This window comes from Onychomys torridus, chromosome 22 (assembly GCF_903995425.1).
Source record: "Onychomys torridus chromosome 22, mOncTor1.1, whole genome shotgun sequence".
Taxonomy (NCBI): Eukaryota; Metazoa; Chordata; class Mammalia; order Rodentia; family Cricetidae; genus Onychomys; species Onychomys torridus.
The window spans coordinates 23,690,871-23,835,049 of record NC_050464.1 but is presented as its reverse complement, the minus strand read 5'-3'; the positions used below and the strand labels follow the sequence as shown (position 1 = coordinate 23,835,049).

The 144,179-nt window shown below is 48.1% G+C and overlaps 1 protein-coding gene across 3 annotated transcripts; it reads left to right on the top strand.

Moving 5' to 3' along the window:
• The first annotated feature begins 63,435 nt into the window (after positions 1 to 63,435).
• Positions 63,436 to 140,384, top strand: LOC118572801 (splicing factor SWAP). 3 transcript variants are annotated; one of them, XM_036172674.1, is made up of 19 exons: positions 63,436 to 63,796; positions 66,204 to 66,373; positions 66,961 to 67,092; positions 71,943 to 72,028; positions 77,474 to 77,699; positions 79,966 to 80,078; positions 81,330 to 81,465; positions 106,484 to 106,724; positions 108,697 to 108,825; positions 109,406 to 109,499; positions 110,450 to 110,615; positions 116,802 to 117,032; positions 118,104 to 118,294; positions 123,479 to 123,744; positions 128,918 to 129,064; positions 130,065 to 130,190; positions 138,252 to 138,425; positions 139,464 to 139,536; positions 140,008 to 140,384. In XM_036172674.1, the coding sequence occupies exons 1-19, from the start codon at positions 63,579 to 63,581 to the stop codon at positions 140,071 to 140,073; spliced, it is 2,985 nt and encodes a 994-aa protein (XP_036028567.1). In that variant the 5' UTR covers positions 63,436 to 63,578; the 3' UTR covers positions 140,074 to 140,384. The 3 variants fall into 3 exon arrangements, with proteins under 3 accessions (XP_036028567.1, XP_036028566.1, XP_036028565.1); XM_036172673.1 differs by lacking the exon at positions 128,918 to 129,064 and having other exon boundaries at positions 66,204 to 66,326; XM_036172672.1 differs by lacking the exon at positions 128,918 to 129,064.
• The last annotated feature ends 3,795 nt before the right edge of the window (positions 140,385 to 144,179 follow it).

Genomic DNA, 144,179 nt, shown 5'->3' with positions numbered 1-144,179 from the left:
TCCTGGCTCTCTAATTAAAGGATCACACTACAGGAAGGGAAATGAGACAAATCTGAGAGGAAAGAGTGGGGATGACTTCTAGCAGGGCCCCAGGCAGCTCCTGGGTAATGTGGGTGCTCAGCCCTGCACAGAGAGGGAGGGCTGCGAAGAACCGAGAATGGCCTTTAGTTACAATAAATACCAATATTTGTAGATGAAACAGCGAGCAGCAGGCAGATGCTCAGGAAGTGATGAAAACCCTGTTTTCTATTATGCAAATAGCCAGGCTGGGATGAATCTGTTTGGTTCACCCCATTGTGTTCACTCTTGTGTGTCCTTTCTCTTTCCAACAAAACCACTTACTTGATGACACTGGCTTTCTTGTTTCTGTCTTCTGTTCCCCTTTGCTGCCGTCTTTCCTGGTAAATGGATATTTACTAGTTTTCCTGGTGTGCCGGTCCCGTGTCCTCGTCCATTTCCCTGTGTTCCATAGATAGTTTCTTCATGGCTGCAGTCCAGTGTCCCTGTTGCCCCCTGGGGGACAACAAATGTCAGTCTCCCTTGCATTATAGACCGTGTCCAACAGGAACTAGGATCTGTGGGGACATCCACTCACCGCCCTATTTAAAGACATGGGACAAGCCTTTCCCCAATTTGCTGACAGGGGGCTCCACACTCCCTGTTCTCTCTGATCTCACTCTATCAGGAGGTGTGAAGAGGATGGGCCTCTCCAGAACGTATGAGCTCATCGGTCCTCAAAGGACTCCCCCACTTCATTTCTAGTGCAGAGGTAAGTGTGGGAGACATGTTGGCATCCATGGCCTTCACTCAGGTGGCACCAATTTATTCTCTAGAAAAAATAGATCCTTGTGTGCACCCCCCCCCAACACACACACACACACATACACACTGCAAGACAAAACATTTTAAAAACAAATGCCAGGCTGATAGCATGCTGGTATTTCTTTAAGCCCACAAGAACATGGGACAAACTGGGCGGTGGTGGCGCATGCCTTTAAGCCCAGCACTCAGGAGACAGAGGCATCTGTGTGAGTTCAAGGCCAGCCTGGTCTACAGAGTGAGTTCAAGGCCAGCCTGGTCTACAGAGTGAGTTCCAGGACAGCAAGGGCTACACAGAGAAACCATGTCTGGGAAAAGAAAAAGAAAGAAAGAGAGAGAGAGAGAGAGAGAGAGAGAGAGAGAGAGAGAAAGAAAGAAAGAAAGAAAGAAAGAAAGAAAGAAAGAAAGAAAAAGAAAAAAAGAAAGAAAGAAAGAAAGAAAGAAAGAAAGAAAGAAAGAAAGAAAGAAAGAAAGAAAGAAAGAACGAACATGGGACAGCCTTGCAGCAAAAATCTCTGGTTGTCATATACTGTGTTGCTCATCCCTGCACCTAGAAATGAGACATCTGTCATCACGTGGTCTGGGTGCACCCAGGTATATCAGGGGTCCCTTGGAAACCATCTCTAACAGGAATAAGATTTGCAAATAAAAGCCTCTCTTGCCTTCTCCAGACAAGAAAGACCAACTAGCAACTGAGGGGCCATGTGAAGCCCACCGTGCATCAGGCAAGCCTCTGCACTGGCTTTAAGTTTATTGCTCCATTGTAATCTGTAAAGCAGGCATGTGCAGGCGTGCACCTGGCCCCTCCCCCACTTCCTTCATTCATGTTCACTGCCTGACCCTTACAATCTTCCAAATCTGCACTCCCTTTAGATGTGCACATGGGCATACATATTTGCAGATCTGGCTCAGGGAGTCCAAGTCAGGAAATACAAATTAGGGGAAAGGTGGGAGGATCATGTCCCATGTGTGGACTCTTTAACTCCCATTTACTCATCCAATCATCCCCCATCACTCTGTCCATCTATCCACACACCAGCCAGCCAGCCAGCCAAACTGCAAAATGAACACATCCATCCATCAACCCATTTACCACCCATCTCTATCCAGTCACCCATCTACTATCCATCTGCCATCTACCTATCCATCTACCAGCCAGCCAGGCAGCCACCACTTGCCAATCCATCTACCCACTCATCCATCCACCACCCACAAATCCATCTACCATCTATCAATCTACTGTCTACCCATCCATCTACCATCCATCCATCCATTCCTCTACCCATTCATCCCCACAGTGACTATCTACTAAGCCAGTGTTGTTGAGTCAGGTAACGTTCTAATCACTGATGACACATCCACATGCTTTTCTTCTCCTTAAGGAGGCTCCTATGGGTTTTAATGAGACTGGAGTCACATAGGCCCTGGGAAAGTTCTGGCTCAGCTAAGTATCATCTTGTGACTTTGAAGCTCACCCCCAGTGGACTTTTTCCTGTTCTGGGGAGTGCATAGCCCACTCTTGCAGCCGTGTGAGTCAGATGTGCTGATATGAGTACAACCTGAACACTGGTCCAGGGTGAGTGATGCTATGGTGTCCTGCTCCTATCTTTGCAAGAACCCTGCCTTCCCTCCTCTAGCCTTCCCTCTCTCAAGCTGAGCCCTTCAGCTAGAGGAAACCGAGCAGTAGACAAGCCAACCTCCACCACTTTTCCAGGACTATGTATGCAGGGCCATTCTGATGAGCTAGATGCTATGTAGGGATGTGCCTTTAGACACCAGGTAAACTGGTAAAGGGATGATGGGTGATGTAGACAGTTGATTGCAAGGTGATTCTCATCAAAAGTTCTCACGGGTCATCTGGGGCATGAAATGTTCTTCCTTGTCTTTCTTCAGTTCGAAACCCTAGCCTACATCACTGGGGAGGAACTTGTTGGGGAGTGCAGTTATCACAGGGATGCTGGGACCTCCTTGTGGGTATAGTCCCAATGTTATGAGCCTCCCTGGATTGAGGTTGGTGACAAGGAGAAAGAAGGGAGGTTGGGGTCATTAATACATGACCTGAGCCTATTCATATAACGAATCTCAGGAGATATTCCAGACCTGTACAACCAACACTCCATGAGAGAGGGTATATAATGCATGTCACAGGAGGAAGGGTCTTCAGGAGGAGGTGTCCTTCATGAGTAGGGGATACTCCAAGAGAAGGGGCATCCAGCACTCCATTCTTTCCTGCTTACATGATAATAGACAGATCAGCAGCCAGTGCACACAGGCTCCAGTACAGCAGCAATGTGCCTTTCATCATGTAGCCATGTAGTCAATCCCCTCCCAAGATCCCTTTGGTATGAAAGCATGCCTTGGCGACATGACAGACTATCACCAGCTGGGTGACCGGCTCCCACATTTTACCCCAGGGTACTCTTGAGGAATGATAAGAGATGTAGAAAGAAGGATAGAAGCCGGGCGGTGGCGGCGCACGCCTTTAATCCCAGCACTCGGGAGGCAGAGCCAGGCGGATCTCTGTGAGTTTGAGGCCAGCGTGGTCTACCGAGTGAGTTCCAGGAAAGGCGCAAAGCTACACAGAGAAACCCTGTCTCGAAAAAAACAAACAAACAAAAAAAGGGATAGAGGGGACAGAAACAGATAGGCCTGCATACTTATCCACCAGCCCCTTCTGTCTCTTCTAAAGGACTATTTCTAGGAAAGCCAAGGGGTGGAGCAAAAGACCTCCCCACAGCTCAGCCCCTTCCAACCATCTAAAATCCATGCACATGGTTAAGCAATCCTCTAATGCAGCTCTGCTGGGTCAAGCAAGCTTAGATTCCACTAGAAAACCTTTGTGGGCCTCCACACTCACTCCTAGAAGCCTAAGAAGGGGATGCTCCCCCCGTGTGCACACAGGCCAGTTCTACGGACTTCAAGCCTAGGGTCCTCTCCAGATGCCTCAGCTCGGTGCCATGTGCCCATGTGCCACAAACTGTCCTCTCTGACTCGGTGCGGAGCTCCAACAAGGCAGACAATGCCACTTCCCCAGCATTAACCCCTCATGTTGTTCAAACCCTACCACATGCCCATGCACCGCACAGACCATGGCAGAAGGCTGTGCATCCAGCTCCTGACATAGCTCACCAGCTTAGGTCTTCGCCTCACTGCATTCCTTCCCTGAGCTGTAACAGCTGTAACAGCTGCATCCTCCTACAGTCTGCAAACATATTTTGATTTCACTGAGAAACAAATATCCTGGCAGCAGTCTGGGCCAGACACCGAGAGGCGTCTTCCCACACACTCCACAGTCCCTCTTGAGCTCCCGACCCAGAGTTCCAGCCATCCTTCAGCTCAAAGGGCCTTCTTGGTGGGGCAGCTGCCTCTGGGAATCCATCTGAACTCTTCCCTCCAGACCCCAGGCCCATGATCCATCCATCTCAGACAACTTGGTCCTACCGTCCCTAAGATATGCAGGTTGGATGCTAACATGTTTCACCATATGGTTCCACACGGGTAGAAACCATCCAGGCTGGGCTCTCTAAAGCAATCCAGATGGTCTCTCACTCCTAGTCTTCTCTCATACCTTCCCAGCCTCTTAATTATTAAGACCAGGCTTCACGAGGCTGCCTGCCCACTGACAGTTGAGGGAAGCCTCTGCTGGGCCTTTGGCAGGCTCCTAATTAGCCCTTACCCTAGGGGCCACCTCCCCAGAGGTATGGCCTTTCACCTCCAGGGAAACCTCCTCTCTGTTTTATTAAACCGTTTTATCGCCCCAACGAAAGTCTGGCCAAAAGAGTTTATGATCGATATGAGTAAATTATGAATATCTCCCTCTCTAGTTCTCTCTCTCTCTCTCTTCCCCCTTCAAACAGGAAAAATACTGTTTTAATAACACAAGCTATAGAACAGGCCTCCCCATCATGTCTCCCAGGGTGGAGAAATCTACTGATAAGCAGGCTCCCAGCTGGAGGTGCAGCCCAGGGGTCCTACCCACCCTGCCTAGAGTAAAATGGTCTGATTTCCAACCAAGTTGGCTCCTGCAGGGAGGGGGGTGGTGGCGGTATGGTTTATGATGGCATGGTTTACTATGCTGTGTGCTGCTGCCTGTGTTCTGGGTCTGGGTACCCTGGGTTGACAAACACATCTGGGGCCCTCTGGCTCCTAGCTTCTCTGAAAAGCAATTCAGTTCCCCTTGGTCTGGAAAGCTGAGTCTTGGGCTCCAGGCTCTGTCCTGGAGTTACCTGGACAAAAACAAGGCCCCTGAGCTAGAAAGACTCCTGCTGTGCCCTCGACACACGGTTCTGTCCATGCTGGGGTTTTGTTTGTTTGGCTTAGATTTTTTGCTGTTGTTATTTTTAACTATGTGCATGCCTGTATCTATGTATGGGCATGCACATGTGGGTATAGATGTCTGAGAAGGCCAAAAGCATTGGATCCTCCTGGAATTGGACTAATGGGTGATTGTGAGCCTCAGACATGGGTATTGGGAACCAAACTCCAGTCCCCTGCAAGAACAGCAAGAGTTCTTAACTGCTGAGCCTTCTATCCAGCCCCATGTCCATGTTGTTTGACATCATTCTGTCAGTGACACCTGGTGACAGCTTCACCCTAGAACAGACACATAGCTCTAACCTTTCAGGCTTCAGTCTTGAGAAAGCCCTTTCCAGCATCTGAGCCTTCTCTGGCATTTCTCTTTCTTTGAGGGGGTTCTCATCATGTAGCCCCTCCCCTAAAACCAAGAAGAGAGCTTCCAGACTCCTACATCACAGAAACAGTGACGGAGAGTCTAGTGAAGCTCCATAAGCAGGTCCAGTGCAGGGCGTGTATGATGACTATTCTTGTCCATCAACTTGACTACATCTAATCCAGATCTTTGAGGTAAGAAAACACACCTTTAATCTAGATCTTTAATCCAGATCTAGCGTGGGCCACGCCTTCTTCTGGAAGCCTATATAAGAACATGGAAGAAGGAAGCTTTTGCTCTTTGCCTGCTTGCCCTCACCTCACTAGCAAGTCTATTACTTCACTGGCATTAAAGCCTACTTCTTCAGGATTTCAGTATATACTGAAGACCAGCTAAGATAAGATATCCAGCCTCATGGACTGAGCAACTAACTACTAGATTCTTAGACTTTTGTTCATAGCCAGCCGTTGTTGGATTAACTGGACCACAGCCTATAAGTTATTCTAATAAATTACATACAAACACAGACACACAGACACACAGACACAGACACACACAGACACACACACACACACACACACACACACACACAAGATATAATATATATATATATATATATATATATATATATATATATATATATATATATATGTCTGTTACTTCAAGAGAACCCTGACTAGTACAGCATGGATGGCAGAATTTGAGCTCCACAAGTTCAATGATCCTGTAAGGACCGTGGGAGAGGTAATACCAGAGCAGACACCCAGCCTTGACCATCACCAATCATAACACTGTGCCACAGGACAGTTTGTTCTTGAGATTTGACCATATCAATCTTTGAAGCTGTATTTTGTTCATTTAACCTACTGGTGTTGAGGGTTCAAACTGTAAAATCAGGAGCTAGGCAAGTGATTTAGTCATGAAGTCCTGGGTTGGATCCCCAGTCCTCAGATTTCCACATATACCTTTGGCACATGCATGCAACACACACACACACACACACACACACACACACACACACACACACACACACTCATGCACACACACATTAAATACATCCATCGAACAGGCCTGTGGCTGAATCCCGATGGTAGAGCCACTGTATGATGCCCATAGGTTCAATTCCACACACACACACACACACACACCCAAAATCAACAAAACAAAAAGTCAATTCTTTCTTTCTCTCCCCTAGCTTTGTTTGGGGGCAATTCACAAATAAAAAATCATGTGTATTGATGGAGTATAGAAATGATGTTTTCATAAATGCCGTTTGTGGAAAAGCAATTGGCTGTTTGAAAAGATCAATGAATTGGACAAACTCCAGCGAGGCTGAAAATAAATAGTTAAATAAATAATAAACAACAAAAACAGAGAAGAAACAATTTATCAATGTAAAGAACAAAAACAGAAAATAGTTTATAGACTGTGCCCATACTGTAAGAACCATGTGAGAATACTGGAAAGCAAGTCACAAATGTCACATCACCATGGAACATGCAAGTGTCTCAAAAAGCACAAATTGGGGCTGGAGAAATGGCTCAGACATTAAGAGCATTTGTTACTCATGCAAAGGACATGGGTTCAGTTCCCGGGACCCACATGGTGGCTGAACTGTCTATAACTCCAGTACCAGGGGAATCTTACGCCCTCTTCTGACCTCCACGAGCACCAGGCATGCGTGTGATGCACATGCATACAGCAAGCAAAACACTCAGGCACACAAAATGAAATTAATAAGTAGTCTAACTTTTTCTAATTACAAAAATCATGTTACCACAATGTATCCCTTGTGAATTAGGTAAGTTGGTTATCTCTATAACCACTGAAGAAGTTGAATATATAATCAGATATTACTGAAAGTGAAATTTCCAGGAATCCTCTGGAGTATTCTGCCAAAGGTTTAATAATAATTGGCATCAAACTTTAGACCAAGTTTCCAGAAAATTCAAAGAGAAAAAAACACATCAGGAGGTCAGTGTTGCTCTGGTATTGGGTCATGAAGAAGAATAGCACAAGAAAATTAACACACACACACACACACACACACACACACACACACACACACACACACACTGAAATAAAATCCAGCACCCATTGTGGATATAGAGAGAGACAACATTTGGCAAAAGAATTCAGTAACGCCACACAGTGTGGCCAATAGGAGGCCATGGAAGGGAAGTGAGACCCTAGGGGACTCGTGGAAACCTGCAATGAACCACCCCTGCCAGTGACTAAAAATAACGTGAGTGGGGGTGATCACCCGAGTCAGAGGACACTGTGTCACAGCACTGAGGACCAAATGTGAGTCCCCCAAATCCATATGTTGGTACCTTACTCTCAGGGCAGTGCTGTGTGCCAGTTTTCTCGTGGCTGTGACCAACTACCAGACAGATAAATCAAGGGCAGGAATGTTTTGTTCAGCTCAGCATTTCAGAGGACATGGCGGAGCAGAGTGGCTCATGGCAAACTCACTGCCGGAGTCGGGGGGGGGGGGGGGCAAAGAGAGCAAAAGAGAAAGGGTAGTACCCCACAGATTTTCTCCTCCATGTTCAGAGTCTTCTTCCCCAGCTAATCATCCCTAGGAACATCCTCATAGACATGTCCACAGCTATATCTGCTAATATCTCACACCTTTCAGTCCAGTTGACAACGGAATATGTGATACCATGATGCTAGACAATGACTGGGTTGTGAGGGAAGAGTCATGAACAGGATCCGGGCCCTGAACAGGAGGCACTCAGAGCACTGGCCCCTTCTGTCCCAGGTAGACATGGAGACAGCATCCTTTATGAGCCAGGAAGCAAGTCTTCACCAGACCTAGAATCTGCCAGTGTTGTGATGGCATCCCTGTCTCTCTGCTGGACATCAGCCCAGAAAGGACAAGGTCTCCCTGGCTTAAATGTATGGCGTTCAAGTATTTTGCTACATCAGCCAGAGAGGACTGAGGCAGATGGAGTGGATGGGATGGAGTCCAGGAAACCTCTGCAAAATCCCATCTGTCTACCAACAACGTTGGGCTTCTCCTTCATGTCTGTCTTGGTAAGGTCTCTTACCTCAGCATCCCGGAGCATCTCATAACCCTGACCACAGCCTGCAAGCTACCCACCGTGTCAGTATCTGCAAAAGCAACAGCATGAGATAGTTACTCACAGACTCAAGCAAGAGCACATGTTCCCAAGGCAAGACTGTTACCCTCCACAGTACACATCCAACAGTCATCTCCATCCCCATCCACCAACAAGTGGACAATCAGAATGAAAAAGTGTTAGTGTTAGAATGCTCAGGGCAGAGCTGTGGCATGGCTTGGAGATAGGATACTAGCCTAAAATGTGCCAGACCTGGACTTTGGTCCCTAGCATGATGGGTGGCTTTGATTGCCCACTTCACACAATGTAGAATCACCTGGGAAGAGTGTCTCTTTGAGGAATTGTCTAGATCAGATCGGCCTGTGGGTGTGCTCAGGAGGGATTTTCTTAGTCAGTTTGAGGTGGGCAGACCCATCCTGAATATGGATGGCACCATTTCATGGGCTGGGTCCTGGACTGGGTGTATAGGAGAGCATGAGCAAGCATGCACTCCTCAGCCTGTTCTTACCTGCGGGTGTTCTGTGACTAGCTCTTTGAAGTTCTAGCTCCTTGACTTGATCAAAATGATGGACTGTGTCCTGAGATAACAAACCCAAATAAGCCCTTTCTTCCCTAGATTTCTTCTCCTTGGGTGTTTTATCACAATAACTGGAAAGAAAACTGAGAAATCTAACCTCTGTGAGCTTCTCCAAGAAGAAGAGAATGTGGCCTCCCTCGACATCAACAGCTACCTGAAAGTGAGAGCTAAGGGGTCCACCCCTGTCCCCTGAGAAAGTGCCTCCCTCTCTGAGCACACTCTTTTGTTTGTTTGGTTGGTTGTTTTTTTGTTTTGTTTTGTTTTGTTTTGTTTCGAGACAAGGTTTCTCTGTAGCTTTGGAGCCTGTCCTAGAGCTTCCCTTTGTAGCCCAGGCCGGCCTCAAACTCACAGAGATCCACCTGCCTCTGCCTCCTGAGTGCTGGGATTACAGGCGTGCACCACCAACGCCCAGCTGAGCACACTCTTATTCTTAGAGGTGTAGTGTGGGCTGCTACACACACTGTATGTCAGTCAGCACGGGGGGTGGGGGGGCGATCCACCCAACCTCTAAGCCAGTGGTCCTCAACCTTCCTAATGCTGTCACCCTTTAGTACAGTTCCTCAAGCTCTGGTGACCTCCCCCCAACCATAAAATTGTTGCTACTTTGTAACTGTAATTTTGCTACTGTTATGGAATCATGATGTAAGTATCTATGTTTTCTAATGGTCTTAGGCAGCCCCTGTGAAAGGGTTGTTCAACCCCCACCCCTCCGGGAGGGTCACAACCCACAGATTGAGAACCAAGGCTCTCCGAACAGGAAGACCAAAGCCATGAAACCAAGCGACCTTCTACCACCAGGGTGGTGATGTGGTTGGGTCTCCCGCGTGCTGACGGAGCCAACCGGGATGGATGATTCCCACAAGGAAATGAGGGGCTGGCTGCAAAGCAATACGCCTCGCAATTCTCTCCCTCAGCAATCCTTGGGAGCAAGGGAAGTTATTACAAAATGCAAAAGAGGTCATCCAGCCCAAAGCTGGGGCTTGCAGCTTAATATTGAAGTTCAAATTGTAGAGATGATGATCCTTTGGGAATGAAATTTTCAATCCCTTATTGAATCTCGTTCCCACTTAAGCCTGGATTCTAGCATCTGTCAGGAAGAACAAAAGGGCTGAGATCTAATCCCCAGGGGCAGACTGCATACAATCTGGGTGAGGCTCAGAAGAGTGGCCAGGACTCTATCCAAACCCAGAAAGACTCACAGCAAAGACTTCTAATCTCAGCACCTACCTCTGCCTGGCTGTGTGGCTTCAGTTACCCGATTGCTTATCCGAACCTTACTTTCTCTGATTAAGCAACCCCTCGGGTCAATATAGCTGGGGTGGGGTGGGGCCTGTCTCATCTCCTCCTGTTCCTTCTTTTCCTTATGATGATGCCTCAGTTTCTCACAGTTCCCTCAGTTGGCCATCCCTCCCCGACAGTCAGCCATGCTTTCAGAGTTGATCTGTCTTCATTAGGGTTTCTGTTGTTGTGAAGAGATGCCATGACCACAGCAACTCTTATAAGGAAAACATTTAACTGGGGTGGCTCACTTCTAGTTTCAGAGGTTCAGTCCATTATCATCGTGGTGGGGAGAAGGGTGGTTGTGCAGGTAGACACGGTGCTGGTTACATCTTGATCAGAAGGCAACAGGAAGTGGACAGACAGACTCATGGCAGTTTCTTGAGTGTATGTGAAACCTCAAAGCCCACTTCCACAGTGACACACTTCCTCTAACAAGACCACACCCATTCCATAAGGCCACACCTCCTAATAGTGCCACTCCATTTGGGGGCCATTTTCTTTCCAACCCAGACAGACTCCATGGCTCATAGGCTAGCCCTGTATCCACAAATGAGTCAGGCAGGCAGCAACTCATGTTGCTCAGCCAATGTAACAGGAACAAGGTCACAACCCAAGAAGCTCCAAGTAGATATAGTGAGATTCAGGGAGAGAGTGTTGGGACAGAGTCTCACTTCTCTCTGCCAGACATCAGCCCTGAAGGATAAGTTGTCCCTAGCATGAAGGGAAAGCCTAGGTAAGAAGGAGGGAGCCCACCTCAGAAAGAGCCTAGAGACAGGGTCTAAGAGCTAAAGAGGTGATGACCCAGCACGCAGCAGGTGCTCAGATAATGCTTCCTGAATGTGGTGGGACCAGGGAGTTTGTGTACCCCAGCTCTGCTTTGGACTGTGCCCTGGCATAGGGCAGCTACTCCCTGAGCTGTTGCCTAGCACTGATTAAGCCCTGGCTGCCTTCTTCCCTCCCAGATAACTGTCTCCCCAAGTTGACTTGGACAGGAGGACATCTGGAGGCTCTGGGTTAAGGTGAGGCTCTGTCAGCTGGGTAGTGACCTTTGACCCATGACCACAGTTCTGCGTGCCTCACCTTGCTCCTGTGTGCCTCTTTTGCACACTGCATTCCCAGAATGATACTGCCACCCAGAAGAGGTGACCAAGTCCTGCAAGCGGCAGCCTGGATGTGCACGTGTTTCCCCTCTTTGGCCGAGCCCAGCACAAGGGCAGTCCTGAAGAACAGCATGGTATACCCTGAAAATCAAGCCCTTTGGACCAGCTGGTCACACCCAACACACCAAGGCAAACCTAAGGGTGGCCACGTTTCTCCAAAAGGACTAATGACAGATGTGAGGCTGGTTCTTGTCTTCACAGAGCCACTGGCAGGCAGGAGCAGTTCCTACCTATTTCTCAAGTTGGTTAGTCACCACATGGGTCAGCCAACATTGGCATCACCATCCAGGGCTCCTACTTCTCAAGGACACCAGCAACCAAGAGTTCAGGTGTGACTTTACCCAGCTCAGCGTCCCTGGAGGCCACATGTGGGGACGGGACCACCAAAGGAAAACTGACTTGGCTGCCTGAGTCGTCACAGGATGCACCCCACCAACTATGCGTGCTGGCTCAATGTGCTGGATAGTTTTATGTCACCTTGACATAGAGTCATCCGAGAGGAAGGAACCTCACTCAATTAAGCAAATGCCTCCATAAAATCAGGTTGCAGGCAGGCCTGTAAGGCATTTTGTTAATCAGTGATTTATGGAAGAGGGTCCAGCCCATTGTGGGTGGTGCCATCTCTGGGCTGGGTTTTAAAAGAAAGCAGGCTGAGCAAGTCATAAAGAGCAAGCCAGTAAGCAGCACCCCTCCATGGCTTCTGAATCGGCTTCTGCCTCCAGGTTCCTGCACTGTTTGAGTTCCTGTCCTGACTTCCTTCAGTGATGAACAGAGATGTGGAAGTGTAAGTCAAATAAACCCTTTCCTGCCTAACTTGTTCTTTGATCATGGTATTTCATAACAGCAATAGAAACCCTAACTAAGACTCCTGAGTACACAGTGAGCTTAAGATGCACCTGACCCTGTGGAACATAGCCTGGAGGTCTCCCACCAGAAGAGACTTATTTCTGTGTGGAATATTTCACTACAACATGGACACTCCTTTATAACTCCCAATCCAGCGTGAGCCCTAGAGAAGAGCCTAGATTGGGACCTGGTGACATTACCCAGATTCTTGATCCAGCTGCTCCTGAAGTCATCACATTAACCTTTCAAAGGGTCTGAGGGAGATTATTTTTTGTTCTTGTTTTCTGGTTTGTTTGGTTTTGTCTTTTCAAAACATGGTTTCTTTGTGTAGCTCTGGCTGTCCTGGAACTCGCTGTATAGAACAGGCTGGCCTTGAACTCATAGAGAGATCCGCCTGCCTCTGCCTCCTGAGTGCTGGGATTAAAGGTGTGCGCCACCACCTGGCTGCAACCTCCTTTTGCTTCTTATACTTCAAATAGGTGTTTTGTAGGGTGTTGGTTTATTTTGTTTTGAATATTTATAATTCAATCAAAATACCTACCTGTTATATAAAGAAGCCTGGGTTGGGTTGGAAAGATGGCTCAGCTGTTAAGAGCACTCGCTGCTCTAGCAGAGACCCCCAAGGGACAAGGATTAGCTGTGACAGCTACCAGTGTCAGAGACAATGACACCTCTCCCAGCTGTCAGGAAGGTAGATTCTTCTGAGATACAAACACCACTTTGGTCTCAAAATGACAAGTCTCTGAATCCTAGGTAATAAAAAGCAGTGGATTGAGACCATGTTTCCCGCTCCTGGACAACATAGGGGACTTTGCGTCGCTTCTGGGAAAATGAGTGAATCGGCTTTCCTGCCCTTGAAACTGTTCAGCACGGTAACATCTGGGGGTGGGGGATGGTTGTATGTGGAGATTAATACATCGTAAGAGTTATTTTAAAAGAATACGCAGGAGAAGAGGGAGTTCGAGCCCAGACTGGACTAAATGAGATCCCATCTCAAAATAAGAGGAAAAGATGGGGCAGGGATGGGGGGCTGGATAGATGACTCTGAGGGTGAGGGTGCTTGCCACCAAGCCTGACAACCTGAGTTCAATTCCCTTGGGACCTACAAAATAGAAAGGAGAGAACTAACTCCCAGTCCTGTCACCTCTGCGTCCTCGAGTGCACATACACACACACACACACACACACACACACACACACACACACACACACACGCATGCACAAACGCACGTATGCATGCACACACATACACATACACACATATACATACATACATATACACACACATACATACACATATACACACATATACACATACATACACATACATACACATACATACACACACACACACGCATGCACAAACGCACGTATGCATGCACATACATACACATACATACATACACACATATACATACATACATATACACACACATACATACACATATACACATACATACATACACACACATACACATACATACACACACATACATGTACACACACACACACACACACACACACACACACACACACACGCACCAGAAAGAGAGGGGGAATGAATAAATAAAAGAAAGAAAAGGCAGAATTGCATTTATTTGCTGGCAAATTCAAAATACAGCTTAGAGCTGGAAGGCGCATGCCTTCACTAATTCCAGCACCGGGATGGCAGAGACAGGCAGATCTCTGAGAGTTTGAGGCCAGCCTGGGCCACAGAGCGAGCTGTAACTGCAGAGACGGAATTGTGAAAACAACCAACTCCCGTAGAGATCTGCAGGGCTCGCTCTGCTAAGGAGCCCAGCTCTCATCTCATCACCTTGAATCTGAGAAGAAGACCTCACCTTAAGGCAGTCCTGCAGCCTCAGAAGCCCCCCTAATTAGTAGGGGCACCAAGAGGTGACTATGACTTTCAGGTCCCTCCTCCCATCCCCAGAGCATTCTGGCAGGACTGAAATTTGAACCCAAGGCCACCTACCCACCAGCTGCGGCTCAGAACGACCACTCGGTGCTGAGCAAAAAAAAAAAAAAACAAAAAAAAAAGCCTCCAGGATCTTCAGGGACCTGGTTGGTACGTGGGAAGCATGAAGTAAGTAATGACCAAATTCGAAGAACCTGGATCACTGGCGACCCAAAGCCTCCGATTACGTATTACCTCTTACCAGATTTCTGCAGCCACAGGAGAAGGGTCTCCTAGGTCCATCCCTGGCAAGTCACTTGCATCTTGGGGACATGTGTTTCAGAACCAGTACATTTGAAGGGTCGCTGGAACACTTCTCACACCACATTTACTGATCACTGGGACAGTGGGAGAAGGGCTGGGGGGCAGAGATCAGGAAGGCATCTCCGAGGTACAGACCCAGCCCTGCCACACCCTCACTGACATGAAAGCTGCAGGTGTAGCATGTCGCCCTCTGGAACTGGGGTCCCACCTGAATAACGGACTCTCAGGTGCTGTTTCCAGAATTATTGGCATGGTCCTGCTCAGGTCACACCTCCAGTGGACATGAGGTTCCTGTAGGTGTGAGATGTTTCCTGGTAGGGTTGTGAGGACCCTGACTCTCAGATCCTTCTCGGATGTCCACATGAACAGGATGTGTGTCTAGTAAGGAGACTAGGAGAGAGCCAAGAACACCATGTTACGGGTGTGGGCACGAACCAAGGACATGTGGGTGCCAGGGTTCTAAACATATTTCCTTTCCAAAGTGGATGGATCACTGTGAATCCTAGCATGTCCTGATGCAGGTCTGACTTTCTGTTGCCCATGGGACACTGGAATTAAATGGCCCTTTGAGCACTACCTCTTAAACAATTCAGAGTGGGGTCTCCACCATTGCCACATTTACACAGAGTCACGGCCTCAAACATAACAAGCCAAGGTGATGCTCAAAATGGTTCAGAACTCAGGGCACGGACACCAACCAATCAGATTTGATCAACACATCTGCTTTCCAATGCCCAGAGCCTGAACCAGGGGGACAAGCATGAGAGAGGTAAACACCAAGATGCAGTTTCCATAGCAATGGTGATGCGGTGATGCGGAAGAGCATTTGGCTGAGAGGAGCGGTGAGGATTTCACAGTATCTGGGCCATGGGGAGATCAGGAGAGGTAAATGCCAGGATGCAGTTTCCACAGCGACGGCGATGCTGAAGCAGGCTTCACTACCAGAGGGATAGGAAGGACTCAGCCACCTGCCGTCACCAACGAAGGTAAACATGAGTGGCAGGTTGTTGGGAATCCCAAGAGAAGCTGAAGAATCCTCATTCTTATGTGGGATTTTCTATCACTTCACCGTTAACTCAAAATGCAGGGGGGAGAAACCAACTGTGATGCACAGCACACACGCAGGAGAGCCAGGTCCAGATGTTTCCATCTCAGAGCGCGATAAGTGTACTGTGCTGCCGATGGTCCCTAAGGAGCCAGGCAAAGTGACTGATCCAGGAGCCTCCAACAGTCTCAGTGGGCTACACTGGATATAGGGGAAATTCACCCCCGGCCCCAGCAGCTCCCACTGTAAAGGGTCCTAGTGCAGAATCCAACAGAGAGCCCTATGATGTTTCCATAGTGGCCATCACTTGTGCCTATTAGAAAGGCCTGGGGTCAAACTCAGTCATTCCAGGACACATGCTCATGTGTTTCCCATAGATACTGAGTGATACCCTCCACCCTCCATCCTTGTCCCTACCCAGTCACCTGATAGTTGGGGGGAGGGCTCAGCAATTAAACTAGACCGGTTGGTCAGTGAGACCCAGGATCCTCCTGTCCTTCCAGCCACCAAAGCTATGGCCACTGGTGCGCACTATCATACCTGGCTTTTTATATGAGTGCTGGGGATCCGAACTCAGGTCCTCACACCCGTGCAGCACTTTACCGACTGAGCCATCTCCTCAGAGCCAGCAATTGTCAGGCTCTGGCACCTGTGTACCTTCTTATAAGGTTTCTGGAGTGTGGTGGGCAGAGGGACCCTGGGATAGACTGCAATGAGTTCCCCCAAACAGGCACCATTTCTCCTGACTCAGCTATAATTTTCTTCCTTCGTTTGGATTAAGTATGCGCAAAGCTCAAAGTCCCTCACAGGTCCCTCGCGGAAATGATTCAGGAATCGAGGGCTGTGCACAAAGATGAGCTGACATTGAACTCGGACCATTCCTGAAAGAATCAGTTGCCCTGTAGCTCAGGTGGAGGACATTGCACACTCCAGTGGGGAGCTCTGCTCACCAGCCATCAAACCTTACCATACCACTCATGTTCAAAGTTTAATGTCTTTTCCTGGGCACCAGGCTGTCTGGCAATGACGGAGTGCCAGGCATGGTACGCAGGGACCAGAATGGAATGCCAGGCATGATGCACAGGGACTTTGCAAGTGCAGTGTGGAGGCTTTAGAAAATTTTCTCTGAGTCTCCTGAGATTTTTCTCTGCAAACCTGCACTGTGGGTGGTGTGTCTCTAGCTTGGATTTCTGTTTGTTTCTTCTTTGATCATTCTCCTGGAATTTTCCCTAGTATTTCCGTCCTTTCTCAGGGATCCCTTGGTGGGGGGAGGTTAGACAAGCGGACAGCAGAGCTAATTTGGGATGCCTGGATTCTCCCCCAACCGCAGGACTGGCACAAATGTGCAGCTGAAAGCCTGTGTGTGCCAAGGTGCCACAAAAGGAAGACACCACATGAGTCCTCAGGCACAAGCCCACAGCTTTCCAAAACAATTTCCCCCATCTGCAAATTATCCCTGGCTGTCATCTCAAAGTCGCCAGTGGGCTTTAAGCTCCGCCTGGACTCCGGAGTGTGTCCACGGAGCAGCTGACCTCAACAGAATCACTGGGGGACTTTTTCCGTGTCATGAAGAGGCAGGGTAGAGCATGTGTATACTTTATGTTCAGGCATGTCATAAGCCAGTGGAAATAAGATTAGCTGTGATCTGAGATTCCACCCAGCTCTGAGAAGCTGTGATTATAGTGGATATTAAATAGACCGAGGGCAAGCATGATGGAATTAAATAAACCGTGGAATACAAACAATGAGATTAACTCCACATCTCAGTGACTTATCCATTCACACTGGGCATGGGTGCCTTGGGGAAGTCACTTGTAACACTAGGTCATAGCCAGTTCTATGGATACCCACTCACTCATTGTGTGTGTCTGGTGGCAAGCATCAGATATTAACTGTGCACATCATTGCCACCCAACACCAGCATCAGGACCACATTAGCCCAGAGTTCTCAGGATCCAGACCTGGAAAAGCACCTCCTTCTTCCCCCTGTTTATTTTCTTCTTCATCCATGAATGATGCCAGCAGTGGTGGGAGGTGAGCCCCTGTTCCATTGTGGCAGTTGAGAGTAGGTTCTGGTCTCAGAGATACAGGTTGCCCTTTACAGAACAGCCAGGGTCTTTAGACATCGCCCACCATCAATGTTTTGTTGATGTCGTTATTGATGATGATGATGTTTATTTGTTTGTTCATTTTCATTATGGTTTTTTTTTGGCGGGGGGGGGGGGGGGGGGGTTGAGACAGGGTTTCTCTGTAGCTTTGGAGCCTGTCCTGGATCTCGCTTTGTAGACCAGGCTGGCCTGAAACTCACAGAGATCCACCCGCCTCTGCCTCCCGAGTGCTGGGATTACAGGCCTGAGCCACCACTGTCCAGCTTATTATGTTTTTATTTATTTCTTTTGTGTGCTAAGGGGTGGTAGGCTCCTGCAGATCAGAGAATACCTTGCAGCAATCCATTCTTCCCCCAATTCTCGCCCCGCCATGTGGGTCCCGGGGACTTGAACTCAGGTTGTCAAGTTCCATGATAGGCACCTTTACTCACTCAGCCATCTCATTTCCCATTTTCCAGAAGGCTTGGGGGGGGGGTGGGGCGCATTATCACTGTGCTTTTTTTTCCATGTCCACATACCATGCGTGACCTTTTGATTTCATTTCTAGCACTGAGTAATGGAGGCCACCCCAGGAAAAACCTGACAACTACACACTCGCTGCAAAGATCACCAGTCTAGACTAATAAACGCAGGCCGGGCTTGGCAGCACCACCGCAGTGGGACGTCACCTGAATTCACATTCAAGATGCATTTTTTTCTAAGTAAAAATGCCACCAGTCACATAAGCTGTGGGTTTTTTGGGGGGGTGGGGGAAAGGCTCATTATTTTTTTTATTTCATTATTCCATCAACATTTTGCAGAAATGAGCCCAGGTGGACACATGAAACAGAAGTAAAAAGACATTCGAGATAGCTGCTTTGTGCCATGTGATCATGTTAAATAATCCTGGGGGAAGCAGTTTAAAACATATTTATTATTGTTGGGGATTAAACAAATACTTCATATCCAGTGTTTGCTGCCTTGCTCTAATTTCTGTGTTGTTTCTATGGAAATACAATATCGCTTGTAATTTGGTGATCCTTTAAGCCTCATTTTGGATGCTTCTTCAAGTGTCTTCATTGCTTGCTTTATACAGAGCTGGGATTGCCAGGGTTGAAACCATGTATATATTGTTGTTGTCCTAGCAGGCCTGGAACTTTCTATGTAGTCAGTCCAGCCTCAAACTGCCTCTCTGCCTCCCCAAGTGCTGTAGTGGTACACCATCTCGCCCAACAAGAATTGTTTGTTTGTTTCTTGGTTGTTTGGTGTGTGTTTGTTTGTTTGTTTCAGACCAGATCTTATGTAGCCCAAGCTGGCTTTGGACTTCTGATCCTCCTGTCTCTGCCTTCCAAATGCTGGGATTACAGGTGTGTGCCCTCATACCCAAGACACTTCATTAAGACAACTTCCTACCATAGCTGGTATGGAGGCTTAAAGATTTCTTTATGCATATGTGTGTGTGCACATGTGCATGTACATGCATGCACATACATGTGGCAAAGGCCAGAAGAGGGTATCAGACCCCCTGGAGCTGAAGCACAGGTGGTTGGGAGCCACCCAAAGTGGGTGCTGGGATTTGAACTCTGGAAGAGTAGCAAGTGCTCTTAACCACTGAGATCTCTCTTTCTCCATCTCGCCTTTGTTTAATTTGGGCAGTTGTTTTTACATTTATTTAGTTAGTTATTGTATTATGTATATGTGTGTGCACATACCATGGAAGTCAGAGGATGACTTGTGATAGTACTTTCATTCTATGGGTCCCAGGGATCAAACTCAGGTCACCTGGCTTGGTGGCAAAAGCCTATATGCACTGAGCTATCTCTGGGACCTGATAAGGAGGTTTTGCTTGGATGATTTCTGCATGTAGAACCTTTAGGAGATTCCCCACAGGACACCATAGGTTTGATCTGGATGTAATCTGTGTGTGTTTGGAGAGAACAGAATGTCCATTTGGGGAACAGCCTCCACGAGGAAGCCAGAGAATTCCAACTGTCATTCGGCCTGCAGAAATCACCTCAGTGTCAGTGAACAAAGTCAAGATTAGAGAGTTAGTCATCAGAGAAACTCGGTAGGGAACTGAATCCAACTTTCATCACTTTTAGTGGGTTTGGCATGCCATTAATGCAGCTGAAACCTAATCTGTGCTCTGCTCCTGAGCTGAAACCGGAGTTAAAGGTGGGGCAGCTCAAGCAGGATATTCTAGAATCCTACCCTACAGTCAGGTAAGCTCAAAGGAGCGTGTGCTTGAGCCTTTGTTGCCTGGGTTCTGCAGCCACATCCGGCAAGCAGCTGGTTAAACTGATAAGATAATGAGAGAGCCATATTATTCATCCCAACAGGAACCTTGTCTAACATAGCATGGAACGAAGGCCCTTTTCTCACCTACCACCCCAGCAGGTCTTGTCTAGCCTTGCCTCTCAACAGGAGACCTTTTCTGATCCATCATCCGAACAGAGCTCCAGTCTGATCCATCATCCCAGCACAATCCGATGTTGAGCATCGACCCAGAAGTGTCCTCTCTTGATCCATCATCTGAGCAAAACTCTCTCCTAATCCATCATCCTAGTGGAGTCTCCTTCTAATCCATCATGCCAGCAGGCCCCTCTTATGATCCATTACCCCAGCAGAACCCTCTGCTGATCCATCATGCCAGAAGAACCCTCCACTGATCCATCATACCAGAAGAACCCTCCACTGATCCATCATACCAGAAGAACCCTCCGCTGATCCATCATCTCAACTAGGGCCTTCTGATTCCATATCCCAGCAGAGAGAGCCCTCTGTTGATCCATATCCCAGCAGGAAGACATCTTTCCTCCTCTCTGGGTAGCCCTGATCCTAGAGGCGGCCAGTTCTCCTGTTCTCTGGTTCTGTTGCCCGACTACCTCAGCACTGTCCACCTAGACCTCTGTCATGTGCTCCCCATATTACCTCTGCACAGGAGCCCCATCTATGCCCTGTTCATTGCTCCAATTATGGTCCTCCAGGTCCTGGAACACAGACTACTGAATAACATTGAGGTGAGCCTTGGGGGCTATTTGTACCATGGACCATACTCCTTCTGTACCCCAACCTAGTATTGATATTCCTGAGGCTCTACTTCTCTTGATCCCTCTGCACTGGGAAGAGATACCCATCCCCCTCCTGCCTGCTGCCCAAGTCTTGAGTTATGACACTTTTAATTAAATTACTTTGCCAAAGGCGCTTCACTCAAAAAGCAATCACACTAATTGCTCATTTTGGGATCTGATCTGTTACTTCCTTGACAGAGAGGCCTGTGGCGATGACGTTAGCAGAAATTAAATGTCTACATCTATACATCCTATCTGTACCCACAGGTGCTTGTGCGCGCGCGCACACACACACACACACATACAGTTTAAAAGGATTTTCCCCATCTACCTGCCACATTCTACAAATCCCCAAGAATCCACACCTCTCTGACTGTGACTGGTCTCCGATTCTTCTACAGAAGCTGAGATTAAACATCACTATGCCACTCAGTGTCTGGAGTCCCCGACTCCCCTGCTATGGGGAAAGACCCACCCCAGACTCACCGAGTAGTCCCCTGGAGAGGCTGTGGTCCCTGCAGTGTGGGTGTCTCTCTACCTCCCTTGTATGTGTTCCTTGAGGCTCTTTGAGAAGGGCACACACCATGAGGCTGGATCCAGGTGTGCCCTGCTCTCAGATAAAAAGCAGCTCAGCAGGGTTGGGGATTTAGCTCAGTGGTAGAGCGCTTGCCTAGCAAGTGCAAGGCCCTGGGTTCGGTCCTCAGCTCAAAAAAAAAAAAAAAAAAGCAGCCAGAACTAGGACCACATCAATGTCACATGTGCAAATCGGTCTTGGTGCTGACAGGCTGTGTGACTTTGGCATGTGCTTAACCCTTCTGGGCCACAGTTTTCCTATCCGTGCAATAGGCAGTAAGATCGGGAAGCTGCAGGGTGGGCACTGTAAGTAGCTGAGGGTGCCTATGCTGTCCAGTGTGCAGGTCCTTTCTCACCCACATTGTCTCTGCTTACATCTCTGCCAACGTGTGACCAAGCCGGCCTCACTGTGAGTGGCAGAAGAGATGCAATTGCACTGTGGCTTCCATGGGCCCTGAGGTCCGTGAGCACCTTTGTGAGCTCATCCTCCATAAAACAAGTTTTCAAATTACAGCTGTGGCCGGTGCGAACAGGCATCAATCAATGTTATATTTTAAAATGCTTCCTTTGGCCTAAGAGCTCGTTTTTCTTCCAATTTTAAAAGAAACTAAAACACTTTAGTCATTCCCAAGTCCTCAGTCCCACCTGGACATACTCCAGCAAGATCTGCATCCAGCTGGCACCTGCCAGCTAAGACTCTTCCCTTCCAGGGGCTTCAGAAAGAAACTCAGGACAGATTCTGATTGGACATTTAGGTAACATGGCCATCCCTTAGCCAATGCCAGGGGCATGGGCTGGAATAAGCTAACTAGGGGTGTGTGGCTTACTCATCCCTAGAGCTGCAGCCCCATTCCTTTCTTTTTTTCTTTTTTTTTGTTTTGTTTTGTTTTGTTTTTCGAGACAGGGTTTCTCTGTGTAGCTTTGCACCTTTCCTGGATCTTGCTCTATAGACCAGGCTGGCCTCGAACTCACAAAGATCCACCTGGCTCTGCCTCCTGAGTGCTGGGATTAAAGGCATGCACCACCACCGCCCAGCTACCCCATTCCTTTCTTGAAATCAGTTGCAGGGGTTCCCCCATCCAAAAATAAAATAAAATAAAATAAAATAAGGCTGCACACAGCAAATGAGTACCAGAAAGGATGGCTTGACCTCCAACCTTGGAGGACATGATGCAGGTCCACAGCCCAAGGCTCCAAGAGCTAGTTATACAAGGTGGGGAAAGATCCAGGCTGACACCCAAACATCTGCATCTCTATGTGGGTTTGTCCCCAGAAGTCCCTAGAGCCTCAGAGAGGACCAATGTGGTCCAGCTCAGTGGTGCTGTATCCTTGGGGAATGTGGACTGTGCGTCCTTTTTGTCCCTGGAGGAAGAGGAAGCAGAATCTGCAGCAGAGGCTTTGTGCTATGGGCTAGATAGAATCCTCCTCCCGGGCCTGAACCCTATCTGGGAGAGAAATGATTGGATTCCCAGCTGGAAGAGCCCCAAGAAGGCATCCCTACTTGCTGCCTGGCAGAGGCACTTATGTGGTTCTCCCAATGGCTGAACGCTGGCAGGCTTTACTCAGCATCTCTATGAGCATCCAACAGCTGCTTCTGACAACCAAGGTCTGTGCTTGGTGCCTGGAGTGGTCCACACACAGCTTCTGGGAGGCTGATGAGACGTCTTCCCAGATCCCAGAAACCGCATCCAGGTATCCTCCAGCCTCCAGAGCTCCGAGCCGTACACATGGATACATGTGAGTGGACCTGGTGTGGACACATACTCTCTGAATGCACATGGAGTGTAGGCCAATGCTGTGCACATGCCCAGTTTCCCTAGCCACATGACACATCATGTGTGTACACAGCTTGCTCCCTTAGGATAGTACCTGGGTTCACTTGCCCATGATTTCCTATGGCAGCTTTGAGTCTTCGACCTGGGAGGGAAGGAAGAAGGGAAGGAGGGAAGGAGGGAGAGAGGGAGGGAGGGGGACAGCAGGACTGGCGGGTCCCCCTGCCATTTTCCCTGATAGATGAGATCAGGGGTCAGTGGAGAGAAGGAAGCCATAGTTGGACTGTCAGGAACAGGGAATGATGGTAACATGAAAGGCCTTCAGAGAGCCACACAAGGTCGCCTTGTGTTGGGAGCAGCCTTTCCAAAGCTGGGATTTCCACATAGGAGGGTGTGGGGACAAAGGTCAGCCAGCTGCAATGTGTGACTCTGTGGGGTCACCCAGGTCTTTTTCTAGCTCCATCCACAAACGGGAAGGGGAGGCGGGAACCAGGCTACCATGTGGGCAGGGGTGGGCTTGCCCAGGTCTATTTCTAGCTCCAGCTATTGAATGAGGCAGTTTGCTGAATGAGGCATTAGACCCCTGCAGCTGTGACCTCCCTAAGAGGAAAAGCCACAGTTCTCAGAATGGGAGGGAGGCCAAGGGCCCAGTTGTGAGAGAGAATGGGGCAGAGACTTCGGCACTGGCCAAGAGGCTCCCCCTAGGGACCCAAAGGGAAAGAATGACCTTCTCACCTCCCAGCACACCCAGTCCCTAAGCAGAGCATCACTTCCTCCTTGCCAGGTGTTCACCTGTCTCACAACCATCCTCATCCCTCCTCCTACCACCTCCCAAAACTGCAGGCCACCCTCTACGTCCTCATCAAAACCAGCAGCCTCCCACAGCAGGGCATGAGTGCTACCCTCTGAACCAGAAGTACCCAGGAGGCCACTGGGCAGTACCCACACTCCACACAACATCCAGTGAGTGCGGAGTGATGGTATCCATGGTGCAGGCCATGGGTGCAATGAACAACCCATACCACCAGCTCATCAAGATCCTGGACCTGGGGATGCCAGGGATGTCAGTCCTGAAGCGGGGGGGGGGGGGGGGGGGGGGGGGTGGCAGACCCCCAAAGACCTGAGTCACAATCCAGTTCTCTTTGCTCCCCTGTGTCTGTTTCTTCGTGTATAAAGTGGGAGGGAGAATAATGGTGGGGGCCTGAGGGGGTCACTGGGACAAGATGAGGGACCACATAAGCAAATGCTGAGGTCACTCTCCCACACTGAGCACCAGCCCCCACCCTATCACCAGGGTCCACGTCCGTCGGCAACCGATGGTCCGCTGATTCCCAGAGGAACGGGAAAGAGGGATGTGGCTGTGTTGTGGGGGAATGTCCCTCTGTCACTCATTGGGTTTTAAACATTGATGGTGGGGGTTGGCGGGGATAGGCAGTTCTGGTGTGGGTCATGAAGCTTAGGGGAGGGAGGGGCGGAGCTCAGTGGATCTCAGGCGGGCTTCTCAGCCTGAATCATTGAGCCACAGAACCTGAAACTACCATGGAAAGTTCTCCTGCACAAGGGTTGGTGAGATGATTCAGCAGATGAAGGTATTTGTCATCTAGTCTGATGACCGAAGTTCAACCCCCAGAACCCACATAGTAGATGAGTATCAAGTCCTGATGGCTGGCCTCTGAACTCCACACTCACGCTGTTGTGCACACACATGCACACCAAATAAAAACCATATTTAATGTTTCCATGAGGAATAGCAGGAGACAAGAGCCATCTCTGCCTACCTGGGTCTCAGAAGGGGCATTCCTGCACAGGCCATCAGCAAAAGGTCCCCTATGCGGCCCTCCCGTTCCCTGGCCTGCCTGGTCAGGGCTGCTCACCTGAGCTGAGCAGGAAGCCTTCTCCAAGCTAGAGTACAGGATGGCAGATGGGGCCAAGTCTCCCAGCTGACCCTGTCCCCATTGAGACTGTGTCTATTTCTGTTGTCATGACAACCTGAGCGAGCAGGCATCCTCGTAGTGAACTGCCATGTCCAGTGAGTGTCAGTGTAAGAACACAGCAAGCAATAAGTCTCCCTGAAGCAGAGCGACCTTTGGGGGACCTCAGCTAGAGCTCGAGGCCAGAGCCAGCTCAGAGCAATAGGGCTGAATTCATGAGTCATAAAATAATATGCCAAAAGTGACCCCCAGATACCTCAGGAGGTTGGGAGTCAGGTTTCTGAGGGAGAATGGGGTCCATTCACACAGGTAGCCTAACAAGCCAGTAGAATCCAATATCTTGTCATTGTCCCTCAGAGTGACCCCAGGCTGCTATATCCCAGGATGTATGAATGCCCACTCCGTGTTCTTCTTCAGGCTGAGCTCAGGACTCCTAAGACTGGCACATGCAGGATGGCCAACTTCAAGCCCAGGGCAATCCTGCAGCTCAGGCCCAAAGTCTCCTCCTTGCCCTGTGTTGGCCCCTCAGCTTCTCGGGTCTATGCCCTCCATGTCCCCACAGTCTATCAAAGTAGAACCTGAGACAGAGTTTCCTCCAAGCAGGTCAAGCTGCTTGCCCAGCCCAGCATGATGGCCCTGCCAAGCAAATAGAGGCTCCGATCCCGTGGGTACCGTGAGCTGCGGCAGCGCAAATAAAATCAGCCCCAGGTCTCAGGGACAGAGTGGGGCTGCACTTTACTTGATAGAAGAGATAACAGAACCTCTCCCTTAGACACCCTTCCAGGTCCAGAGGAACTTCACTCTGGCTTTGTCGGGGCCTCGGGCAGGAGTGGGGCTGCCTCCTCCTGGCAGCTAAGACAATCCTCCAGCTTTCTCTCATGAGAAGCCTGCAGGTGTCCTCAGGGAAAGGACAATCAGAACATAGGGTACAAGGAGCCTCTACTGGTGCCCACAGATGAAGAGAGTTAGTGTTCCCTGTTTCGCTATGACCGGGGGGGGGGGGGGGGGGGGGGGGGGGGGGATATCATCCCTCCCCCACCCTGGATGTCATCACACCCCACACACACACACCCCGCCCCCCCCCATGTTGTCCCAGCCTACTTTCGTCACCCAGGCCTCATTTTCTGAGCAACTGCTCTTTTCTAGTATGCTAGGAGGCTGAAACACAGCCCCAGGCCTCTCTCTAATTAATGAGCGACAGCAATTAGCCATTTACAGCAGAGCAAGGCCCAGTAATGGGATTTCTAATTCTGGAGGGGAATAAAGATGTAAACTATGTTCAGAGCAAACACAAGTTTGGAGTCAACGATGTTTCCAACTCTGGGTTTCGTTCTGGTAATTGATCAGAGGGAAGTCGTTAAACTTCATGGGGGAGACCAGAGATAATGCCCCTATCACAAAACATCTAAGAAGCAGAAGCTTTCTCTCCTGGAGCCACCAGGGCTGAACACATGGATGCTGCCTCAAAGAGCACAGGATCAAGGTGTGGAAACACATCATATTGCCTTTGACCCTAACAGTGTTGAGCAGGGCCACTGTTCCTGCCTACAGCTGGGCTCCACATAGATGGTGGAGTCCCAGCGCCACACTAGCTAGCCCTGGTCAGCTCTGAGCCTCGGTTTCCCTGATGAGGTTGGGATGAGGGCTCTGCCCTGTGGTCCCAGATACAGTTAGAGCACGCATATGGGACCTGTCACTGATGACACCTTCAGAGTGTCCCAGATGTCCCTGCTGCTCATCTGCCTTCTTCCTGTGAATTCAGCTGGCAGAGTCTGCTCACCAACATCCTGAAAAGGCCAAACATCAACGTGAAGGGAAAGTCCCTAAAAGTTGTCACCTGCACCTAAGTATGTATCCCTCCCCACCTGTGCCCACCTTCCCTACACCCGAGTCTTGCCTCTCCCCCACCTCTGCCCGCCTCTCCTGCCTCTGGGTCTGGGAAGCTGTCCTGTCCTCCCACAGACCACCCTCCCTCCTCTCCCCAGTCTTGTGCAGACCCTGGTGAGGGAAGGGGGGCGGGGAGAGGGCCACAAGGTCACATCATCTTAGCCAGGAGGCATGCTGGCCCCCTCTAGACTAGCAGGCTTCACACCTAGTCTACAGAATCCAAGCCAGCATGTTGAAAGGTATCTTCTCTCATATTTTTGAGCTGACATTTAATATTTCTTTTTTAAACCTGGAGACTGGCTGCACAGGACACAGCCCCTCCGGTTTGTAAACACTGACATTTTCAGACTCTAACTGATGTCTCTTTCCCATGGATCCAATGGGTCACCGACAACATGGCCCCTCTCTATTCTCTTCTCAGCCTCCCCTGTCACGAAATCTACAGGAAAAGTTCACAGGCCCCGCCCCAGACTCTCCTTCTCACTGTTCCCCATGTCTCTCAGGCTGTGCTGAGATGCTGACAGGTATTCCTCTGTAGAGCTGACTTTCCCAGAGCAGGAGTTTGGCCTCTCTGGCAGCTTTCTCCCCCTTCATCCACACCTGCAGGGTTAAAGTCTAAATACAAAATAGTACTGTGTCTGAGAAGCTCCAGGGGTAAGCATGTTCTTCTGACCACGTTTCCCTGCATTGTTGGCAGATGAGTTATCAATATAGCATCATCACCCTCTGTGTTTATCTTATTATATAAATACGCATCTTCATTATGTGATATGTCATTTATAACACACCCTCCAGGGTGTGCACTATAGGTTCAGGTATTTAACATTGATGATAAACATATATTTCTTTAGGAAGAAGACTGCAGGTTTGTTCTTAGAAGGATGTATTATGGAAATGTTTCCTGTGGGCACACAAAAACCCACAGCTTCTCTACTCTGAGATGGGATTCTGCAGCCTTGCATGCCACCCTGCTGGTCTGTTTCACAGGTGCCCAAGCTTTAGATTAGACACCATCACACATGGGCACCCCACCGCCCCAGGAGTCGCTCCTTAGCTCAACTGGTAGAAGAGGAAGCCCACTGTCACCTCCATCTTTAATTTGCACTCCGTGGTCTGCAGCTCTTAGCTTTCTGTAAGTACAAGAGCCACATGGGTATCTTCCAGCACAGCCCCATGACCCCAAATCCATCTATTTCTCATTGCCCCGCATCCCAAAGTCCTGGTACCTGCACTCTGCTTTCTGTTCCCAGATGTCCAGAGCATCAGGGACATGAAAGGGAGCCTTGTGGAGTCTAAGCTCTCCTTCCCTTGGCTTCCCCAACTCACTGCAGACTCACCCCCATTTCCTGTCGCCACCATCAACCCTGCTCAGCTCTCAGCCATGACTGCAGGGTGGACGGGCCGTGAGTCCACATCTAGCCACAGGCTGAGGAACATTCAGATTGACTCCAGGATCTGTGGTTATAAATGAAGCTTGGAGCATTTCTCCATGTGGAGGTCTATGGAGGCGTCCATCTTTTTTTCTCTTGAGCAGAGCCCGGGGTTATGACTCATGGGTGGTATTTAACCCATCAGAAACTACTGGACTTGCACCAAGTGAGCATCACCACACAGACTTGCTATTCCCACAGCCCCTTGACACTGACAGCACCTCTTCCTCTCATTTCTTAAAAAAATATTCCACAACGTGGTTCAGTGGATACAGGTGCTGCTTTTCACGCCTGAGGACTTGGGTTCAATACCCAAGACCCACAATGGAAAGAAAGGACAGGTTCCTGTGGTGTACTCGTGTGTATTTGTATGTGTGTATGTGTGTGCGTGCGCGTGCATGCGTGCATGCCCACAAATGCACACATGAATAAATAATAAACAAGTAAGTATAATAAAAATTAAACTGGCCATGCTAATGAGTCTTTGTGTCTTACTTTCTCACCGCTGCGATGAAGTACTATGTCAAAAGCAACTGAAAGACGCACAGAGTTTGGGGAGGCTCACGGGTACAGAGTGACACAATCCTTCGAGTGAGGAAGCCATGAACACACGCAGGGAATGTACAGTGGTCGGAGCAAGAGGATGGCTGGTCACACTGCACCTACACTCAGGAAACAGAAAGGGGTTAAGTCCTGCTGCTGACCAACTCTCTTTCTCCACTTATCCCCAGCCCAGGATCCCAGCCAGGGAATGGCACCTGCCCCCCCTGGTAGGCACGTCTTCCCACATCATCTATTAGACACTAAGCAATCCTACACTTGCATGCCCAATGATCTTCCAGGCGATTCTGGTAATGTATGCAGCACAGTTGCAGCTTCACCCTCAACTTCTTCATAACTCGTGACACTGAGCATTTCTTCCTTTGTGTATTTGCTACTTGTATACTGGGGAGTAAAACTGTCTGTGAAATCTTTCCAAAAGAACACTGGGGTCTTTGTTTGGTTGTTATTGTGTCTGAGGTTATTTTTGTGTTTTGCGCACAAGCGCATTGTCACATATGAATCGCAGATGCTTCTGCCCAGCTGTCCCTCTCTTAACAGCGTCTTCTGCAGAGCAAAAGACTCTAACTTTGATGAAACCAACCGATTTTTCTCTAGGGCTCCTGCTTGCAGCCTCCCCTACGCTGAGGTCACAAAAATGGCTCCTTTTCTCCTCCGAGAAATGGCAATCTTGCATTTCACATAATGTCCTTGATACATTGGGAGGCAGTTTTCGAGGAAGGTCTGAGGTCATTTTTTGCTCAACTGTTAAGATGATGTGTGGCGGAAAAAAAATCTCTTTCCTCTGGCCAATGGCCTGACAAACAAACACTTGCTAAATAGTAATAGTCACTACAGAAATCATCTCAATCACTCACACTTGTTGAAGGAATAAAGGCATGATGGGCAACTAGACCAGGAGAGACCTTACTGTCCTTGACATCAAAACAGTCGATGGGCTCTCTCCATCTCACTGTGGTGCTGGCATCTGTGTTTCTGGGCCCAGGAAGGAGTCCAGCCCCAATACAGTTTTTCCCTGGAGTCGTGGACATTCCAGAGGTTACCACATCTCAGGTGGCCTTCAGGTTCTAACACTTTTCAAGATCCTAGGGTTCCAGAGTGTTTGGGGGTTGAAGTGGATGCTGAATTGGGCCATGGTCACACCCAGGGCACCTAGGTTGGAGGCCCAGCTCCTCCCTCTGAGGCTTTCCTCCCAGTGCTGAACCAGCTCTCATCCACTCTGATGGGTGCCTGAGCACTGTCACACTCTGGAGCTCCCTGAGGAGCCATAGTGGGTCTCATCAGGTAGACATTCTCACACTAATGAACTGATGCTCTCTCGGAAAATCCAGAGTTGATCTGAGGATATGCAAACTGAGGTCAATAAAAGTCACTGCCCTGTGGCTGGGAGGTGGTGGCGCATGCCTTTAATCCCAGCACTTGGAAGGCAGAGGCAGGCGGATCTCTGAGTTCAAGGATAGCCTGGTCTAAAGAGTGAGTTCCAGGACAGCCAGGTCTACACAGAGAAACCCTGTCTGGAAAAACTGGGGGAGGAGGAGGACAAGATGGAGGAAAAAGAGGAAGAGGAGGAGGAAGTGGAGGAGAATGAGGAAGAGGAGCAGGAGGAGAAGGAGAAGATGACACTGCTATGGGGCACGTTTGTGCCGCAAGAAAAGGCAGACTGCTCCCCTGGCCCAAGGCCTGGCAATGTGCTGCTGAAGTGGACACACGTGATCGCATGCTCTCCTATCTCACTCCTAGACAGCTGACTTGCTAGGTTTTATGAAGCAGCCTAGCTGGCCAGAGAGTCTGGAAGGCTGCACCTTGGATGGCACATGGGGAGATCTCAGCTACAGAAGACAGTCAGGGAACTTGTCCACCTGGCTTTTACAAATTACATTGGAATGAGATTCCAAGGCGGCATAGTCTGTCCCTGGATGGCACCAGGAAGAAGATATTCCTAGAACAGAGTCCTGCCCCTCATGAAGGAGATGACAGGCTATTGGCAGGAGTTTGTCAGTGAAGGGAGCTTCGGATGTGAAGAGAACATGAGCCGCCTGCTCAGATCCCAGCCTGATCTTCAGGAGCCCTTTCTCCGTGGAGAGAGTTGAAGGACTTCCATGGGCTTAGGGATGCCACACTCCTGCTTTGCCTACGGTCTCTCCTCTGGGGATAAGCTGCAAAGAGGTGAAGGGTGGGGGGGTTCCCAACTCCTTCCAGATCTTGTGGGACATGCAGATTAGAATAATACCCTGCTGGATTCTAAATTGTCAAAATATAACACTGATCAATCAGAATAGAAAGGGCAGGCAATCAAGATGAGCCTGGGCCAATCAAGATAAGCCATGGAATATACAAGTTGGAGCCACTCAGGATGGAGCATTGGCCCATCAGATGAGAGTGGGCCAGTCAGCATCAAGCATACTACATACACAGAAGATTCCTGGACAGACCAACAGCAGGGGGAGTCTCAAGTGGAGCTGAGCATCTGTCCTGGGGCCTCATCACACCTTCTTGTCTTTCTGCCCCAGGCGAAGGGTCTGAAATAAGAACCTGGAGGACCTAAGCCCAATCCCCCTCTAATCCTGTCCAAAGAACACACTTTTGAGAGAGGATTGTATTGCATAGAGGAGCAGGAACCCTGGACTATATTGTCTGTCTGTCTCTGCAGAACCCAGGGACCTCAGGCAGCCTCAGTTGTCAAGGACCGACCCTCCCTGTGCAGATCAGGGTGGAGTCCTAGACCAGTAGACCCTTACAGCACAGATGATTTAGATGTGTCCCCAGGAGCTGACTGTAACTTGGTGAATTAATTTTTAATAGTCAGTTGACACTTATTGTAAAGGATGAATGTCCTCTCCAGTCCTCATCCATCCCATTTGGGACCAAATGCAGGACATCACTTTAATTGCTTTACTGTGTGTGTTTCCTGCAGTCTTTACAGCTGTGCGTTTCAGTTTATCATCGGGGACACTTTTACAGCGTTGTCTGCTGCTTCATGGAGATCGTTGGTTCCTAGCAGGCTCTGGTAGGAAGGAGAGAGGGGAGAGCATCCTTCATGCCCCAGGTGTCTCCTGAGCTGACTTGTGACCCAGAGACTGGCACCCTCAAGGACAATGCAGCCAGAGGTTACAGCCCAGGCCAGATGGGGGCGCATTATGCCTGCATGTACTGTGCTGTGTAGCCCAGGGTTCTCTTCACTGCTAGGCTGTTCTCTTCCTTGGCACATCAAAGGAGTCAGCTTTGGGGTGAGTTCTATCCAGCAACCTTTACCCCAATGTCTATTCCAGCACCCTAAAGAGGCACCCTTCCTAGAGTATGAGATCCTTTCCAGTCCAGGGACAGATCACAGAGCCAGTTCTCAGACAATTGGCACCCTGCCCCTTCCCCACTATGATAGGGATGGGAATTTCACCAGGACCAATCATATGCCAGGAGACTTTAAATAAGAGGCTCTGACCTTTCCTACTGTATGTGACCCAAGGTAGGTGTGGACCCTGGAGGGCCAGAGGGAATACCCAGAAGTAGCATGGCCCTCAAAGAGGCAGGGCCCAGGGTTGAAAGAGATCAGAGTTCTAAATCCCTGGCCTCTTGCTGCTCTCTAGGATGAGCCACGCCATCTCCCTTGGGATTGAATAAGGGCGTTGAATTAGGTTGTGCTGCGGGTTATCGATAACAAATGAGGATGAAATGGTCCCCGCTTCAGAAGATCATCTGGGGATGGTGAGAAGTTCTTAGGGACCACCAAATGAGCCCTGGACAGGGTCACTTACAGATGAGGGGCTTGTTAGTGAGAGATGGCACGGTGTCCCCCACTGTGTTCACTCCATGCCTGTGGAATGGAACAACCCAACACCTGACAATACTCATTAGGGGGTGGTTTTGACTGTGCTGGTGCATTTCTCATCCCTGTCATCATCACCCTGGTATCAGCATCTCATCATTGCCATCATCATCACTCCACCACTCCCATCACCCTGCATCCCTGTCATCATCACCATGGTATCAGCATCTCATCATTGCCATCATCATCACTCCATCACTCCCATCACCCTGCATCCCTGACATCATCACCATGGTATCAGCATCTCATCATTGCCATCATCATCACTCCATCACTCCCATCACCCTGCATCCCTGACATCATCACCATGGTATCAGCATCTCATCATTGCCATCATCATCACTCCATCACTCCCATCACCCTGCATCCCTGACATCATCACCATGGTATCAGCATCTCATCATTGCCATCATCATCACTCCATCACTCCCATCACCCTGTATCCCTGACATCATTATTCTGCTACTACTCCAGTGCATTGCATAGAACTCAGCCTGGCTGTGGTCTCTGGTGAGTGTCCCCTTTAATCTCCTTGTTTGCTCCTGTCTTCTTCCCCTAAGTTTGGTCCAGCTCAGCCCCTGGACTAATTCTCATCCTACTAGCTAAGGGACAGGACCAGGGTTAAGTACCCTTCTAGACACTGTTGACCATTCATCTAAAGGTTGTCTGCTTCCTTTTTTCCTCCAACATCACCACCAGCATGCTGTGGATATCTAACTACACCAGCACTCTAATGTGTTGTCTTGGTGACTGTCATAGTTAGGGTTTCTATGTCTGTGATAAAATGCCATGACCATAAGCAACATGAGGATAAGGTGGGGGGGGGGGTATTTTGCTTACATTTCCACATCATAGTCCATTATTGAAGGAAGTCAGAGCAGAGCAGGAACCCAGAGGCAGGAACTGATGCAGAGGCCATGGAGGAGTGCTACTTACTGGCTTGTTCCCCATGGCTTGCTCAGTGTCCTTTCTTATAGCACTCAGGACCACTAGCCCAGGGATGGCAGCACCCACAATGAGTTGGGCCCTCCCACATCAATCACTAACGAAGAAAATGCCCCCATGAACATGTCTACAGGAAGATCTTCAGAGGCATTTCTTGATTGAGAATCCTCTTCCCAAATAATTCTAACTTATGTCAAGCTGACAATAAACTCTCCAGGACAGTGACACCGTACCAAGAAGCTCAGTGATGGAAAAGGATGTCATGTTCTCCTTCCCACTTGTTTTATGGATGGATGCATACAGATCAGCAGAGTTCAAGTTTCCTCTCACTCTTTAGACTCCTGCCCAGTGTCTCATCTGCTGTGTCCCACAGTGAGTTCCCTGTGTCCTGCACTGGTCAATGGAGGCTCCCCAGAGGACAGTAGACCTTGGCATGAGATCTATACTGAAGATCAGGGAATAAAAATAAATGCTCCACCCCCCAGGAATCACATGGAGACTCCCATCCTCACTCTGCCGGACTCAAGACATCTCTGGCAGCTGAGATGCTTTTCCCAGAAATTGGATGAGCAATAGAAATTATTTCAGGTTCGTTACCAGCAGAAAGGTGGCCAGGGATAGCAAGGCATACAGATCCAATATGGCCTGCTCATCTGCATATAATTTGCATAGGTCCTCCCCTTCCTGTTTTTTTGCCTTCTCTGAGTTCAGCTAAAAAGGAGCTACTTCTCTCATTTGAGTATAGCTAGGTCAAAGACTGTACCACAAACAAAAAATGACTATGGCATCTAAAAGGCATGCCCTTGAACTACTTCCTTCCTTAGGAAAGGAAGTCCCTGATAGAATCAGGGGCAGAGGATTACAGGGCTGTGCATATCCAGACATCCCTGTATGCTCTGCTAGGACCTGGCCTTGGACTCTGACTGCTGAGTTCACTATTAAGACTCTCCAAGTCTGGTACTAGTCAGGCCCAAGAGCCTCTAGGTGAGCAATTGGAGAGATTCAGGAGGCCCCTCCTTCCAGGGCCCACAAGGATGCCTGGGGAGTTTGGAGACACCATGAAATGCAGGCTGTACCACATGGAGTCTATGAGTCCTAAAGGCTGGATGGACCCAGCTTGGAGTGCCAACATGCCCCAAGTTTCCATTGTGCAGCTGAGTTCTCCTTATTAGACTCTTACTGATCAGTCTCCTGGGGATCAGTAGCCTCATGAGGAGCCTGTGGGATACAAGACCTTGCCCTGACCTGCTAAACCTGCACCTCAACAAGATCTGAGGAGTCACTCACTGGTAACTAGGTAAGAGGCTGAAGCTAAGGGGCTGCCCACAGAACTTAATGAAGCCAACAGCCAAGGGGATCTGCAGGATCCCAAGGAGGGGCGCTAGGATCCTGATGGACAACCCAGACAGAGATGGGCAAATGGGACAGTGAGAGTCAAAGACAGGATCCCTCGAGCTCCTGGTGAGATCACTTCAGGCAGCTCCAGGTTAGATTTCAGCTAAAGGCACATTTGGATCCTGAGCAATGAGACAAGATTACAGAGCCATGGCAGAGTACATGTCCCTGCTCAGGGACAAGAGTACAGAGCCATGGCAGGCTGCAAAGCACAGAGGCCACTCCGAGCCTCAGGATGTCTATTTACAGAATGGCAGAGATGCCCAATGGCCCTTCCCTGGGAGGCAGTGTGCAGGCATGAGAGTTAATAATGCAGACATAGAATAACACAGACAGATGTGGAGGCTGGGTCATGTCAAGCCCCAAGGTTGTTCCTGTTGAGGCTACTGTCACTATTTCCCTAAGAACAATTGAGTCTGCTGTCTATTGGTGAGTTGGGTTGGGGATGACGTTTGCAAATCCCCCACTCTGCAGTGGACAGACCCCTGTTGGGACTATGTCTTTCTATTTCACCTCCCATGATGATGGAGTCCACAGCAGGGCTGGAAGAGAAGGAGGATGGACCCCCACTCAGTCACATCTTCCACAGCTTGGTGTGGAGGTACCTCACAGGTGTGTCATGATTCTAAGCATCCTGCCATTCCTGGGGAACAGAGATGGAGCAGAGGAGGGGACCAGGAGCCAAGAACCTGGGCTATGAGGTCCTGTAGTCAGTTCTCAACCCTGCAGGTCATCCAGGCCACTTGCTTCTTCTCTAGAGAGACCTGTTCCTGTCGCTGCTGAGCCCATGAGAATAGGAAATATCCCTCTGCTCCTCTGTTTCAGGGGTCACACTGAGGCTTCACTGCCAGTGCCCTTACAGAGTCCTGGTGGCTATGTGGGCTTAGTAGGAGGTATTTTCAATGTTGTCAAGACAGAAGGTGTACTGACCCTGCATGCATCAGCTTGGCTTTTTAATTTGAAGAGACAGCGGTTGGATCCCGACATAAATGTAAATTAGTAGACTGATGAGTATTCATGAGCACATATGTTCCGCAAGAAAAGCTGAAGAGAAGGGAACCAACAGAGGATGCTGTCATGGAATGTGCAGTATCCAGGGAGAAGGGATGGAGCTGGGAAGACATTGATACACACAAGGAATTAAGAAATGAGAGCAAAAGAGATGGGGGTCTAGAACCTTTTTAAGAGGAGGGTCTTTGTTTCAGGAGCCTTCTCTTTGTTCCCCTTATAACGTACTGCTGACCCTCCTCACTGCAACACCCGGTGTCTCAGACCCTGCCACACCACAGTATCTTAGACCCTGCAACACTCACGATGTCTTAGGGGCACACATCTTCGAGATAGCTGTCTGGACTAGGACAGTGGCCCAGGTGTGGATGGGGCTATGATTCCTACCATGTTGTTTCTTGGGGTGTTCAGGATGAGCCAAACTCTAGGTTTGGACAGCAAGGAACTCTGTCTGAAGTAACCTCTCAGTCTTTCTCTTCTCAGCATCCTCTCTCTGTCCCCACCTCCACTTACAAGGCCATCACACACACACACACACACACACACACACACACACACACACACACACACACACTCCTCTTCTCCCCCCCCCCCCGCCTTCCTCTTAGATGGCCCCTTTCTTGCAACAGCTTCAGGTCTAAGCATCTTCACAGGCTATGTGACTGGAGGCCTTCTTCAGGGTGCTGACACCTGTTGTGATGTCCTAGATGGGAATCGGGATTCTGCCCCTGAGACACCATGGGGCACCAGTGGTTCTGGTGTTCCAGTCCTCCATAGTCCCTCGATAGAGGTAGAAACATTCCAGATGCACAATGATGCTCCACCTAGAAGATGTTCCTGGGTATAAGCTGGGAGATGGGACTTCACCCTAAATGTGTGGTGCCTTTACCATTCACAAGGACTCCACTGAGATCTGCAGATTGTGAGGCTGGTGACAGAAGGACCATGAGGTGGGGTCATGGATAAGTTCACCACATGTCCATCACACTTGTGTGAGCATGACCCTGCACAGGGCCCTGAGGTCTTCAGCGGGGTAAGCTGTGGCCTTGCCTAGGGAGTGAGGCCAAGAAGTGGGTCTAACACACACCACAGAGGCCAACAAGTCAATGTGAAGTATAAGGACAACAAGGACACCATGGCAGACACATGCTAAACCCACTCTCCCAGCTCTGGATGAATTTTTCCAGCATTCTTTTCCCATCACCAGGAATTGGGTGTCACTTTTAAAGCTTTCTGTGAGAATAAGTGTAAATGAAATCCAGGGCATTGTCAACACGTGATGTTCACAGAACTGGGAGAGTCAGACAGTCACATAGCAGGGCTTCAGAGGCCCCTGCTGAAGTCAGGAGCACAGTGAAGATGCCAGATGTCATGATTAGGCACATCTGGTAATGGTTCTGGAAAATACACAGGACAAGAAATAAACAATATAAACCCAACTAGAATAAACATATTTATCAATGTTTGCAGAATATGTGACTGTGTAGATAGAAAAGCTGAATTAACCAACACTACAAACAGTAAGGACCTAAGGGGAAATTCAAGACACAGAAGTAAAAACTATCTTCCTTATTAGAAACAGCCAGTTCAAGAATTAACTAAGATTAGACTAAAAAGAGTAGCCAGGCATGATTGTGAGTGAGCAAGCCTTGCTACACTGTGGAGTGTGTGTGTGTGGATGACTACACAGCTCAGCTGAGAGAGGCAAAGATGCTGAACAAAAGGGACCAAGGACCAGCCACATACTTTAATGGAAAGCCTAGCACGAAACAGCTATCCACTCTTCTTGGTGCAAGCTAGATCTCATTTTGAGAAATTCATATATGCATCATGAAAGTCACTACAAAGTCCAAGTCCCAGAAGAGCAAAGAAAGGGGAAGGAAGGAAGAGGAGGAAGAGAAGCAGATGACCTGGCTTTAACTGTACAGGGAATGGAAAGTCTGTAAGCAGGTGAGGCAATGATGGTAGTGATGTTGATGATGGCGGTGATGATGTTGCTGATGATACTGATGATGGTGATGATAGTGATGGTGGTGGTGATGATGTTGCTGATGATGCTGATGGGATGGGAGTGGTGGTGATGATAGTGATGGTAGTGATGGTGATGGTGATGGTGGTGGTGATGATGGTGATGGTGATGGTAATGAGGGTGATGATGATGGTGATGGTTGTTACAGTGATCATAATAGGGGCATGGATGGTAATAGTGCCTCACCCCAGGAACAGGATACTTGATGACATGACATAGTTCAAAATGTCACTTGGTGACATCCCCACATTTCTTAGATCATGGGCCTTGCCACTTCCCACCCCAAGGAACCCTGCTTACTATGCTAAGTGTCCTCTGTTCATGGAGCCTTGGCCAGAAATAGTCAATTTGGTCACAGGAGGCCATGAAGAAGGCTGGTGTGATGATTAATCTCAATTTCCAACTTTCTGAGAATGGACATCATCCGGGAGATGGGCATGCCTATAGGGAATTGTCTATACTGGGTTAATTAAGATGGGAAGACGCGCCCACTTTGGGCAACATAGTGCTTTGGTCTGGGATCCTATGTTACATAAAAAGAAGACAGTGAGCTAAGCACAAACATCTGTTACTCTGCTTCTTAATATAGGTGCCTCAAGGCCCTGCCTCCACCATGATGAGAAGGATCCTTGAACTGTGAGACAAAAAGACCCTTTCTCCCTTAAGTTGTTTTGGTCAGAATGTTTTAGCCTTTAAGCCGCCGCCACTGCAATGGAAGAAGTAACTAAGACAGCTGGGAACACGGGTCCTCATTCTGGGAAGGAATCCATGTGTACTCATCCTCCACAAAGTTCTAACCACCATGGCTTCCCCTGGTCTCTCGAGGACCCCTGAGATTTGACAAAGCCTCTCTATTTTGTCAAGTGCCTCTCGGCCCTTCACAGCACCACCTAGCTGAATCTCAGCCCTCCAACCTCACTGTGCATTTGGGTGTTTGCTGACTTCTGTGATAACTCCTAAAGTTGTTTTTTTGTTTTGTTTTTTGTTTGTTTGTTTGTTTTTGTTTTTTAGCTGAGGATCGAACCCAGGGCCTTGTGCTTGCTAGGCAAGCACTCTACCACTGAGCTACATCCCCAACCTGTTTTGTTTTGTTTTGTTTTGTTTTTAATGTGCTTTTTCTCCAGTTAACTTGTCAGCTTAATTCACATGTCTCCAGCTACTGGACCTAAGAAGACAGAATAAATGTTTTTTATCCCCACAGTGCTTAGGTAATAGTTCTTTTCACCTATGTCTCCATCTGCCCACCCACAACCAGTGGAGATTTCTTTGCTAACTTAATTCTGGCTGAGGATTTGTAAAAACAAATGCAGAGAGGCAATCTAAGTAAGCCATTGTCCTAGCAATTTCCATTTTAATGCCTTTCCCCAGACTGCTTTGAGCTGGGATATTTGGGGCTTTGCTGAATTGAGGTCAAGAGGAGACCTCTGGCTGGGATTCAGTGGCACTCTAGGTGGTGAGGTCACAGGTGGGAAGAGAGACGGCCCAGCCATCTCCAGATCAGCCCTGCACACAGGCAGGGTCTGAGGAATGCCCTGTGGGCCCCAGACCATAAGCAGATTGCAGCAAGGACTCAGCTGCCTTTTACTTCCTGGAGTCTGCTGGATTCACTGGGTCTCCTGGAGCAGACTTAGCATACATAGGATGGCTCTGGAGACACTGCCCACCATTCCCTGGACTCTTGCAGACCCAAGGTCACAGCCTCCTGTTTCTCCCTGTCTGGCTCACTAATTCCTCCTCTGACAAGTCAGCATCATAGTGATGTCTGTGGCAGCACATGGTGGTGATATGGACTGACAGCTTGCCACCCACTCAGAAGCTGCCCTCACTAAGGAGCACTGAGCCTGGCTTACTGGAATGCTGGGAAGGTGGAAAGGCACAGAGGTCTTAGAAAGGAGACTGAGGCTGTGGCTACTGTCTCCCCTCCTATGTGGCTTTATTCACCTCACCGACACCCCAGACCCTGAGAGCTCCTGCCCCAGGTCACATCCCACCTGGCTACCTCCAGTCACCCTCCAGGAGAACCAAGTGTCTTTGAGGTAATTTATCACATGAAGAAATGATCTTATATCTGCATTTAGACTACTGTTGTCAAATATAGCCTGGTGGTGGTGGTGCATGCCTGTAATCCCATCACTCAGTAGGCAGAGGCAGGGAGATCTCTTTGAGTCTGAGGCCAGCTTGGTCTGCAGAGTTAGTTCCAGGACAGACAGGACAAACAGAGAAACCCTGTCTCGAAAAAGAAAAGAATAAACAAACAAACAATAAATACCAATACTAAAATTCACACTGAGTATAAAACTTTTAATTTGCATTATGGGAACCCTGTGCCCTGGGGAAAAAGATAACTAGGGCAGCTGAGAGACATAGAGGGCATCCTCCAGCCCATCTCCCAGGCTTGTTCTAGAGCAGGTGTGGCTGGGGTTCCAGACAAGGAGCCCAGAGGATTCTTGTCATGCCCTGGGCTGGACACTATCATCCAGGCTTCCTGTGGGCTGGTCAGATCCATCATCAATTTGTCTCTGAAGCCCCTGACCATCTCTGAGGCTACTCTGATGGCCAGGGCCAGAGTTGCTGCAGTTTCTGGGGGCAGCTCCACTGTGTGGAGCTCTATGTGATGTGTCTAGGACAGTGGTTCTCAGCCTTCTTAATGTTGTGACCCTTTAATACAGTTCCTCATGGTGTGTTGACCCCCCACCATAAAATTATTTTCATTGCTACATCAGAACTCTTAATTGTGCTACTGTTATGAATCATAAATATCTGATATCAGGATATCTCATATCTCCACCTGTCTCGACCCACAGGTTGAGAACCACTGTTCTAGGCGTTCAGGTGTCATGAAGGAGATGATGAAGTTTTTAAAACCTGGAGCAAGTAATCATGAAGCTCTTGAAATCTGCAGCCTCTGGGTCCCAAGACTATGGGCCCAGATCGGGAAGACCCTGCAGGAGGCTGGGGAAGCCCCTGTGTCCTCAATAGGTTGCTCTTCCCCTGTAAAGAACATCTCTTCTCCATGGCTATAACAGCCTAGAGCAGTGCAGGACCCATGCCTGAGCATCCAGGTGAGCAGAGATGTTGGCATGCACTGCTGGCCCTGTGTGCTGGGGGTGGGGGTTATCACCCACTTGCAGGGCAGAAGCACAAGGACACAGAAGGATCTCCAACGTTCATCTCAGAAATGCCATTCTCTCCATTCCCTGCCAATCACATGTGTCTTAGAAACAAATTCATGAATTAAAACACTCAGACAAGGAGAAGAGAGATGTACAGGATGCCTGATGAATTAGAACAGTCATGTGGAAATGCTGCACCTGATTTCATCCAGGCACAAAATGAATGAGCTTCTAGGGCTTGTGGATTCTGAGGAAAGAATTTTTTAAAGAGATCAAGAGCTTTGGAAATGCCCTGTCTCATGCTTGAGGAACAAAAACACACTCTCCTCAAACCAGAACAAAACCAGCCCTACCTCCCCAGACCCTCCTGTTACCCACTGGGTAATGACACCCTTGCTTACAAGAAGCCCCACAATGTGCTGACCCTTGTAGGTAGAGTTTTCTGTCACACCAGTCAGCTTGATCCCACCAGCTGGCTCTCAAATAACCACACAGAGACTTATTATTAATTACAAATGTTCTGCCGATAGCTTAGGCTTGTTACTAACTAGCTCTTACATCTTAAATTAACCCATATTTCTTATCTACACTCTACTACATGGCAGTACCTTTTTAGTACTGCAAGTTCATCTTGCTTCTTTCCACATCTCCTCTTGACTCTGCCCTTCTTCATTAATGAGAACAGGCCAGGCTAGTGATGCATACTATGAATGGAGATGGACAAGCTGATGGTATTCTACAGTGCACAGTAGGAGAATGAACTCAAGTGTATAGCTGATTCACCTTTATGCAAAGCCAAGAAATCTGTCTTGGTGGCCACCATCCTCAGAACCTTCATTTTTCAAACCCCATCAGAAGGGCTGAAGGGAAGCCAGAGTCCAGATCTCAACTCATTCCTGTCCACTCCCCACATCATTTAAATTATGCTGATTTTTTTAGCACAATCCAACTCATCAGAGACCTGAGGTGGCCAACACATGAGACTCCTGTGTCCAGCTTTCCTCTGGGACCTGGGTTTCATTCATTTGCCTCCACAGTGCCGTGAACTCCCACAGAAATCCCCTGCATCAATAAGGATCATGCTAGCCTATCCTCTGACTGTATCTCTCATCACAACAGGCTGCCAGATTGTGAGCTGCAGCTGGCACAGCTCTGCTAGGCACAGGTAGGGTGGTCTTGTCCTATCTGGACCTTCAACCCTAGTTGCCATGGAGACTGTGATACTTCAGCAAGGCTCTTGAGCCTGAGACCACTACCCTCTCTATGTTCAATGGGATGGTTTTAGGAGAGCCGCCCTCTACAGAACAATGTCCAGGTTTGGTGGCCAGTGTGACTTCTGGAAGCCCTACCTTCCCTGGGGAACACTTGGTACTTGACCTACCACAAGGGGCGTTGTCAACATCCTGGCTTTTATCTTTGTTGTGCTCTTGTCCTTGAGATGCACTTACCTTCTCCAGCCCCCTCTATTGCTCACTTCTAGGCATCTGCTGTCCCTAGAACTCTGCTGGTACCCAGGCACATCTGAGCCCACAGCCCCATCCTGAGGGGATCTGAAGGATGAACATGTCAGTGGAATGAAAGAATAAAACCTGCTGAGATGAATGAATGAATGAATGACCACTTTCCCTCATCATCTTGAATTGGGCAGTGTCACTAGCAAAGCTCAAAGTCATCATTCTGGGCCTCAAGATTCTTGCTGATCCATCCACTATGAGAAACTACCTCTGGGCACAGGGAAGGGACAGTGGCGCTGCTAGGCAGAGCTTGAGGACATGAGTGAGTGCCACATCAATATTTAAAGAATACACAGGTGCCAAGGGACAGATTGCCAGTGACAATCAAGCTTTAAGAAGTTTGGGATTCCATATAACTGAACATATTGAATGGATACTAAGGCTATAAGTAGTAAAGGGCTGGGAGCTGGCACTGTCTCCCAGGAAGGAAGACTCAATCTCCTTGCCTCATCCGATGAGTCCTCATCATCTGTTTTCCCAGGTGACCCGTGAAACTCCATCAGAACCCTGAGGAGCTGGCCCAGTGTATAAAGCATTTGTTGTATAAGAATGGGGACTGGAGTTTAGATCCCACATAAAAGCTGGGAAGACATGGCAGTCACCTGTAATCACAGCGCTCAGGAGATAGAGACAGGAGATGTCTAAAGCAAGCAATCTAAGTCCAGCTGGAAAAGCAAGTTCTGGATTCAGAGAGACCCTGCCTCAGAAAATAGTAGAGAGTGACCAAGGAAGGCGCACGACATCAGGCCTCTACATGCACTTGTAGGTACAGCATCTACACTCACGTACATACACCCAGCTACACAGGAATATGAGTTCATATATGCATGTATCACACACACACACACACACACACACACAAAGAAACAAAAGAACAGCCATTGGTCCTCCCTCTGAGAGGTCGCTGTGCCTCTGTGTTAATGGACAGGAAGTACCAAGAGCTGTAACCTGTGACGAGCCGATATAAAGCCGAGGCAACATGAGAGGGCAGAGTGACTGAAGTCAGGTTGTTGGCAGTTTAAGACAGGATGTTACAGCTGGAAAGTGTTTGATGTGGTTCCCACAGTAAGCGAGAGAGGAGCTACAGAAGATGCAGAAAGGAAAAGCCGAGGGATGTCCCCATGCTATCAACAAGACAGCAAGGATGTCTGCAGGAGAGAGAGGGAGGGAGGGAGCGGGGGCAAAGGAACAAGACAGAGGTGAAGCAGCCAGTGGCCGTGCACAGCTGGAGTGTTTCCATTGGAATTTTTCTTCCTTTCTTCCTTTCTTCTTTCCTTCCTTCCTTTCTTCCTTCTTCCCTCCCTCCCTCCCTCCCTTCCTTTCTTTCTTTCTTACTGTTTTGGTTTTGGTTTTGGTTTTTGGAGACAGGATTTCTCTGTGTAGCTCTGGCTGTCCTGGAACTCACTCTGTAGACCAGGCTGGCCTCAACCTCGGAGATCCACCTGCTTCTGCCTCGCAAGTACTGGGATTAAAGGCGTGTACCACCATCACCTGGCTTCATCCTTTCTTTTATTTTTTATTTACGTTTTCATATTACTTGTTATTATTGTGTCATGTGGTGCAAGAATCGTGTCATGTGGTAACTAAGTATGGGTGCACAAGTGTCCTGGTGCATGTGTGGAGGTCAGAGGACAATCTGGGTGTCAGTCCCCACTGTCTACCTGTTTGAGTCTGGGTTTCTTATTTGTTGCTCTGTATACCAGGCTAGCTGTCCATGAGCATCCAGGGATTCTCCTGTGTGATTCCCATCATGCTCTAGGAGTACTGGAATTACAGGTTTTCTACCGTGTCTGGCTTTGATAGGAGTTGTGTGGATTTGAACTCAGGTCCTCATGAATGCACAGCAAGTACTTTACCACCTGAGCCATCCTGTCTCTTTTGTCTTTTTAAAAAGTCTCTGTGTGTAGCTGTGTCTGAAGACACTCGCTTTAGACACAAGGACATACACAGATTTAAAAGGGAAAGACAGAAAAGTGTGTTCTCTACAGATGGTGACCAAAGGGAGGGCAGAGGGGGCTACAGGTGATTCAGACAAAACAGACACCCAGGGAGAACCCAACACAGGGGCAGGAAGGACCTAGTATTAGAGGATTTGGCAGGAGGTGCAATGTGTGAATATGTTGGCACCTCAGGAAGGCCCCAATGGATGAAGCATCCTTGGCACCAGTGAGGAGTCTCCTGGCCACGTACCCCAGCAGCAGATTACAGCAGCAACCCCTAAGAACAGGTCAGCCAGAGAGGCCACGAGAAAATAGAAGCCCCAGAAGACATTGCTGCCCAGACAGACACAGTGCCATGCACAGCACTTCTTCCTGAGACAACAGGCCGTGCCCAGGACACAGCCCATCATAAGCCCCAGAACAAAGCCTGCAGGTGGGAGAACACCGAGATTGTGCCATGTTCCCTCTTCCACCACAGCAGAGGGGGCTGGGAGGAAGATGCATTTGCCGATGACACGATCTTACACAGGGAAAACCCCAAACTCGACCATAAATGTCAGGCTGGATGAACAAGGGCAGCAAGACCACAGAATGAACAACGTGTGAAAACCAGCCTTGTTCTGAGATGGCAACGTGACCAATCCACAAAGGAAATTAAGCAAATGGTCCCACTCTCAATAGCAGTAAGAGAAGGACACACCTAGGAATGGACTTGGCCAGAGAGATGAGATACTTGACCCTGAAGACTGTAAACATTGCTGAGAGATAATATAAACACACAGAAAGACGCCTTGTGTTGGAAGATTGGTGTTGATAAATGTCTGTATTACCCAACATGATTTGCATTGTCAGTGCCATCCCTGCCAACATCACAAGGCTCTTTCTTTTTTGGAAGATCTGGTAAGTAAAATAAAATAAAATCCATACAGAATTTCAAAGGACCCATGAGGCTCTTTTTTTGGGGGGGGTGGAGGGAGACATAATTAGAAAATAAAATTCATACAGACTCTCAAAGGACCCCTAAAGAGCCAAAACAGTCTTGAGGAAGAAAAACACGTAGGAAGCCTCACGCTCCTGACCTTGAAAGACCACAAGACTGAGGAGTCAAGTCAGGAGGCTGTGGACATGAAAATGGACAGACAGACCAACCAGAAGAACAGAGAGCATAGAAAGAACGCCTCACAGAAGTGATGGGGTGACCCTGGAAAGATGTCAAGTTCAGACACTTCTACCCATGGTCCTTGAAAACTCAACCTCCATGTGCAGATGTGAAGCTGGACCCTCACCTCACACAACATGAAATATGAATGTGGATGAGACAGATGTGAGGTCTCAGGCCCAGATGTGAAACTCCTCGTGGAAGATGGGGGACAATCTTGATTATGTGATAACGTCCTGGACCTGACGCTGTACACACAGCAAAAGTGACAGCTGATGAATCAGACAGCGACATCAAAGCTTCTCTGTACATAGAAAGGGAGAGGGGATCATCAGAGGAGATGGCCGCCCCCAAGATGGAGAAAATGCCTACCTGCCATGTAAGTAATCGGGGTTAATTCCAAAATGTGTAATCAGCCTTTGCCACTCAACAGGAAAAATAAACAAACCACCCCAGTGAAATGGGTAAAGGACTTAAGTAGACACTTCCCTGAACCTACATAAACGGCCAGCAGACACACTGAAAGGCACTCAAGGTCACCAGTCACTGGGAAAGTGAAAATCAGAACCACAGTGCCCCATCACCTCACCCCATTGGAGCGGCCATTATGAAAAAGTGAAATCAGAAAGTAACAAAAGTTGGCAAGAACTTGGAGAAGTGGGAATGTAAATTAGTGCAGCTGCCCTGAGAAACAGTGTGAAGATTCCCCAGAAATCTACAAGCAGGCCTGCCTGTGACCCAGTCAACCCACTGGGTATTTATCCAGAACCAATGGCAGGATCTGGAGATTTTTTTTATTTACTCGTGTGAGTCAAGATCTGGATGCAGCCCAAATATCCTGAGGCCTGAATGTGTGAAGATGATGTGGTACGCCCATTCAATGGAATATTATTCAGTCTTAAAGAGAAGGAACTGCACAATTATACAATGCATCTATAGTGGTCAGACCTGAAGAAACAATGAATAAAATGTTGTTGCCGAGGACAGGGGCTGGGGGTTGTTCTAGAGAGACAGAGATTGTTAGTGGGATGAACATGTCCCCTTTATCTCTCACACTCCAGTGTGCACACGGTTAACACTCCCGTGCTTTCACAGTAACGGACATTTAAGATAGTCACTGTGTCTCAGGCACCACACACAGAGAGAAAGTTTAGGCAAGAGTCGTCACATGGAGGTTTCAGCCAATGGCTTTGGGTGGTCACAGTCCCTCACCCTAACATGAACTCTAAAGTGGGGGGGCAGTTTCTATCACTTTCAGCTATACTTAGCCCCTTGAGATATCTCAGAGTGTGGGGCATCATCTATACCTTCTGCCAGAAACCCTGGGTCCCCTGCTGCCTAATCAGGCTCTGTCCTTGCAGGACCTGGGACCCATTTCAGGCAGCACCAGAGGCTGCTCTGTCTGAGGTGATTGAAGGGATAGGGGTGGGGAGACACCACCCTTCCCTCAAGCATCTCAGAACTCCACTTCTGTGAACTTGGTGCTAATCAAGACCATGATTGCTGAGACTGAGACCCAGCCCGTGGGGCAGGGGAGGATCCCCACTGCGCTGATGGCTAGACCCGATATAACCTGAGAGATGGACCAAAATAGCTCCCTGCCCAGTGTCTGTGGAGCAGGCAAATGTGCAAGAGTGTAGATCCTCACTGTACCTGAGCCACGACACTGGTTGTCTTGGCACGTGAGGAGTGGGAGGCAGAGTACCTGTTCCAGGATCCAAAAACCCCCTCCCTCCCTCCCTGGCCCCACCAACCTCCGTCGTTTTGATTTCCTGAGATTCTGTCCAAGAATCTCAAAAGCTTGGGGGCCAAGATCTTCAAAAGCCTCTATGCTGTGGCCTTCTGATGTCCCGATACTCAATCCTTTTTTTCCCCTCCACCAGAATCCCTGGTCTTCCCAGAACATGCTAGCTGTTCGACCTTTGGGGCCTTTGTACATGCTCTTCCCTCTATCAGGAAAACCCTCATACAGCCTGCTTCCTTTGGGTGTCTAACAACACGTCACACCATGTCCCTGTTGCTAGAGTGAGGGGTCACTTCACAGAGGAGCCTCGGAAGAATGGCCAGTTTCTCATTTGTCTTCAAGTCTCGGGAAGTGAAGAGCTGAGGTGGCGGGCATCATGGCAACCCACCCACAGCTCTCCACACTAGCTCAGGTAAAGCCATGAGCTGAGGCTAGTTTAATGACATGCTCACTCTGGGGAATTCAGCATGAAGTCACCTTGAACATGAGGCCAGACTGTCCAGGACTGGAACTAAGAGGCCAGTCCCCAGGGACTGCAGAGAGTCAGGGGCTCACACAAAGAAAGACACCCTGTCAACGTCTGTAGTCATGACCACCTCTGTACCCACACACTCGGGGGCCACGGACAGAGTTGCTGATGTTATGAGTGGACAGGCCGGCACATTGTGCTGCTCAGATTTAAAAAAATAAAATATTGGCTGGAGAGATGGCTCAGTGGTTAATATCGCTGGCTGCTCTTCCAGAGGACCCGGGTTCAATTCCCAGCACCCACATGGCAGCTCACAACTGTCTGTAACTCCAGTCCCAGAGGATCTGATACCTTCACGCCAATGCACATAAAATAAAGTTAAATAATTTTTTAAAAAATAATAAAAAAATAAACATATCAACGGGAGCCGAGGCAGGAGGACTGCCACGAGTTCCAGTCCAGCCTGGGTCATAGAGTGAGACACTCCAAAGTTAAAAAGGAGAGGACTAGACCGATGGTTCAATAGGTAAAGGGCTCACTGTGTAAACATGAGAACCTATGTTCAGATTCCCAGTACCCATGTTTGGGCTTGGGGAAAAGCTGGCATGGTCACATGTACCTGTAATCTCAGCCCTAAGGTGGCAGAGACAGGCAGATCACCTGGAGTTCACTGAACAGTATAGCCAAATAAGTGAGTTCCAGATTCAATGATGACCCTGCCTCAAAAAATAAGATAGAAGCCGGGCGGTGGTGGTGCACGCCTGTAATCCCAGCACTTGGGAGGCAGAGGCAGGTGGATCTCTGTGAGTTCGAGGCCAGCCTGGTCTACAGGGCGAGTTCCAGGACAGCCTCCAAAGCTACAGAGAACCCCTGTCTCAAAAAACTAACTAACTAAATAAATAAATAAATAAATAAATAAATAAATAAATAAATAAATAAGGTAGAGTAAGTAGCCTGACAGTGGTTGCGAAAGCCTTTAATTCCAGCACTCGGGAGGCAGAGGCAGGCAGATCTCTGTGAGTTCGAGGCCATCCTGAGCTACAGAGTGAGTTCCAGGACAGCCAGGGCTACACAGAGAACCCCTGTCTCAACAAAATAAAACAACAAAAAGGTGGAGAGCAACCAGGGAAGATACCTGGATTGACCTCTCTACACCACACAATTGTACACATGCTAAGGAAGAGGAAGGGGAGGGGAAGGAAGAGGAGACAGGTACGTGTCCTGGACACTGTCCCGTCAAGCTGGCCTAGGCCCTGGGACACTGTGTTCCCTCCTCAGCCTCCTGCCCCTCCCAGCCTGACTCTCTCTAGGCTCTCAGGGTGAATGGAAATAGAGATGGTGGGGAGAAGAGAGGCCCCAGACAGCCTCAGAATAAACAACAGCACTGTCACCAAGGATGTGGACAGCCACATCAGCAACTTCCTGCTCTGTACCAAGGGCCCCCAGACAGGTCCACAGTCGCCAGCATGGGGCCACCAAACTCCCTCCTAAGAGGCCGTGGTGAAGCTGTGACCACTGTCTGCATTTCAGGGGGAAAAACTAGATCTGAACTGCACAGGAGAGGTGTGCCCTCCTAAGGCCTGAGACTCCTGTGGCTCTGGAGATGGTGGTTGGTGCTCCCCAGCCCTCTCCCCAACACTCCTGTATGCAAAAGCCAAGGCCCACCTGCCCCAGTCCAGCCACAGGACTTTCTCTTCCAGCCCCCAGAACAGGATTAGACTCCAGTGCTGAAATAAAGTTCTGATTGTGTCATGAACCCATGACCCCACCAAGCCACTTCTGCTCGATGGAAATCAGAAAGGAAACAGTGTGGCATCCATCAGGAGTGATAACTGCTGCAAGTCCTACTGTGGGAGAAATGTAGGCCCTGCTAACAGAGCCTCTGATTGCAGCCTGAGCCACGGAACACTCACCCAGAGCCCACAGCCTAAGCCAGTACTGCACAGCTGGAGACCCGCAGCCAGAGGCTTAACTGTGGCTCAGGTGAAACAGCCCGGGGCTTTCATCATCTTCTCATGTGTACACACGGAAGCAAGCCTGTGGTCTCTGAGAAACACGGCTCACTTAGGCATCGAGAATTCCCATGGCCAGCGGTGGTGATTCTCAACCCATTCTTCCTCTAGCTCTCCCTCACCCCCAGTGTCCTCCCCCACCCCATACACACACACACACACACACACACACACACACACACACACACACACACCAGGGCAATCATCACTTCTGCATCTCAGTTCCTAGACAAGGTACCATTCTGATATAGAGCCACACCGTCTGGTCAAGGATGTTAGACACCTAAGGAGGATCTCCTCCTCCTAAGGGAGGTGCTGAAGGAAGCATTCCAGAAGTGGGAAGGGGCAAAAAAAAAAAAGACAGCAAGGAGATGGCTGTTGGGAGCGGAGCAGGATCTGTCCAGGTGTGATGGTTAATCTCTGTTGTCAACTTGACATGCCTAGGAAATAGGGAACCTCAACTGAGGAACTACCCCCATCAGACTGGCCTGTGGACATGTCTCTGTGGCATTTTCTTAATTGTTGATGAATGTGAGAGGGCCCAGCCCATTATGGGTGGTACCATCCCTAGGCAGGTGGTCCTGGACAGAATAAGAAAAGTATCTGAATATAAGTCTGGAGCAAACCAGTAAGCCGCACTCCTCCATGGTCTGCATCAGTTCTTGCCTCTAGGTTCCTGCCTCCAGTCCCTGCCTCCAGTCCCTGCCTCCAGTCCCTGCCTCCAGTTCCTGCCTTCAGTTCCTGCCTCCAGTTCCTGCCTTCAGTTCCCGCCCTGGCTTTCCTCAATGATGGACTATGATGTGGAAGCATAAGCCAAATAAACCCTTTCCTTCCCCAAAGTTGGTTTTGGTCAGAATGTTTATCATAGCAACTGAGTAGGGGCTGGAGCTAGCGCCAGGACACCCTCTGCACTGCCCAGAGCTAATGCCTTGTCCCTTCCTTCCATCTTAACTTTCTACAGTCCTCATCTCTTCAAAGAGTGCAGGGAGGCAGTTGCATCATATACCTCTCTAACAGACATTCTGCAAAGACAGTTGGAAAATGGAGTACAAAGACAGATCTGTCCTAGTTTCTGCGCCAAGTCCTGCCTGGCCTCATGTCTATCCTGGGAGACTCCTAGGACTCTTTGCAGCTGTCCTATATGTGTGTCCTCTGAAGGAAAAAAAGGCATAAATTCAGTTCCTTCTGACAGTGCTGCCCAGTCTTTGAACTCTTGGAGCAGAACAAACGCCTCCAGTCACACTGGAACTCAAGACACTTCCAGAACATTCTAAGAAGTGTTGGAGATGCTCCAGGAGGAGTCACCAGCTTCACTGCCTAGTCTCAGGATTCAGGGTCCTTACTTGGGAGGGCTGAGATGCCAACGCCCTTCAGGCTGCACAGACAGTGGTCCGTGCCTTAGAAGAGGGATATGAAAAGAGGGTGGAAACAGGAGTGGGGGGGGTGTGCTAAACCCCTGGTGTCTTCTCAGGCTCAAAGTGGTGTGCTGGGGTGAGATTGGAGTCCTTGAAAGCTGTTAGGAAAGCCCCGACTGGTAGCTACTCAGGACTATGGACTCTGGGCTACTTTTAGGTGATGAGTGACCAATGAAATGGAATACAGTAACAAGGTCCCACCTGAGCCAGCCTCCCACTCACCATTCTCCCCATCTGACCTCAAACCTGTTTCCTACCCAACCTCTCCTGGTGTTTACTGTATTGGGGGGCCCAGCACCTAGCTCCCAAATAAATCATACATGGAAGCTTATTCTTACTTATAAATGTCCAGCCTTAGCTTGGCTTGTTTCTAGCCAGCTTTTCATAATTTAAATTATCCTGTCTGCCTTTTGCCTCTGGGCTTTTTCCTTTTCTTACTTCTATAAATCTGACTTTCACTCTATCTCCATGGCTGGCTGTGTGGCTGGGTGGCTGGCCCCTGATGTCCTCCTCTCCTTGTTCTGTTGCTCTTTCTTCCTTTTCTCCCAGATTTCTCCTTCTATTTATTCTATCTGCCTGTCAGCCCCGCCTATCCTTTCTCCTGCCTCACTATTGGCTGTTGTGCCCAAATCAGGAGACAACCCATCCACCCTACCTCCCATTCCTACCCCACCCACACACACCCAGAGCAAGACTACCGCAGAGCCAATATCTGATGCAAAACACACAAGGGCTTATTAATTACAAGCAAGCCTGGGCTTGGTCGGTGTCCAACACTCTGACACAGTGGGTGGAGGAGGACGACCCTGAGCTCTCAGAATGAGGGGTTTTTAAAAGGAAAAACCACAAGCAGGGTGGTACAAGCCTTTGCATCATAGGATTGGGTGAGGGTATGTAACCTTTGAATTTACTGGTTGGGGTCCAGATGAATTTTTCAACAACAGTTATCAGCAGGACATTTGGATCCCACAGATGTTGTTTATCAGGATTGGTTTATGCAAGTGGGCTGCCATGGAGGCTGCCTGGCCTAGCACCAGGTACTGACTGTGGGGGCTGACTCAGTGGCCCAGGCTCTGTCCTTGACTCATATGCACATAGCTCTAAGTGGGTGAGGGTCCCAGATGGTAAACAATTGGCTGAACCCTTGAACAGTCAGAGCACATGCGGAAAGGGAGCTACTTCAAGGACTATGTCTTTTGTTCATGGCGCTCCCAGAAGCTGCTTGCTCAAGTCTCAGGAAACCGAAATTGAGGCCTGATCTCTGAGAGAAGACTTGAGCAGCCTGTTATGGTGTCTGCTTGTTCCTTTCATTGGCCATTCAGCTCTTCATTGGACCATCAAGTGTTTTACACAGGCAAAGACTCACAGCTTCACAGAGTTAAACAAACGCAACACATCTTTGCATCATTAAACAAATGTTCCACAGCGCAAACAAATGTAACACATCTTAAAATAATACTCTACAGACACGGATTGGGGACTACATCTCTTGGCTTCTCTAACCTGCCAGAATGGTTGAGCATAAGGAGAGTGGGGACAGTTACAGCTAAGAGGGCTCAGGTAGTAGAATCTGCACTGCATAAGGAGCAGTGGGGCACCCCAAAACCAGAAAGAGGCTTGAGGAACTACTGGTGGAGTGTGGGTAATGGAGAGTGAGCACAGAGATAGGATCGTGAGCTTTTCGACCTAGCATCCTGGTAGAACGTAAAGTCAGTAAGAGAATGGCGGTGGGAGGCATCTGTGTGGACACTGCACCTCTGGCCCAGCAACCCAGGAACCCCAGACTGTTCTCAACAGTTACAGCTTCCTGAAGACATGTACCGATGCTAGCTCATGCCGGTAATCCTAAGGCAGGGGGAGTACATTGAGTTGGAGGCCAGCTTGTGCTACACAGTGAGGTCCAAGTTAGCCTGGGCTACAGAGGGGAGACCTGGTATTAAAAAAAAAAAAGATTAAATCTGAGAAGAGTACAGATTTGGAGGAGAAACACAGCAGGCCCTGAGCGAGCAATGGTTCCCAGCTTGGGAGTGGACATCTGAGCCCAGAGCTGGTAGCTTCCCACCACCATCAGGAAGCTTCACCAAGGGTCTTGCATGAGCATCTGGTTCTACAATTGTTACACTTTTATTTATTGCTTTAATTTCCCAAAATAGGGCAGGCCTAAGGCTCAAATGGTGCCAGTGAGGGGAGAAAAATCCCTCATTCTTTTGCAGGAGGGTTTTTTTTTTTAATTTCTTTGAGACAGGATCTCTCACATAGCCCAGGCTAGCCTCCAACTTGCTATGGAGCCAAGACTGGCCTTAGACTCCCGATCCTCCTGCCTCTACCTCCAAAGTGCTAGATTTACAGGCCTGCACCATCATGGCTACTTTGTGCTAAGGATTGGACTCAGTGCCCCTGATTCTAGGAAAACACTCTGCCAGGTGAGCTGCATTTTAAATAAAGTCTTATTTATATTTATGTGCACATATGTTCATCTATACAAGTCCCATGTGTGTAGGTGTCTATGGAGGCTGGAATGGGGGGGGAGGCTGGAATAGGGGGGCCAGATTCCTTAAAACAGGAGTTACAGGCAGTTGTAAGCACTTGATGTAGGGCTGGGAACTGAACCTGGATCCTCTGGAAGATCAGTAAGTGGGGTTTTTTTGTTGTTGTTGTTGTTTTGTTTGTTTGTTTGTTTGTTTGTTTGTTTTTGACAAAGTTTCTCTGTGTAGTTTTGGTGCCTGTCCTGGATCTCACTCTGTAGACCAGGCTGGCCTCAAACTCACAGAGATCCGCCTGGCTCTGCCTCCTGAGTGCTGGGATTAAAGGTGTGCACCACAGCCACCCAGCCAGTAAGTGCTCTGAACCATTAGCCTTCCCAGCATCCCTCTAAGGTCCATTGTCATTGTTATTTTGACTTCCCAAAAACCTTGTTGGTCTATCTGAAGACAGCACTGATGGCCCACTCCAGAGAGAATGTGTATGTAAACAAGCACACCCAAATCTGCCCCACCCCACCCCCCACACACATACCTGTCCACATGCAACACAGGCATGCACACACACAAATGGCTGCATTTTCATTCATTTTTATATGACATGATGGCTATATCTCACTGCCCTCATTATTTTTAACGGCTCTGTGCCCTGTTGTGAGATGTTCCATAACTTACTTAAGCAATTTCCTATCTACAAGCATTCATCTCCATCTTTTATTTCACTCAGCACGGTAATGAGTGTCTTTGTTCCACTGTCTTTGTACACATTACAGGCTTTTTAATGCCTGCTTGGTATGCAGCAAGCATGATGTACAATCCCTTACAAACCACATCCTCCTCCGTTTCCAACACGTACCCTGCCTCCCGAGCTCCCACCTTTCTGAATAAATGTGTTATGCCGCGTATCTCTACACACACCTCTGTTTCCTTTTTTGAGGACGAGTTTCTACAAGGGAAGTGCTGGGTACACTTGTTTTAACTTTAGCTGGTCGGAGCCCATTTCCTGAACCCTGAGTCAGGGCCACCCTGCATGGTGGTGCATGCAGGTTGTACAAGGTCTACAAGGGAGGAGAGGGTGAAGGGGAGCCCAGTGTCCTTTCCCTAAGGATTCACAAGTCACATATAGTAAGTGCTTTTCCTAATTTGCATAAGGGCACTGTGATTGGTCAATGCCAATCACACAAGGGCTCTGGAGGAATTATCAAAAGAGGAATCTGAAGTCAGAGGCCCCCAGGAAATCCGTGGTTGTGTTCATTATGCAGATAAGGGGGCACCACGCTCTCCTCCCTATCCTCCCTCAGGATTGAAGAGGGTGGAGCTGATGCCCAGGACCCTTGCCTGTAAGTTATCATCTTACAGGCAAGCTGGGCCTAGTCTGAGGTCTTCCTTCCTGAAACTGGAACTGTTATCAAGGAGTATTATGGTCTGGATCTGTGCTATAGTTTTGTCAGCCTGGGAAGAGAAAATCACAACTGAAGAATTGCCTCCTTTCAGCTTGGCTTATGGGCATGTTTGTGGGACATTTTCCTGATTGCTAATTAATGTGGAAGGTCTGCATACTGTGGGCCAGGTCATCCCTGAGCATGGGGACCCATATAATAAAGGTAGCTGAAAATGAACTGGGAATCAAGCCAGAAAGCAACATTTCTCCCTGATCTGTTTCCCTTCCTGCCTGGTTTGTGCTGTCTTGACTTCCCTTGATCGACACTAACCCAAAAGTCCGATAAACCCTTTCCTACCATGGTTGCTTTGGTAGTAGTATTTACCACAGCAGCAGAAAGCTAACTAGGACAGGATCTGAAGTGTCCCCCACCCACAAAGGCTCATTTGTTGAAGTTTTGGTCCCCACTGTGGCAATAATCATAGCTAGCTTTCTGGCCCCATTGATGGATTCGTAGTTTAATTGCAGGCTATTGGAGCTGGGCTGTGGTGGCGCACACCTTTAATCCCAGCACTCCGGAGGCAGAGCCAGGTGAATCTCTGTGAGTTCGAGGCCAGCCTGGGCTACAGAGTGAGTTCCAGGACAGGCACAAAGCTACACAGAGAAACCCTGTCTCGAAAAACCAAAAGAACAAAAAACAAAAACAAAACAAAAAAACAAAAACTGTAGGCTATTGGGAGATGGAGGATATGTTGGGAAGGAAGGCCACAGGGAGCATGCCCTTAAGAAATACATACATATCATCCCCACTCCATTCCTCTGTGTTCTCATTCTCTCTCTCTCTCTCTCTCTCTCTCTCTCTCTCTCTCTCTCTCTCCCCCTTCCCCCTCCCTCCCTCCCTTCTCCCTCCCTCCATCCCAGACACCATGAAGTGAGCAGCTCTGTCCCTCCCGACACCTTCCCCGCTATAATTTTCTGTCTACCCACTGCGCAGAAACAATGGACCAAGTAGCCATGAACTGAAACCCATGGACTATGAACCCCAGTAAGCCTTTCCCATCTTAAGCCCATTTTCTCAGTATTTTGTCACATCTATGGAGAGCCACACATCAAAGAAGAAATGTCTGGACAGGATCCCAGTGAAAGCTCTTTGGAGCCAGGCATGCTCACTCTATGACCCTCGACACTGATCCTGAGTTTGAGGCTAGCTTGTCTGTGGCTACACTAGGCTATATGGTGAGATGGAGGGCGGGGAGTGGAGGGCATACTGGGTCCACTTGAAGACCCAAATGACGATCTTGATATTGGCTCCTATGTGGAAGGGCAAATAAATTCACTAAGGATTTCAGCCTCGAAGACACAGTTGACCCAAGACTTACAGGTCACAGCATCTTTGTCGGCCAACTGGGTTTTTTTCTCCTCCACCTCCGCTGTATAAGTAATAGAGCTTCTTTTATGATCTGACATGAATTTAATTCTCTCTATGCTTCCACAGCACAAGCTAGATCCAGCTCTGGTACTGCAGCTAAGTTGGAAAGGGACTAAGGGGCTTGTATAATCCCATCTGCAAAAACAGAAGATGCAGCCCTGTGCACAAACGGAGGAGCTCATCAGACAACTTCCGTCAGGTGATGATGAGGTTCCTGGCTTTGCCCTATAGAAGGATTTCTAGTATGAAACAGGGTTGGAATTTATTAAGAAAAGGCTTTAGACTGGGCAGTAGTGGTGCATGCCTTTAATCCCAGCACTGGGCTACACAAAGAAGTCCTGTCTTGGAAAAAAAAAAATTAAGCAGTCCTGGTCAAGGTGTTATCTTGACTATCACTGACCCATCATTGTGTTGGCTTTGGTCTGTCCTGCAAGGTGGTTGTCAGATAAAAGTTACTAGAACCATGTGGAATCTCGGCTTAACTTTCCTTTCTCCTCTGTAAACCTGTAATTCCTTTTTTGAGAATCTCAGGGACAAGATAAGGAAGCTCTTTTATAATCAAAACACATCAACTCCCTTTCAACCGACATACAGGAAGAAGTGCCTTGACTGTTGTGATCTGGTTTTGTCCTATCAGCCGGCAATCCTGTCCAGTGGTCCTCAGAGACCACCCTATGGTCTCATTTATGGAAACAAGGACAACAAGTTCTTCAACAAGTCTTTGAACGATGAGACGTTAGTAGTCACTTGTAGTGGGTAGCCATCCCAGCATTGGCCTGGAAGTTCCAACCCCCATTGAGGCTTCAGTAATGGTCACGCCCACAAGGCGGGGCTGAGGGAGGAAGCTGAAGACCCAGGATCAAGAGGAGAGGTCTCTCTTGGTTCCCGGACCCTGGACACTGGAGGTAGACCGAGCAGAGTTCTCCAGAGAACACCGCCGGACTGCGCTATACCTTTGCCAGACCCTGCAACCTACCCCTTCATTTGTAAGTTACCCCACAAAATAAACCTCCCTTTTAACTACATGGAGTGGCCTTAATAATTTCACCAATAGTCACTAAGCCCATATACTCAGCTATTGTGTAGACTGTCAAGGGTACCTCTTTGGTGACTGATCCACATGATGATTTAGTTGTGTACTGTCTCTTTCGAATATATTCTAAAACATTTTCTTCCTCACCTGTGTGTGTGTGTGTGTGTGTTGAGACAAGGTTTCTCTAGGTTTCTCTATGTAACAGCCCTAGCTGTCCTGGAACTCACTCTGTAGCCCAGGCTGGCCTCCAACTCACAGAGATCCACCTGTCTCTGCCTCCCGAGCGCTGGGATTAAAGGCATGTGTTGCTGCCCAGCTAGGACTGCTTAATTATGCATACCTCGCCCCTCCTTTTAAAACCCAAACTTCACATCAGTGACCCAAAGATGGGGTGGGGTGGGGTGATACTTAATATTGATTGACAATATTGGTTGACAGGCTCTAGAACCGCCTAGAACAAGCTTCTGGGCATGCCTGGGAGAGACTATTTAGATAAGACTAATGTAGGTGAGAAACCCCAGCTTAACGGTGAGTGGCACCATCCCATGGCCGGGGACCCAGACTTCATAAAAAGGAAACGTGAGCTGAGCACAGGTTTACATTTTACTCCCTCCTGCCTCTCCGCTGCTTCTGAACCTGAAGAATAGCACTGATGGTGAAGGAGAACCTGTAAGGCGGTTGTTAGGACCCGGAATTTTTGTTGTTGTTTTTCTTCTTTCCTGGAGGCTTAGAGCTCTCAGAAATAACAAAAAAAAACCAGAGGGGAGGGGAGGGGAAGGCGAAATCATTGTGAAGATCTGAGATAAGCTCCCGTCTCTACCTCAGAAACAAAATTCCCCTTTGCCAGCCAGTGTGCTGCCACTGTATCTGGCACAATTCCATTTCATTCATCTCCAAACTAAGCTGTTAAAATGCCAAGCTAAGGAAGAGAAGCCTGGGGCACATTTCAACCAAGACACTTTTATTTTAAGGACAGGATGATGGATGTGTGTGCTGGCACAGACCTCTGATTCCAGCACTCAGGAGGCTAAGGCGAGATCAAGGTCATTCTGGGCTACCTAGTAAGACCCTTGTCTCAACAGAACAGCAAAACAGGAAGTTGGGACTCAGCTGGCTCTGTTATAGCCCCAATGACATATACCGCAATGGTTCTCAACCTGTGGGTTTCAACCCCTTTGGCAGAGGTGTCAAATGACCCTTTCACAGGGACACCTAAGACCCTTGGAAAACACAGACATTTATGTTACAATTCACAGCAGTAGCAAAGTTACAATTATGAAGTAGCAATGAAAATAATTTTATGGTTGGGGGTCACCCAAACACGAGGTACCGAGGAACTGTATTAAAGGGCACAGCATTAGGAAAGTTGAGAACCACTGATATAAAGCCAGGCATGACTCATGCTTGTAACTCAGCACTTGAGAGGAAGAGGCAGGAGGATCAGAAGTTCAAGCCTATCCTCCAACACAGGGAGAGTTCAAAGCAGGCCAGGGAAACACAAGATCATGTAATTATAAAATGTGGCAACACCTGCCTTTTAGCCTGTTTCCCTAACTCAACTAAGCCTTGTGAAAACATACACAATGAGCTCAGATTTCTGTGCTGAGCATGACCCATGAAACTTTTCAGCCACACCAGGAGGACATAGGACCAAAACCACACCCTTATGCATAATCAAACTTCCTGGTTTTCTATAGGCCACATATTCTAAAAGCAGCAGCCTTAGCATACTCCAGGGGTGTGGTTTAATCCAGGTGCCTCTAAAGTTTTTGTTAAACACAAATGAAGGGCTAGGGATACAGTTTAGTTTGCCAAGTACTTGTCTTGTATGTATGATGCTCTGGGTTCCATCTCCAGGGCCATATAAACCAGGTGTGGTGGTGGGTCTCCATAAACCCAGCACTCAGGAGGCAAAGGCAGGAAGATCAGAAGTTCAAGGGAAGTTTGAAACCAACCTGGGCTACATAATGTTAGGTCTCAACAGCTGAGGTGCCTTTTAACATATCAAAGCTGATGCTGGCTGCCAGTTTCTCCCAATATCCCTCAGTCCCTACCTGTTCCAGAGTACTCTTGGCTGGCATAGTGTAGGCAGAAGTTCCTGTCCCACAAGCCACTCCCAAGTAACCACACAGTGGCTTAATATTAGTTATAAATGCTCGGCCAGTAGCTCAGGCTTGTTACCAGCTAACTCTTACATTTAAATTAACCCATATTTCTATCTATGCTTTGCCACGTGGCTTGGTACCTTTTCTCAGTGCAGCATGTCCATACTGCTTCTCTCTGCAACTGCTTGCTTCCCTCTGACTCCACCTTCTTCCCAGCATTCTGTTTGGCTCTCCTCCTAACCTTATCCTGTTCAGCTGTTGGCCAGTCAGCTTCTTTATTAAACCAATCACAGCAACATTTATTCACACAGTGTGAAGGAATATACCACAGCATATCCTGCCCCCTTTCCTAAACTTCTCCAGGCCTTTTTTGGCCTTTTGGTCTCCTGGCTCTCCCTTCTCCTCAGTCTTCCAGTCATGTCCACTCTGGAGTCTCCCAGATGCCTCTGTCTCTGCCTGTGCTCTCCTTTATATATGTAAAAATGTCAACCCCTTAGGAGCAGTCATGTCCTCTTTTTCTTTCTTTTTTTTAATTCACATGAGACTCTGTTTCCAAAAGTTAAAAACAAGCCATTCTGGAGAGTTTGCCCACTGCACCTGTAGTTCCTATGTGCATGCCTAAGTTTATGTACCACTGGACTGTTCCATACAGAGACATTCTAACCTCCTGGATCAAGACCAACCTATGAATCCCTATCTTCTTGGCAATTTTAGACACCAGAGGTCTCCTGTTGAATCCAGCCGGGTTCCCACGGGATAAAACCAGGACAGTTTCTATTGAGACTTCTGTACAGTTTGTACCCCCACCTCAGAAATTATTCAAATAAACCCCATAAATTGTGGGACTTGGCCTGAAGGACTTGCCAGTAGTGGCTTCCAAAGCACAGAAAGACACAGAGGCCACAGAAGCTCAATGTGAGGCACATCCACTGTGCACTGGCTATCAGTGTGACTGAACCCAGTGAGGCAGAAAACACTCGTGCAACTAGTTACATGAAAACAATTTATTACTCACAAATAAAGCCTGAGGGACAGCAGAAGCCTAGACCTGTGAGTCAATCAGCCAATGCTCAGATAGCAAGCTGCATGGGGACAAGAAGTAGTATCAACTACATCAACATGAGTGGTCCCAAAAGGCAGCCTTCATGATGTTACATACCTATGGGAATCTATGTCTATGGTGGTTTGAAAGAAAATGGTGGGGCTGGGGATTTAGCTCAGTAGTAGAGTGCTTGCCTAGCAAGCAAGGCCCTGGGTTCGATCCTCAGCTCCACATACAAAAAAAAGAAGAAAGAAAGAAAGAAAATGGCCCCCAAAGGGAGTGGCACTATTAGGTGTGACCTTGTTGGAGTAGGTGTGGTCTTGTGAGAGGAAGTGTGTCACTGTGGCGGTGGGCTTTGAGTTCTCCTTATGCTCACGCTACTCCCAGTGTTACAGTTGACTCTGTTGTCTGCAAGATGTAGGACTCTCAGCTACCTCTCCAGCACCATGTCCCACCTTGATAAAGAACTGAACCTCTTAATTGTGATCCAGCCACCACAATTAAATATCCTTTTTAAGAGCTGCCATGGTCATGGTGTCTCTACAGCAATAGAAATCCTAACTAAGACAGTGACCTATAGGGGGCTCAAGTCTCTGACTTACAGTGTTAAAGGGCATCTGGCTCCCAGGGAAGGCTTAGATGGAGCTCAAATGGCACATTTATGTGCACATGTGTGCCAAAGAACACCGGATGTTATTCTCAAGTGTCATCTACTTTTTATAATATAGGGCCTTTCACTGGCCTAGAACTTACCAGTTAACCAGGTTAGCTAGCTATGGAACCCAATAGACCAATCTATCTCTAGAGCCCCAAGATTATAAGCACCCACTACAATACCCACCACTTTTTCTAAAAAAAAAAAAAAAAAAAAGATATTTATTTATTATGTATGCAGAAGAGGGTGCCAGATCTTATTACAGATGGTTGTGAGCCACCATGTGGTTGTTGGGAATTGAACTCAGGACCTCTGGAAAAACAGTCAGTGCTCTTAACCTCTGAACCATCTCTCCAGCCGCCTACCCACCACTTTTTGCATGGGTTCTGGAAACCAAACTCAGGTTGCTCATGTCGTAAGATAAGCACTTCCAACCAAAGCATCTTCCTAGCCCCAACCGTTTCTGAAACTGTGGCTCAATTCCCCAAATGAGGCCGTGTAAGCTGCAGCCTTGGTTCTGAGCACACAACATACAAACTGCACTTCGAGCAGGATCAAACTTTACAGCTCAGAACTGAGACTACTATATGGTAAAAATAGCAATATTTTTATACTACGTAAAAAGTTTTCAGGCTGGGCAGTGGTCTTGAACACCTTTAATCCCAGTACTTGGGAGAGACAGGCCAATCTCTGAGTTCAAGGCCAACCTAGTCTATAGAGCACATTTCAGGATAGCCAGGGCTACACAGAGAAACTGTTGTGGGGGAGGAGGCTATTAACTTTCATTAAAAATCATTAACCGAAGTTTGGCTTGAGATTAAGACAAAATTTCCAATTGTCACTGAAACGGATACAAACATATTTCTGCCTGTGTACTCTGTATTTATGCAAAGCAACTTTCTCCACATTAGCTACTGTCTCATTAGTATGGTTTCTAGTATGTGTACATGTCCATATGTGTGCATGTGTTTATGCAAATATACACGCATGCGGAGGCCAGAGGTCAACATCAAGTGTTTTCCTCAATCACGATCCACTGTTTAAAAATGTGCAGTTAAGGGCAGCGGTGGTGCACAGCTTTAATCCCGGCACTCGGGAGGCAGAGGCAGGCGGATCTCTGTGAGTTCGAGGCCAGCCTGGTCTACAGAACGAGTTCCAGGAAAGGCGCAAAGCTACACAGAGAAACCCTGTCTCGAAAACAAAAACAAATGAACAACTCTGCTTCCCAGAAGGAAACGACCAGCCGCCCTGTCTCGGAGCCGGGTTTCCCTCACCCACAGCAGCCCCCAAGCTCTGAAAGCACGCCACCTCGAACATTTATGGCTCACAAGTCTTGGAAACCTTCTGAGCCAGAGGGCCAGGACCTAGGCTTCCTAGTGATCTACAAAACGGGATGTCGGAAGTGAGCAAAACCCCGCTAGCCTCTACCAAGACAGCAGGGACACGATCCTGACAAGATTCCACTTAGCCTCCACACCTCACAGCCTCTCCAGCTGCAGCGGAAGTCGGCGCGCGGTCACAACCCGCACTTTCGCCACATCCTAGGTGGCCACCAAAAAAAATAGGAATAAAACGTTGTATAAGCACAAATTTCCAACGTAGTATACAATTGGACAACAGAAACTAAGGTCTGCCTTTTTTCAGAGGTTCAAGTGGCCCGTAGCCGTGGCGAATCTACCGCTATCGTTACCGGAAGTGCGGCCCTCCTACCGGAAGTTGCGTTTCCTCCATTTTGTGGCCCGCTATGGCGGCTGTATTGAAGTTGCGACGGGGATGCGGCGCCTTTGACTGAGGGGATAGGCCAGGCGAGGCATCTGGGACGTTGTGCGGCACAGCAGCAGACCGACCCGGACGTCGGGGACGCTGTCATGTACGGTGCCGGCGGGGGCCGCGCCAAGCCAGAGAGGAAAGGAGGAGCGAAGGAGGAGGCCGGGCCCGGCGGCGCCGGCACTGGGAGCAACCGGGTGGAGCTTCTGGTTTTCGGCTATGCCTGCAAGTTGTTCCGCGACGACGAGCGGGCTTTGGCCCAGGAACAGGGACAGCACCTCATCCCCTGGATGGGGGACCACAAGATCCTCATCGACAGGTCGGTTCCTCCCCCCACCCGTCGACCCTCCCCTCCCTCGCCCGCTTGATTTCGCCTGATGTTGACTTGATGGCCAGGACCGAAAAGGGGGTTTTGCGGAGCCCGGGGACCCGGGGGCCTCCCTGCCCCACGTTCCCCGGCGTCCGGGGGGAGGGGACGGTGAAACCGGTCCTAAGGCTCCGGCCAGAGCTGGCGCCGCGCCGTCGCCGGAGGGATCGACTCTGCTCCCGCAACCCCTCGAGCCCGGGCTGCCGCTAGCGACTCAGCGCGGTGGAAGCTGCCCGGGCCGCCCGCCCGCCCGCCCGCCCGCGCCGTGGGGCGGGTGCCGCTGTCCCTCCGCTCGCTGTGCGGGAGGGAGCCCGGGAGTGCGCTTTTGTTCCTCCGAAACGCCGCACGCCGAGGCCGTTGGGTAGAAGCTTCTTTTGGACCCTGTGAGTTAGCCTGAACCGTCTCTGGCCGGCGGCTTGACTTTTGGCGTCCGGCGAGCCCCTCCCCGCGGTTATTCGACTGTTTGACCTACCACGGTGGCTGGTGAAGTTGCCGTCTGTTGGAGGCCGGTCGACCCCGTGCGGACCTTGCTCTTAGGGGTAGCGTTCTTAGAGCTGGTTTCACTGTTTCCTGACGCTGAAGGGTGGAGCTGGGTTGCCTTTGCGTTGTTTTCTTTTCAAATCACACCCACTTAAGGGTGCCCTGAGTTGAGGGTAAAGGGGCGGGGACTGTGGCTTTCTAACGGTGTTTGATTTGAAAAGGATGGCATTACATGATGTGGGTGGTTTGCTCCCCACCTCTATTCTCATTTTCTTTTCGGTCCCCTTTCCTTTCCTTCCATCCTGGGTTTGGGTATTTGTCCTTCCATTGGGCAGTATTGCTTCTGAGGCCAGGACTGAAAGGCTAACTGTGACCAACCATTAAGCTGTGGAGGTTTTCTCCAAGTGAAGGAAACCCATCGTTTGAGACAAGTAAAACTGGATTCTGCAAGGACTTGGAACATGCATGACTGTAGGGATGACCTCTGAGCTGGCCAGAACGGACCCATTAATGACCAGTAGGCCTTTCCATTCCTTTACCTCCGTGTTTGGAGACAGATCTAGGGGAAAAAAGACTCATGAAGGGAGTGTTACAGATCCGATGGGCTCTGGATCTGATGGTCCACTCTGCTGGAATGTGCTTTGAACCTCGGTTGATAGCCAGTGAAGTTGCCTGACCTGTCAGGCTTGCTTCCCAGGCACTCCTTGTGTTAAAGTTGGGCAAATGCTGAAGCCTGTACTCCATATGCAGTTTCCATATCATTCTGTGCATGATTTGAGTTAGATCTCCCAAAACTGGTGGGGAGCAAACACCACACATGTATATGTGTAATATTTGAAAATAATACATCTGTAAGTTAAGGAGGTTTACATCAAAGTAAAACAAATTTTTGAAAATTAATAAAATGTAACCATTGGGGTTCCCAGGAAATTTTGGCCTTTTTCCTGTGGTGCACTTTTTCCTTCCTTAATTTGGTCTCCATTACGAAAGTCAACATTAATAAATTATGCAAACTTTGGTTTGTCACTCCACATTCACTTTTGCAACCTAAATTTGAGTCTTTAAACTCCACAGCTCATGTATTGTCTGGCAGTTGTACACTGACAGCATCCCCATTGGCTCTTACATTCAAACCTAGCAAAAAGCGCTCTTCCTAGTCTTTCCTTGGTAAAGTGCCCATTGGTCTTCCCTGCTGTGTCTTGGCTTTAGGATGGAAAGGTTAAGGGACATCCTGACGCTGCGCCTTTCCGTGGTGCGGCCGTGTTTGCGGTGAACCTCCTTAAACTGCACGTATATGTCACTGTTCCTTTGTATGTGTGTCTCTCTACCACATAACCCAGCACTTCTTTCCTCAGCCAAGTGGCTAGGGGCGAGCCTAGCCAAGATTTTACCTCCAATGGACGCAAGTTTCTTTGGTGAAGATCTCTCCTGAGAGTTCGGGACTAGCAGGAAGAAGCGAGGAAATTTCGCCCGTTTGGTTCTGTCGGATAGGTATTTATGGACTCGGTCTGTGTGAATGTAAGCTGTAATATTTAACTGCTGAGAACAGAGACTTTTTTGCAAGTGGCATTGAATGGTTGACCAAAGCATACATGGTAAGAACCGCTAGCAAGGGGGATACCTTTTCTGCCCTAAAAGATTGTCTGCCTTTAGCTCTAAGTTCTGTTGTACTTGTAGAGAGGAGCTTAGACTTTGTTACAATTACTTCAGCTTAAATGTAGGTGAGATATGACTAGTCACGTTAAATATAAATCTGAAGCTTTGCATTGATTTAATATTTTTATTTCATTATTTTAATTGGTAAGTATGTGCATAGAGTGTCACACCAACCAGCATGGGTGTAGACTTCCATCCATTGACCAGCGTGTTCACATTACAGATACGACGGGCGTGGTCACCTGCATGACCTCTCTGCGTACGATGCTGAGTACGCCACATGGAACCGAGACTACCAGCTGTCTGAAGAGGAGGCACGGGTAGAGGCGCTGTGTGATGAAGAGAGGTATTTAGCCTTGCATACGGACTTGCTTGAGGAGGAGGCCAGGCAAGGTACTGCTCAAGAAAGACTTACTTCAGCCACACCCTTTAAAGTTTTAAGTGTTTAAAAAGTTACTCCCATTCAATTTTTATACTCACTCTTTCTGATATTATCTTGACAGTACCCAGTGGATTGGAAAAACAGGAGTCTTTGCGTTCTGAGAGGACCTCAGGATAGTTTATATGTAGAACCACAGAGAATTTTCCCAGCTTTTGAGGGCAGACTGGGATTTGAAAAAAACAAAAACAAAAAACAAAACTCTTTAACTGTTCTTCTTTAACAGTATCGTATGAATTAAAATCGATGTTCTTGTCTTTGCCTTAATTATTTTTGATGCAGTTCTTAATCCCAAAATTTCCTCAGCAGGAAGAAATTTTCCATAAAAGACGTGTATTCTGCTGTCTGTGGGTAAACACGTACTGGCAAAAGTACATAATAATAATAGATACCAAGTGTGCATTTGCAGAAAAATCTTCTCCTGAAAAGAGATTGAAAAAAGCGTATTGTGTGCTTTACTGGTAGCCGCACTTTAGAAGTGTCTGAAGTGTTTCTCAGTAAATGTCCGTTTTTGTTAACAAAGTTCTTGTTTTTATTCAAGAGGAAGAATACAAAAGATTGAGTGAAGCGCTGGCTGAGGATGGGAACTACAGTGCTGTAGGCTTCACCTACGGCAGTGACTATTATGACCCATCAGAGCCCACAGAAGAGGAGGAACCTTCGAAACAGAGAGGTGAGTGAGGGAAGGGAGCCTGCCCTTGGGGGCCCTGATCATGGTACTATAGGGACACTAATGAGCTGCCCGCCCTCTGCTGGAGCAAAGCTGGGCACTGGCAGGCGAATTGCAAGCGGCAGTGGAAAGACAGTGGTGACTTTGACTAGCTGCCTGCGTGAGTTCCTCTTGGGGTGGGTTTCACTGAGTTCTTCATCCTGGGCTCCATGCTTCTGCAATGAACACACGCTCTTCCTGCTTCAGTCGTTGTCCTATGGCTGTGAAGAGACACCACGAGCAAAGGAAACTCTTACAAAAGAAAGCATTTAATTTGGGGCTTGCTAACAGTCTCAGAGTCTTAGTCCCTGATCATCATGGCCCAGAGCATGCAGGCAGGCCCTGGAGCAGTAGCTGAGAACTACATTCTGATTCATAGGCAGAAAGTGAGAGACTCTAGACTTGGCATGGGCTTTTGAAACCTCAAAGCCCACCACTAGTGACACACTTCCTCCAGTAAGCCACACCTCCTAATCCTTTTAACCCTTTCAAATAGCGCCAGTCCCTGGTGGCTAAGCATTCCAATATATGAGTCTGTGGGGGCCATTCTTATTCAAACCACCACACTTTCATGGCTTCAGTATCCATTCTGGAGTCACTGAAAAGTCAGTTTTGCCTAGGAATCATTAGTGTCCATCTCTATCCTATGAACCTCTGCATAGAAGTGTCCAGTGGGAAGACACCTGAGGGGCTTGTTACCCTAAACAGAAAGGCAAGACCGTTAATGTAACATTAAAGTTTGAAGTGAGTGCCCTCCCTAGGCTACTGTGGCACCTTTGAACATAAAAACAGTTTTATCAAAAACTCCAAGCACTTGAAGTGTAAGCAGAGTCCTTGGTCACTTCTGTGAGCCCTGAGAGCACCATTGTCACATGGAACATACTGTTAGCTTTTGGTCAGTAACAGTGATGTGAACTTCAGACATTAAGGATAGGTCACTGACAATCAGGATGTTCTGTTTGAAGAAGAGGAAAACCTTGAACATTGGAAAGCCGTTCAGATGTTTAAAATCGGAAACTGGATCACATCCTACAGAGACTTAATGTCAGAGCTAAATCTGTTTGTGAACGTGATGTGAGATCACAGCGGACTATTCCAACAAGGTGCTGTCTACCATTGTCCTGCAGCTGCACTAGCTCTACCCTACCCAATCCCATCCACTGAGTGGTGTAGCAGAAGAGCAGGCAAACACGTGTGTGCAGGCTTTCCTTCCTGATCTGGTGCTCATCACCTTACGGGCAAAATATTACATGTACAGCTGCTATGTGGACTTGCTGAGACTTTGCAAGTGTAGCTGGAACTGTGTTGGGAAAGGCAATTTAAGGAACCACCTGCATTCTGTGCTGTCCTCGAGCTTGTGTGTGACCTCCTTTTTTTTCTTCAGGCAGAGTCTCATTATGTGTTTCTGGCTGGCCTGGTCTGCATCTCACTATGTAGACCAGGCTGGCCTGGAGTTTGCTGGAGTGCTTTTGCCTTCCAAGTGCTGGCTCCTGCATTGGCTTCTGAACCTAACCTCCTCCCTCAGAGGCTGTGATATGCTGGAAATCTTACAGGTCTCAGAACTACAAACCCATTGACTTGTCTGGACCACATTATTTCTGCTCAACTTTGATTTTTGGTGTTAAACTGAAGAATTTTGAAATACAGAGAGTCTGTGTATTTTTTTCAAGAGCACAACAGCTATGTTTAGAAAACAGCACTGTATTCCTAACATCTTAGCCAAGCCCACAGGTCAGGTGCCAGGTGTTTGTAAAGGCAGTTTCATTAGAACACAGTCATGCTCCTGCCTCATCTGTCAAGTGCTTGTGCTTCAGCAGAGTGGAGTGGCTGGGGCAAAGCCTGGGGCCGCACAGGCCCCTCTGCACTGTTTGCTGATCCACTGGTCTGGGCTTGGGTCTATTGCAGCTTAGTACTGAGCAGAGTGATGAAGCCAGTGTGGCTTCATGGGCTTCCTCTCACCTGCGTTCTCCTTGGTATTCATGGTGTTCTTTTCTTCATAAAATCGTGTTCCTAGAACTTTACAGTTTCCTTTTAGTTTTGGGGATTGAACTGAGCAGGCACTGAACTAGTGAGCTACATCCCCAGCTCTTTTTTCCCTCTGCCCTTCCCATTTTGAGATGCTGTCACTAAGTTGCCCAGGCTGACCTTGAATTTGAACTTGTACTTTGAATCTTGAACTCTTGATCCCCCTGCCTCAGTCTCCCTAATAGCTGAGAGTACAGGCTTTTGCCACCAGGCTCAACTGATTTTTTTTTTTTTTTTTTAATAATAGAAACAGGGCTGAAACTTACAGCCTGACCTTTGTTTTAGCTTATGCTAATTATAATTAGGAAAGTTCTATAAACTTAGTAGGATTCTGTTTGGGACCTATACCACTGATGGCAGGATTCAGGGTTTTTGTTTGTTTTTGTTTTTGTTCGAGACAGGGTTTCTCTGTGTAGCTTTGCGCCTTTCCTGGACTTGCTCGGTAGACCAGGCTGACCTCCAACTCACAGAGATCCACCTGCCTCTGCCTCCCGAGTTCTGGGATTAAAGGTGTGTGTCACCACCAGCAGCTAATGATTGGTTTTTATTTCATATTTTTGGTATAGTTTTTCTATAAATAAAGACCTACATAAGAGTAGAATCTATTTAGCCATCTGCTCCAAAAGCCCTTTTATTTAGAATGTCTCCCTGTATGGACACCTTACCACACAAAGAAGAGGCTACTCCAAATCACTTATTTCATTTTTGGGTGATAGAGTAAAGTAGTGTTTTCCCTCACGCCCTTGGACTCGTTTAAGGAGATCTTGAGAAGCTAAGTTGCTCCTTGGCATTGCAGAGGAGAACTCTACACACCAGTGTTTCTGATCCTTCCTGTCCTTCTCTTGAGTGACTCCTGGAAGTGAGCACAGCAGCAGTGGTGCTTCAGGAAGTCCAGGTAGCAGGGTGTGTCTGCTCTCCTGCTCACCCCTGTTCTTAGTGGACAACAAGGGACACCTGAAGAACAGTGGGGCAGTGGTCAACATCTCCTACCTGGTAGGAGTGCATCATCAGCTTGGATCTCATTGGAAAACACTTGAGTGTTCTGCCCTGCTGAGGAGCCAGGTTTAGAGCTGCAGCTTGCTGATGTCCAAGGGGCAGCACTGTGTACAGTGGGGTCTCTCATAACCATGCAGATCAGGCTTGGCTGAAACTTGCTGTCTAGGTAGCTCTAGTTGGCCTTAAACTTGTGACTTGCCTGTGTTTTCTTCCTGAGTACTAGGATTACAGGTTTGTGGCACTACACACAATGAAGATGTGATGTTTATTTCTTTTATTTCTTCTTTTCTGGACTAAAAATTGTGTAGATGCTGAAATTCCTTAAAGTGTTGCTTTCTAAAGTTTTGTGCTGGTTTCTGTACATTTCACTATGTGCTTTTAACCTGCTGAGCTATCTCACTGCCCCTTGCTATGTACTTTCAAATTGGTAATCATGAGGCTGACAAGATGGCTCAGCCAGTATAAGTGCTTGCCATCAAGCCTGGCAGTCTGAGTTCAAGCTCCAGACCCCACGTGGAAGAGCTGACTCCCACAGGTTGTCCTCTGACCTCCACACACATGCAATGGCATGCTCAGATGTGTACTCACACACAAAATAATGTAATTGTAAAATTAATAAATTGGTAACAATTTGGTTGGCTATTGAGGTGTGTTTGGTACGTTAGAATTCAGAAAAGGTGTAGTGTGTGGGATCTTGTCCAGTATATAACAGAAAAATGTTAAATGGGCCATAATTAAAAAATAGAAATGGAAAGAAATGCATCTGATTACATTTTTAAACAGGGTGGTTTGCTTATGTGGAGACAGCTTGGCTGTTTTTCAACTTGGTGATCATAACTAATTTTTCCAGACATTGATTATCTTGTGTTACTATCTGGGATTCACAGAAACAACTGGAGGACTATTTAACTTTTGAAGCCAGTTAATGCATCTGTAAAAGAGGGTCTGGGAAAGGCAAATGTAGCTCATTGGACCCCATTCTCAGCATGGCAAGAAAATTGCCCACTCGGCACAGGACAGACTAAGATACTAGGTCTATAGGAATGTCAGGAGGGGAATAAGAGTTTAAGAACATTCATCAGGCAGCTAAAGAAGTGGGTTGGTGGGTAAAAGCATTAGTTGCCCATCTGAGGACCCATGTGAAAGCTGTGAAGCAATAACAAGAGTATCTGTAATCCCAGCACTTTTATGGAAGGTGGAGTAGAATGAGAATCTCTGGAAGTTTGTAGGCCAGCTAGCTTGAACATTGCAAAAAGAACCAAGAGCCCCTGTCTAATGGTTGAAGGCAAGAACTAACACCCCGGGTTAGCCTTCGGTGTCCACATATGCAAGCTGTCAAGCCCACGCCCACATTTACACACATACGCCATACATGTGTACATGTAGAGCTCCCCCCAAAAGTAAAAAAACAAAAAAACCCATACATTTAAAAGAACATTTACTAAGGGTCTGCTAAGCCTTAAGCATTCTGCTCTGGGGAAGGTGGCCTGTGAGTCAGCTCCCTTAGACCAGGGAAGTGAGCTGGAATGCACTGAGGCAGACATGGAAAAAGATGTGAAAGAAGCATGTGCCCAGAATCCCAGGGTTCACAAGTATGCAGACTGGATTTCAGATTGCCACCTGCCCCCAAAACATGCTCCCACCTCTTTAGAATTCGTGAAAGGGGATAATCAAATGTAATGGGATAGAGCAGGAAGCTGGAGGGGGTTTGTGGACGTGATGGTGCAAAGCTGCAGAGTCAGAAAAGTCTACACTGTAGCCGCAATCCTTAATTTCCCTTTTTGTTTTAACAGAAAAAAATGAGGCTGAAAACTTGGAAGAAAATGAAGAGCCTTTCATCGCCCCTTTAGGATTAAGTGTCCCGTCTGACGTGGAGCTGGTATGTGTGCTTCTTCACAAGCCATCGCATTGTGGTCTGTTGCTGTTCTTTGTGGTGCGTGAGAGCACAGGAAAACACAGCCGCTGTTTAGGTGCTTTGTGCTGCAAGATCATTTCTGCGTTGTAGGGGAAGCACAGCCCTCCGAAGAAACATGGGTGCCAGTTGTGGTGGTGCACAACTGTCCTCTTGGGATTTGGGAGGCTAAGGCGGGAGGATCTCAAGTTCAAAAGCAGTCTGAGTCCTCCAAACAGAGACCCAATCTCAGAAAACAGAAGGGGAGAGGGTGGCTGGAGAGATGGCTCAGTAGTAGATTACTTTCTTTCCTTGCAGAGGACCCTGGCTCAGTTCCCAGCAATATGTCAGGTAGCTCACAACCACCTGTACTGGAGTTCCAGGGGATCACATACCCCTGCCCTGTGTAAGCTCCTACACACACGTGCTACACACAACCTCATGAAGGTACATGCATACTGTACTTCTTAAGAACATGCACTTTTAAACAAGAAAAGGAAGAGACAAGGGAAGGAGAGCATGGAAGTACAGCATCAGTGCACCAGTGAGTTGTGCTGTCTGTGTGGAGTTCTGCAGGGATCTCTGTTCATCAGCCAAGTCAGGGCTGGCCTGAGATGTTGCTGTCTGCATACAGATGTGAAAACATTTGTGCTCAAGGCAGTCTTGCGTTCAGTAGTGCCTGGTTCTGGCTTTTTCTAGCATGAACTGTGGAGGACTTGCTCTTTGCCTGACATTCACTGTCCATTCTTGGGCCCATGTGATGTATCCAGGCCAACCTTCCATGGATGAGAAAAACAGAGAGAGAGCTACACCTGTCTGTTTCTTGAGGTGCCAGTTTGCTGTTTTGTCCGATAAACCATCTTGTCAGGCCCTTTTTAAATTAGTTTTGAGACAAAGTCTCATGTAACTCAGATACATAGCTGAGATTGGCCTTGAACTCCTGATTCTTTCTACCTCCACCCCTACCAAGTGCTAGGATATCAGGCTTGTGCCTATAGCCCAGCTTCTCTTTCATGTTTGGAAAGAGTTCCTAAGGGTTTATATGCTCAGGAGCACGTGCTTTCTTTGTGGTTATTCTCAGTCAGTGGCAAGTGTCAGAGGTATAACGGTTCCAGGTTTTGTGCCTGGCCCGGTAGACACCATAACTCACCTCGAGTGACAGCATCTCTGACACCCTTGGCCACACTCAGTTCAGCATGGACTTGAGGCTCTTCCTTTTTCCTCTTCACCATATGAGGGAATGTGGGGCCTGGCTCCTCCTTTGACAGCTTTTACAAATCTGAGTAGAAATTTCTGTGTGATTACAATTGTGCTTGCGTCCCTATTTCTATCTTTTGATTGCTTTGCTGCAGTTAGAGCTGAATATATTTACCTGAAGAGCTAATGTCCTAAGTATTACATTAATACGTATTCTTGTTTTTTGAAGATTCATTTGAAATTATGCATATTTGTGTGGGGGTTTGTGCACATGAATGAAGATGCCCCCGAAGGCCAAAAGAGGCTGAGAGATCCTCTGAACAATTGGCAGTTGGGGGTTGCTCAGTGTGGGCAGGTGCTGGGAACGGGTCCCTGGAAGAGCAGCAAGAGCTCTTAATGGATGAGCCATCTCTCCAGCCCCATAGTCTTGTTTTGATATATACTGTTTCTGTACATTCCAAAGCAGACTACTCTGCATCAAAGGCCCATTGAAATTGAGTCTTAAAAACCATTTGCTGCATTACTTTATTTTACACTAAATACTTTAATTAAGATTAACTATGGATCCCGTGTCCCACTTCCCCAATTTTGGTTTTTTGTTTGTTTGGGTTTTTTTGTTTGTTTATTTGTTTTTGTTTTTTTGTGGTTTTGGTTTTTTGAGACAGAGTCTCTACATAGCCCTAGCTGTCCTGGAACTTACTGTGTAGACCAGGCTGTCCTAGAACTCACAGAAATCTGCCTGTCTCTACCTCCTGAGTGTGATTAAAGGCGTATACCCCCTACTTGACTGTTTAATTTTTTTTCATTATGTGTATTGGGGGAGGTCACATTGTACACATGTGTGTAGGTGCCTAGGGATGCCAGAAGAGGGTATCAGATTCCCCTGGAAGTAAAGTATAGGCAAGTGTGTGAGCCTACCAGCAAAAGTGCTGGGATTCAAACTTAGGTCTTTAAGAATGATACATGCTCTTAATGCTGAGCCATCTCTTCAGCTTTCCTACTCCATTTTTTTGAGATAGGTTCAATTTATATGTCCTAAGTTGACCTTGAATTTGTGATCTGTTTCTTCTATCTTTTGTGTGTTTATGTACTTCTGCAAGTAGAGGCTGGAGGTCAGCCTTGCCTTGGGTGTCATTTTTCAGGAGCCATTCCCCTTTTTTTTTTTTTGAGATAGGGTATTTCACTGGGACCCAGGACTCACAGGGTCGGCTACTAGATTGGGTAGCTTTAAACCCTAGGGATTCTTCATCCTGTCTCCCCAGCAGTGCTATTGCAGGCACATGCCACCATGCCCAGCTTTTTCACCTGACTGCTAGGAACTCAGGTCCTCATGCTTGTATAATCAGCTCTTCATCCACTCAGCCTTCTCCTCAGCCCTTTTGTTTTTGATACAAAAAGGTTTTATAGTTTTGTTTTTTTAAATGTCTATTCGGATAAAAATACAAAGGTACATATAATGTTGATGGCTTAGTTCCTGTTGTAAGATTTAACAGCTGTGTAGTCTCAACAGAAGCATCACTAAGCTGTCTAATAGTTACCTTGAACCCACAGACAATTAAGGGAGCCTTGTTCTGTTGCCACAGTTCTCCAATATCAAGGTTTGAGGGGTCACCGAGTCCTTGGCTGAGTATCTGGTTTGCTTCTCTCTCTCTCTGTCTGTCTCTCTGTCTCTGTCTCTCTGTCTCTCTCTCTCTCTCTCTCTCTCTGTCTCTCCGACTGTCTCTGTCTCTCTGTCTTTCTCTCTGTCTCTCTCTTTCTCTCTCTCACAAACACACACACACACACACACACACACACACACACACACACACACACACAGAGTCACTATCTCACTCTTCTCAGTTGTGGCTTTGGGCATTCTTGGGTAAATCATTAAACTGTGGAGTGTTGATGGCAATGTACTGTGTAGATCATGCAGCCTTTGTGGTGTTGACACCAGCAGTTCTGGTTGATGACTAAGCAGGTGGTGGTTTGGTTACATGCATGAGTGTTGCTGTGGCCGTTGAGGAGGGGGATCCTGACCTCTGGGAGCTTGAGTTGGGAGTGGGGTAAGGAGGCAGGTGCTGTCAGAGTTCTTGGTTTACATTAGATGTTGGGTTTGAACCTAGTGAACACAAGGTCCCTGGGATCACTGCCTGCTTCCTGCAGCATACCTGCCAGCCCATGGTCCATGCCTGCTTCTAGACTCAAGCCCCTTGGATTTAGGTTTTTGTTTTTTGTTTTTTTTCTAGTACCTTTTTGCTCCAAGAAAAGAAAAACAGACCAACCTGTTTTTCCTCCCAGTATGTATTTATGCATCTTGTGTCCCAACACTCACCTGTCCCTTTCCAGGTACCCATAACCCTTTGTCTTGCCCTGAGTCCCACACATTTTTTTGAGATAGGGTTTACTATATGGCCTTGGCTAGTGTGGAATTCATAGAGACCCTGTCTCTGCTGAATGCTGCAATCAGAAGCATATACCATATGCCTAGCTTACTAAGCATATTTTAAAATAGCATTCCATGATGGCCTAAAATGAAAGAGAATGTAAGATCTGCATAGTAAAGATGCAGAGAACGCTGCCTTAGTTTCTGATACTGTGATAAAGTACCCTGACAGAAGCCACTTAAATGAAAAAGGGTTTCTTCTCACTCACAGTCCTGACAGGGAAGTCCGGCTGGCAGGAGTTTGAAGCAGTTGGTCACCATCCCTCATCAGGAACAGAGAGGGATAAATGCATGCTGCTGCTCAGCTCCCTCTCTCCACTGATAGGGTCCAAGATCCCAGCCAAGGAATGGTGCCACCCATGGTGGGCAGGTCCTCCCACCTCAGTAATGAAGATAATCCCTAGTAGGCATGCCCAGAGGCCCATCTCTCAGATGATACTAGATTCTGTCAAGTTGACAATTAGAATTAACCATTATAAATGGTTTTGTCCAAGAGAAAAGGGTTTTATTTTATTACCCTGGTAGCAGATCTTAGATCTATTTATTCATAAGATACTTTGGGGCTGTCTCAGGAGGTGAAGCATTTGCCATTGAGCCTGACAACCTGAGTTTTATTCCTGGGACCCATGTGGTAGAGAACTGACTCCTGCAGATTGTCCTCTGACCTCCACGAGAACACACCCAGACACATACAGGAAAGAAATGAAATGTATGTGGCCACAGTAGTGGCTTTTAAGTCATTGAGGCCAACAAGTTGACCAGGTCCACTGAGAGCCTTCATGGTGAAATCATGCCTGCCTTTATGGGTCATGCTGAAGTGATCCTTGATCCTTGGCATGTTTATAGAATGGACTGTTTTACAACTGAATCTTTGTGATAAGCCAGAGCTGGAGAAACTCTGGATCAGGGCCCATGTCCCACTCAGATTTCCTTTAGCATGGAACCTGGTGTAAACATAGAGCCAAATAACTTAAACCGCCAACATTGCTCTTTTTCAAAAAATGGTTTATTACAATTCATTTGTTTGTTGGGGCATTGGGGCACCATGCCCCACTGCATGTGTGTAGAGGTCAGAGGACAGCTTGTAGGTGTCAGTTCTTCTACTATGTGTGTTCAGGGATTGATCTCAGGTCATCAGGCTTAGCAGCACGCTTTTACCCACTAAGCCAACTCTCTGGTTCTGACATTTCTCCCTTTTACAGTGAGGGGACAGTATTAATTAGAAACTAGACTTGAGAAATTAAACCACTTTCATTTTATAAAGGATGAAGTCCTAAAGTTACATAAGCATCTTGAATTGGGGGCATGGGGGTTTGGGATTGAGACAGGGTTTCTCTGTGTAACAGTCCTGGCAGTCCTGGAACTCTAGCCTCAAACTCAAGAGATCACCTGCCTCTGCCTCCCCGAGTGCTGCGATTAAAGGTGTGGACCACCACACCAGGCTGCATATTGAATTCTTAACCATCCATCCTTAGTGTGAATAATTTCCAGTCTTTTTTCCATGTAGTTTTCTAGTGTTATTCTCTTTGCTAACATTAAAGATATTGTACATTTGTTTATAGGACAGCTCTCAGAAGTTAGCTCTCCTTCCACTGCATAACTCTGGAACTGAATTCAGGTTGTCAGGCATGGTGTCAAGCATACTGACCTTCTGAGCCACCTTCTAGCCTTAAAATGTCTTATTTCTTAATTTGGGACAGTAAAACCAGGCTGTTTCTTTTAAGTAAATCATGTAACTTTTATACTCACACACGCACAAACACAAACACACACTCACACACTCTGATCACGTGACTGTTTTCCCCTAGCCACCAACAGCCAAAATGCATGCCATCATCGAACGCACAGCCAACTTCGTGTGTAAACAGGGAGCACAGTTTGAGATAATGCTGAAGGCCAAGCAAGCACGAAACTCACAGTTTGACTTCCTGCGCTTTGATCACTACCTCAACCCCTACTACAAATTCATCCAGAAAGCCATGAAGGAAGGACGGTACACCGTGCTGGCAGAGAACAAGAATGAGGACAAGAAAAGTATGTGGATCTGGCCTGGCTTCTCGGGTCGGGAGGTGGGCTGGGAGGGTACCATTCTCAGAGGACCGTGACTGAGATCAGGTTTGAAGTCCGAGGTGCCTGTGAACTGCCGATGAGTCCTGCCGGCACACCATTCTCAGTCCTTAGTTCATGTTTTCACAGAGGGTTGGAATATAGTTCCTATCGATGCTGGCCAAGCGGTCATCTAGGCTGGAAGTGTTTCCTCCCAGTTTGGCAGCTTAAGGTCTGCAGAGGAGACACTTTCACTCTCACGTGCATGTACTTGCATCACAGTACATGGGCAGGAAGTTAGATCCCACACATTCACAAAATGAAGACGCTGCCCTGGTCCTGGCTTACCTATTGGAAACTGTTTCTCAAGTGCCTCCACTCCAGATTCTTAGAAAACCTGTCATTTCCTTTTTGAGTGACACCCAGGGGCAAGTCTCCCTAGCCATGTCTTCCCATCCCTCAGCCTTGCACCTCCAGGGAAGCACCCTGGCACAGAGCTGCACCCCCAGCCCAGCCCAGCTGCACAAGTCTTACCTGCACATCGAATCTATTCCACATGGGTGGTGGTTTGGGGTTTTGTTACTTTTATTTGTTTCCTGTTGGTAATGTTTTGCTTTCATGAATAAAGAAGGTTTTTGCCCTTTTTGAGAATAAAAACCTAGTACAGCACTCCAGTAAATGCCAAAGGGAGGCTGTGAGGTGGACAAGGTGGTACTCTCTCCTACTTTCTTCTGAACAGCTGATGCACCATAAGGAATGTCCCCCCATGGGCTTTCTGTGCCACTAACTGAGAAAAGCCATGCAGGACTCTGCCCGTGTCTGCTCTCAAGTGTGTCTACACTCAGTGTAACCATTCCCTTCCTCCCTTCCCTCTCTTCATTCTCCTCTTCCTCTCCCTGCCCCTTCTCTGTAGACCCCACTGCCTCTAACTCAGCTCCACCTACCTCTAGCTCCTGTACACTAGGATTAAAAGCATGTGCTGCCATGGCCAGCCTGCCTCTCTCCTTTAAAGTTTCCTTATTTATGCCAGGTGGCGCACACCTATAATCCCAGCACTCGGGAGGCAGAGGCAGGTGGATCTCTGTGAGTTCAAGGCCAGCCTGGTCTACAGAGCTAGTCCAGGACAGGCACTAAAGCTACAGAGAAACCCTGTCTTGAAAAACCAAAAAAAAAAAAGTTTCCTTATTTATATTGTGTATATGAACCCATTCAGGCCATGGCATACTTTGTGTGGTTCAGAGAATGGCTTGCAGGAGTCAATCTCTACCATGTGGATTCTGGGGATCAAACTGAAAAAAAAAAAAAAGAATTTGTCTTTTTTTGGGGGGGGGGGGCGGTTTTCAAGACAGGGTTTCTCTGTAGCTTTGGAGCCTGTCCTGGATCTTGCTCTGTAGACCAGGCTGGCCTCGAACTCACAGAGATCCACCTGCCTGCCTCTGCCTCCCGAGTGCTGGGATTACAGGTGTGCACCACCACCGCCCAGCTTGTCTGTCTTTTTTTAACTTAAGATTTATCTGTTTGTTTGCTTAAGGTTTTTTTTGTTGGTTTTTTTTTTTTTTTTTTTTTTTTTTTTATGACTGGGCAGTGGTGGCACATGCCTTTCATCCCAACACTTGGGAAGCAGAGGCAGGCAGATCTCTGAGTTAGTCTACAGAGTGAGTTCCAGGACAGCCAGAGCTACACAGAGAAACTCTGTCTCAAAAATCTAACAAAAAGAAAAAAAGGGAGAGAGAGATTTATTTTTTATTTACATCTATGCGCTTGTGTCTTTGTGAGCCTATGCCGTATCCATTTGGGTGCCTGTGGAGGCCAGTGTTTTGAGTCTGCTAGAACTAATGTTACAGGCAGTTGTAAGCGCCCAGTACAGGTCCTATGGAAGAACAGCAGATGCTCTTAACTGCTGAGCCATCTCTCTAGCCCCACGTTTAGTTTGGTTTTTGAAACTGTGTCTCAAGGAGCCCAGGCTGTTCTTGAACTCTGATCCTCCTACTTCCACTTCCCAAGTGCTGGGATTAAGTGCAAGCATCTGCCACCGTGCCCAGGAGACTCTCCGTAAATATGATTTTAATGAGCATATTTATAGAATATGGTGATAATTTAATGCATGTAAACAATTAAACTAAAAACCAAAACAAAAAATGTTTTGAGATACAATCTCACTATGTAGCCCAAGGTGGCCTGAGATCTCGAAAGAGCCGGGATTACAGGTGTGTGCCATCATGCCTGATAGCCAACATCTTGAATTTAATTTCAGAGTTGGGAACGACCTCTGACAATGAAGACGAAGATGAGGAGGAGGATGGGAGTTACCTGCACCCGTCTCTCTTTGCCTCCAAGAAGAGCAGCCGCCTGGAAGAGCTGATGAAGGTCTGTATCTTCTCACTAGGCTGTGTGTTTATGCTGTCACAAAATTACTGCTCATTTACATTGGAAACACGAAGCCTGCCATTTCCTGTGGCACAGGTGTGTCTTGTTTTATCGTGAGGTGTCTGTATGTCTGTGTTCCGTGTGGTGAAGAATCATTTGTTTTTCTATGTCCCCACATTACAAGTCACACAAGCAAAAGATTGTCTTATTAGAGGAATAGTGTTGATGAAGACTTGGAAGCTGCTTTGTTGCGTAGATTGGAATTTAGGATTGGATTATCTAGGCTTTTCAAAGGTCTGCTTAAAAGCCTTAGTTCCCCTCATAGACAGGTCCTAACTACGTGCTTTTACCCCTGTTCCCCTGGCCCTTCCCTCATCCTTATGAGGAGACCATCACTTGCACACTCTCACTCTGCTGTTTGTGATGTAGACGACAGAATTTATGAGGTTGAAGCGTGGTTCTCCTCAGTCACAGTGTAGTTGATGTCTGGGAGGAGTGGGTCTTAATTAACGGGAGGTAAGAGCTGTTGATGAGAAATCCAGGCTCAGTGAGGAAGGACAGAGTTTGAAGTTCTGTGTGAGTTTGGATGCCTACACTTGGACTAGCTGTCTGGTCTTGATGCTCCCTTGCCCTTTGCTTAGAAGTTGTTTGGAGCAGAAGCCTGCTTCATTCCCCTGTACTCTCAGCCAGCTGGAACACCTGGCCCCAAGTGGACAGGACGTGTGTGTGTGTGTGTGTGTGTGTGTGTGTGTGTGTGTGTGTGTCTGTCTGTCTGTCTGTCTGTCCCCGTCCAGCCTAGATAACAGTGGCTGTTGGCAAGAAAGTTGTGTTTGGAATCATGTGCTCATGGATGGTGGCATGCTCAGGGGAAGGACGGAGGATGGTGGATTTCAGAGGCGCAGGGGCAGAATTATAGGAGCCGTATAGGAACCAGTAGGCCAGCATTGAGCAAGCAGCTTCAGAGCAGTAAGCACACTCTTGTGCTTAGGTGTGGTTCTGACAAGACTCTTGTGATCCTTGGACACATGCGTGCAGTTCTGCCTCCACGACCTCCCGGCTCTCCTAGGTGTTTCAGGGTCTGACCTAGTGGCTCTGCCTCTGCACTGGCGGCAGCTTTCACTGTGTCCGGAGCTGTGCTGGCTTTTCCTAAGGCATATCCATGAGACTGTAAGGTTGAGTCTTCTCAACAGGAAGTTTGTACATGGTTCGGAACATAGGAAATGCTAAAGCCAGTTTCTTCTCTGTCCTTAGCCCTTGAAGGTGGTGGACCCAGATCACCCCCTAGCAGCCCTTGTCCGTAAAGCACAGGCCGACAGCTCTGCTCCAGCCCCACCCACTGCAGATGGCACACCTGCACAGCCCTCTCAAGTGGAGTACACAACAGACTGTGAGTACCCAGAGTGTCCTGTTCTGCATCAGCTTGTAGCCCTTTCCCACCTGCCATGCTCTCCCTCAGTGGTGTGGAGCTTTCACTCCAGACCTCCCTTGTGGGCCAGGAGGGAGGTGCCTGGAGGGCATGTTTGCCTGGCTTGTGGCTCTGTATTCCTGAAAGGAAGAGCCAGGCAAGGGCAGAAAAGTAAGCACCAGCCAACCCCGCTTCCCCAAGCCACACTGGCACCTCCTTTAGCTCATGCTTGGCTAGAGCGGTGGAAGCTGGGAAGGGATGCCTACAGTTCAAAGCTGCTGTGCTAAACAATGCACAGACAGACAGACCTGTTAGGAATGGAAAGAGCAGAGCCTGGGTAAACAGCACAGCATTGTCCCAGTGCCCTGAGAACTCCCTGGAATTGGCATCAGATTAGGCACAGTTTTGTTGAGAAGAACAGCAAGCAGGGATGGGGAAATGTGGGGTTGCCTGTCATGATTGCTTAGCATGTACAGTCATCCCTCTGCTTCTACAGGGGTTGGTTTACCCCCCAACAGATAGTAAAACTCCTGGTTTCTCTCACAACCTCTAAGACTCCTGTCTGGAGAACTTGTAATACACTGCGAAGGCTGTGTGAATACTTGCTATGCTGTGTTGTTCAAGGATGATGACAAGGAAAAATTTGTGCCTGTTCGGTACAGATGCACCTTTCCCCCTTTGTGTTCTGAAGGAAGCAGCTGCTTGAACGGTGGGTGTGGGACCTAAGAGTGTTGAGAGCTGGCTGTGATGTGCAGGGGATTACGTTCTCCTGACTCTTAGGACTGCTGCTCTCTTACCTTTCTAAGCACTTGAAGCTTACTAATTGAAGGGGAGCACTCTGGAGAGCCATCCGGAGTTTCTGACCTTGGGTTCATATCAGCTCTCACGGCTGCTCTGAGGCTAAGCATTGTGTGAGTGGTGTGTGAAAAGAGGAACCTTCAGCAAAGAAGGACCAGCCAGTGCTGCGGCCACCCTGCTGCAGACTCCATTGCTCGAGTGAAGTGCGGTGCCTGGAGTGTGGGCCTCGCACACACGAAAGCGAGAGCTGCCATACCGAGGATAGACAGTCTTTCCATGTGCCAGCCCTCTGCACTTCTCCCCACACAGGTGTGGCGTCTTGATGTAGTAGAGTGACAAGACCTGCCAGATGTGGCACAGGCCTTTAATCTTAGCATTTGGGAGGCAAAGGCAAGTAGATCTCTGAGTTCAAGGTGTGCCTGGGCTATCATGGTGAGACCTTGTCTTAAAAAAACAAAATCAGTTTCTGAGTGAGCTTTGTGAGCATAGCCCTAGAAAACCAAGGCTGGGACTTAGATCATTTCTTTAATGATCAGATTGAGCAACTTCAATCTTGAGTGCCCAGTCAGAGAGAGCTCATGTTACATGTCCTAGTGTCACATCCCACAGGCAGCCATCCTGCAGCCTTCTGGAGATTTCTGCTAGCTCGGGCACACACTTGGGAAGAGATCCATGTGCATAGCCTGCCTGTTTCCCATGCCCCGTGTAGCCCCAGGGAAAGCTCATGAATGACCTAATCAGTGGCAACAGGAGGCTCTGCCAAGCAGTCTGGTTGCACTCCAGAAAGCGAATGGGGTGCTGCCACCCACGCCCACCTCATGCATGCCTATTTCCTGCATTTCTGGTTTTTAAGTGTGTATGTATGTATGTGTGCATGCATGGTCATGTATGTGTACCCTCGTTTACCAGTGCATGTGGAGGCTAGAGGCCAGTGTTGAGTGTCCTTGATTGCTCTCTACTTATTTTTGTGTATGCATAGAGTGTGTGCGTGTGTGTGTGTGTGTGTGTGTGTGTGTGTGCCCCCCCCCAACATTGTTGGGTTCCTCTCTGGATTGGATTCTCTCCACCTTACCTTTTTAAGACAGGATTGCTCAGTGATTTAACTAGACTGATTGGCCAGCAAGCCCCAGGGATCTGCCTGTTTACTTCCCAGGCACAAGCCGCAGCTCCAGCTTTCATGTGGGTGCCAGGAGTCCAGAGTCAGATCGGCATGCTTGCAGAGCAAGCACTTTACTGACTGAGCCCCCATCCTGCCCATCCCCTGCATTCCTGTTCCAAGACTATCTTGAATTTGCTTGAATCAAATGCATTGTCTATTCATGTTCCTGTGTCTTTTTATAGCCATAGAAGAGAGCAATGGAAAGTGGGGGTGAGGAAACGAATTCTGTCATTAAAGGGTGAACAGTTACACACAGAGGTCAGCTGTGGTACAGTGTGCACAGACCCTGTGGGCCTGGCAGGATTGTAGAGCAAGCTGACTCATCATAGCTGCTTTGGGACTCATCATCCCCAGGCCAGTGGGAACAGTGGCCTGAGGCAAACTTTGACACTGTAGGTTGTCAAAGGACCATGCAGATTCAAGACAGGGCCCCGGGGCCTCAGAGTCCTTCTTGGAGCTCAGGGAATCCCAGGTTTGCTATGTTCTACTTGAGGGCTAGTCCTGCTTATACTGCCCTTGACCAGAAAGGCCATCAGGCCCCGATGAAGCCCCTGGACACAAGGAAGAATGGGTTGTTTAGCTATCTGAAGTTTGTAAGAACAAACAGATCTACATGGGGTTGATGGGTTTTAGATACGTTCCTGTTATCAGCTATAAAGACCAGAGCCACCAACACAGCCTCCTGCCCAGGATCAAAAAGATCATTGGGCATAGCAAGTGGACTTGTGGTTTTACAGCAGAGCCAGGCCAGTGGCTAGAGCCTAGGATCTGTTTCTCAATGAAACTGCTCAGAAACCATCAGAAAAGTCCCAGCATCCTGGGCTGGGGGACTGCTGTAGGTAGGAACAGCCTTGCTCTCTCCGGGGCTCCAGCTCTGCTGGGTACCTGCCTGAAACTCTCGTCTCCTTCTCGACTCTTTCCCTGTGAGTATCTGCACTAGCTTGTTGGTCTTGTCTTGTGGTGCTGTAGGCTGCCAGAGTTGCTTGCTTCCAAATCTCTGGCCCATTGCTGGTCATTCACAGCAGCCCTGGCTCTGCTCAATTAGGTAACACTTGGTTTGTAGCCAACCATTAGTACGGCACTTGCGAATGCAGCCAAGTAGAGGAAAACCAATCACAGCTGTTGGTTTTAGTCCTTTTGTGGTAAACTCATCCATATACAGCAATTAGGTTGCTTAAGTGTTAACGGGAAACTGCTGGGGTCCTGTGCAGAGTGTCACCAGCCTTTTTCCCTCTGTACTTTTCTTATTATCAACATTTTTTTCTTTTCTTTATTATTTGTGTGTGTGTGTGTGATGGAGTGATACAAATGTCACATGCATGTGGAGTCAGCTGTACCCTCCTGTGGGCTCTGGGGAGAGAACTCAGTTATCAAGATTGCACAGTAAACACTTTACCCACTGAGCCAGCCTCTCACTGGCCCTTAGAGTCTACGTCTTTCAAATGTGTTTTACTGTTAAACTTTCAAAGGTTTGATAACGATTGGAATGTTTAGAACATTGCCTACAGACAGTGGCCTGTGACGTGGCCTGTGACTTAGCCTGGTATCTATCAAGGTCAGATCCAGCAGATTCTTCAGAGTTCCTGCTTTCCCACAGTAGCAGAGAGGGGTGGGATGAACTCTTGCATATGTGTGACTGACCGCCACCATTTGTTAACCTTGCTCCTGCCCTCAGCAAGTGTCCACCAACTCTTAGAACTTAGCTGATGGGACAGGGGCAGGAGGCCCTGAGACTTTGGGGTCTTGGGCAGCAATGTCAGGACTCAGTGCAGAGTGAGTATGCCTGGTTTCTGTTGCACTTAATTCAGAGAATAGGTGATTGCCTGGTGTGCTTCCTGCACAGGACCACAGGGATACATTGAATTACTATCTTGTCCCATGGTTTAATAAGATTGCTACCTTTGGTTCTTAAAGAGAATGATTTCGTCTGGCTGATTAAGGGGCTAACACAAGGGATTGTTAATGAATATGAAAGTGGAGTGAGAGGCTACTGTGGTCAAGGGGTGGGTGGGGATCATGATGGTTGTCTAGGCTCATATGTGCCCTCCTTACTAAGCTGGTCCACTTGATGTTTGCTGTATTGGTATTCCAGGGGGATATCGTACTGATGTGTTAACCAGCCATATGTCTGTATGTGTAGATCCCCTTGTGGATAAAGGTCATTCCTGACCTGCTGGTACAGTGCCCTCTTGCCTTACTCCAGGGATACACAGGGCTCTCAGAAATGGTTATGAGTAACTATTAAAACATTAAGAAGGGGACTGGAGAGATAGCTCAGTGGTTAAGAACACATATTGCTCTTGTAGAGGACCTGAGTTCAGTTCCCAGCACCCATGTCTGGTAGCTTACAATGGCCTGTAACTCCAACTCCAAGGGACCCAGCACCCTCTTCTGACCTCTGCAGTCACAGACATATATAGAAACATACATGCATACATAAAAGCAAGCCTTAAACCATAAACCCAATGGCATACACCATTAATCCTAGCATCTGAGAGACATGCAGGTGGATCTCTGAATTAAAGCCTGCCTGGTATACATAGGTCCAGACCAGCCAGGGCTGCAGAGTGAGACCCTATCTGCAGGAGTTGCTCTACTTCTGCAGGCCTTGGTTTTTCCATTTGTACATTTAGAATGTTAATTTATTATGTTCCAAGTGAAACATTGAGGATAGTTATTTTCATAGCACTTGAAGATTCTACATTGTAATAATGGACAAGTGAAACTTAGGGTGGTTTGTGGAGATGGTTTCTTCCTTTCTTTCTCTCCCTCTCTCTCTTTCCTAATAAAAAATTTCCCTAATTATCTAAATAATAGAAAGGCCGAATATGAGAAATTTGAAAAGAAGTCTAATATGGGGGAATATATCCTAACATAATAAAATGTTATTTTGCTTTCATAGGCTCATGAAATAGTTGGTGCCATAAACAAATATGTAGTGAAAAAAGGTCTCAAGATGGTAGTTGTGGATCTGAAATCAGTCTCACCATCACCATGCTGACCATCCCTGAGTGCTGGGCTTGGTCTTTTTCCTTTGTGTGTGTGTGTGTGTGTGTGTGTGTGTGTGTGTGTGTGTGTGTGTGTGTGTGATGAGCACATGCACATGCCACAGCACACGTATGGCGGTGGGAGAAGCACTGTTGATTCTCTCCTTCCACCTTCATAAGGGTTCTGGGATCGGACTCCAGTGGCCAAGCTTGCAGGGTGAGCAGGTGTCTCCCTGTCCCACTGGCCCACAGCGTTATTGATTTGTTTGTTTGTTTGTTTGTTTTATGTGCTCTTCTCCATCCTTTCAGCTCTGGGCCACAGCTGCTTCTTGGACTCCAGCAAAGCACGTTGCCCCATTCCTTACTCCACCTCCATCCCTGTCCAGGTTTTTGTCCTGGGAAGCAGGTGCCAAGTGCTATGGTACTGCTGTGTAGGCTTTTATTTTGTTATTTTGAGGCCTCAATAGTTTTTCCCCTCTCCTGTAATTGCACAGTAGCTTTTGAAAGCACTTGGCTTTTTATCCAAATTTTCCAAAGCATTCAACTTAATGTTCACAGAAACAGCAATTCTCTTCTTATTCAAATTGTATGGTGGCATAAAATTTAACCAAATACATAATTACAGTAAGTTTAACTAAAAAGAAATTGCTTAAGAGAAAAACCGGTAAGAAGCAAAATCTCACCCTTCCAAAGAGGAGCCCACCCTGCCTGGTGTGTCATGGCACAGGCTGCCTGGTCAGGTGGAACCCCCGCTGCTCAAGGAGCTCCTACAGTTGTAGCTGGCTCTGCAGAGGAGAGCCTGCAGGCCGGCACAGCCAGGAGTCCTTGAAGAGGAGCCGACATCAAGAACAGAGTCTGGGAAACAGAGCCAGCTAGAATGTGCAGGTGGCCAAGAGCTGACTTGTGATTTCCAGAGCCAGATGGGGGAGGGTCTCAGCTAAGGAGGAAGAGCCAGTAGTCACCATTCAATTACACCCATGAGGGGGGTTTGGGTTGATTTTTGTTTTGTTTTTTATGAAACTAATGAGAAAATAGGGGAATATTTAATGTACAAATAATTTTCACAGTTAGATGGGAAATAAGTGACATTTTGTTCCAAAATTGGTACAAATAACTCTGGGGTGAAAATGACTGTGCTTCATTTTAGAGGTTCAGCTCAGCTGCTCCCCAGCCACTGGGCAAGGGCCTACCTAGGAAGGCACCACTGTGCATCAGGGCAAAGTTGGATTGGAGGCCACTGAAATATTCTACTCACAGTCATGGGCATCTTAACGAAAAGGTCTGAAGAAAAAGCAGACATCATTGAACAGAGAAGAGGAAACTGACTAAACGTTTTATCAGTGGGATTGTGGGTATGAGCAAGCAGGATGAATGGCATTAAGTGTAAGAATCTAAGATACACATCCCTTGGTCCAGTGTATCCCCATTAGTCTCCAAGGAAACCCATTCTAAGTAAGGCTTTAGTAGTGGCTAAAGGCTGAGGTTGTTTACCAGAGCATGACAGGAGCTGCATGGGTGTTTTGCTCCCCGGTCACCCCCTGGGCACTGGCTTGATGTGAGCAGAGTTGCCTGCACTGCTGTGGGGCCCACATAGTGTGTGGCTTCTGAGGAAGGAGAGATGCTGTGGAAGAAGCCAGCCTGAGGTAGAGGGGAGGATGTCTGTGTAGGTGTTTGAAAGTGCCACTGGGTCCTGGGAGAAGGATGCTGAGGTGGAGTGGTGGCTGCTTTACCTGCTTCTTTCAACAGCTGCTTGTTGTTCAAAGTGGTGTGGACCCCTTGTCAGCAGACATGCAGGTTTTTGTTTTGTTTTGTTTTGTTTTGAGGCAGGGTGTCATGTAACCCAAGCTTGCCTTAAACTCACTGTTGTAGCCAAGGATGACCTTGAACTTCCTAATCCCTGCTTCCATCACCAGCCAGGATTGCAGGCATGCATCATCACACTGGTTTAGGTGGTGCTGGGGTCAAACCTAGGGCTTCATGCATGCTAGAAAAACACTGTACCACTGAGCTGCATCCCCAGCCCAGCCTTAGGAGTTGAGGTGTATATGGTGACTATTTAGGGTTCCACTACTGACCAGAGTGAGTTTATTACAGCTGTGACGTGGATGTACAGCCTCCAAACTGCCTTCACAGCCACTATTGTCTAGGCACACAGCCCGTAATCTCTGCTAGCAGAGCTAGTGGCTCTGTTCACCTTGTGGTGTTTACCCAGCAACTCAGGAGACACCCAGGGTCCTTGGGACTCACTTTCCACTAGTTTTCCCAGATTGGGCAGCCTGTGAAAAAAAAAACATCTAATCTTTATTTTACACAACTTTTTCTAGAAGCTCTTTACATGTAAGTGTATAAAATTAACAATTTCTTTTATTTCTTAGCTTGATAATAAACATTTTTCAAGTTCTATCTATATTACTTTGCTACTTAGCAATAAATCCTTATAGGAGAATATAATAAGTAAATTATGCAAGAGGCATTAATGTGAAATACTGTCCACTGTCAGAGCCAATAATGCTTTGTATAATGTTCTATAAAAAGTAAAGTATCCCTTGTGACTAAATTTTCTCTGTGTACACTCAGGATGCATCTGCCACGGTGTTCTTATAATTGTAAGGTCAGAGGACAGTTTTGTGGAATTGGTTCATCAGTCCTTTGCACAAGCATTTCTACCCACTAAGCAAGCCATTTCCCTGGCCCTGTGTTAGTTTAAATTGTGTTACTACTACATTTTTAAATGTATGTGTGTGCTCACATGTAGCACCGACAGGAAGGTTGGAGGACAACCTGTGGGAATCAGTTCTGTCCATCCGCTATTGTGAGTTCCAGGGATCAAATTCACTTGTCAGACTTGGCAGCAAGCCTCTCTACCCACTCAGCCATCTCACGGGTCCCTATCCCAATGGTTAACAGTTGGTCTGCTGCTGGCTGTGGCATTTTCTTTTTTAGGTAGTGTAATGTTAGTCAAGGGAGGTAGAAAGAAGCAAGGAAAGCTGTGTGATTCTTGGCATTCGTGAGCATCGTTGATGAGGCTCAAGCCCAAGCAGCTACCTCAACAACAAGGAGAGGGCTGAGCCAGCTGCACAGCAAAACCCGCAGCGTGGGTTATGGTGGGAAGGAGGTTTTACTTGAGCTTAGCCACAGACTCGGATTTCTGCTCAGTGCTGAACTGTAGGTACATCTGGTCACCACTCAGGAAGCCAGCCCTGAAAGAACTCTCTAGTCCAGAGTAGAGATCTGGAGCTCTTAGGATGTAGCTCAGAGGTAGAGTGCTTGTGTGGTAGGTACAGGACCCCAGGTTCAGTCCCAACACCAGTAAGGACAGGAGGTAAGTTGTATGTTTTTGTCTTGGAGCGAACAAGCCCTCATGAAGTCATTTTCTTCCTGTGTTTTATAGCTCAGTGGTAAAGCACTTGCCTAGCATGTACTGAGGCCCTGGATTCATGTTCCATTTACTCCTCCCTGATTTCTAGTTTTTGTTATAAGTATTGACTTCATGTTGTGAGATTTTATGAGTAATGTGTGTCTTCTGTCTGAAACTATAATTCTTGCTTGTTTAGCCTTAGCTCTGTGGCTGAGTGTTTCCCCTGCACACTATCCAGTTAAATTCCATGTTTGATTCATCTCTTGTTCGTTTTGAGTCTCCTAAGCTAGCTTTTTGCATGGGCTCTTCAGAAGTTCACAAATTCTTGCATAAATGAAAATCAAATGCCCACTGGTACTGGTCACCAACACCTGGTGGCTGCTGTTTGTACTAGGAGCACCCAGGAAGCAGAGGCAGGAAGTTCTTGCTTTTGGAAGTCAGCCTGGTGTATGTAGAGAGCAAGACTGTGTTTCAGAAGAAAGAAAAAAGCCAATCTTCAACCTTCATACCAAAGAGGATCATGTCTGGGTCTGGGTGTGAGGTTTTCGGATAATGGTTTCTGTCCCTCAGAACTTTGCAAACCAGAGCCAAGTGTAACCCTTAACACCACAGAGACCCCTGGGCAGGCAGATGCTGGCATTACTGGTTTTCATCTGCTGGGTCTGATGCTGTTCTCTTAAATTCTTTTATGATCAGAAGTGCTTGTTGCCTTTTAACATACATAGCCGCACAGCCTCTACTGAGCCACACTCACCTAGCTAGCAGTGTGCTGTCTCACCTGAGCTCCAGGGGCATGCCTCTGCCTTAATGTCAGTCTGCATTTCCCGAGTGTGCCTTCAGTGATTGTTGACTTTGTTCACTGGCTGCTGGTCTGAGCCTCCTTTTCCTGGGAGTTACCTGTTCCCTGGCTGTGGCTCTGCCTCTCGTTGGCGTCAGGTGATTTTCTATCTCTGTGGCCCAGTTGTTCTGTGTTAGTGTCACAGTAGGTTCTGTGTTAGTGGTTCAGTCCTCTTTCTTAAATAGACAGTGGGACTGGGGCCAGAACTTCTTAGAGATCAGGAGTAAACATTTCCAGCTTCCAGGGTCCTGCATGTCTACCAAGCTGTTCACTTCTGTGACTGTCATATGAAGGTGGCCACAGGCCATAGACAAGATAACTGGATATTTTTGTATGAGCCAAGAGGTAGAGGTAGGGGGATCACAAGTTCTGCATGAAACACTATCAAGGAAACATACAAAACCTCTGGGTAGCCACCAGGATTGGAGTGCCATATATTTTCCATATTGTAAAACAACTATTTTGCTTGGTTTTTTCCCCCCTTTAATTGTTTAAATATATCATTGCAATTTTGCCCTTGGGTCCTGTGGAAAAAATAAACAGATGATAAGCCCATACTGACCCCTGCTTGACTGACAGTGTCCTGATTTTCTCTACTTACTGACCTTCTGTCGGTAAGTTTTCTGCTTGTTTTCTGTTGCTGTGATAAAAATAGCCTGACAAAAAGCAACTTGGGAGAGAAAAGATTGTTCAGATCCCTGTTCCAGATCAAAGTCCATCATAGCAAGGAAGGCCTGGTGGCAGGAGCTTAGAGCAGCTCGTCACATCACATCCACAGTCCAGAACAGAGACTACTCAGTTGTTGGCTTTCTGTCCAGGACCCACTGCCTAGGGAATAAATAGTCTGAGATGATAAGGTTTAGCAATTGAGGGGGTGTCAACTGAGGAAGATCCCCACCTGGTGTTGACCTCTGATCTCCACATGCATGCTCTTGCTCACGCCTGCACGCACACAAATTCTGACTTAGTTCAGACAGACTTTTCTGGAGGAGAATCCAATCCTCCAAGAAAAGAAAGAACTTTTAAACACGTTGGATGGGATGGATGCATCTGATGGTTCTTCCCAGATGTGACCTTCATACACCACTACAGAAGTCATTCCAGTTTTCCTTTTTATACAATATCAAAACAAGTCTTTTCATGAAGACACTTATTTTTAAATTTAATGTGTGTGTGTGTGCGCATGTGCGTGCTTGCCTGCATGTATGTGCATGCTCCAAATTTGTTGTGAAGGGCAGAAGATTTTAGAAATGTATGCACGTCCACCTCATTTAAGATGGAGTTGCTCATTAGCCTGGAGCTCACCAATTGGGGTAGACAGCCTGACCAGAGAGCCCCAGGGGTCCATCCTCCTGTCACCACTTCCCTAGCTCTGGGGTTATAAATATTCACCACTACATTGCATTTTTCTGTAGGTTCTGGGGCTTGAACACGGATCTCATGCTTATTGTGAAAGCATTTCTCAACAGAGCCATCTCCCCAGGCATGGAGACATTTTATACGACACTAGGGTGTCTGGAAGCCTCAACAGGGCGAGTAAACTAGTGTGGCATATGGTGTTCATTTTCTCAAACATATCATAGTGCTTGCACCCCGTTCGCAGACCTTGGCAATCATCTGCTGTGATGGGATGTCCTCGAGACTGTGGTGAGCCTGTTAAGAATTTAGTCTCTCACATACTTGCAGGGATGAGAAGGACAATGACATTTTTCCATTTAAGAACTGTGGGCAGTGCATTTAAAGGAGTTTTGAGACTGCTTGACTTTGTTTTTATCCTCTGCAGTAGAAGGTTTTGTGTTAGAAAGTGCTGACTGCTCTAGACTAGCAGGGATCTGTTGGGAATTCCTGGCAGTCGGGTACCCGAGTTCAGACAGAGCATTAAGCAAGGACTCTAGAGAACAGAGCTGGCTGCATGGAAAAGAGAAACTTGGGTTCTCAGCTCTGTCCTTCCCCATTCCACCTCTGGGCACCTTGAAGGTTTTCAGTATCCACTGAGTGTGTGGACGTTCCTGAGCAGTGACAGTGACTAGTTGGTGCCAGCATTTATGCTCAAGTCTCTGTGACCCCTGAGTGTGCATCTTTAGTGTGAAGGAGGCAGGACCTTCTCACAGTACCTGCTGCAGCATGCAGCTAGCAACAGGCATCTGTTGATGATATGGAGTTTCTCATTGATGCTGAGATTACTGTGGTAATAATCATCCTGACACTGGCCTTAGAAAAACACATCCATGAGAACTGACAGCTTCTGGCAGCAAGCCAGGCTGCAATGCTTTAGAGTGGTTCTCAACCTTCCTAATGCTGAAGCCATTTAATACAGTTCCTCATGTTGTGGTGACATCCAACCATAAAATTATTTCATTGCTGCTTCATAGCTGTCATTTTGCTTCTGTTAGGAATCATAGTGTAAATATCCGATATCTAAGATATCTGATATGTGATCCCCGTGAAAGGGTCATTGGACCCCCACCCCCTCCAAGTGGTCACAACCCACAGATTGAGAACCACTCCTTTAGAGCAAGCCTTCCCAGGCAGTCACCTGCAGGTTTGTCTAAGTTATGCTCTGTGATGGCCTCCTCATGGACCTGGCTACATTGTAGATCAAAGGGACTGAGTGTAACTGGCACTGGGACTCATGTGCCCTGAGGTTGCCAGCTAGATTGTGCTGAGCAACTGCAGGAGGTGAGTGAAGCATCCTGCTGGCTGGCTGGGAGTGTGTTCCCTAAGAGACTACAGGACATGGTGACGTACACTGTTGACGTATCAGTGGATGTGTTTCCACAGTTGAATGGATCTAATCAGAAGTTAGTCATTCCCTTGATAGACTCGGAATATGACAGCATTATTGGGAGGGAATGAAAGGTAGAAGATAGAGCTTTTGAAGGACATGGGTTTGTCCTGGCTTTCTGTAGTCCTTTACTTCTGATTTGCTATAGTGTGGACTGAGCATCTCTGAAACTATGAGCCAAGCTAGCTTCATTCCTTCCTTACAGTCAGTATGTCTGGGACTTAGGTCACAGTGCTGCAGAGTGACTAATTCAGCACAGCATTGCAGAGTGTAAGGACTAGAGCCAGAGAATATCAGGGACACACGCACCATCCTGACAGTGCAGCCACTGCACATCAAGAGAGTAGAGAAGAGCCTGAGACCAAAAGTTAGGTATGATGGTTCATTCGTCTGCCTGTAATCCCCGTACTTATGAGGCAGATATGTGAGGATTTCCACAAGTTCAAGGTCAGCCTAGCCCACAGAGCTCAAAACAAACAAAATCACAAAAGTCATGGTTGTGGGGTCAAGAAGAGCTGTTACTCCTCTGACTTCCCCTGCCTTCAGAAAGACTTTGACACTTTCAGATACCAAATGTAAAAAGCATTTTAACCAGGGTTTGTTTGGGGTTTTTTTGGTTGTTTTTGTTTGTTTGTTTGTTTGTTTGTTTGTTTGAGGTTGGCTTTCTGAAACAAAACCTGTGGTGTTGTGAGACAGACAAGTGTTTCTGTGGAAAGTGCCAAAATTGCAGCCTTTGTCCAGGGTTGTCAACCAAGCCAGAGTGAGCTCCATCATCCCGCGCCTGCACAGGATGTGTGGTGCAGAGTGATTTGAAGATATTTCACGACAGGGACACTAACCCCGAACCTAGTTAGATGAGGGTAATCCATGAACAGTGCCAGTCTCCTCACTAGGACATCTGGGCTGCTGAATATAGCAGTTCCTTGCTAGCCAGTTCTGTAGACACAGAGCAGCCAAGAGACTAAGGTGGGGGATGACAAGGTCCCAGATAGCCTCTGCTACAGAAAGACCCTGTATAGAAGGGGAAAGCGGCCAGTTGCTTTCATTTCTCACATCTACATCTTGTCTTCTGTTCTGCCTGTAGGTAAACAGCAACACAATCTGTGCCTATCTTTATTACCTTTTCTTTGATTTTGTGTATCTGTGTGCTGGTACGGGTGTGCCATAGCATGAAAATGGAAGTACAAGGACAGCTTGCAGGAATCAGGTTTCTCCTTCTACTGTGTAGGGCTTAGGGATCTGGGTTGGCAGCAGACACATTTTCTAACTAAGCCATCATTACAGCTCTCCAATATCTGTCTTTCTACAAAGCTTCCCTAACTCTTGGTCTCAAATAGTGAGGTAAATTGTCTAAATATCCATGTGTCACTTACCCGCAGGACTACGTTCTGAAGACTGCATTGTTAGGATGTTACATCACAATGATACTCTGGAATGTGCTAGCATGCGATTGCATTCTCATTTCCCCTTGTTGTATGGAGCCCTATACACTGTAGTTTATTAAAACTCTGTTGTGTTAAGATCCTGCCTATTCAGTATACCATTCTTCTTGGGGAAACACTTGGTATTGGTTGTTTGTTATGGCACTTGCATGAAATGTTTTATTGTTAGCTTTATGTGGAAAATTCATCAGTTTGGGGTGACAGAGGAGGTGTAACAGAAATCAATAAGAGCCACTAGCTGAGGGCAAAATAGATGGGTGGGGAGAGCCAAGTCAGGAGGATGAGCAATCAAGCCAAGATTGCTGGTGGTGCTTGCTAGCTAAAAAACTGACTAGGAATATGCCAGAGGGCTGTGGATCTGGGAAGATGAACTCTGGACACTGCTGAGATCTTGTCGTTAGCTATTAGCAGTAGACTAATGGACCAGCTTTCTTAAACAGCAGCAGAAAACCTTCCCAGTCCTTTCTGCTGTTCTCTCTGTCAACAGTCATCCAGAGGCAGGTGCTGATTCAGAGGATCGTCTGAGTTGTGTCTGCTTTCAGAGTGGATTGGTTTGTCCTGGGTAGAAATTCCCAAGTACAGCTGTGTTTGCCAGCCTGTTCCTCATCAGTGCTGTGTCAGCAGCCATTGAGCCATACATTTAATAGATGGCTTCTTTAGTTCTTCACATCTTGTTAGGAGCAACAGTCTCACCATGGTTTCACCAAGGGTCCCGATCCCCCGGCTCCATCTTGAAACCTGTCCTGTTGTTCAGATGATTGAACCTGTCAGTTGCATGTACTGCTAGGTCTATAATGCCCAGCTGGCTGACACAAATCCATACTTAGCAAACCAGTGGAGGACAGAAGGTCACTGAGAGGGAACATGGAACCATGCCTGGTGATCCAGGCCTTAATACCAGCTATTCAGTAGGCTGAGGAAAGAGAATGTAAGACCAGGGCCCACCTGGGCTGCAGAGTGAATTCCAGGCCATCCTGGGCAACTTACTGGGAACTTGTTTCAAAATAATAAAGGAAGAAAGGGGAGATGGACAGCTCAGTGGTTAAGAGCACTCAGACTGGCTGGGCAGTGGTGATGTACACCTTTAATCTCAGCACTCAGGAGGCAGAGGCAGGCGTATCTCTCTGAGTTTGAGGACAGCCTGGGCTACAGAGTGAGTTCCAGGACAGGCTCCAAAGCTACACAGAGAAACCCTGAATTGGAAAACAAACAAACAAACAAACAAAAAGAGCACTTAGTCTGGAAGCATGAAGACCTGAGTCTAAAACCCCAGTACACACTTAAAAGCCAGATGTTGCTGCACATGCCAGTAACCACAGCATGGGATTAGAGATTGGAGGATCCCAAGAGCTCACTGGCCTGCCAGCCTAGCTGAAATGGTAAGCTTTTAATTTTGTGAGAGGCCCTGTCTCAAAAGCAATAAGGCAGAAACACCCGCTGTCCTCCTCTGGCCTCCAATAACCACATTCTCACATGCATGCATCACACACATACACCACACGCAAAAATAAATAAATAAATAAATAAATAAATAAAAAGAGGGCTAGAGAAGTAGCTCAGTGGCAGAGTACTTGCCTAGTACACCTTTGTTTAGTCACCAGTATTGAGGGAAAAGTGTCGTAATAATGCGTCCTCTTTGCTGTGAGCTCAAGAATGTGATGAATAGGGTAGGATGTTCCTCATTTCTTTGTATATAATTAGTATATGCTCAATTTTTGTTTTAATTAGAGTAGGATATATCTATACTTTGAAAGTCAAGTGCACACTTGTTATGAAAGGTGTTTGCTCTCCCCTCCCAGTGCTAGTCTGGCCTGTGGCTATACCTCTGTTCCTCCTCATCCTGAAGTTAGGTGCTCTGAGATCTTCCCCTGTGGCAGACAGTAATCTGATTTCACTCACATGTGCCCCTCAAGCTCCCTCATGCCCAGAGTTCTAACACTCCAACCCATGGTTTCTTTTGTGATTGCCTTACACCTCTAGAGGAACAGGACTGGTTGAAGGTGTGTGTAATAATGTATAATCTAAATAATCTAAAAGGATTCAGTAGGATGACTTGTACAGTAGTGGCTGGGTGGTCCATCAGTTGTCTCAGCCTGCTAGAAAGAACTTGGTACTGCCAAATGCATGTGGCTGGATGCTTCAGCAATCAGTGTGGTGCTGAAGATCTGGAAGATTTCAGAGTTCCTAGTCTTCGGTATATATTAGAAGGCCCAAGAAGCTGGAGTCTGACATCAGCACAAATGGCAATTTGCGGCAACAGTAGAGTTAGATGGACTTACCAGCAAGAAGTGGAGGGGCGGGTTCGAGAAAAATGACTCAGCAGTTAAAAGCACTGGCTTCTCTTCCAGAGGACCCGGTTCACGGTTTTTTTGTTTTGTTTTGTTTTAGGATTTATTTATTTACTATATATACAGAAGAGGATGCCAGATCTCATTACAGATGGCTGTGAGCCACCATGTGGGTGCTGGGAATTGAACTCAGGACCTCTGGAAGAGCAGTCAGTGATCTTAACCTCTGAGCCATCTCTCCAGCCCCCCAGGTTCAGTTTTAAGCCACTTGTAAGTCCAGTCTCAGGAGATCTGACATTCTTCTGGCCTCAGGGGACACCAGGCACACATTGGTGCACAAACATGTAGGCAAAATACCCATCTATATAAAAATAAATGAATCTTTTAAAAGAGAAAGAAATGAAGGCAGACAGGCACGCAACACTGTTTTGCCTCAGACATCTTTATCTATCTGGTCTACTCATTAGAAGATGTTGTCCACTTCGTGGATGGGTCACCTCTCAGTTAATCCTCCCAGAGGCCTGTTTCTTACTTGGTGCTGCCAAGTTGACAAGATTAAGTGCCACAAGTCCACCCCTTGTCAACTTGACCCCCAACATTTTATATTACGCTTAATGAAGGTAATAACAAAGTCACAATTCAGCCTGACGAGACATAAGTGTACTATGTACAACTGAAAACATATCAGTTCTTCTCCCAGAGCAGATAACAAAGTCCCTTGAAGAATGCTGTCTTCAAGGTATATCCCATAATTTAAATATGATACTAGGTCAACAATACTTAAGTGCTGACATTTTCTTAATGTTATATGGTAACAGAATAGGAAAAGAAAGAAAACACAAATATCTGCTTATTAATATATGTGTGTAAATCCAGGAACATTTTGACAATGTAAGACAGAAGCATGCATGACAGTTACATTCCTCATGTCTATGATTGGTCACTTGGCCATAGTGGTTTGTATTTTTCTACTACCCAGTTCATGTACTCAGCAGCCCCTGATCTTTCTTTACCTGTGGGGGTGACGTGAAACTCCCTTTATAATACGAGGAGGCTTAGAATTTCTGTCCTCCCTGCCTCAGCCTCCTGAAGGTTCTGGTTCATTTATCATCCTGCCTGGTCGGGTTGTTACGGTTCTTACTTACTCGAACATGGTCACACCAAGAAAGACCCTTCCATTCCTCCATTGTGATCCAGTTTCTCCGTGATGTCTGGATTAATCTTTTCTAATAACACTGTAACTCCTTTCTTAGTCTATTGACTCAAAGCACATCAGGAGCCTGAGTGGCCAGGGGAAAGTCTTAGTTAGCTCCCAGTTCAGATGAATCCATGTAATGCTGCTTGTACCTCCTAACAGAGGCACTCCTTCCTCTGGAACCAAAACATCTAGGCTAGTAGAGCGTAAGACTGCAGCAACAGAAAGCAAAGTGTTGCTTGTGGGCCCCTAGGGCTAATGGCGAGTGGTACCATGCCCATTTCTACCACTTGAATCCTGGCTACAGGAGAAACTACCACATTCTGAACACTGAATCAGAGCATATGCAGTCTTCAAAAGGCCCTGCCACAGCCTTTCAGGCCACTGCCACCTAATTAATTGGTCCTGTAGCTGTCTTTTTAAAAGACCATTCCACCATTTTGTCAAACCAGCTGCTTTAGGGTGGCAAGACCAGTGGATTCCAAGAATGTGAACTCACTCACTGCCACACTTCGAGTATAAAATTAGTTCCTTGGCACTCAGCATCAGATGTATCAGCCTTGGCAAATGGGAGTCCATGTTGTTGATCCCATGCATAATCTCCATCTTTGTTATGGTGATCACTTTGTTTGTGGGCCCATTGGTCAGGAAAAGGAGTTGACTTCTGTCTCCAGAACAGGCCATCCTACTTGCTTGTTGACCTCTACTGATGTCACCATTTGACTAGCATTTACATAGGTCATCAGTACTTCGCTTCATTTGAAGAGAGTATTTTCCTCTTCTCCAAATGTCTCTCTCATCAATTTTCCAATCATGCTCCTTCCAAGTCCCCAGCTGTTCATCGAAACCACTGGGTATAGCCTATAAGTCACTGTATAATTGCACATCTGTCTAAATAAAGTGTATATGGCCAGAAAGATGACTTACTGAGTTCAAAGTGCTTGCCACCAAGCCTGATAACCTGAGTTTAATCCCCAGAATCCACAATAGTGGATGGAGAGAACTCTCTCTTACAGGTTGTCCTCTGACCTCAATGCACATCAGAAGCATGAATGCAAAGAAAGGAAGAGAGAGAGAGTAAAATAATATTAAAAATATACAACTCTATGTTTTGCCCCAACTTATACCTACCACAAAGATTTTCCTTCCCTGTGTCTTTCATGGACTCTTGTCCTCCTCGCAGAGTGTCCAGTCACAGAGCATACATCATGAGGCAGTGCTTGGGGACAAAAGGCATTGTTGCAGGAATAGGAACCGGAGGCTTTGGGACAACTTCTTTGTGTTACTTTAGCCCTGCTTGGACTCAGTCATATAAACACCACTTTCAGTTGATGATGGATTGCTGCTTTGCATATTCAACTTTATGGCCTGGTAGGTAGGTAATGCCTAGCCTATGATGGTTCAAGTGATGTGGTAACTTGGTAGCCCATTGTCAAATATTCAGTTTCCACTAAGGCCCAGTAGCAGGCCAAGAACTGTCTCTCAAAGAAAATGGTTGTCTGTAGGTGACAACAAGGCCTTGCTCTAAAATCCCGAAGGCCTCCACTGTGATTCACCTGTGGGGCCTTGCCAAAGACTCCAAATACCACCCCTACCTACCACTGGCACCTTAAGTACCATCAGGTTTGCTGGATCTACAGCCCAATGGCAGAGCAGCCTGGACTTGTTACAGGGATTTTTGGTGTTGTTTTGGTACCACATTCCTGGTACCACAATCTGGATTAGCATATTCTTTTGACAAAAGAGCACAGTGTGTATTTTACAAAAGAGGATTCACTAGACTGGCACAAAGAAGTCTGGGTAGTCCCATAATAGCTGTCTGCCCACTGAAGAGTCTGAGAACCAAATAGGTACACAGTCCACAAAGTGACTGGATGCCTTTGCAGTCGGAACTGAAACCTGGGAGAATCCTGGGGACTTACTGGTCTTTTGCCTATGTGCAAGACCGAAGAACCTGGAGTTGAATGATTCAGCAGTAACAAGAGAGTGGGATGCACTCACTAGCAAGAAGCAAAGGCAGGCAACCATGCTTTTTCCTTTGGACCTCCTCTTCCTGTTTGGTCTGCTGCAGGAAGGTGCCACCTATTCTGAGGGAGGGTCCTCTCCCCTCATTTAATCTTTCTTGGGAACCTACCAAGATTAGTCATTTTAGATTCTAATAGTTCCATCTCCCCAGCCTCATTGACCGCTGCTGAAGCTGAGGACAGCAAGTAGGTCCATCAGCCAGTGTGCACCTGTGTGTCGGCTGTTGGTAGCTGTTTCCCAGGCTGCACTTGAATCTGGGGCAAGCCCTAGGCATTCCTGCGGCTTCTCCATCTCTTGACTGGATTAGCTCCTGTATTTGTCTCTTTGGGGCTCTTGTTTTGTTTGCTGGGGCCCATTCTCCAGGAACTTGCCACAACAGACTACACAAGGAGACATATTTCTTATTGTAGTCCTCGGATATCTGAGAATGCCTGACTCTTGCCCTTACAGGATAAGTAGTGGGGTGGACCTCAAACTGTGGTATAGATGTGGTTTTCCGTCCAGTTTTGGAGTGTTCTGTGCTGCCACTTCCCACCCCTTGGCCTAGGCTGAGACTCCCTGTTCTCTCCTGTGCAACTGGTACATTCACTGAACAGCATGTCCGTGCCAGTGCTGTGTCAGGAATGCCTGGACAGTCCTTCCATTTGGCACTGCCATTCTAGAGAACAAAACAGATGGTAAACAGTGAAGAGACAGCAGGTCTGCATCTGCAGTTCTGCTTTCCATGGGGTCCATAGTCTGAGGATATTTGGTGGAAAATTCCAGAAATAAGCAATTCCAAAGTTTTAAATTGTGCACTGGTATGAGTTGCATGGTAAGATCTCACATTGTCCCAGTCCTTCCCACCCAGACTTGAATCATCCCTTTGCCCAGCTGATCCAGGCTGTCTGTATATGCTGCCTTCCCGCTAGTCACTTAGGAACTGTCATCATCTGTTGTGTCATAGAGTTCATGTTCAAATGACCCTTTTCAAGTAGTCTGGCACGTCTGCATCCTTGTGCCTAGGCCACCTGTCACATTTGTACTGCTTCATCTTCTGTTATCCCAAGAAAGATGTGCACAGCACAGTGGGGTGTTGGGAGACTAACCCTCCTCACTTAACTTCCGTTCTGTGTATTGCTATAGTAGTTCATTCCATTGTGGATTCTGGTGCCACTCTCTTACTGGGACTGATTTGCAGTTAAACCTCTACGGGTATATGTGTGTACTAATAGACAGCCATTCGGGGCTCAGTGCTGTTGGCAGGGGCAGATGGTCCCACAGTAGTGGGCATACAGGGGATTCCAACTAAGAGTTCTAGGAAGCTCAATCAGGGATTGACCAAAGACGTAGAGAAATCCAGGATGAGCTGGGGTGGTTCTCACAGAGGCCCCAGAAGAGGGGAAGAAGGAGCTCTTGGGGTGTCTCCTAGACAGAAGCTTGTCTGAACACTGGGCAGAGGTATTGCCATGAGATCCAGGAATCTGACTGGAGGCATGGCATTTCCTCAACCAGAACTGCAGAATGAAAAGGTATAGATGAAAGCCCAAGATGGTTCTGGACACAGTTGGATTAGAACATGTGTGAACTCTTCAGATCATAGTGCTGAGTGGACAGTTCTTAGACAGATGCAGCTCAGGGCTGGAGACAGGAATTGTGTAATCATCGAAGAAGAGAAGGCAAAGCTGTTGACCTTAGAAAAGGCTCAGGAATGCCTGCCAATACAACGAGAGGTGGGAAGGAGGTGGAAGGACATGCCATGAACGGTACACAGCTGCAGGACAGACTCAGAGTGGCCTGGCACCTGATCTCAGGGTGCATCACCAGGGACAACCAGAGGATAGGTCACTGCTGCTTTGCCGGACTTAGCTGGTGACCTGTGAGCTTTTGAACACCTCTCCATTAGTGTCCTAGGCGTGTCTTAGGAAGGTCTCAGGAAAGCTGTGGTGTTCTCCACACACACCTGTGCTCAGGCTGTCAGCAAGAGTAGAAGGGCTCTGGAATATGATTAGACAGTGTTGGGAGAGTGGCCGCCTCACGCACAGAAAGCCCTAGTTTCCATCTCCAGCACTGTATAAAACGAGTGTGCTGACACACCTGTAATTCCAGTGCTGGGGAAGTGAAGACAGGATGATGAGGGGTTCGGGGCCATCCTCCACTATAGGGAAAGTTCAAGAACAGAGTAAAGGATGATTAGGCAGACCCCACCAGCTTGCCTTGGGTTGTTGCACATATAAGCTTGTGCAGAGCTGGAGAAGTGCTTCTGAGTGGGCCTCCATGTTAGCAGCTCACCTTCCGTGGTGCTGTCTAGATGGCTTGGGTACCTGCTGGAGTTTCTCTCTTGGCACATTTGGTGTGTGTGGGTTTTTGCAGTTCTCATGAAGTACATTTATTAGCATAATGTCACATCATATTTTCACTCGCTTAAAAACCCAGTCCTGGTCAGGCTTGGTGTTGTGTTCCTGTAGTCTTCTCCTCAGTAAACTGAGGCAGGGGGCTCAATTGAGCCCAAGGCTTAGAGGCCTGCCTGGGAACAGAGCAAGACCCCATGTCAGAATGGGGAAACCAGCAGTACCCTTGGAGAGTTCAGTATAAGGTGCTGAGGGCAGCAGAGACCTCTTGAGGCATGTCCTGGGGGTAGCAGCATAGCATTGAAGAGCACAGGGACTCCCTGAGCCAGGCACCTGCTGGGCATGGCTCCACTACCCAGATCTGTGGTGTAGATGTCACTTTTTTAATAGTTTTTGTTGTTTTCTGGGGGTGGGTTTCACGTGAGTCTTGTGGTGTCTGTGAGGGGCAGAAGAGGGCTTATATCCCCTGAAACTGGAGTTTTAGGTGGTTATGAGCTGACCAGTGTGGGCACTGGGAACTGACTTGAGCCCTCTTTCTTGTGATAATGTCTTGTTTAACTTCTTAACTTGCTGTATTCTGTGTGTAACTTTTGAACAATGGTGTGAGTTGTCTTTGAATGGACAGTCCAGTAGTATTAAGTAGGCTTACATTGTTACTTGACTGAACTCTGGTACTCTTTTCATCTTGCAAAATATGAAATCTTAAGTCATTAAGTGGTTTTAAATGTAAACAAAGTTTTTGCAAAGATAATACAAATAATACTTGATTGGTGGTAGTATTAAGTTTTTTGAAAGAGTCTACCAGAAGGCTTTAAAGTAAGATTATAAAATGTCAAATAGCGTGCTTGTAATTTACATTATAAAATCAGAAAGTCTGTGTATGTTTGTGGGGCATTTTCGTGTGTGTGTGTGTGTGTGTGTGTGTGTGTGTGTGTGTGTGTGTGTGTTTGTGTGTGTGTGCGGTTGTGTGTATTCTTGGTGTGGTATGGGGTTGGTACAAACAGCCGCATGAGAACCCTGTGTCCTGGGGTCAGATGGTGACCACAAGACTAGAGGATGCTTTAGACTCCACTGCTTCAGAGTGTGTAGCCAAGGAGTCCGAGCCAGGACCGGGCTAGTGTGGGCTGTGATCACTGGATAGTATTTCAGCTCTGGCTGATTTGAGAACAGCACAGCTAAGCTCTGCTCACTGAGTGCATCAGGAGCTGCCAAGAGCTGTTTTTGAACTATGGCATTCCTGGGGCAGTAGCTGGCCCCAGTCTTAGCATTGCACAGAATTACCACAGGTAGATGGGCTTCCACCCCCTTCCTGAGCTGTGGAGGGACTTCCAAAAGCAGGAGCCGGTGGAGGAAACCAAAGAGGGGCCTTGGGTCAAGCAGAGATATTGCACAGACTTACCAGAGAGTGAGGGCTTTGTGTGCTTTTGGGGTGGCAAGACCCAAAAGTTCATGGAGCTCAAGTGTGCTGGATGAGCTAATAGGCTCAGGACCATTGAGAAGAAGCCTGGCTCTCCGGCCATTGTAGGGACCTGTGCATTGCCTTGGTGCCCCTGACAGGAAAGGGCAGATCCAGCTTCCTCCCTAATACCTTCCCATCCCTGACACTGCTGGGGGTGTGGGAACAGCGGTGTGGAGAAGTGTGTGCACGGCTGCAGCATTGGTCTTTTGAATTTTCTTAGTGCAGGACATGGGGTGCTTTATGCCCATACACCACCACCTCTGGAGTCCTTGTGAGGTCACAGAAGTGTTTTTTCTGAGGTGTGAATGAAAGTCCTGGGCAGTGTCACATGAAGCAGGAAGTGAGAGGGAGGCGGGTAATAGCAGATATCTGTCTCCTCTCCCTGGGTCTAGCCTCAGTCATCCTGTTGTACCCACTCCAAGACCAGGGTTTTGCAGGTGCCTTCAGATCTGTTCACCGGACAGTCTCTTTGAGGCTTTGCTGTTAATTAAGTTGTGAGTGATATTCTGTCCAGTATTATCAGGTGTTTGTAGGTTTGGGTCTCCGAGTTACTGGATAGGACATCTTAGCACAACATCATGTTTCTTGACCAAATACTGATTGCTCAGTACTGGGAAATAGACACCAGTGAGAAGATCTCTCTTCTACCACAAACGCTTCCTGCCAACTGTGCCATCTACAGAGATGTAGTGGGTGTTCCTGTGAGCGAGCAGAGGTGGAAAAGGCACCTGGCCACATGCCCCATGCAAATATTGGTTATACTGTTCCTGGAGTCTTACATGTAACACTGAGCTGGGATGGCACTAGACACTTCATATGTGTGACATGCCTGATAAAAAGCAAGTCAAACCACAACTGTGCCATCAGCATGTTGTGGGGATTACACATCTTCCCAGGCTGCGCTGGAAAGACATCTCCTCCCCTGTGGGACATTAGTACACCACTGTGGTGTTTATCTCAGTAGCAGCCATGTATGGCCGAATCCACAGGGTTTTACTATGCCACTGTGTTCAGATGAACAAGTGGAAATCAGTAAGTTTCCCTCGTTCCTATCCCCTAATAAAGAGGAAATTAGTTCCCTATGTAGCCATCATTGCTAAATGAAAACCCTGTTAACTTCATTGAGCCTTCTGTGCTCAGTGCTGGTTTTGAACATTTTTTCAAAAAGAAGATGAGTGGGCTAAAGAGTTGGCTCAGCCATTAAGAGTCCTTGCTGCTCTTGATGAGGACCTGGTTTCAATTCCCAGCACCCTATGTCAGCTCACAAACTCTATATCTCCAGTCCTGGGCATCTAACATCCTTCTTCTGACCTCTGCAGACACCAGGCACACACGTACATAGAGGCAAAATACTCGTACGTATAGATAATTAACTAAATCAATCTATTAAAAAGTTTCAAGAAGATGCTACCTTTCAGGGCTGTGGTTAGCACAGTAGGCTGCTGTGCTTGCCTTCGTACAGAAGGTGAGCAGGAAGCTGATACCGATCGCTTTTGATTATAGGAAAGACCAGAAGCAGCTACAGAGATTTTGGACTTCTGAGCTGAATACAGTGGCTCCATGCTAGGCATGTGGATGGTGGCGTTTCTAAAGTGAACAGTAGAATGAAAAAAACAGATTCCAGAAAACGTAGTCAGTGTCCAAGCACGAGAGAGTTAGGAGTTCACTCACTGTAAGCACAGGTTACCCAGCCAGCCATGTGGGAAGGGGACCATCCATCAGTTATCCCTGCAGAAAGGGGTTTTCACTCTGCAGTAAGAGAGGGCTTTCCCATCTGCCCTTCCTGCAAAAGGAAGACGGTGGGCTTGTTTACAGGGAGTGTTCCTGTGCCTGTCTTCTGTGCACTCGTTCAGGGTGTGAACCTAGCAGAGATGCAGAAGCAGTGTGGAGGGAGTGGGCAGAGCTGACGCTGCCCTTGGCCATGGTCTCTCTCGGAACCATCTGCTGTCCTGTTGTACTAGTGACTGTCACATTGCTGTGATCAGATGCCTGACAGGGACAAGGGAAGGTGAGAGGTGTTGTTCCACCTCACAGTGTCGGCTCTCATCCACAGTGGAGTGTGGGAGCCTGAAGCAGAGGCTGTTCACATTGTGCTTGTACAGGAAGCAGAGAGCCAGCCAGAGCCAGGAGCCAGGAGCCAGGAAATGGCTATGAAAACCTACTCCTAGGAACATACTTCCGGCCAGCCAGGCCCACCTCCTAAAGGTTCCACAGCTGCTCCAAATGACGCCATAAGCTGGGCGCAAGTGTCTAAAACACGAGCTGGGGAGGGACGTTGTAGATTCAAGCTGTGACACCTGTCCCTGGCCTCCTGCTCACAAAGCATTTTCTTACAGCTACTGTGGCAGCTATGTACTACAGCTACTACATGCTGCCAGATGGCACCTACTGCCTGGCACCACCCCCACCTGGGATCGATGTGGCCACCTACTACAGCACCCTTCCTGCTGGAGTGACTGTGTCCAGCTCACCTGGTGTGACTACCACCGTACCACCACCTCCTGGGACCACACCTCCACCACCCCCAACCACAGCTGAAACAAGCAGTGGGGTTACCTCCACAACCACCACCACAAGGTACGTGTGCCGTCTCCTCAGCGTGAGGGTTGCTGCAGCACTCCAGTGTTCTTGATCTGAGTTACATACGTGTGTCTCCATAGTTAGTATAGTTACTATTCATACATTATTACCACACACCTGGACTCAGAGCTTTTGGAAAGCTGAGGCAGAAGGATCAAAAGTTCAAGGCCACTGCCTGGCAGGGTCAGGCTATCTCTAAGTTCAAGGCCATTCTCATCTATACAGTGAGGTATATACCACCCAGAGATATACAGTGAGTCCCTGTCTCCAAAAAAAAAAAAAAAAAGTTCAAAACCAGCTAGATATTACATTACAGGTGTTTCCTGTAATTCTGGCTCTGGGGAGGTAGAAGTAGGAGGGTCAGGAATTCAAGGTCATCTTCAGCTATATAATGAGCTACTACAGGGCAAGACCTTATTTCAGTACCAAAAATGGTTCTTAAGTGAAATCTAGCCATGCATAAATGTGGCTCTTGGGCGGCATCCCCTATCTGCTCCTTAATTCTAGGCTGCTCTTGTGCCGTTGTTGATACCTCAGCTGGGTAGGCAGAGTCCAAGTGAGGTGGACTGAACTTGTCAGGCTTGTAGGGTTTCATACAGTTGGTGAGGAGAGGGCTCTGTTGGCCACTCCCTGAGATCACCACTTACACAGTTGGCAGAAGGGTAGGAGTGCTCAGCACCCCGCAGAGGGTCCTCTGTGTGTGTCTCAGGTCTAATAGAAAAACTTGACCAAAGCCCCTCCCTGTAATCATGCTGCGAAAGACAAGTGTGGGCCAAGGGTTTCACTCAGAAGTGGACCACTAGCCTAGCATGTGGGAGGACTTGGGAATGACAACTAGCGCCATATTGCTGAGAAAGTAAACACAGAGTGAAGGATGGAGAGCCATGCTGGCCAGCTGTTTTTAATGACCGGTCCTTGTTTTGTCCTCAAGAAGTAGCTCATAGTTAAAAGGGAATGCTACTCAGGAGGAGGAATGAGCCTGTCTCTGGGACTTTGGACATCACTCTTCAATACATCCCACTGTTGGTTCTTTGTTGGAGATAGGGTTTAGCTGTGTAACCCAGGCTTCAGTATTGGGCTTACAGGGTGCCATACACAGCCTCCTGCGCTGTCACTCTGACAATGGTGCCCTGGACCCTGCTCGTGCTCAGGAGCTGGCTTTATTAGGGTAGAACAAAGCCAAGCTTTTTGGCTGTAGATCAGCATTCTCCACCTGTGGGTCCCGACCCCTTTGGGAGTTGAACGACCCTTCCACAGGGGTCCCATATCAGATATCCTACATATCAGATATCCTACATATCAGATATCCTACATATCAGATATCCTACATATCAGATGTCCTACATATCAGATGTCCTACATATCAGATGTCCTCCATATCAGATGTCCTCCATATCAGATATCCTCCATATCAGATGTCCTCCATATCAGATATCCTACATATCAGATATCCTCCATATCAGATGTCCTATATATCAGATATCCTCCATATCAGATATCGTACATATCAGATGTCCTCCATATCAGATATCGTACATATCAGATGTCCTCCATATCAGATGTCCTCCGTATCAGATATCGTACATATCAGATGTCCTACATATCAGATGTCCTACATATCAGATGTCCTACATATCAGATGTCCTCCATATCAGATATCCTACATATCAGATGTCCTACATATCAGATATCCTACATATCAGATATCCTACATATCAGAGATTTACATTACAATTCGTAACTAGCAAAATAACAGTTACGAAGTAGCAAGGAAAATAATTTTGTGATTGGGAGTCACCACACCATGAGGAACTATATTAATGAGTCATAGCATTAGGAAGGTTGAGAACCAGTGCTATAGACCGAGTGTCTTCCTCTTACATGGCTGAGCCCGAAAGGATCCTCCAACTGCCATTGCCAGGCTCAAGCCACGCTGAGGTCAGGGTTGCTCACCAGCTCTTCTCCACAGTGCGCTTGCTCCCGTGGCCATCATACCCCCGCCCCCTGACATCCAGCCTGTGATCGACAAGCTGGCAGAGTACGTCGCTAGGAACGGCCTTAAATTTGAGACCAGTGTTCGAGCCAAGAATGATCAGAGGTGAGGTGAAGGGGTTTAATGTTGGGCTGGGGTGTGGTTCAGTGCCATTGTTTGCCTGGCATTCATGAATTTCTGAGCTCAATCCCTCACATTGCAAAAAACGCAAAAAAATTGTAAGCATGTCAGATTTATGGGATTTGGGGGTTTCGTTTGGCATTCTTTAACTCCCGTCACTAGTCCTTTGTGCTTCCATCTTCCCTGGAGCGTCTTTAGATGGACATATTTTTGTTCATCTTGTTAAATTACTTAGAGTTGGAGAGGGTTTTTGTTGTTTTTATTGTGCGGTAAAAATGTAGGTGCTTGAAAGGCTGGAATTCACCCTTTTCAAGGCCCCTTATCCCTTACCCTGGCAGTGTCTTTAAAACATGGACCTCATTTTCACGTGTGCTGTGTGACCCTGGAGAGCAGCTTAGCCTACTCTGCCTGCGATTCACATGTTAATGGATAGAACAGGGCTGGAGCTCTGTAGAATCTCTGGAGTTGTTGGCATGACCAGTGTCTAGATGTCCAGGACAGTGCAGGCCACGTGGGAAACCCTGAAGCCTGCGTGTGGTCATACCAAGTCCTTTTCCGTTCACAGGTTTGAGTTTCTCCAGCCCTGGCACCAGTACAACGCCTACTACGAGTTTAAGAAGCAGTTCTTCCTGCAGAAGGAAGGGGGCAGTAGCACACAGGTAGTCCCTGAAGGTGGGGAAGGCATGAAGTGAGCTCTGATGACAGGTGCAGAAGGGACCTCCTGTTATCCTCAAGTCTACACTCTGCCGACCTCTCCCTTCAGAGGGGAAGCTGCAACCGCTCACTCGTGCCTTGGCCACCACTTGTCCAGCATGTTCCAAACAAAAGACACTTGCTTCAAGCATCAGAGGCTTCTTTGGACAGTACTGGGGAGGGGAGTGGAGACATAGTCTCTTGTAGCTCAGGCTAGCCTTCAGTTCTTGAACTTCCCAAGTTCAGGACTCGCAGATGTGCCGTTGTGCCCAGCTTACTTTGACCACTGTGTAGTGCTCCTCATGGTGCATATGCTGGAGCTGTCCAGCCCTCCAGGGGGAGAGCTGGACCCTGGCTACCACAGCACACAGTCGCTCGCACCGTCCTCTTGCACTGGGGGTGCTTTGTCCCGACACTCTGGAGCTTATTCTGCGAACTGGTTGCTGAAACTGAAGCTGCTCACTCCTCCGTAGTCAGTGGGGGAGTCTGTTCTGAAGGTATTCTCAGTAAGCAGGCTCCAAGGAGAAGGTAGTCCTTCAACTTTTCATCTGTCAAGTTAGAGGAAGAAAGTGAGGGATGTAGTTGAGTGGCAGAGTACTTGCCTAACATACCAGAAGCCCTGGGTCCAATCCCCGTAGCATGCACACACACTTGAAAGCACCCAAGAAAACCTCAAGTCAGAATTTGAAATGTAGAAATGCTGTTTCCAGTGGTTTGGGAAATAGTTTTGATGTGTGTTCTTAGAATGACTCATGTAGCACAGGCTGGCCTCTACTGTTTGGCCAGGATGCTCTTGAACTCCCAGTCTTCTTGCCTTTACCTCCTGAGCGCTGGGATTATAGGCTTGTCCTATGGACTACACTGAGACACCACGTGATTGTCATGTGACAGTGCACAGTGATGCTTCTCTTTCCAGGTAGCATCAACAGCTGAAGAGGCTTCCACAGAAACCGCTGCTGAAGAGCCATGTGAAGCTGGAGAGGACGGCACTCCTGAGGGTATGGCAGAGACTGGGGGAAGAGGCAGCGGGAAGAAGGAGGCTGGGTCCAGCAAGAGCACCGTGGACGGGAAGCTGGTAAAAGGTGCGCTGTCCAGGTGAAGCCTAGGCCTCGTGGGCTTCCCACCTCAGGGACAGGACTAGGTTCCTCAACCATGAGGGCTCCTTGGGCTTGGCTTCTGGAGCTGCTATATTCGGGCATGCTCACCTTGTCCTGCTTCCGAGCATGGTGTTTGGAACCCTGTAGGTGCAAGCTAGTCTAAGTATTTACCAGCTGTTAGCCTGTTCGGAGCCGTTTAGTGGACAAGTTTATAAATTTTCAAATAATCTTTCATCCTCACTCAGACCTTTGAAACTGTTCCGTTATTTGTGGTACAGGGGACTGCACCCACGGCTCACCTGAGCCAGTGCTCTCCACTTGTTCCAGCCCCTGTGCTAACTGTTGGGATGAAGTTTGTTTGCTTTGTCCAGGTAAATCTGCTCTCACTCACATCTGCTCTCGTGCCCTGTCCCTGACTAGACGATGTAGTCTAGCAGGACAGGTGTATGGAAGTGGCTGGTGCAATAGAGCAGACAGGAGAAAGGTACTTGAGGCTGCTTAGCAGAGCTCTGTGGCAGAGTGTGAGGAAGCCAGCACTTCACCTGCAGGAAAAGGGACTGCAGAAAAGGATGGTGTGTTGGGTGTTGAGGGGTAAGTGAGGTCCCTGCTTTGGTGTGGTAGCAGGTGGCTCTAGTGATTCAGTCTGGAGAGGTATACTGCCCAGCCTCTGGGACTTTGCTTCCCCTGAGGCCTGTGGTGACTGGGGAATACCTTATTTAGCATTGGCTTTTTGAGATTAAAGACAGAGGGACAGTTGGGGGCCTTGGGTGGCCCAGTGGCCAGTGCAAGAGTGGCAGCAGACATAGGCATCTGGGTGGGCTGGGTGGGCTGGAGAGGATTCATAACAATCCAGTTATCGGTCCCAGCAAAGCGCTGTTTAGAAAGTCAGGTGACCGGCTCACTCCTGCTCTCGCTGAGATAAGCAGCAACACAAGCAGAGCAGCAGCTTCTGCACTGGGAGCCGTTAGAGATGCTGCCCCATGCTGGAGGACAAGCAGCCCGACAGTGGTCCAGGTGGGAGGCTGGGACAAGCGAGGGACTCGACGAGGCAGCTGTCATCCAGGAAGCACCCTCTAGACTGGTTTTGCCTGGGGTGGCTGCAGAGCCACAGAGAAAGGGGCTCCAGGCCCAGCTGCTGCACCAGCCTGCCCACCCTGGTAGGAGAAGCCCGAGATGGGAGCCAGAACTGCATAGTGTTTTTGACACACTCCTCCCGCAGACCTGGAAGACAGGCCTGCTTCTCCGCATGTCAGGACGGAAGAGCACAGCCCTGCTGAGGGCTGAGGTTCAGAAGACAACTGAGCCTCTAGTCCTAAGTGGCAGCAGCTTCTTAGGTCTTTATGTTCAAAAGAGTTGAGGATATTATACAACTTAGGCTGCTGATAATCTGCAGCTTCAGAAGACCACTCAGAAATACTGCTAGGTTAAGCATGATGAAATCACCAGGGTCAGACTGACTAGAAGACAGCCTGGGAAGTTCTCAGAAATCTCAAAGGAAGGGATAGATGTGGAAGAAGTTCATCCAGGTATAAACAGTCAGGCTTCTCTCTGAAGAGGAGAGAAAGCAGGTCAGTGCATCATTTCTCTGTACGTCTGAATGCCAGAACAGGAAGACCTGTAGGCGTATCATCACCCCAAAGTCCTGAGTCCACAGAAATAAGGACAGTGAGACCATCAAAGAATTATTATGGGTTAGGGCATAGCTCTGCAGTAGAGCACTTCCCTGGATCCTATTCCCTATACTGCTCGGGGTGAAAATGCAGTAAGATACTGTTCCAAAAAAGACAATAGCATTTCCTGTTTACGTTGGTAAACAAATAAACAAAATTAAATGAACATTGAACTCAAGAAAATAGGAAGTGAGCTGGGGTGCAGTACAACATGGCCTGGGTGTGTTCAGTCCTTGGCATGGGGGTGGGGGGGCACACAACATACAAAGAGCAGGACATGGGATGGAAACCCAGCCAGTAGCACAAGCCTAGAACCCAGCACTACAGAAGCTGAGGCAGGATTTCAGATACGGGCTTCCTGATAGTGAGAACCTCTCAAAAACCGAGAAAATGCTGTAAGAAAAGCAGAAACCAGGGAATACAAACTAAAGGAGAAGCTACTGAGAAAGTAACTTTTAAAAGACCAATAAAATATATTGTGTGTACTCAAGAGAAGAAGAATGCAGATATGAACACAGAGTTGTACATTTTAAAATAGCCTTAAGTGGGAATGACTCAAGTCACTGAAAAATACCATTTCCAAAAAAAAAAAAAAAAAAACAGAAATTGCCAAAATTATTTCAAGAAAAGAAAGAAAACTGACAGATTTTTAGTCTGGCAGAATTTTTAAAATATTGGTTAGTGAACAGCCTCTAGAACCAGGCAAGAGGCCAAAACAAATTAAAGGCTGGCTTAATTTACCCTCAGTCAGTACAGCTTCTCCAGGCCTTATGGGAGACAGAATTAAGAAGCTCTTGGAGCTCAGCGATCTATAGACCTCAGCACTTAGAAGCATGATGTTAAAATATTAAAATGGAATCCAGCTGTGCACTAAAGCAGTGACAGGAATGAATGAGCAGTGGTCTTGTTCCGGGGCCCTGGTGTGGCCTCTCCATCATCCGTCTGCAAGCAGACTTCCGGGTCTTGTCTGAGTAGGTGCTGAGAAGGCGTTGATGCCTCTGTAACTTCAGTAGTTAGTACTAACTGAAGCTGGACGGGTGAGCTCCACTCTGACTCTTCCTCCACCATGTGTGTCTCTGCGATCAAACTCAGGTTGACAAGCCTCGCAGCAAGCTCCCCGCCCCCTGAGCCATCTTGTAAGCCCTCCCCCCTCACTTTTAAAGCATTAATAGACTCAGAGATCTAACAGTGGTGTTCCAGAGAGTCAGTGTCTACATGCAGTCAGTGTGGGTAGTGCAGGCCTGTGATCCCTGCACTGGAGGAGAAGGCAGCAGGAGGATCTGGAAGGTCAAGGCCAGCTTTGTGAACCTCCATGAGACCCTGTAGAGAGAGGAAGAGGGAGGAGCAGGGAGAGAAGAAAGTCGTTGTTAACATAGATCATCTTAGAATCAGAATTGAAGCCAGAAATCAGGCTTCCAGGTCTAGGGAGCAGAACCAGAATGAAGTGAAAAGGGCAAGTGACAAGAAGCTGGAAGATAAAGGGTTAATGTCCTTACTATGGAAAGCTCTTTTCTGGGTCAGAAAATGGACAGAGGGCATTCTTCAGAAGAAAAAACACATGGATAGTGTGCCAGGTTTCCTCTAAACAAGATGCTGGGGCTAGAGAGCAAAGGACCTGGGTTGGTTTCCTAGAACCCAGAGTGGTTCACAGCCATCCATGACTCCAGTCCTAGGGGATCCAGGCATGCACATGGTGCACATACATAAATGCAGGTAAAACAGCCGTGCATATAAATAAAGCTAAAACAATTAAAATTGTAAAAAAAAAAAAAAAAACAGACTTTTAAATTAGGGTCAGGGTTGAGGAGACAGCCCTGTGGGTAAAGTGCTTGCTATACAAGGGTGAGGACTGAGCTCTTGTCCCTAGCACCTACTATATAGTTAGAGGTCTGTAACCCTAGTGTGGGCTGAGGAGGAGCAGAAACAGGCTTCCCTGAGCTCACTGGCCTGCCAGGCTAGCCATCGGGAGATAGCAGTTTCAGTGAGAGCTCTTGTCTCAAAAAACAAGATGGAGAACAATAGAGGAAGACATCGATTTTTGCTCTGTAAATGCATCACAAGAACAACATATAATAATTAGTAATAATAATAATAATTACACTCATCCAGGCAAAGTGTCGGGCACCTGCATTCCCAGTTGAGGCAAGGGAATCCTTTGGGCTCAGGAGTTCAAGACCAACCTAGGCAACATAGCTAAGAGCTCATCTCAAAATACACATATATATGTACAGACACATGCAGCTATTACTGAGAAGGGGAAGGAGCTATGAGGCCATGGGTGTGCCTCAAGGAGGCACTGCTGGACCCATTCTTGAGGGTCAAATGTGTCAGAAGGAATGGATCCTGCAGGCAGCAGGCAAGGATGTCCATCTCAGCTTGAGCACAGTGCAGAAGGGCAGATGTAGCTGGATCACACAAGGTATGGGCCATCTGGAGAAAGCTTAGGATCAGTGGTAATGCACGCTGTGGTGTGCAAATTGTGTAATCAATATTCCAGAAGAATTCCCAGGGCCTTTGGCTGGACTGGTCAAGAGAAGCTTTCTGACCTTGGACTCTTGGTTCTCATCAGTGCCATGGGGCACGGGGCACCTGATAATCCCGTCGGGACACCTAGACACCTTGACCCTTTGCTTATTAAAGAGACCTTCTTTCTTCTTTTCTTTCTTTTGTTGTTGTTGTTGTTGTTGTTATTTGTTTTGTTTTTGAGATAGGGTTTCTCTGTGTGTAGCCCTGGCTGTCTTAGAACGCACTCTGTAGACCAGGCTGGCCTCAAACTCAGAGATCCATCTGCCTCTGCCTCCCAAGTGCTGGGATTAGAGTGTACCACCAACCCACCTGGCAAAGTTGTCGTAAGGAACCTTAAGACATGTACAAAAACAGCACATGGCACAGTAACCCACATGACCTCACCAGGTACTCACTGCCACCTTCAGCAGTCGGCCCTTGGACTGCGTTGTTCTGCATCTCCGTCCCTGTTCTAGATTCCACTCTGAATCTGCTACAGCAGATCATCATCATGGCATTAGTGTAGACATCTTGGTTGTATTGTGAAAGATGAGGATTTGGTTTAGTATTTGATCAGCATGACAACACGAAGCAGCTTCAAGTGCACTCTGCCGACTACCAGGTGTGGCATGGAAGTCTGTTCTCCTGGTTCGTGGGTATTAAATGGGGTGTGTGTTGCAGGTATAAATTCTCTTGAGTCCACATGGGGGTGTGGAACACAGGAGTAAGTCGAAGAGAACCTCAGCCCAGCACAGGGCCAAATGCAGACCCTCAGCCCAGCATAGGGCTAAGTGCAGACCCTCAGCCCAGCACAGGGCTGAGCGGCCTGCCCTGAGAAGCTTGGGGGTGGGGGCACTGTAGTAGATCACAGTCCTGCTAGAACCTGTTTCCCACGGCCCACCTCACTGAGGCGGCCTTGTTCAGTGCACTGGAGCTGGCCATTCAGTGTAGCTTCCTGATGCCCGTTAGGAATGAAGGCCACAGCATCTGACTGCATCTGCCTGGCTGTTGTGAGTCACTCAGCATAGTGAGTGACAGAGAGGCTCAATGGTGACGAACAGAGAGGCAGAAGACTTTCTCCTTTAAGGCCTTCGCATGTCTCTAAGTGTCCAAGTGTTGGGGTGTATCACCTGAATTTTTGCTACCATTGAAATGTTTGCAATAGGTGTAGACTGAAGTCTGGCAGGATGCTTGTCATGTTCACCGAACAAAGGAGTGAATTGTGTGTTTGTCTTGGTGGTGGTGGTTTTGGTTTGGATTTTGCTTGAAGACGAGGTATTTGGGGTTTTTTTAGTGTAGTTGGAGATTTTCTAGGTACTTTGTTAGTTGGAGTCATGTCACATGCCTACTCAAACCAATCCAGCTACATGCCAGATTCTTATAAAAAGTGTTTTTGAAGAAAAATGGCAGGCTAGCAAGATGGCTCAGTGGGTAAAGACATGTGCCACCACTCTGCCAACCTGAGTTTAATGCCCACAGCCCATGTAGTAGGGGATAAGTCCCAGTTGTCTCTAACCTTGACGTGCACACACTAAGTAAATAAGTAGATGTTTACAAGTTTACAAAAAGGAAAATGACAAGAAATTGACCACTTAAGACTAAGGTGGCTGGGTTTGGGGACTTAGCTCAGTGGTAGAGCGCTTGCTAGAAGGCCCTGGGTTCGGTCCTCAGCTCTGAGGGGAAAAAAAAAAGACTAAGGTGGCCACTCCATGTTCAGCAGGTGTGTCTACTATGACACCACCACTATGCTGCCCGTGCTAAGCATGGTTCAGACACACCCCAGTCTGATGCCTTGCCTGGAGCATTTAAACAGGACTCCTTTAACACTGCAGAAGTCCCGCCTGTGGACCACACACACACACACACTCAGGCTGTGCCTTCACCACAAATGCCATCTGCCCGTCAGCCATCTCTCTTGTAAGTGGTAGTGCCTGTGACAACACGTTCTGCCTCTGGTGCCTAAAAATGTGTCGCACTTCTCACCTCCTCCCAACAGCTTCATTTGCACCAATAAGTTTTGCCATCAAGGCCAAAGAAAATGACCTCCTTCCTCTGGAAAAAAACCGAGTCAAGCTGGATGATGACAGTGAAGAGGACGAGGAAAACAGGGAATGCCAGGAAAGCACGAGCAGCGTGGCCAACCCCAGTCCAGCCACGGCCCCGCCCTGTGTGGTTGTGGAGGAGAAGAAGCCCCAGCTCACGCAGGAGGAGCTAGAAGCAAAGCAAGGTTTGTCGATAGCTTTTAAAGTTCTTGAAAGAAAGAAGACAAATGTAAGATTTAGTGCTAAGCCAGAAAGTCTAAGGCTGCAAACCAAAGCCTGGAGCCATGCTGGAGCGCTCTGAAAGCCCTGTGTGTGATGGTGCTGTGTGGCACTGTGCACTCCTTAGCTTGATGCAGCAGCGCCCTTGGCAATCTGTACTCAGAGCAGCTTAATGCGCTAAGTGGACGGCTCTAATGGAGACGCACTTTGTACTTGGACAACAGCCCCAGGGTGAGACACCAGGCCTGGACTCCCAGCTCCAGTTAATGCACCAAACTGGGAGAGGTCCTTTGTGGAAATGTCTCTCAGCAGAACCATCAACCCTTGAAGATGATGCCTGCCTGAGCTGATTTCTCAGCCCTGGCTCATCCTCCTAGCCAATAGCATGTGGGGGACATGGGCTGGGGCTGCAACTCTGGTACAATGCTTAGCATTTTGGGGACATCTGCACCTCCAAAATAAGTCCTGTTCCATAGTGAAGTGGTTACTTAAGTGCGTTTGTGCTTTTACTTATTCTAACTGGTTTTCTTAGATTGCATTTTCTGGGTATGTATGAACAGACCATATAGCCCTGATTAAAGGATGCTCTTGGAGTCACTGTCTTCCAGAGGAGAGCATGTCCTAGGCCCACAGTTGCTCTCCCTCTGCACTTACAGTCACACTTGTGTGTTTGAGTTTGCACTCTGTGGGCTCAGCAGTTTGTCATGCCCTCTGAACTAAGACACTGCCCACAGGGCCTCATTCAGGCCATCATTCACCCAGACACTTGGAGTGGTAGGGGCTCCTGGGTATGAGAGCCATTCTGCAGTTCCAGCTTCAATCTCTTGGATCCACTTCAGCCTTGCTGCCTTTCAGAGTAAAGTGTATATCCCCCAAAATGCAATACTAAGTTTATTTTCTCAAAATTTCGGTCTGTCACAAGTGTCTACCTGCTCTGAGGGTAGTGTTGAAATGGAGTGTTGTGGGTCCAGAAGGTGCCTGTGAAAATTAGAAATAAAACAGTTTGTTGCAGACTCTGCCTTTCTTGTTTTCTGTAGCAAAACAAAAGTTGGAGGACCGTCTTGCCGCGGCTGCCCGGGAAAAACTGGCCCAGGCGTCCAAGGAGTCCAAGGAGAAGCAGCTTCAGGCTGAACGGAAAAGGAAAGCGGCTCTGTTCTTACAAACCTTAAAAAATCCTCTTCCAGAAACCGAAGTCGGAAAACTTGAGGAGGGTGCTTTCAGTGTAGAGGTATGCAAAGGGAAGTCCTGATGGCGTGCCTGGCTTTGTAGTACATGAAAGGAGGTGCTGGGCTGCTCTGGCTGTGGAGCCCCAGCCTGAGTCAGATGCCAGCAGCTCAGCACCTGCCTCCAGCGTAGAGCCACAGGCTTTGCTGACGGCTTTGAGTCTGTGAAAAGAGATGCTGGGACAGTTGCATACAAGTACACCAAAGGCAGTCTTCGTTCTCAGAACACAGCTATGGATCCTGATCAGGAAGCTCAGCTACTGGCTGCCCTTGCAGGGCCTCCAGCTGCGCATGGTCAGACAGGTATGGCTAGAGCAGGGCCTCGGTGGTCGCCACCACATCGTTGAGCTTACACTAGGGCAGAGATCTCAATGCCAGCACCTGTGTCTGCATTGTGTTGTAATTAGGGGGGGAAAGTAAACTGCAGCCACCCTTGTCTTTTCTGGGTGTGCAGCTCTGTGGTACAGCACTAGTGTATGGGAGGCCCTGAGCTCATCCTCAACACCAAGAGGTCCTGGAGAACCCGGGCAGCTCCTTCCTCAGTGATGGCCTTGAACAAGATCATTACATGGGACCTTGGTCCTCTTGTGTGGAGGGGTGGGAAGCAGTACCTAGCACCAAGAACCCTCAGTAAACGCTGCTGCCAGCAGCTGTCTGTCATTAGTGAAAAGTCTGCTCGAGCCTGTCTAGACCTGGTCGAGGAGCCCAGGCCAAATGTGTAGCTGGTAAGTGCTCTGCCCTGAGCTCCGTCCCCAACCCTGAGTCTTTTCATCTGGGTTCTTGATCGCAGGTGTCTTTCAAGATTTTTTTTTTTTTTTGAGAGGGGGGGTTGGTTAAAATATACTTCACGGGTGTCTAGGGATTCATGGAGGAGTTCAAGAACATTATAGAAATAGAAGTTTCCTAAGTAAGAAAACTAGCAGTGCAGCCACTGTTCCAGGCCTGAAGGATGAAGGATGACACAGCTGGAGTGTAGACCCACAGTCCATCGTCAAAAGTTGTCCCTCGGTGCTTTTTTTTTCCCCCATTTTTCTTTATTAAGAAATTTTCTACTCATTTTACATACCACCCACAGATCCCACCTCCTCCCATCTCCCAGCCCTCCCTCCTAAGCCACCCCACATCCCCCAAATCAAGGTCTCCCGTGGGAAGTCAGCAGAGCTGGGCACACTGGACCTAGGCAGGTCCAAGCCCCCTCAGTGCTTCTTAAGAGCAAGTAAAAATGGTTATTTAAAAATCTTTTTCGGGAGGCTGGAGAGACGGGTCAGCAGTTAAGAGCAATGATTGTTCTTCCAGAGGAGTTGAGTCTGATTCCCAGCACCTACATGGTGACTGACAGCCATCCATAACTCCAGTTTCTAGAGCTCTGACACCCTCTTCTAGCCTCCACAGACACACATGGTGCATACGTACAAGCAAAACACCCGTACACATAAAAAAGTAAATCTCAGGAAAAAAAATGTGGTGTCCGCTGGGCATGGTGGCTCACACCAGTAATCACACTTGGGAGGCCGAGGCAGGATAATGGCCACTTTTTTTTTTCTTTTTCTTATCCTAAAGTCTGACTTGAGGGTGACGGTGCTTTAGAGGTTCTGATTTTGGTTCCCAGCACCTGCGTCCGGCAACTCACAGCCTCCTCTAACTCCTCCAGAGGATCTGATGTCCTCTTCTAGACTCCGTAAGCAGTTGCACTCACATGCCATACTCACATACAGATACAAACATATGTACATGATTTAAAAATTAAAATAGTTAGGAAAAATATAATAACCTCAGGCATGCCCCTGGGATCCCCAAACTTAGCCTAGACCTAGACCTAGAAGATGGCCTAGACCACATAGCGAGACCTTGCCTCCAGGTGTCTGTCTCCAAATATCTCTTACGATTGACCTTGGTCTTGGTGTCTGTTGCTGTGAAGAGACACCATGACCACGGCAACTCTTATAAAGGAAAACATTCAATTGAGGCTGGCTTACTGTTCCAAAGGTTTAGTCCGTTGTCGTCATGGTAGGAAGCATAGCCGTGTGCAGGCAGACATGGTGCTGGGGAGGTAGCTGAGCATTCTGCATCCAGATCGTCAGGCAGCAGGAAGAAAGAGTGCCACTGGGCTTGGCTTGGGCTTCTGAGACCCCGAAAGCCCATCCCCAGTGACACAGTTCTCCAGCAAGGCCACACACCTCAATAGAGTCACGCCCTGTGAGCCTTTTATGGGCCATTTTCATTCAGCCTTCTACGGTTGGCTCTCCCTCATAATACAGAAGAAGCCCTTTGCTCCTGTTTGCTGTTGTTGGAAAAGGAAAGGGGGCTAGAAGTCATATCAGTTCTCTTGCCTCAGCCTCGCAAGTTCCAGGGTTGCAGGCATGTGCCACCACGCCTGGCTCCTTCACCCTTTGAACTTGAACTGTAAGTGCCTTTGGAGTCTGCAGTGAGTATGGTTAAAGACTGTTTTCCACCTCCTGGATGTCTAGACCTGCTGCCTCTGTGTCCACCTTGCGTGTTCTAGTGGTCCTCTACTCAAGCTAACCTCTGCCCTGTCCTCAGAATGAACTTTTCAGGGACGTGGCAGAGCCTAGCAACTCCACTAGGGCACTGGGACCCCATTTTCCAGAGCCCCACAGAGGTAGACTATCTTCTGGTCCCTCCCACAAGGCCTGTTCCTGTAGAAATGTAGGAACAAAGTACACACAGCTGAGGGCAGCCATGAGGCACTGTGGTGTGGGGTGCATAGGAAGGAATACAAGAACATGAGTTCTGTAACTATGGAAAGACATGGGCAGCAAGGAGAGAAACCTTAAACATGGGCCTGCATGGGTAGGGATGTATGCAGCTTGACCGGACCTTTAGTTTCACTATCATTTGTACAGTGTACAAAGATACTCATTAAGACCCATCTGCAAACCTCTAGTTTAGCTCAGTTTCTGGATTGCTTGCCTGGAATGCGTAGGGTCTTAGGTTTTTATCTTTGACATTTTAGCACACCCTATGATTCTAGCACTGGGGGGAGGTTCAGAAGTTCTGGGTCATCCTTGGTTATGGCAAGTTCAAAGTCAGCCTGCACTGCATGAGACCTTATCTCAAAGTGGGGCTGAAGGTTAGACAAGACAGTATGAGAAAGCTCAGTAGGTAGAGATGCTTGTTGCCAAGCCTGATAAGCCTGAGTTTGACCCCTGGGACCCACATGTGAAAAGAGAAAACTGACTCAGTAGTTGTCCTCTGACGTCCACACTCCTAAACACACAGAAAGACAGGTAATATATAAATAAAGAAGTGTAATTTTAAGAAATATGTAAAGCCTCTGGGGGAGTAGGGAGTGCTACACACCTTTAATTCTAGCACTCGGGAGGCAGAGGCGAGTGAATCTCTGATTCAAGGCCAGGTTGGTCTACAGAGTGGGTTCCAGGACAGCCTGGGCTACATAGAGAACTCTTTTCTCCAAAAAAATAATAAAAACTATGTAAAGCCATATCTGCAGATAAATAAAAACAAGTCGTGGTTGCAAGATTGCCCCTGTGTTCTGATGTAGGCAGTTTGTCATCAGCCTACTGGCAGCACCACAGTGCTGAGCCAGCCTGCGTCTTCTCAGAGTGACTCCATTCTTGTCTGCCAGCTTTGGCCCTGTCTATAATGCATGGGTGTTTGACTCTGGAATGGTCTCCCTGGCTGTCTGTCCACAGGAAGATTAGCTCAGCAGAACTGTGTCAACAGAAAGGAAACATGAGGAGCAGATGGTGACGTGTCTGATTGCTTTGAAACAAAAGTCTCCTTAAAAATTGGCAGTTTATAAATGATAGTGCAACCCAAAATGTTGTCACTCTCAAGAAACTTCCTAAGAGTCGGGCGACAGTGACCCACGCCTTTGATCCCAGCACTCAGGAGGCAGAGGCAGGCGGATCTCTACAGAGTGAGATCCAGGACAGACTCAGAGCTACACAGAGAAGCCCTGTCTTTAAAAAAACCAAAAACGGAAAGAAGAAAAGGAAAAAGAAATGAAGGAAGGAGGGAGGGAGAGAGACAGAGAGAGAGAGAGAAAGAGAAACTTCATGGAATAGACTGCCCTTGACTTTGCTGAGTAACTTGATGTGCACTCTACCCACAAATGTTGACCCATTTTCCCAGTTAACCACATCGATGTGGACAAGAGTTCTTACAGGCTGTATAAGGACATGAGGTAATTTCACAGGTGGTATTACTAGATCGTCAAAGATCTAATAAGTCAGCCAGCTCCTCAGGATGGGCAGGTTTCCACAGGGTAGCATTCCACCATGCACATGTATGTGGTCCTTTTCTCCAGGATGGTCTGCCCAGTGCCATTTTACACATCCATGTGTGATTTTAAGTTGCATATTGACACAGAAAAGTATTACTGGATGGATATGGTAGAACTCACAAAAATTTGCCTTCAATCCGAGCATTCCGACAGATTTCTGTGAGTTTCAGGCTAGCCAGGGATACATAGGTGAGACCTTATCTAAAAGAAGAAAGAGATTAATGGTACGCTAAATTTTTAAGCAGTCTGTATGATAGCTCAGACTATTGCATCAATGATGATAAGCCTGTCTATGGTTGAGCTAGTGGCCTAAGCAGCAGGGAGCTCAAGGAGAAGCTGAGAGCCCACTCTCCTGTCTGACAACTGCAGGTAGCCATCTGGCCTCAGCTCAACCCCTGTACGTTCTGTAAGAATCAAACGTGCAGGGATACTAATCAGCTGCCAGAGTGGACCCGAGTGATGCAGGAAGGCTGCGCCCTCCTCCCCACAGCTGCAGGCTTACAAATGCACGTGCACACCAGTGCTGTTCCCATCCCATTCCAGGGCTCCCAGACATCTGGGGCAGTATGGGAGGCTGGTTACACAGATCATCTACCTTGAGTTTTTCCTCCAGGCACTAAATGAGAAATCTTCCACGTGTAGCATTCAGTGACTAGTTAACTCTTTCTCTTGAAAGGCCAGAGGTTCATTTGTCTTTTGAGACAGGATCTCACTGTAAACCAGGCTAGTCTAGAATTAATTTTGTAGCCCAAGCTGGCCTCCAACTCAAAGCTCTTTTCCTCGGTCAGCCTCCCACGTGCTTCGATCCCAGGTGTGGTCCTCCCCACCCAGCAGGGAGATTTTGTATGGATAATCACTGCAGTATCTACATTTTAAGTGTTGTCTTTCCTGTTGATATCCACACATTCACTTATGTTTCCAGGACACCGGTGTCATGCCCTGTCCTCTGCTGGTTGGAGGCAGAACTCTGCCCTTGTTAGAGGTGAAGCCTCCGGAAAGGCCTTCAAGCAGGTGCAGAGAGCCGCCAAGAGAAGAAGAAAGAGAAAAGAAGAAGAAGAAGCACAGAAAGCGGTCTCGGACGAGGTCCCGCTCCCCCAAGTACCACTCGTCCTCCAAGCCCAGGTCTAGACCCCACTCCAAAGCCAAGCACTCCCTGCCCAGTGCCTACCGGACAGTGCGGCGCTCGAGGTGGGTGTGCAGACGCTCATGCCCTCCTGCTCCTGCTCCTGCTCCTGCCCCGCCCTACATGCTGAGCCGCCTCCTCCTGGCCCCTGTAGAGCAGCAGAAGGCTTAAAGTGAGCACAGTGTTCACTAGGCTGGTGAACACACTGGGGTGTATGTGTGTGAAGGTTTAAAAGGAGCATAGTGTTTGCTAGGCTGGTGAACGCACTAGGGTGTGTGTGGGGTGTGTGTGTGTGTGTGGGTGTCACCCTGCAACTCTAAAGGAAATCTTTTCAAAGCTTACCAGCCACTACAGGTTAAATGTCATGTTTATGCTTTTTATCTCTACATAGCTTATTTATACTTCACTCTTCACTCAGGAGGTGGAAGCAGGAGGATCTCCAGATCAGGCTAAGCTACACTGGGCTCCGTCAGTACAGTTAGTTGCACAGCATGAGGACTTAGCTGGGCCTGGTAGTGCAGGCCTCCAATTCTAGCACAGGGAGGCAGATACAGGCTAGGGCTCATTGGCTCGCCAGCTTAGCCTAATCAGCAAAACTCAGGCCAGTGAGAGACTGTCTCATAAAATCAGGAGGCAGAGGCAGGTGGTTCTCTCAATTCAAGGCCAACCTGGTCTATATAGCAAGTACTAGGCTAACTAGGACTAGTGAGACTAGTCTCAAAAATGAAAACACAAAAAATCCACAGTGAATAGCTGCTGAGGAATAACACCCAGCCTTGCCCTACAGCCTACACACACACACACACACACACACACACACACACACACACACATAAAACAAGTTGCCAGTGGTGGTGCACACCTTTGATCCCAGCACTGGGAGGCAAAGGCAGAAGGATCTCTGAGTTCAGGCCTTGAGCTGGTCTATAGAGCAGAGTTCCAGGATAGCCAGGGCTCCACTGAGAAATCCTGTCTAGGAAAACAAACAAAACAAAGTTATCCTCTCCCTCCCACCAAAATTTTTGAAAAAGGAAATTGTGAGTAGGTGTGGCAACACCTGCCTATGATCCCAGCGCTTGGAAGATGGAGTCAGGGGGATCAAGGCATTCAAGATCATCATCTTCAACTATAGAGCAAATTTGAGAACATGGGACTGCCTTACAGAGAGTGGGGATTGTTTGTTTAATGGTTTACAGGTTGTAAAGTGAGCCTGACACATGTATTGAGTTGTAGAAGTTTGTAGGCTAGCATGCTGGGGTTCTTTTGTGTGAATGAACTTTCCTATGCTGATTGCTTCTGGGTGTGAAGTGGTCCAGCAGCCCTTCCCACTCAGTCTGTGTTGAGGTGTTCTGCACAGTATCTGCAAGGGAGTGTAAATGAGGCAGCTGTGTGGATCTACTTCTTCATCTCAGCCTGCTGCCTCTCCAACCATCCTACCAAAAAGCCCTCTTGATAAGGAGCCAGGTGTTGAAGAAGCAGTTTAGCATTTCTGGCAACAGAATTAGTAAACCTGAACTTCAGCGATCCCAGAGCATACCCTTTAGTGTTAAAAGGTTTAAAAAGGAAGCTCAGTAGTCACTAGTGTGAGAGATTCAGTACGCCTGTCCTGTCTTTAGTACTCATCCTGCCTTGGGCATCCATGGTGTCCCCTGGACTCTGAGCCATCACACACCCCGAATTCACTCCAGGTACACATCTTTCTGTCCATAGACATTGGTGTCCTGTGTTCTTATATGTACTACATACATTGGTCTTTCTGGATGCATCCTAAAAAGCAGTGTGCTTTCTCTGTCTTTATCCACACCAAGCCCAAGGTTGACAAGTGTCTGACCTTCTGTCCTCATTGAGAGTGAACCTTTGGTTCTAATTCTTGGAAGTTCAACACTTCTTACCATTACTGTGCACATGCAGAAAGCTTGCCCTTTCGTGATTAAATGAACAGTTTTGCTGTCATGCATTAGATTTTTATTTACTTTTTTTTTTTAAGCTCCTAGAGTTTGTGTTACAGATGCAAACAACACAGGCTGTACCAGTCCTCCAGCCTTATTCTGGCCAGTCAGTTCTCCCTAACTTCCTCTACTCTAGGGGAAGAACAGTTCCCTTATGACTCAGGCCTTGAGCCAGTCGAAAGGGCTGCCCAAGTCCTTGCTCAGTGTGTAGTAGGGCAGACTGCCATAGACCTCTTCCCTGAGCTCTGTCTGTCTAGCTTGTCCCCAGGTTGTAGTGCTATAGACCTGAAGTGCTCACCCAACCCCTGCATTGTAAGTTCCTGGCTATAGTTAACCATAGTCCTTACCTAGTATGGACTAGCTTACTGTATATGTTATCTTACCTTTGAAAATGTTTTTAAGTTTGCAGTAGACTTAGATTTGCATTGTATACAAGTACATTATTTATAACACTTTATATCTTCAGTGCCTACAGGTCCAAGGAGCAAACCCTACTCCTTAGTGTAACTATCAGTTAAAAGACAAAGTGAAGCTGAAATTTTTCTGACCATTATTTCTTCTGATGGTAGGCCACCAGTTTTATCTTAATTTGACCTTCGGTGAAAATGTTTCACAATGTCAGCAGAGCTGGTTATTCTCAAAGCTCCCCAAACTTCCTCCACAGTGGCTGAGGTGGGATCAAAAAGATGCTTTTGATTAATTAATTTGGTTAAATAACTCACATAATTAGATAAGTCGGTCTTCGGTGTTTGATTTTACAGTTTAGATAAAATATCAAGACAAGGTCCAGCTTTGGTGCAGAATAAGCGTGTTGATACTGTGACCCAACTTCCAGCTGCTGTCTGCCTGCCCAACACCCCAAGAGCTAGAACATGGCCCCTGGAAGCTGCTGTCCTTGGCTGCACATGGACCTCACCTTGGGCCTCCCGTTATCCTCTTGCTCTAGCTCCTGAAAACAGGCTCTAGCTCCGTGGGGCAGACTTGTATTTCCCCAAGCTGAAAGCAAAGCTGCTTGCCCGGTCCAGGCCCTGCCAGCACTGCCGTTCCTAGGACCAAAGCCATTTGAAAGCCATGGTTATGGCAGGTGCAGTAGCCGTGCCTATGATCCCAGCACTCAGACTGAGGCAGGAGAAGGGAGGATGTCCAGGGCCAGCCTGGTCTCCATACTAAGACTAAAACCTAAAGACAGAAATAAAGAAATAAAATGCTGCAGTTGTGGCTGAAATGGGATGGCAAGCTCTGTGCTATGTGCTGTTGACTTTCCAACCATAGTGCGGAAAGTGCTGGTTATACTGTCATTATTTTGTCTTAACTATCTTTTCAGGTAGAGTAACCCATTGCCATGGTAACATCCACAATAGGACATACGAGACTAATTTTTTTGAGGCCTGACACAGCCTAAGTGGTCATTTTTAAATGATGATTGCTAGCTCAAAGTAAAACGCTGCAGTTGTTGGCATTCTCCTGTGGTAGCATTCTGTAACTGAAGTGCATTGTCTTCTCTATACTAAGTGGTTCTGGTCCCATATAAAATGCAGGACAGTATGATGTTCGTTTACTGTTTAATGTGCTCCAAAACCGCTTACTCAATATGTACAAACTGTAGGTGACTGGATATGCAAAGGCAAGTTCTTCTTAGCAAAAATCTTTAGTCTCATAACACCACCCAGTGCCTCAGAAAGCATAGTGGTGTGAGGAGTAGGCGTCAGCACTGCCCAGAGTGTGAGACTGGCCCGCCCACAGGCAGGCGTGGCTGCTGTCCTCTGCTGTGCTCTGTCAGCTGCCCTCTTCCTGGGGTGAAGCAGCAGCACGCGCGCAGTTGAGCCACATGGAATGGTTTGGGTCATACTGGGCTAACTTGTACCAGTGGCGCCGGGGAGCTGCTTACTTGTTACCCTCTGGAGTCAGAGCCCCTTAGTGTCGGTGTTCAGCTGAGTGAACACCTCTCAGGCAGCCCGATGGTGTGGAGGATATGTGAGATAAAGACAGTTCTTTAAGGATAACTCCAGAAATCCCTCCAGTCGGGGGAGGAGTGCAGGCTAAGGAGACTTGTTTGTTCTTGCTAGTTTGATTTAGCTTTCAGTAAGAAAGCTGGGTGTGGTGGCACATGTCTTTAGTCCCAACACTCAAGAGGCAGAGACATGTGGGTCTCCGAGTTCAAGGCCAACCTGGTCTACAGAGCTAGTTCCAAGACAGCCAGGGCTGTTAGACAAAGAAACCCTGTCTTGAAAAACAAAACAAAAAAGCAAGAAAGAACTTGTGCAGGCAAAATTGAGGTTCTATAAAATTGAGGTTCTATTAGTTTGAAATTGGTGAGTCTTTACAACCCATTTTCAGTGTAATAAACGATGTACTAAAGCAGAAAAGGAGGACATTTAACCCCCAGCCTGCTTCTTAAAGGAAGAAGGGAGTCAGCTGGAACTCTCTTCGTGGTGGCACTACCCGTACGGGTGTGGGACGGTAGTTTTATGTTGAAGTGACCTGTGACCAAGCCGGGTAAGGCTCAGGTGCCTGCACCTCACAGTGCCAAGCCTGTGAATGGGATGAACAGAAGGTGACGTGACCCCAGTCCAGTTCACCTTAGCACCAGTAGCCAGTTCCCACTAGGTTAGATCCAGACCCTGGCTGCCGAGTCACCTGTTGATGCCACAGCTGTGAGAAGCCCGGGAGCAGTGAGGGACAGACACTGGCCTTCAGACGGTAGTTTGGAGTTTGATTGTTGAAGTCGTGCCTCCCAGAGCAAAGCACCGTGGTTGTTGAGGAAGGGATGGATGTCTTTGTTGCACTATGCCTGGAGTTTTGATTGAGACCAGTTTGTCTTCTTTAAGAAGGCCTATGGTGACATTGCACTACTGATTTACTTTTAAGCCGACTTTCCTGGCTCTTGCACTGTCCTGGCATCAATATTAAGAGCCTGGTTAACAAAATTAAAAGCATTAAGACTTACTTCATTAAAGTGAAGCCTAAAGAATTACTGGCTGTTATTTGCTGCCCTGTTCTGAGCAGGGCTTCCTTCCCAGAAGGTTTGAACTCTACTGGGAACAGCCATGTGCTCCGAAGAATTCATAATACTAATAGCCACTGCAAAACAGTATTGTACTTCAACGTTCTGAATCTGCAGGCATTAAAAACTAACTTATTTTTCCTAATTGTTGAGTTTATTGTAGAATTCTATGCTAAGCATCCATAGGTGCTAAAGCTTTGAGTGAGCGGAGCTTTCTCACGGCTCTGGTAGCACCCAGCCCGGCACATTTCATTCTGAATGTGAAGTATGTGCCTCCAACCGCAGGCCCTCAGCCTCCCCAGGGATCTTGAGTGTGGAGCCTTGTCCCAGCAGCTCGGCGGCAGCACAGCAGGAGAGTTATCAGGCAGCCTCGGCCTCCAGCACCTTTGACTCCTGGAGCTCTTTTGAGGGGAAACCTGGTAAAGCGTCAAGGTGTCTGACTGCCCCCACCTCTGTAGCCTAGGGAAGGTCTGGGGAGGCACACCACCTAGACTGGCCTGCTCATGGGCTCATGGGGGCCAGGGTGTGACCAGAACTTGGTTCCTGAACAACTGTGTGTTGTTTTTATTGGGAGGGGGGATTCATTGTGCTTAGAATGGTTCAATGAAGAACTTTTTCAAATGGTGGAATCAAACTGCTTGCTCTCTTTACATTGTTTTTGAGTGGGTTGTCATGGAAACAGAACAAAGAGAGGAGTTTGGGTTTGGTAGGGTTTTTTTCCCCCCTAAATTTCTGCTTATTGGAGATTTTCCTGAAATAGCAAATGGACAGAGAACTAAATTAAGTCTCAAGCCTTCATTGAGAAACCCCCATTAAGGACCTCCACACCCACAAAGGGGAGAGGGCTCTGAGGGTCTCTCTTGCCGTATGTGGAGTATATCCTGGCATGAATCAAACAAAGATTAATAGATGGTTTTGTGTCCCTGAAACCTCCCATCAACTTCAGGTAGTCAGTCTGTCATGAGGACGTCATGTTCTGAGCAGGTGCGGGGCTTGGGCTTCATGCCAGTGGCCTGCAGCATGGTCCTGTTGCCCCTGCCATATAGCCTGAGAGGAGTGACAGGCAAGGTGCCACCTGCAGGCCTTGGCTTCTCAACCTTTAGTTTATCCCTTTGGCCAGAGTCTCTGCACCTGTCCCTGCCCGAGGGTAGGAGCAGCTTGAGTGAGCTGAAAGCTTCAGGCTGTGAGTGAACACAAGGCAGAGCGAGCAGGAGGAGCAAGCACAGCCTCCTGGAGACCTGCGCCTTGCAGCAGCACAGGCATGGGTGGGGAGAGGTGCTATGTATGCCTCTGAGCTGGTGTCAGTAGGGCAGGGCCTACCTGAGCAGACTGCATCTCAGACAGGGGCCTCTCTGGCCTCACGCTAGGGAGGTGCACACCACACAAACCAGGCCTCAGCCAAGAGCTAAAGTCCACCTTGTTCTCTGTCTAGGTCACGCTCTCGGTCCCCAAGAAGGAGAGTGCACTCTCCTGAGAGACGACGGGAGGATAGGAGTGTCCCCACTGCCTACCGGATGAGCAGCAGCCCTGGAGCCAGCAGAAAACGGACCCGGTCCAGGTAGGCCACCATGTCTCACAAGGAAAAAAAAACACTATGTCTGAAGTCTTGGTGTCACCTATGTGAAACAGTTATAAGTAGCTTTAGTGGTAGTGTCTCCTCCGGGGTCCCAGGCTCACCTAGTAGTGGGTACTGTGTCTTGGGGCAGTGGGTCACCAGGAGCATGTGGGAATCCAGGGCACATGCCTTTGGAGCCCTCACATGGCTTCTGCCCTGGACCCTGTTTTTTCCTTAACAGTAGCCCGAGGACCTTGCTGTCTCTGCTGGACCTGCCCCAGCCCCTCTGTAGGGACTGTTACCTGTCTAGGAAACAAAGCTGTCAATGCTGAGAATACAAACTCCTTGTCTCAGTGTCCTGCTTTGTCTCCAGTAATGGCCACTGGAGACTGGGTGGTATACAGTGTTGGGCAGGGCAGGGAGGAGGTCAGCCAACATGGTTATAGAGCAGAAGTCCCAGCCACTAGGTTTGGGCCTGGCCCCTGATAGCCAGGGATAGCCCTTTAACCCTGTAAGCCACAGCTTCCTGGCACTTCCACCTGGTGAAGCCCTAAGCTACCCTGGCCTCCCCTGTCACACTGGGGCCCTGGCACTCTGTCTGGCTCGTCTCTAACTTTGGAAAACCTCTCTACACTCTGGTGCCTGCTTCTGTTCCTGTATTAATCACCTTTCTGCCTCTATAGCCCTGTTGCTTTGGGTCTGTGCTGGGGCAGTGAATTGTGGTAAGAGCACATGTTAGGACCAAACCCATTGCCTCATGACCAGGAAGCAAAAAGGAAGGGCTGGGCCCTGTTACCCTCTTCAGGGGCATGTCCCCAGTGACCTGCTAGCCTTCCACTAGGTTCCCCTTTATGGTCCTAGTCCTTCCCTGAAGCACCACTCTGGGGACCAAATATTTTGTGTATAAGCCTTTGGGAGACATTGGAAATCTAGATAGTAGCTGCAGTGGGTGTAGCCACTCCATGGTGTTCCCAGCATGAGTGCAGCCCTGGAGCACCCTCCTCTGGTTCTAACAGCCTATGTCTCCTGGCGGATTTCTTTAGTTCCCAAGTGGACAGGAGTCATCAGACATCTATCTGTCATGGGACAAAACAGCCAGAAAGGCTAGAATTTTTAGGGGACAGACCGTGGATTACAGGTGAACTGTACACATCTGGAGTCCCAGCTGTTGCCCACAATGCTAACCATAGGACATGAGCAGTGGCCTCTGGAGGTAGCCTAAGGTGGAGCGGCACAGAGCGGCCTGTTAGCTAGCTGGTCATTGGGAGAAAGAGATCGCTTTCTTTAGCCTGAAACCAGCAGGCAGGCTGGGAGGTGATGAAGTTGGCAAAGGTCTCCAGTGCAGGTTCACATTTATCCATCACATCCGGCCTTCATCACCCCACCCGCTATTGCAGCACGTAGAATTCATTCCTTAAGCAAGTGCTCTAACATTTGAAGTGCATCCTCACCTTTGGTGTATGTAAAGGGCATGGTCTAAAATTAATTCTTACAGCACAAGATCTCTCTCAACAGAAGAATTCCTGCTTTGCCTTCAAATTAACCTTTGCCTTCAAAGGGAGATGATGGGAGGTGGTGCTGGAGGGGCCAGTGTCTGCAGTGTGGGGGCAGCTATCCCCATCTTAGGCATCAGGACCTTCTGATGGAGCACTGCCATCCCCAAAAGACAGGGAGAGGCCTCTCAGTTGAGCACTGTTCCAAGAGCAGCCGCTGACTCTGCACAGCTGCTAGCCACCGCGCTCTCCACTGCAACCTGGGGCTGGTCCACTTGCCATCCAGCACCTTCCGTCCCGTATCAGACACTCTCCTCCACCCTTCCATCTCAGCACATGTGTGGGGTCTGCTTTAGTCCAGTAGCCTGTGCTGATTCACTAATACTCTTGATACGTCACCCAGATGGAGGGGCATGCTGCTGCTCTGATACAGCACAGTCTGAAGGAGTTTTCCACAGACTGATTACCACCCGCTAATTAGGGTGGGGTTTTGTTAGTTTGTTTTATTTTTCAAATTTCTCGGTGTAGCCCTGGCTGTCCTGGAACTAGCTCTGTAGACCAGGCTGGCCTTAAACTCACAGATACCCACTTGTCTCTGCCTCCCAAGTGCTGGGTAAAGGTGTTTCCCCCCACAGCCAGCGCACTCACTGGGAGTTTTAACTGGTACTGAGAGCACCCACACACATTGGTCAGCAGCTCGCTTAGCTGTATGTCCTCTCGTGCCTCCTCTGTCTCCGTTCACGGCCCAGTGCTGCAGAAGGCCCACAGGCAGGATCATGGTGCTCATCCTTGGAAGGAACGCCAAGTACTCTGGAGATGCATTCTTAGTGATGCTACATCTGGTCCCTCAGCTACTGCCTCTCTGAACAAACAAGTCACCTTCTGGTGGGCCCTGGGAAAGCATATGAACTCTGTTCCTGGCAGTCCTCTGCCATTTGGTTGGTGATGGCAAGAATGGCTGCTTTGTGGTCCTGTCTCTTCCTCTGTCATTAGCCTGGCCCCTCCCTTGTTAGCACTGCTTTGAACATTGTTGACTGTACATTTTCCCATTGCCTTTTTCTGTCTGATTGTGACAGACTCTAGGAGCCTCCAAGCCAGTTGTCACATTGTTCTGACTCTGGCCATGCTGTTCTTCAAACACTAGCCAGCTTCTCTGTACAAATGTCAAGGCTCCACTGCCTGGCCTGCCCCAGCTCTGGGGCCTACCGTTTCTCTCCGTTACTCTACTTCCTTTCCATTTTGTTTTATTATTTGTGTGTGTCAGTGATTTCATGCATGTATGTCTATGCATCACATGCATGCTTGGTGCCTGTGGAGGCCAGAAGAACATTAGAGTTACAGACAGTTGTGAGCTGCCATGTGGGTGCTGCAAACAGAACCCAGGTTCTCTGGAAGAGCAGTCAGCGCTCTTAACCACTGACCCATCTCTCCAGCCCACCCACTTCCTTTTAGTGAAGGTTTGGAAACCAGGATCTAAGCCTGCGGCACATTGTTAGAGTGAGATCCGGTAGACAGGACATGGCCGTGCACACCTGTGGCCAGCCCTTCAGCACTCAGGTGGAGAAAGAAGAGTCAAGAGTTCAAGTTTATCCCCAGCTACATTCATTCTTGAGACCCTGTCTCAAGAGCAACACAACAAAATTGGCAAAGCATGAAAGCAAACAGCAGCATCAACACACAGCATGTGTGTGCATGGTGAACCGTGTTTCAGTAGAGTGCACAATACGGCACTTTAGTCACCAGGATGTCCTGCTTACTCTCCTGCATGCACTAAGGAAGGGTCAGTAGGAACAGAAGCCATTGCGTTCCCTGTGCAGAGCATGGCATCTGACCGAGCATCTGAAGTTAATGACTGAAGGTTCTCACCTTCAGTGTGTGAAGTGGAACTCATTCAAGGTGAACAGTCCCCTCAACAACCAGGAAAAACATAGCTGAAAAGCATGGGGGCCAGGGCGGGGCAGGGCTGGCAAGATGGCTTAGTGGGTAGAGGTTCCTGCTGCCAAGCCTGACATCTTGGTTTTATCTCTGAAACCCACATGGTGGAAAACATGTCTGTCCTCTGACCTCCACATGTGAGCCTTGCCACACATGCACACAAGTGTGTGCATGCACACACAAAACAAGTAAATATAATTCTTTATATGAGAGGAAGCCAGGGGTCACTGGCAGACAACTCTAATTCCAGCACTCAGGAGGCAAAGGCAGCCTGTCTCCATAGTTCCAGGACAGCCAGAGCTACATAATGAGACCTTGGCTAAAAAAAAAAAAAAAAAAATTGTAAGCAAATGAATAAAAGCCGAGAGTCTAGAAAACATTTAAAAACCTTTAATTCAAGAAAACAGAACGGGTTGGGGATTTAGCTCAGTGGTAGAGCTCTTGCCCTACAAGCACAAGGCCCTGGGTTCGATCCTCAGCTCCTAAAGAAAGAAAGGAAGGAAGGAAGGAGGGAGGGAGGGAGGGGGGGAGAGAGAGAGAGAGAGAAAGTAAGAAAGAAAAGAGAAGCTCAGGAAGGAAAAGAAAACAAATGAGGCCAAGAGAAGGTGAGTGAGTAAAAGTGTGTGTGGAAAATTACTCTAAATGTAAGTGTGTCAAGACAGATCTTAGACCTGCTTATAAAGTGGTTTAGGGGGACTTGGGGGCTTGGGCAGTACTGAGGATGAACCCAAGGCCTCTTGAATGTTTAAACAAAGCATTCTACCAAGGAGCTGTACCCCCACCCTATAAGAGACACTTTGGGACCAGGGCTATAGCTCAGTTGGTAGAGGACTCAAGACTCTAGGTTCAGTCCCCGGCTCTTGGGCATAAATAGGGCATGCCTGTAGGAAGGTAGGAAGTGGGCAGCAGGATCAGAGGGGTCATCTCTTCTACATGACCAGTTTGAAGCCTGCTTGGACCATGTGGGACTTTTGTCTCAAAAAGAAAGAAAGGAGAAAGGACACTTTAAATACATCAACAGATGAGATTTTAAGAGGCAAGAGAGATCCACTTCCCCATTCTCATGGCAATGAAGGTTACAACTGACTCTCCGAGGCAGGAGTGTTATCATCGGGATGTGATGTGCAAAATGTGTGCAGAATGCAACCATAACATTTCAGTCCTTGGAACAGAAGCAGCAGAATCAACAGGATACGGTGCAGCAGACGGACAGACTGCAGCCCAAAGGCACGCCTGCTTCTAAAGTGGACACAACCCTGACCAAGACAGTCATGCTCTGTGTCATAGCCTGTTCCCTTACCACAGTATAGTGTGCCACAGACCTGTAACAGTATGGGAAGGCACAGGAAGTTTGCGGCACACTCTTCATGTCCCCTTGCTGAGAGAAGTCGTCACTGGAAGAGTCCTACTTGGAAGTGGGTGACGTGAAAGTGTGGCCTTTCTCCTTTGCAGGGTACCAGGTAGGAAGGAAGCCACTCTCCATAATGTTGGCATTATACTACAGAAGAGCAGATGTGTAGAAACAGGATCCAGGTTATCTTAACAGTCTGGGGAAAGAACAAATCAGGCAGTGCAGAAGCAAGGAGGTGATCCAAGTGAGATACGGGAGACGGTTACAGATAGAAAACGGAGCCTAAGAAAGGGGACTGTGGGAAACGGTCAAAGAATTGGCCATTCTGTGCTTAAATTAAGCAGGCAGGAAAGGCCTACAGACCTACAATGGAAAATAAGGGAATTTGGACTCTGAGAGATGGATGGAGTCCCAGATTGACACAGAAGAAGGACATCATTTGATCTGTTCCTTGTCTATTGGGAACATCCAGTTTAGGAATTGGAATTTACAGTCTTAGGACCTGGCTCCCAGCTCCAGACCAGTTTCCCCTGTGAATCTAAATGCAGGAATGATGAGGTAACCACTCAGGCACCTTCTCAGCAGGGAGAGGCAGCCACTTCCCACTCACCTCCCAAGACCACATGACTAATCCCTAGGTCAGCAAGGATTCTGCACATTCGTGTTCACAGACCAGTACCCCAGGAAACATGAGCTGTTCCTCAACCCTCTAGCAAACTGGACTGCCCACACATGCTCTCCTCTGCAGTCTCTAGATCCAGCCCAACCCCAGCATACTTCCTAGGACTTCTGGGCAACTGGCAGACAAAATGAAACAATGGCAGTCAGAGAAGTAAGATGGAGAAATTAGACCTGGACCCAGGTCCTGGTAGACACCGCAGTCAGGCTTTGCGGTAAAACACTGAGCAGCATGCAGCATCCTTAAAGCCCACACTGTGGCCTGACCTGTGGTTAGACGGCAGCACTGAGGCAGTCAGCAGGAGCATCCTCTAGCAGAACCTGCTCAGCCCACTGGACCCTGAGATGAGAAAGAAGAAACTGCAGATGTTTGTTCTATTTCATTCAGCTGTCGAAATGTAAAAGCCAGAACCAGAAAACAGAATGTGTGCCTGAGACTCCTTAAGATGTTTAAAAAACAAAACAAAACAAAAAACCCTATTGTGTTGGGCAGACAGCCCTGTCAGTAAAGTACCTGCCACACAAACAGGAGGACCTGAGTTCCATCCACTGGTGCCACACAGAAAAACAGACGTGTGGTACGTGCTTGTAATACCAGTACTGGGGACACAGGCAGGCCTTGAACTCAGCAGGCAGAGTTCTACACAGTGAGAGACCCTGTCTCCAAAACCCAAATGGATAGCAACTGAAGAAGGAAGTCTGAGGTTGTCTTCCCACATGTACATGCATACACACCCTCAAGAACACAAAAGAAGACCCTACCAGTGGGAGGAAAGTGTCATTAAAGTCAGAAGCCTGCTTCCAGGGGCAGTTACAAAACCGAGTGCTTGTTCTCCCAGTGAAAAAGACACCCATAGTGCCTGTCTCTGAAGTCCATGTGAACACCGGAGACCACCGACTTCACAGAGAACCACGTTAGCAGGGTACACTCAGAAGGATGCTGAGCACTGGCAGTCAGGAGTAAGGGACCACAGCAGGTTGCTGCTGCTTACTCACTGGCCTCACTTAGTGTGGGCGGGTGAGGGTGCTCACCAGCCAAACCTCACAGCTACAGGCCTGAGGTGCCTCCTAGAAACAGCTTAGTTTCTTACAAGGTTACAGCGCACCTGCTGGACTTCACAGCCACTTTTCTCCTAGAGTGCACTGGGGATGAAGCACAGAAGCTTGGCCACAGAAGCAAGGAAGTGTGAGGTTAGCAACTGCGCACAGGACAGTGCTACTGTTAGTATAGGAACATGTGGGCACGCCCACGTTTGCAGGTGACTTAGAAGCGGTGCTGAGCCCCAAACAGTGGTGTGGGGGTTGGTTCCTACAGAGCTGAGTGGAGGGTGGCATAGCCTGAAGCACACTGAAGGAGTGTTCCAGAACCAACAGGCCACAGTGTTGCTTTGGTCACTCAGCAGCAGCACAGAGGACCCAGTTGCAAAGTGCACCTCAGCAACTTCAGAAGTGAGCAGACTGCTTTGCTCCAGCAAAAGCTTGACTTCTTATGTGAGGTCAAACTGTTAAGATTAAATCAGGGCTTCTGAGATGGCTCAGCAAGGAAAGGCACTTTACTATGCAAGCCTGGCAGCCTGGGTTTGATTCCCCAGGTGGAAGAAGAAGAGAATGTCTACAGAGTCATCCTCTGGCCTCCATACCTAGGCTTCCCTGGAGGGCAGAGGGCTGGGTCAGGTTGGAAGCAGGGAGGCTGCCTGGTGGTGTCCTGCAGCCCAGGAGGGAGGAAAAGGTCAATGGTAGATCTGCAGGGAATAGATCTAAGAGAAGATGCTGCATGTACCAAGTCTGTGTGTGTGTGTGTGTGTGTGTGTGTGTGTGTGTGTGTGTGTGTGTGTGCACACGCGCATGTGCACCTGCCTACATCTGTACATGGTAGCAAGAGTGAGGCAATGCCACAACCTTCAGAAGGAGTGGGACGGGGACTGGTGGCCTTGGCAGCCCTGTCCTGTGGCAGGAACAGAGCACTGGTCAGAGCTGAGCTCACTATGTGCAGCAGACACATGCAGAGCAGGCCCAGGCTGCCTCCTGAGTTATCATCAGATGAAGCGGGTTTGTGCAGGATTAGCTGATAATTTCCTATCTTTTGGCATGAATGAGAAAGCAGTATAGACTTTCCTACAGGGTGCCCTTGGTAGTTATCTTGGTATTTTCAATGTAAATAGATTGTTCATTGTACAGTAAATGCCAGACATTTCCCTAGGACTAAGCTTCCCCTGTGGAGAGGCTGGCTTCTGGATGGTTCTTTTAAAGCTCAGTACCCTGTGGATATACAGACTCTGTTGGCTGAAGGATTACAGCTGTCCAAGGCATGTACATGAGCTGGAAATATACTCAGATTGTAAAATGCTTCCCTAGCATGCACAACACCCTAGATTCAGTTTGCCAGTACTACACACACCAATCCTGGTGGTGCATCCTGTAATCCCAGAATTTGGGAGCTGGAAAAAGGTCATCCTGAGCTACAGAGCAAGTGCAAAGCCAGCCTATACTATATGTCTCAAAAAGAACAAAAAAGCCCACGTGTGTGAAAAGGCCCTTGAAACAGACAAGTGCAGACTGCCTTCTTGTCACGCTGCGTGTGCCCTGACAAGAGCACTTCCCTTTCAGAAGTCCCCATGAGAAGAAAAAGAAGCGGCGGTCACGTTCTCGCACCAAGGCCAAGGCCCGGTCCCAGTCAACATCCCCGAGCAAGCAGGCAGCACCGCGTCCCTCAGCCCACTCAGTCCACTCGGCCAGCATCTCTCCTGTGGAGAGCCGAGGTTCTTCCCAGGAGCGCTCCAGGTAACCATGAGAGGGCGGCTCTCAGTGGGAAAAAAACAAAGGGGGGGCCAAGTGAGGCCTGGGCAGAACCCCCACCATTGCTTCTCTGGGAATAGGGGACCACAAGTGACCTGAAATGGGTGACCTCAGACAGGAATGTGTGGGGGCACCTCCTCCAAATCCATGCCTTGCCGGGCATTCAGATACCTTCCACGGGTAAAGAGCTCCTGAGGCACCATGCAGAACTTAGTGGGTCCGGTGACAAGCGGTCCTCAAAGAGGCTATCCCTGCTGGAACTGCATCTAACAAGCAGGCTTTGAAGTCTGGGGAATCGTGAGTCCAGGGCTGGCCATGAGAGGATAAAATCTGCATTCTTGATAGGAGCTTTTGTAAGCGTGAATAGGGCATACTCAGTTCAGACAGGTCCATGGCCACGCCATGAGGAACACAGCTCACCTAAGGGCTCCTCCACACCTGAAGGATGCCATCCTGAGTGAGTGTAGGAAGCCCCATTACTAGGACATGGGCAGCGTCCACATCTGCAGAAGCTTTAATGTGAACCAAGAGTCACTTGGGCTGTAGTGATCCTCCTGGCCTTCCTGATGGGTGCCTCCTTCATAAGCCTCCTTTTCCCAAGCGTTTGTGTAATGTCGATGTTAAAGTTCACTTTATGAAGTGGGTATAAAAATACACATTCCTGGGATGACAGGATGGCTCGCTGGATAAAGTACGTATAGCACAAGCATGGGGACCTGCAGTTGATCCTGCATCCATGTGAAGAGCAGGACCCGACAGCATGCACCTGCAGTTCCAGCAGGCTGAGGTGCAAACGGGAGGATCCAGCGATGTCCAGTCCATGAACAACAGATTCAGTGAGAAACCCAGCCTCAAAAAAAGAGTGGAGAGCAATAGAGGAAGACGCCCAACATCAGCCTCTGCCCCACACACGCACACAACTCGTTTCTAAGCTTGTTGCAATTTAAAGTCAGGTCTAGAGTGTGGGAAGTAGCCTTCAAATTCTTGAGTGTGTCTGAACCTCCACTCTTTCCTCTGTACTAGGGGGGTTTCTCAGGAAAAAGATGGCCAGATCTCCTCAGCAATCGTCTCCTCTGTGCAGAGCAAAATAACTCAGGTAAGGTGGGAGTGCCCCTCTCCTCTTTGCCTTTTATAATGGCCCATTTTTGTTTTCTTTGTGCTCATCTTCCTTCTCGCCTCTTGTTTCACCAGTACTGACCCAGGTCAGAATCTTGGGCTGGTCATCTGTTGACTCAGGGGTTTGAGCCTTGCCACAGCCAAGCAAAGCACTAAGTCAGAGCCCATGAGGCAGGGGAAGGGGAGGACTCACTTCCTGGGGAGCCTGTCTTCCACAGGAAGTTCATGTCCTCCTGGGGTTGCCATACTGTGGAACCCAAGTCTTTCACAGGTGACTGACACATCCAAAGGCCACCTGGGGTCCCAGCTATGAGAGGTTTGTGACAAGATAAAGGTGGTCCCTGTGCAGCATGGATCACGTCGACAGCTAGGCTGCATGGAAGCTCCTCACCATGTCTCCTTCCAAGTCTGGTTAGCAGGAGGCTGAGATGTCCCTCTGTGTCTCCCACAGGATCTCATGGCCAAAGTAAGAGCAATGCTCGCAGCTTCAAAAAACCTGCAAACCAGCACATCCTGAGATGGCAGCCACGGAGCCAGCCCCAAGCAGGGCATCGTGCACGGCTGTGGCCACAGGTGCTGGGCTTCGGCTCAGAGAAGCCACAACCCAGACAAGCTGAGCTGCAGACTCTGTGCTGACCTGCGCACGGCCTGCCAGCTTCTCCAGCCCGACTCCCTGAGTCAGTCGGTGGCTTTTGTAAATTTTTGGTGACATTTTCAGTTTCAGATTTTTGACCAGCAGTCTCTTACCTGTATATTTGTAAATATATCATGTTTCTGTGAAAATGTATTATCAAATAAAACGGGAAGAAACACCTTTTCTAGCTAGCAGCTGGGGGCAGCTTCTGCTTTTGATGTGTCTGCCACTTAATGTGTGTCAGCGAGAGGGAAAACGGGACTTCCCTCCAGTGGTGGCTCCTCTCGCTCTGAGACAAACCACCGCTGCCCCCATGAAGATGCAGGTTTGTGCAGCCCTCCCTTGGAGAGCCTTTGCTCTCCAAGTACCCACATGCAAAGCACTCAGAGTCCCGACACCAGAAACGAAGACCTGCTGGCCTAAACTGAGGCCAGCGCCCTGCTTCCTTCCTGACACCTGAATATCCCCGGGACTATTCTGTGTGGGTCGGACTTCCTTTGCAGGTCCTGCCATGTACCTGACCAGAAGTGGGTTCCTTCCCTCCTCACAGTGGACCTGGCTCTTCCATCAGGACACTCACAGCCCCCAGAAGTTAGTGGTGTGGGCAGGGCATGTGATAGAGTTGGTGGCCCTAGAAAGTGGGTGTCCGTGAGACATGGCCCCCAAGATGGCCCCGCAAGCGCTGCTGAGCAGGCAGGACCACCACCTGCCTTCAAGGCACCTGCTGGGCTCCTCCATTCCATACCTGTGCCCGGTACACCTTGTCGTCCTCACCGGGCTGGTGGCCATCTCTGTGCCTCCCTCAGGTAGGTGAGGTTATATCAGTGCCCCGGACCCCTGTCTCCCCCGCCGCGCCCCCCAACACCATCAGCTACAAATATGACTTTTATAAACTCACGTGCTGAAGACGTCCTCGGAGGACTTTGTGGCACTGAGCATGCCTGATCCGAGTCTCTGGTTCCCACGGGGTCACTCCTCCCTGGCCACAGCACAAACCTCGCCTGTCTGCATGCCCGCCTGCATGCCTACCTGCCCGCCTGCATGCCAGAACCACAAAGTCCTGGGTAAGCCTGGAGAGTGAAAGTGCTGGCCGAGTGTGACAGTCACTGCCACCTGGTGACTCTAGACCCTTAGAGTAAGTCAGATGGATGCAGGGGGCTTGTTAGTAGTGCTTTTTGTTTGTTGGGAGTGGACAGGGTCTCACTACATAGACAAGCTGGCCTTGAACATTTTTAACTTTTTAAAGGATTTTATATGTGTGTAGAATTTTTCTTTATATTTACTTACTGTGTGTCTGGCCTCAAACTCACTATGTAGTCCAGGATGACTTGGAACTCCTGATCCTCCTGCCCCCCACACCCCAAGCTGTCAGGTGTGCACCCCCTTGCCAGGCTGAAAAGGGGCTCCTTTTTGTTTCTTATATTTTAATGATCAGTAAAATGAAGTGGCCAGCCTGGTCTACATAATTCCAGACCAGCCAGGGCTTTATAGTGAGAACCTGTCACAAAAGGGGTGGGGGGAGGGGCTAGAGAGATGGTCCGGTGGTTAAGAGCACTGGTTATTCTTCTGAAGGACCCAGGCTTGATTCCCAGCACCCACCTGGCAGCTCCCAGCTGCCTCTAATTCCAGTCTTAGGTCTCCTGGCCTCCACAGACACCAGGCACACACATGGTACATATACATATACTTACACATATATGCAGACCAAACACTTATGCACAAAAAGTGATTTCTGTGTTTTAAAAAACTGAAAGTAGCCGGGCAGTGGTGGCACACGCCTTTAATCCCAGCACTTGGGAGGCAGAGCCAGGCAGATCTCCGTGAGTTCGAGGCCAGCCTGGGCTACAGAGCAAGATCCAGGAAAGGCGCAAAGCTACACAGAAACCACGTCTCAGACAAAACAAAAAAACAAAAAAAAAAACAAAACCGAAAGTATTTGTGTCGCTCTCACATGACCTGCTTCCTGGCTGTTTACTGCTGGGCCGTTCTCTGCCTTCTGGGGTGGTGTCAGGGTGATGTCTCGGCGAGGCAGGGCTGCTGCCTGGTGCCAGTCTGGTAGTCCGTGTCTTGTCCCTTGGTGTTCAAGTGCAGTCCCTTTTCACTGCTGTGTCATTTTCCACTGCGAAAGTCCTGGGCTTGTGAATCCGGATTAATAGTGTCAGCAGGGAAGGTGTCATCTGGGAGTCCATGTCAAAAGGAATGCCAATCTATCTCTCTAATGTACCTGTTCTGTCATGGGAGGGCACCGGTGGGTGGTAATGACTAGTGCTCTTCTGGAATTCTGTGTGGGGTTCTGTCAGCTCATAACTGAATGAGGAACTTCACAATATCTTTGTTTGGAGATATCCAAGAACCCTAGGGTGATGCCTAGGTTCAAGTGCTCAGCACTAAGGAACGTGTGGGTTGTGTGTATAGAACTTGAGCGGGAGCCCAGTGGCCTCCTCTGTAAACAGACCTCAAGCTCGGCAAAGCCCCTTGAGGACCAAGCTATCCTCTGCCCACACCCCTCCTTTCTAACCTTGTCTGTAAGGCTCTGATCCAGGCTCTCATGGCTGTAGGCTACTGACTACCCCCATGGTGAAGCCACCTCCCACTCCCCAAGAGAGTATACATATTGGCCCTGCCAGATCCTGACAGCCAGTGATACCCACCCTTTTCAATTGATGAGGATTCAAGTTCAGGGAACAGCTTTCCATGGGCGTAACCAGTGTGTGTCTGGTGGGAATATTCAACCTCAGAGGAAATGAGGTGCTGTTACCCAAGAAAATGCAAGGAGGCTAGGTACAGACACCCAGGGCTCACTGCGCCCCATAATAGGAGGTGCAGGGTGAAAGGACCTGTGTCTCCAGCTCCCTCCATATCCACTGAGGTTTCAGTCATCTTAGACAGCAAAAGGTCTGCTGAAGGACAGCTTACACCATCTCACTTCAGCAATATGAAAAGTTGCTTTAATTACAGGCTCAGACGCTGTTCAGCGGGGGCAGGTTAGGGGAACATGAACATCAGAAAGCAGAAGATTTGAGAAAGGAGGGCTCCCCACTCACCCACATCTCACACAGCCTGTGTCCTGCCCAGGACAGATGACATGGTGATGAGGCCCTCACCAGCCTAGAAATGACCCCAGGTTCCCTTCTATGTACAGAAAAATTAAAAAATACATGCAAAACCAGAAACAAATGGAATGCTGTAGGCCACAGAACCCCTGGAGCCGGCGTCCTCAGCTTCTGAGGATGCCTCCATTGTCTGCATGCAAATCTCCAGCTCCAAGAACACAACACCTGGCAGCCAGAGGAGGCCTCACTGTACTGGCTGTGGCCTCAGCTCAGTTTTAACACCACCAGCCAAGCACATCCTTCTCACAGAGATGCCTTAAGGGAGAGATGAAAAACACAGCAGCCTCAGATTTGTGCACGCCTCAGAGAACCCCACGAGGACAGTGGGAGGACAGTGTCCAGTAAAGTCCATTGGCCATCAAAGCATTCAAGAGGGATGCAGAGCAGGTCTCAGGAGTGAAGGGGGGGCACACAAGTGACATGGGGCAGAGGTGAGGGAGAGAGAAAGCAGAGGTGGGGGTGAGCAGTAATAGAACACCAGCTCTGAACCCTCAGCAACATTAGCATCCAGTGCCCAGACTAGCCCCTGTGTCCATTTCCTAATGATGGGATTCCTTGAAGAACTGGCTAGCACCAGGGCTGGGCAGGTAGGGCATGGTGGAAGCCAGGCTCAGAAGTGCCCAAAGTGACTGACATCTCCGGTGGGTGGGGCTTACCAGAGGAGCGAACTGAAGAGCCCTGACAACCAGAACAACGTAATTAACGTTGCATTAGATTCCTGTGTGAGTCAATATCCGTGAATCCATGCTGGTGCCCATAAAAGACAGCAAAGTAAATGGGAAAGAGACAAATGGGGAGCAGTCATCCTTCACACTGGACACCTACCGTCCTCGGGTCAGCTCACAGCCAGAGGGCAGATGGCCCTCAAACCCAGTT

Excerpts from the sequence above, each read along its gene's own strand:
- LOC118572801 (XM_036172674.1), top strand. The coding sequence starts at position 63,579 with ATGTACGGTGCCGGCGGGGGCCGCGCCAAGCCAGAGAGGAAAGGAGGA. Across the intron at positions 108,826-109,405 it reads CGAGCCAAGAATGATCAGAG|GTTTGAGTTTCTCCAGCCCT; the intron begins GTGAGGTGAAGG and ends TTCCGTTCACAG. Across the intron at positions 109,500-110,449 it reads AAGGGGGCAGTAGCACACAG|GTAGCATCAACAGCTGAAGA; the intron begins GTAGTCCCTGAA and ends TTCTCTTTCCAG.